Genomic DNA, 143,354 nt, shown 5'->3' with positions numbered 1-143,354 from the left:
ATCTCCCTACCTCAAACTCTCTCTCTCACACCCCACTCTGTGCACCATACTGAGGAGGCCTGCAAGCGCCCTGCAGCCCTTGGGGATGTGGCTCCAACATTCCATCCTGAGGAAGAAGAGGAGGAGGGAGACGTGGCTTTCAGAAGTCCCTCCCTGCTGTCCTGGAGCAGAGCAGAGCACCTGGGGAGTGGGGAGAAGGCCTGGGCTGTGGTGACAGGAGGCTCAGAACAAAACAGGGACTTAGGGGAGGTCTCATCGGTGCAGGTTCAAGAGCACAGGCTCTGGAGTCACACAGGACTGGGTTCAAATCCTGGCTCTGCCACTTCCTGGCTGTGTGACTCAGGGCAAGTCACTTGAACTCTCTGGGCCTCAATTTCCCCATCTGTAAAATGAGGATGAAGCTAGTTCCTGCCTCCTGGGGTTGTTATGAAAATTCAGGGAACTCATGCAAAGTGCTTGACACCAGGCCGAACATACAGGGGGCGATCAGTATCATGAATAGGGAGTCAGGGACTGGCCTTGGCCCCAGACTTCACATCTGGGGAGTGGGCTGGGCATCTGAGCCATGCATTTCTAAATGAACCCTCAGAGGAAGGAGGGGGGGTCCAGGGTTAAGACTCCCAAGGCACCTCCACACCTGCCATCACAGTGAGGACTGGAATGACTTGCTGCCATATTCTTCCAATGCCGAGAAAGGTGAGGCCACTGGCCCCATATCTCACAGCACGCTTAGCAAGGCCAGCACTTGAACTCAGTGGCGTGGCTCCTCCAAACCTGTCTCCCTCCATCACCTGGAATTGGATCCCAACTCTGGGGATCCTCCTGAGGTTGGCACAGATGGGCTCTTCAGGGCCCATGTGTGGGATGTGGGAGACAGACAGGATGTTTGCCCAGACTCCGGGATTCTGCAGACCCCCGCCCCCTACCCCCTGTTGCTAGGCAACAGCTGCTCATTGCTGAGGGTACCTGAAGAGGTGGAGCACAGGGAGGTGGAAGCAGCTGGCTCTGCCCTTCACAAAGAGTCCTATGGATGCTGCTCCCAAGTCAGGTGCAGTAAGGATCAGAACCTCCAAGATGAGCATGGACTTGCCCAAGGTCACTAGAGATGTGGGCTAACACATCCTACTGCCAAATGCCAGAGCAGGCAGGACCTGTAGAAAGCTGGCTAACACGGGGCACATGTATTACCCTTAAGTGCTGAGCCCAGAGCAGACGTCACTAAGCACCGACCATTCTCCTTCCTACCCAGCCCAGCCCTAGCCTCAGAATTCTCAGCACAGCAGTCAAGCAGCTGCTGCAGCAATGGATCAGCGCTGGCATGCAAGACAGACCTATTTATCATTTCTTATCTACCCCAACCCTGTTATTTTACAGATGGAGAAACTGAGGCCCAGAGAGAAGATGCAGTAGAATGAAGTGCACATGGGGCCTGGGAGTCAGATGACCTCCAGGTCTTGGCTCCGTGCTGTCTTAGCTCCGTGCTGTCTTGCTGTGTGACTGCGGGCAAGCCCCTCTACTTCTTTGAACCTCAAACTTTATGTGTATAGAATGGGTCTGAGGAGAGCAAGCCCTCCCTGTTAAAATTAAATTGGGGAGTGGGTGCAAGCACTCCCTGGGTGGGAGGCACAGAGTGGCACTCGGGCGTCTTTCCACCCTTCACTCCTTTCTTGTCTCTCATCCAGGTCCTGGCAGCAGCAGGCTAACATGCAGGCCTTCTCCGCCCCCAACACACCTCCCTCAGTTCCAACTTCACCAGCTGCTCCATTCCTGGGCAGATGTTTGCCCCACAAATGGTTTTAACTGTCAGGGGGTGAGGGAAGGGGTCAGATTTGGAGCTCATGGGCTCTGAGTGTAGTGGGAGGAGGATGGAAAAGGTGGTCACCCAAGGGGCTGAGACAGGTATCTGCTGGAGGGGGGATTGTTGCCTGGAAACCACCACGGTGCGCACGAGTGTCTTGCTGGCTGCGGGGAGGTTTGGAGTCAGCAGTCCCCTCTCCCTCTCTTCTCTTTCTCTCCTATTCCCCTGGCTCAGCCCCCACAGCCAGCTCTGCTTCCATCATGGCTGCTAGGGGAGAACTCAGCAAGGCTCCCCCAACACACACTCTTAAGTGAGCTCATTCACCTCCACGACATGGGGAGAGTCACTGGCCCCCAAACCAGGCACTTACCATGGGATCTCACGGGATCTCCTGGTCTCGGCTTCTCTAACCCTGTGCAGGACACGTCAGGCACTGGCCCACGACGAACTCCACTCACCCCAGGCCCTGCAAGCTCCCTTTCCCCAGCTGCTCTCAGCACAGCATGGAAGGTCTGAGTCCCCCTCTCAGGGCTCACCCAGTCTCCACATCCAGGCAGGGTCTCCGCTTAGGTGTCTCCGTTCACCCTGACACACAGTAGATGCTTTTAGCAAGTGTGCGTAGCTGGCACTCAGGGAGCACTGCTGTGTGAATGCATCAGTGAATGAATGAAAATGAATGAATGAACACTGCTCTGGGCCATGGATTGGAACCTGTGTTGTTCCCCTGCAGGGATTGTAGTAGTTCAAGCTTTAAATTGAGAGTCAGGAGACAGGATTCTGCCCCTAGGTCAGCCCCTAACTGACTGTCCAAGCTTGAGCAGTCCCTCCCCTCCCCAGGCCTTGGTTTCCTCATCTGTCAAGTAAGAAGGTTAGCATAAACGGTCGGGTTCTGCCATTAGGAGTGTCTATGGATTTGGTTTTTATTCCCCACAGTCTTCCCACCCCACCATGGATGCAGTTTGTTTAGGAGCAGTTGACGTGGGTGAGAGGAGAGAGGAAGTCTTCCCTCCCCAGTGAGTCCACACTTGGGACATCCTTTGTTAGAGACAGGCCCTCTGCCTGGATCAGGAAGGACATTGTGATGTTTACTGTCCAGTGGACTGGGAGGTGAGCGTTGAGGGGGCTGTGCAGGGAATGGTGTTGGGGGAGCTTCCTGTAAAGATCCTCTAAATGAGGAGGTGAGATTTGAAATGAAAAGCTCCAGGGGAAATGTGCCCACATGTACGGACACACCATGCACACACTACATGCATGCACACATGTAAACATGCATGCACACGTATGCACACACCACATGCACATGCTACATGTATGCACACATAAACACACATGCACACTACGCACATGCATTGCATGCATATACACATGCTGCAAGCATGCAGACATATAGACACACCACACACATGCACACATACACACACATGCACCCACACGCACGGACCACACTGCATACACACACACTCGCTGATTTTCCCTGTAGAGCTGTTTAGTTTTTTCTCCCCTGAGATGTTTCCATTGTCTTCTTGATCTTTTCATCTCAAATATGATCATTCCAGACCCAGCCAAGGAGAACAGACAGTTTCAATGTTGAGCACTAACCACCAGGGCTCCAGGAGGGGTGGGTGACAGTGGAGGGGCCCTGGCAGCTGAAGGCAGGGGAGCAGGCACCAACTGCCCACCAGCGGTCAGCTTCACGTGGCCCAGGTCTTGGCACACTTATCCAAACTGCAAGGAGGGGGCCAAAGGCCTTACTAGGGGAGCAAATGTCCCCTGACTCCAAGCCTTAGGCAGCCTTCTTTGCCCAGCCACTCTGGCTGCGCTGGTTTTCATTGCTCCTCTTTGGACGAAGGACTTCATCACAGCCTTTGTGTGTCTGTTTTGATGGGTTTGAGGACTCTCGCCAGAACCGTTGTTTGCCAGATCTCTCTATATCTTGTCAAAGTCATCTTTTCACTCTGATGTGTCTGCTCCTTTTTCTCTTCCATTTTCAAAGGATCCAGAAGCGGCAGTGAGCCAGGGGCAGGAGCAAAGATCCCCAGTTAGCAGCTCAGGTTTGAGATCATTCACTAATCATTCATTAATTCACTAAACGAAATCTTATTGAACAGTGTTCTGAGCCAGCCACCATGCTGGACACTTGTTTCTTGCCTCATGGAGCAACAGAGGAAATACACCCAACAGTAAATAAATTATGACAATGATGTGTGCTCAGAAGGGTCCCTGGGCCTGGGAATCCTAAGGCTGGACACAGCTGTTCCTGATGGGATGATGGGCAGAGGCCACCCTGAGAGAGATGCTGTGGGAAGAAGGAGCCAGCTGGGAGGCATGCAGAGAGCAGCATCTTGGAGAGAGGAAACTGTGAGTGGAAATTCCTCGGCAGGACACAGCAACAGGCGGCTGAAGTGCAGAAAGGAGACCAGGGTGACAGGAGGGTTTTGAGTCGCGGAGAGGCACGACAGAGCTCAGACAGTTGAGCAGGGCCAGTGATGGGTCAAGGCGCAGGGACATGGAAGAGGACAGAACCACAGGGGAGTCAGTTTCTGCCTTGGGCACTGCAGGCCATTCCCGCACTTTGTTGAGGGCCTACTACATACCACAGCCAGACACTTGGCCATGCGTCTCCTGTTCCCAGGGAGGCCATTCCAGGCAACCCATAACCATAGCCCAGGCCAGGACTGAGCCCTCTGGCCAGATGGGGCCTCAGCCAGCGTTCAAAACAGCAGCTGCAAAAACATCTCCTTGCTGCCTTAGCCTGACCCACAGCCTCTCCCAGCATGCAGCCCCCGGCAGACTCTCGACGGAGGTTCAAACCTGCTGAGATTGAACGTGGATAGCTTAAAGGAGGTCTGGCACCCACAGAACAAATTCCCTCATGTTCCAGGCATTTCTGTCTTTGTGTTTCCTAATGCTGGGAATTTAACCCGGGCAAGGACAGAAGGACACCTGGTCCCAGTTACTAGGACCCCACACCCTGAATTTACCTTCTACATTCACACTGGTTCCTCCTTAAAATGAAGCTGCTGCCAGGACTCCTGCCCAGGCCTGGCCACCCCCAAGCCTGGCTTTGTGGCCTCTGTTACACTAGAATAGGCATCACAGCTTATCCCACCAGAAACTTCCAAAAAATCCAGACTCCCACGCCCATCCCTTACTTGCCAGTTCCAAATCTCCCAGGGAATTCTGTATTTTTAACAAGCTTCCTTGTGACCAGGAACCACAGCAAGCCTCAGCAGAGGACAGAAGAAAAACCTGGGGCTCTGGAAGTAGAAAGCCCCAGGCTTAAATCCTAGTAGACTCACTGTGTGATCCTAGGCAACTTGCGTAACCTCTCTGAGCCTCCCTTTCCTCATCTTTCAGGGGAGGTTGAATATAACACTGATCCCTCCATCCATTGCAAGGAATCTTTACAAGGTATGCCAAGTTCCCGGCACATAGTGAGTGCTTAATCAATGGCAGGCATTTTCACAGTTGTCTTTGAGGCACACCCGTCTTGTGGATGTGTAGACAGAAAACATGGGCTCATAATGGCTCCCCAGATAATTTCCAGGGCCAGCGAGCCGCTCCTTGTCCTTGCTCAGATGAGCATGCTGGAATCTCTCAGGCAGGTCACTTTGGCCGCGACTGAGGGTGTCAGGCACATGCTCTGCCCAGCAGATGCAGAAGCAGGAGGGAAAGATCCTCCCAGTGTCCCTGGCTCCCATGTGGGTGGGGGACAAGCTGACTCCCCCAGTCTGACAGGAAGGGGAGGAGGGACCTGCAAAAGGCTTACAGAGAGGAAACAAGCCCCAAAGTGGGTCAGCACTGCCCTGGACACTAACCCATTTCCAGTCCCTCCTGCCCACAGGCCCGCTGGCCATGGGACTGTCATCTTGCATTCTCTCCCATCCTGCTCGGGCCTTTGACCCTGTTTTCTACCTCTTGCCAGTCTAGGGAGAAGGAGGCTTGAACACTCAAATACAGACCATGGGGGCTGCAGGGAGGGCCTTCTGGTTTGCATTGGATGTTCTAGGAGTATTTCCCACCCACCGTCCTGACTTTATTTGCAGTGGGGCTGATGTGGGGATAGGGGAGCAACGTAGTGGTCAAAACAGTACAGGCTTTAGGACCACTAGATGCAGTTCCAAACCCAGCTTCCCCAGTTCCAGGCTTCACGGTCTTGTGCAATTGGTTCCGTTTCTTCCAAGCCTCTGTTTCCTGACCCATACAACGGTTCAATGAGATGGTGCCTACACAAATCCTAACTTGGGGCTTGTGGAGAGGAACACCCCGTAAACAGTAACAGTGATGCCCACTATTCTACTGTAACAGAGGCCACAAGCTAGGCTTGGGATGGGGCCAGACCTGGGCAGGAATCCTGGCTCTGCCCTCCTGGCTGTGTGATTTGGGACAGGACTCTGCCTTATCTCCAGCACTTTCTTCATCTGTGAAACGGAGACGCTCACCTCCTAGGCTTATGTGAGGATACGTGCATCGATGTTTGAAACAGAGCCTCGGCAGAACAAGCTGTCACCAGTGCAAGCCGTTCACGGTGATAATCGAGAACGATGTGTGAACTTACTCACCACATGTTTATTGAGCATCTTTCTGCGTGTGGGGCCCTCAATCCAGCAGGGAGGCAGACGCATGAGCTCCAGGCTCACCGACAAGGGGACTGATGATCCCAGTACAGGTTCTCACCCCGCTCCATGACCCAGGACCCTGAGTGGAGGACACCTGGCTTAGTCTAAGCTATTTGCTCACCAGAGGGGTCTCAGGGAGGGTGCTGGACCCCAAGTCAACCAGCCAGGGAGGGAGGCCAGGGGCCCCAGCACACCACACTGCCTCACTCACAGCATCTACCCGCTTGATAAGCCTTGGCCACTGCCCAAGTGGGCTGAGGGGAGCTGGCCTTGAGCTCTAGGGAGTGGGGCATTCAGAAGCAATCAGTGGCACTTGTGGCTTGGCGAGCTTCCCAGCTATTTGTGACCCAGCAGCTCTCCTTCCACAGCTGCTGGAAATTGAGCCATGGAGGCCACTTGATCTAGGCAGCTATTGCTCAAGAGTTCCTGTGCCCACATCTCCAGGACATGAGCACCTATTCCCATCAGCCATGGATGGGTGGCCAGAGGCAGAGGGAGAAAGCCAGGAGGGACCTGCAGAGAGTGGCCCCACGGCAGGCCTGAGGGGTTAGAAGGGACACCTACAGGTCCTGAGGACCAGGGAGCCTATTCTTCCATAAGTGCCAGGGACGTGCTCTTCCCAATAACCCTCCCCAGGAAGTGACCTGAGCCAGTGGCTGGCCATGTGCTACTGAGGTAAAAATGTCCCAGGACTCCTTCTGGGGGTGGGCAACTTAGAATTTGGGATCTCATAAGAGAGGAAGTAGAGCCTCAGGCTCTGGAGCCAGGTTTGTATCCAACCATTGCCACTTACTACTCGCTGGGTCTCAGTTTTCTCATCTGTAAAATTGAAACAATAATAACAGTACTGACCTCGCAGGGCTGTAGGAAGGTTTAAATGAGTTCATACAAATAAAGTGACTAGAGCAGGGCTTGGCACATACCAGGGACTTACTGAGTATTAGCTGCTATTGTAGTTCCCCCCCTTATCTACACTTTCACGTTTTGCAGTTTCCGTTACCTTCAGTCAACTGCAGTGTGAAAATATTATATACGATAATTTTGAGAGAAAGACATTCTCATAACTTTGACTACAGCATATTGTTACAATTATCCTATTTTATTGTTATTGTTAATCTCTTACTGTACCTGATAATTTGTCAGTTTTTAAGCTTCATCATACGTCTGTATGGATAGAAAAAATCATAACACATATAGAGTTTGGTACTATCTTTGGCTTCAGGCATCCACTGGGGGTCTTGGAAAGTATCCCCCACAAATAAGGGGAGACTGCTGTGTTACTATGCAGAGTGAACAGTCCTGCCAGGGGCAGGGAGCTCAGGTGAGCTGAATTATCAGGCAGTTACCTAATGAAAGCAGATGGAAATACATGAGTGTTTTGCTGCTGGAATGCATTTGATACCTCTGCTCTTGACCCCTCTGATCTCACCACAGCTGTCTATGCAGGCTCTTTGCATTCACAGGTTATGCTTAAGGACGTGCCAGAGTCTTTGCCTATATGTGGTGGCGGGTGTGGGGGGGGACACCCACAGAGCTCACTGGGGCCCCATGCACATGCAACTCAGAAGTCCAGGGAAGTTAGCAGCCCGTTCACTGCACCCCTTGAGAAATGGGGGACTGGAGCTGATGGGCAATTGTGGAAGGGCTTCTGTATGCCCCTCAAAGATCCTGGCAGATTCGCATCCCTGTTGCTACCATGGCAGCCTGGACTGCACGGCCTTGTATTGGCTTCTCTCTCCCTGCCTCACTTTTCTGGCTCCCTCACTCCTATTCTCAGGTGTCACCTCTCACACCTCTCACACGAACTACCTCAAGCCAGTCCTTGCCTGAGATTCTGATGTCAGGGGAACCTGTGTCTGGTGTAGAAGCCTGGGTCCTAGCGCTGGCTCTGCCATGCACACACAGTGTGGCCCTGCACAGGCCAATGCCGTCCTTTGGGTTTTGGTTCTTTTGTCAGCCCCATGAGTGGGTTGGATCTTTGTGACCATGACCTGTGGCATGGATGACACAAGTATTAGGGGAAGTCTGGATGCTCCCTAGGTGGCCTCACCCTCCCTGCCAGCCTCAGGGCCTCTTCTTCCCCCAACTTCAGTCCAAATCCCTTCCTCATCCTCCAGCTTCCTCCCACCACTTGCCTTCTGTCTGCCCCAGAGCAGTGTGTGATGATGCAGAGGCCAGGGGCCAGGATCTGTCCACACACAGTTTCACACATGCATATGCTCATGCCCCGTGCACGTGCAAGAACATGTGTCTGAACGCGTGGGCCCACGTGCGCGTGTGCAAGAACATGTGTCTGAACGCGTGGGCCCACGTGCGTGCGTGCAAGAACATGTGTCTGAACGCGTGGGCCCACGTGTGCGCGTGCAAGAACATGTGTCTGAACGCGTGGGCCCACGTGAGCGCGTGCAAGAACATGTGTCTGAACGTGTGGGCCCACGTGTGCATGTGTATGCGTTTTGCTCAACCTCCAGACTATGGCCCCACATGGCCTATGGGCCCTCAGACAATCCAGCCACAACTACGATTAGGCAGAGGGGATCCAAGGTGCCCTCTGCCTGAGTGAGAGGCCTGCAGATCACCTTTTTGCACGCAGGCCTGGCCAGTCAATCCCAGGGAGAGCAGGTGGGGGCATGAGGAAACAGAGGTGCTCTCAAGGGGATGGACTAAGTAGGAGAGAGGGAAGAAAGGACCTCAGTTACTGGTACCAAGTGTTCACAGATGTCATCTCCTCTTGTCCCCACAACCAGGAGGTAGGGATTGAGACCCCACTCTATAGATGGGGTAGTGGAGTGTGGCAGGGGAGGGGGGGTGTATGTAGACTTGAAATTCAAATCCTGGATCCATTACTCACAGGCTTTGGGAAAGGGCCTTGATATCTCTAAGTTTCAGCATCCTAGTCTGTAAAATGGGCCATTGATTTCTCCTCCTCAGGATTCCACTGGGTGTCAGGGGGGAAAATGAGCACAAAATGCTTTTATAAAGCCCAGCATCTGGCACAGAGAAAGTGGCTCTAAAGAAGGACTATGATTATAGCTAGGGGCTAAGATGACATGAAATGGGAGTCAGAGACTATGGACCCAGACTCCCACCTTCCCCTATTACTGTCCCTTTGGTGGCGCTGGTCAGCCCCTTGTCCTTGATGCAAGGTGGAAGGTGAGTTCCTGGGGGCCTCCCCTTTGCCCTGCCACAGGTGCACCCACCGCTCATAAGCAGAACATTGGGGAAGGCAGCTCTGGGTGGGTGCCTGAGCCCCTCCCACCCTCAGAGACAAAAATAAAGTGTATAACTGTCAGAAGCATTATGGAACTGTCAAAGGTAAATGAAGTCATTCCCGTGAATTATTAATAAGTCACGAGCCTACCTATTCGATGACAATATAAAAAAGAAAAAATGTTTATCAAAAACTTTTTTAAAAATTAGGGTGGACAAAGTGGCTCATACCTGTAATCCCAACACTTTGGGAGGCTTAGGTGGGAGGACTGCCTGGAGTTCAAGACCAGCCTGGGCAACATAATCAGGCCCTGTCTCTACAAAAAATAATTTTTGAAAAATTAGTCAGGCATGGTGGTGTGCACCTATAGTCCCAGCTACTCAGGAGGCTGGGGTGGGAGGATCACTCAAGCCCAGGAATTTGAGGTTGCAGTGCACTGGCTGTGATCACGCCACTACCCTCCAGCCTGGGTGACAGAGTAAGACCTTCTCTCTTAAATAAAAAAGAGATATTTTAAAAATATATAAAACCAAAAGGAAAAAAGAAATGCTGTGGGCTGTGGGAATAGTTTGCCATGAGTTTGCGGAACCCAGGAGCCAAGTGTTAGGAGAAACCATGGGCCCTGGGCACAGAATGTTTCAGAGCCATGGAAAGTGATGCCCATGTGGGAAGAGGGGCCCATCAGCTTCACCTAGGCACTTGGTCCACATGGAGCGCTAGATGAGCAGTGAGAATTGCCCCTGACATCACTTGTTTCCTGTCCCCATGGCTCATTGAATCTGAGAGCAGCAGCCTCGGCTGTCTGGATCTTCATCCATCCTGCTCCAACCTAATTGCCTTTGCCTAGACCACAGTCAGAGTTGGTGATTTTGCCAGCTGGGGCCTCACCTCCCTAGACTCCAGCTCGCTGTGGAAACTACAGAGCCCAGTGACCCATCACTTCCACTGCAAGAAAGGCTGGAGATGCATTCTGACAATAATTGCCTTTCTCCGAGCAATTCAAGGTAACTAATCAGCACCATGATGCTGGCAGCTGTGACTGCTAATGGAGCTAGAAACTGTCAAACTGAAGGTAATAATTGTCTCCTTAAAAAAAAAAAAAAAAAGAAAGACAGAAAAAAACGAGTTAATTAGCATAATCAGGGAATAAATGGGCCAATATTCCTAACCCAATGTGGGAGATGAATATGAACTATGGGGCCTTCAGGGTTTCCAGTGGAGAGAGCAACACCAGCCAGGAAGTTGGGGGCTACCAGCACAGAAGGGAGAGGAGAAGAGGGTAGGAAATGCCTGTGTATTTGGAGGTATTATTGTATAAGTGCTTCTGGAGATGTTATTTTATGTAAAATGCATGCCTGTCTTCAAGGCAGTGATGTTCATCTTGGCATTTCTCCAATCCATCCCTTTGATGTGTACTTACTGAGCACCTGCTGGGAAGGCAGCCAGGATTTGTTCTTGGCAAAAAAAAAAAAAAGAAGTTCACAAAGCGTACTCCCATCCTCTAAGCTGCTTATCCACCTTCCCACCCCAAAGAAGGGTCTGTTCTCTGGGTTGTCAAGGTAAGATGAGAGCTCATTCGAAGTCATACGTGACTGGTAAGGACACCTAGGGGGCCCTGGGAATTGAAAAACAATCTCTCAAACTCATCTCTCAAATCATGGCAGGCATTGACTGCCTGATATTTGTACCATTCTGATGGGTGTGTTCAGAGAGACTGGGGAGAGGCATGAACTAATCAGAGTAAAGCAACCCTTCTCTAGACTCACTGTGTGCTGGGAGTTTACCATGACTATACATACATTTTTTAAGTCCTCCTCATGAGACTGTTAGGTGGGTACCATCATTATCCCCATTTTATAGAGGAAGAAACAGAATGATTCTCATTCCCGTGTTATTTCGAACTCAGCACATCACTTCTCAAGCTCCAGATAATAACACTTGCTCTGATGTTCATATGAGCCCAGAAACAGACTGGGAATGGGAGCAGGTTATGTCAAAAGTTCCCGCCAACTTCCGCATCCATGAGATGTGTAGGGCCCTGGGAGCAACGTGGTATCAGCACCTTGGACAGCCTCCAAAGGCGTGGTCCTGGCCCTGGTTGCTCCCCTCCTTCTTAGCAAGGACTCCACAGTACCTGAGGCCCTCCTGTGTGTTAGTAAAGTGATTTGTCTGGGCTCCACAGCTAGAAAGGGGCAGAGCCAGGACTCATACTGTCTTTGAGAAGTGCCTTACCTCTCTATTCCTCAGTTTCTTCATCTGTAACATGGAAATAAGGCAGGCTCCATGAGTATGTGACTTAGTTTATGCACACTATGCTCTGCAATCACTGTCTTGAAATTCTTAGCAATTTTTAAACAAGGGGACCAGCATTTTCATTTTGCACTGGGCCCCTCAAATCACATAACCAGTCCTGCAAGAGAAGAATAATACACCTCCCTCTCCCGGAGATGCTGTTTCCCCTTTTCGGCCTGCTCTCCACTCTTCTCCACACACTGTATGGTACGTGAAGGAGGCTTATAAGGGCTACATCGACAGGCTCCTTTGTCTTCTGATGTGTATAGTTGGGTTCAGCTGATGGGAGGCCCTGGCAGGGGACAGGAGAGCAGGAGGAGTGGGTGCTTGGATCCAAGGACATGCTACCCACTCCCCAGGGGAATGTGTTTCCCCTGCTCCTTCCCTGCTGGGTCACAGAAACTTGGCCACATCTCTGTCCCTGCATGGAAGCAACAGCTCCATCCCTGCATGGAAGTCTGTGTGGAAGCCACAGCTGTGTCAGGCAGCCCTCTCCTAGAGCTACGACCACTTTTGCAATGCTCCAAACATCTCCTTCCCTTGGTCCACTTAAATCCATGCTTGCTGACCTCAGACACCTCATCATCCTCTTGTTAAATGCTCCTCAATTTCCTCCTGTGTGTGCGTCTTATATTTCCCACCAGGACCCTGCCTAATATACTCTCTTGTGGAGCTGATGGGAAGATTAAATAAAATCCCACATGTAGCACACTCAACACAGTCCCTGGTACATGGTCAGTACTGGGCAGAGGTTCACTGTTACTATTGGCTACCTAGCTGCAAAGGCCCAAAGCTCTGAACCATTATCCTACACTGCCACACCCCTCCCAACACACACATGTGCATGCACACATGCACACACATGCGCCCCACTGTAAGACAAACAGGTGGTTTGGTGGAGTGCAAAGAACAAAAGACCTGTAGGGAGTGAGGTTTGGAACCTAAATTGTCCCTAAAGACCTCTTGTTTCCAGCCCATGGGCTCTGGGCCACTCTCTGACTCTCACTGGAAATTTATCTCTCAGGCTTGGTTCTCTATACCCTTGATTCTCTTCTGGGAACACAGGCTGTGTTACATAACAAGGCAGAAGCCAGGACTTGGTTTCTCTCCCCACTTGGATGAGCAAATCATGTCACAGCTCTATTGCACTTTCAAGTAGGTAATTAGGGAAACTTGCAAGACCAGGAGGTATAAAAGGACCTCCACGATGTGGCCAAGATGGTACCAACACCACCAACCAAGGGTGCAAACAGTGATTGATGCTGCCATGGCCAAGAGGAGTGCTAGGGACCCTAGGAGGGTGGGCTCAGTTCCCTTCTCCAGAGCCCCAGTCCAAGAGACTCCTAGACTCCTGCAGCCTGGAGCTACCACAGCCCTTGGGGTGGCCATGTTGTCCCAGGGCCATGTCTGTCCTGCTCCCCGATGCAACCTTGGACCCTGACAGATGGGGTAGAGGCTCATAAAAGTATGATGAATAAATGAATGAATGAACACTTGAGTCCATAAGGTAGTTCAGGAGGCAGTGGAGCTCTTCCTGTATTTCAGGCCCAATGTATTTCAAAGTCCCTCCCCGCACCACATATGGCCTGAGGATTCTATGGAAAAATCCCCCTGCTATCCCCACACACAAGACATTTTCCTCTTAGTAGTCTTTTGATTCAGCCAAATAAACACTCGCCAGGCCTATGACAGTTCTAGTTGGAAGGAAGAAAATGCTCCACTACTTTCATTAATTCGTCCTCTCCCATGTTGTCCAGGTAGAATTTCGCAGGAAAACCGCAAGGACACTTTTAAGAAAACCACAGAGAGAGCTGTTGGCTGGAGAAGCTTGGCCAAGCTGGTGGGGAAGGGATGGTGCATGCTCCCCATGAAGTGCTCACCCAAGAATCCACCTGTCTTCAGGGTTGGATTCTCCCAGAAACAGACCTTGAGACAAGCGAGCAGTTAATTTAGGAGGAAGCACTGGTGGGGCAGGGAGGAGGAGAAGGAAAGGAAGTAAATAGCCTATTTCAGAGCAGGCTACCACCAGTGGCAATGGGGTCTCAATCCCTCCTACACAGACCCCACCTTGGGGCCATCCCACAGAAGGGCAGCAAGCTGGGTACTCATCCTCCACTTCTGTCCCTCTCCCTCACTGTTCAAGAGCTGCCACCAGGGCTGAGAAGCTCCCGCATGTCCAGCCTCCCCTGCACAGCCAAGAGAAAGCCCTTGGGTGGAGGGGTGCAGGGCATTGCAGGGTGAGCTACCCACACCACCATCACCTGATATGCACCATTAATCAATTAATCACCCATCAGCAGGCTGGAGCCTCCCATGATGCATGTGTGCTTAGGCTGTGTCTGCAGGTCTGCCCTTTATAGCCCCGGCAACAGAGCTGTGAGATTGTGAGAACTGCTGTCTGCATTTTACAGATGACGAAACGGAGCCATAGAGGTGACTTAACTTTCCCAAGGTCTCATCACTAATAGGCAAGAAATAAAAATTCCTGCACTAATATAGCTTAAATTCTAGGAGAAGAAGACAAACAATAAATAAAATGGATAAATAAAATGTGTGGGATTTTAAAATGCAATAAATGCTACAGAGAAGGGGGCAGGGGACAGGGAATACTGGGGTGGGGAGAGGTAGAGAATTCAATAGAATTCAATAGAGGTAGAGAATTCAAAAAAGGGTTCCCAAAGATGACAGCATTGAAGCCAAGACTCGAAGGAGGTGAGAAGAGAAGGGATCCATGTGGCTACGTGAGGGCACCGAGTCCCAGGTAGAGGGAACAGCAAGTACAAAATGCTGAAGCAAGAGTCTGCCCAGGGCTGGGCATGGTGGCCCACGCCTGTAATCCTAGCACTTTGGGAGGCCAAGGCTGGCAGATTACTTGAGACCAGCCTGCCCAACATGGTGAAATCGCATCTCTACTAAAAATAGCAAAATTAGCCGGGAGTGGTAGTGCACGCCTGTGATCCCAGCTACTGAGGAGGCTGAGGCACAAGAATTGCTTGAACCCAGGAGATGGAGGTTGCAGTGAGCTGAGATCATGCCACTGCACTCCATCCTGGGCAACAGAGCGAGACTCTGTCTCAAAAAAAAAAAAAAAAAAAAAAAAAAAAAGAGTCTGCCCCCAGGGTGTCCAGAACAGGAAGCCAGGAGGACTGTGTGGCCGAGATTAGGAGCTGGTCATCTCAGGAGATGGGGGCCGGGTCATACGGGTCACTACAGGGACTCTGATTTCTACTCTGAGTGAAGTGGATTCGGAGCAGAGGAGCAACGTGGTCTGACTTGCATTGAACAGAGTCACTCTGGCTACCAGGTTGAGAGGAAAATAAAGTAATGGGTGAATTAATGAATGAGCGAGTGAATGAAAGAATCAATGAGTGTCCTTGTACCTTCTTACAGATGAGTCTGAGCCACTTACTTTAATGGAGAGACAAGGGGCAAGACTTTAAAGGGAAGCTGGTGAAACCCACACTGCAAAGGGTGGAATTCAAGCCCAGCAGACAGCAGCTGGGCCTGGCGGGAGATGCTGGTCTTGGCTGTGTCTGCAGCTGCCCCTCCACCCCTGTGTTTCCGCCCTGCCAGCACAGCCCCAGGGAGCAGCTGTCATCACAGACATGAAAGCAAGCCCCGTGCAGAAGATGATCAGAAGCCTTGTGACAACAGTTGTCCCTCAGAGTGCTGCTTTCAAGAGGCCTCGGGCCATCCCAGGGAGTCCTTCTCATCCTCCTCCAGCCCCTGGGCTGCAGAGCCCAGGCCATGACACTCTTACTCAAAAACAGCACACAGTTTCTGAAATAATAACACAGAGATTAAGGCTCCCCTGCTCTGAAGTGGGGGAGACTCACAGCTGCCTATGAAGACACCTTAGGGGTACTGGTCAAAAATGTGGCTGACAGATGCTGAAATCTACCCCCCATCAGAGCATTTTGAATCAAGCATTTTTTTTCTCCTCCTCCTCCTCTGTCTCTCTCTGCCTTTGTGTTGTAAATTGGGAAGTTAGAAAGGAAGGAAGACAGGAGGTGAAGGGAGAGAAAAATGAAGGAAGGAAAGGGAAAAGAATAAAAGAAATGGAAGACCCTTGTACGAACATCAACTAGGGGCAGGACACATTACTGAATACTTTCTATTCTATTCATTAGTTCATTTAATCCATTCAACAGCCCTACAAAGTAATTCCTATCAATAGGCCTATTTTGCAGATGTGGAAAATGAGGCTCAGAGAGGGTTAAGGCACCTGCCCAAAGACACAGAGTGCAAAAGTGATGGAGCTGGGGCTGTGTGTTCTAATGCTGATTCTGCCTACATGCAACAGTCTGATGGGGGGCATGTTCTGTGCCCCATTTCTTGGCAGGGTCAAGATTGGACACCCTGAGATAGCTGCATCCCAGGCTCTGTGCCTGGGGGAGTGATGGAGCCTGGAGAGGGAAAGATACAAGGTGAAGGAGCCAGGGCTCTTCCTCTTTTTAGCCCCCTGAGCTCCCCTCTGGTTCAGCCACCTGGCATCACTCAGCTCCATGTGCCCTGGTTTCTCCACTCACCCACCATCCATGAGCTGAGCCATGCTGTGGAACCCAAGAGGATGCAAACCTCAGCCCTGCCCACATGGGGCTACTAGGCCAGGAGGCACACGCAAGTGAAATCCAGGGTGAACATTTTCAACTATTCCCAAAGGACGTCCCTTCGATCTCCCGCGGGATTTGACTAATTCCACTTATTCCCCACCATTCCCTGAACACCCCTCCATGACATGCTAGTATCTGACCCTGGGGCCACAATGGTGCACAAGACAAGGTACCTGCCCTCTGGAGCTCTCAGCCAGGCTACCAGAGGAGGCAGATATGTACACCAACAGATCCAGAACAAGATTATAAGTGCCTCAGAGGCAATCTTTTGAAAGTTGAGTGAAAACTCAGAAAGAGCTCACTGTAGAAGGTAGAGTAGACATTGGAGCTGGGTTTTTGAAGCATAATTAGGAGTTTTCTCAAACCAAGAAGACAAGCCTGGGCATTCCAGGTGGAGGGAAGAGCTTGGGCAAAGGCCCAGGGATCTGAAAGGACATGGGGCAGCCCTGGAATTTCCAGAAGGCCACGGCAGAAGGAGGCATAGTGTGCCCATGTCTCTTCTTTTTTCTTACTATGCAGTCTCTAAAAATCCCCTCTACTGCTGGAGCAATTCCACTCTGCCCTCAATGTGCATCCCTCAAGTGGTAATTAGTCCAGCATTCCCACTGGAGATCTTACCCCTCGTCTCCCCCAAAAAGTATACAAGCATTCATCCAAATAAAACAGGTCTCTCCCTTGGGGGAGGTCCGCTGCTGAGAGCATATGATTTTCCTCACATTGTTACTCAGAAGATTGGAGAGGTTATTTCCTCCCATTGGAGGGCAGGAGTAAGGAGAGAGGCTGCCATTCCAGCGAGGAGGCCGAGTGACTTGGCAGTGCTATGGGAGTGGATTGGGGAGAAAGGAAAAGTGATGGGTGGGATGGAGAGAGAGGCTGGATCCAGATGGAGGAGGCCAAGGGCCCAGGCTGGGCTGCTAGACATGCTGATGGGGTAGGGGGTGCGTGGGCAGCTTGGTCAACCTAGGCCCTGGATGGCACAGCCAATGGCACCCCAGCTTTGCTTGGGGTGAGCACAGAGTTGGCTTTTGGAGCTGTCAGAAGTGATTAATTCATCAAAAACACAGCACACTGGGAAACTGGCTGTGACTCAATGGCTCATTAATACTCAGACTCTGATCAGCCCGCAGATGCTAATTAAAGCCACTCCGAATAAAGGGCGGCCTCCTGAGAGCTCCAGCATGAACCTTTCCCTCACTCCCCTTGGCAGGGCACCCTCAGAGCCTGGGGGAGGTGAGCATAGTGGGTGGGCTCTAGGCCTCCAGTGAGGACAGACTCATTCTTGGTAGCTCTTGAGTGACAGGGCCCAGTGGCATTTGGAGAGGATCTGTTCCAATGCCTGCCATTTTGCAGATGGAGAAACTGAGGCTCAGGGAGGAGGAGGGGCTTTCTCAAGGCCACTTAGCAAGAATGTAACCAAGCCTGGGCTCAACTGAGGCCTGAGCCCTTCCTGTTCTGTTCCTCTTGACACTGTGCAGGCTGAAGGAAGGACAGGAAGGTGAACACAGTGTAGCCACAGCCCTCAGGTTGATTACAGGTCAACGGGAGGTCATTTCTGGGAGGGTTTCAATCTCGCCTTGTTCAACTCCACACCACAGCCCCCAGCCTAGAGCCTGGTACAGAGAAGGTGCTTAACAAAATGCTGAACAAATTTATGCATGAGTGGACTATAATTTATGCCAGAATGTGAACAGATGCTTTAACCAGATACAAAGTGCTCTGTGAGTATGCAAGAAGAAGAGATCAAGGAACACTTCCTGGAAGAAGAAGCATCAAAGTGAGCCTTCAAGTAAAGAGGCACCGACTGGCCCTGCCTGAGCCTGCTCTGAGTATCTTCTCATTTCATCCTCACAACAACCCAACCATGATTATAGCAATGATTATATCCATTTTACAGATGAGGAAACTGAGGTCCAGTCAAGTTAAGTCCTTTCCCCAAGGTCCCACAGCCAGAAAGTAAAGGAGTTGGGACTTGGATCCAGGTCTTCCTGGCATCAAAGCCCATCCCTCACCAGTGTCTGGAAGCTCAGCTAAAGAAGTCCTGCCAGAGGCGAGTCTTCCCAAACTCCCCCAGGATGTGGCGGGATGCCTACATCCCTCCATCCCAACATCATGCCTGCCCCCTCCTGTCATAGGGTCTAGTCAGGTGTGTCTGTGGAGGGGATCAGGATGGGATCACCACGTCCACATCCAGCACAGGTCTTGCAGCCTGGGAGCCACCCACCAACATCTGTTGAGGGGACTTTAACCCAAACACCTCCGCAGAGGTCTGCTGGGAGGATTCCATGAACCAGACTCACAAACTGAGCACTGGGCATGCAGTGAGTGCCTTCCAGGAGGAGCAAAGGTTGCATTTGGGCTGTTCATTGTTATTCGCATTTGACCTGCCTCCCTTCCTGGATTCAAAGTCACTCTTGTCTCCAGAGAGGAGCAGACCAAGGACAGTCATGGGTCACACAGCCACGGGAGGCTCAAAGCCAAGTTTTCCAACTGCTGACTCCCCAGGAAAGGTTCCTTGTTCTCAGAAAACTGCCCACTCAGCCAAGGTTGAGGTCTGTGTCCTTTGACAACATAAAAGCCCCTTCTGATGAAATGATTCAACTGCATTTCCACCAGAGAGCCAACATCTGCTTCCCACCTCATGCTGTCCCCACTCCTCCCTGGTCCCGATCAGAGGCTGGAGGCACTGCACGTCAGACTCACCTGGAGTGTGCTGGGGAAAGTGCATGAGCCCAGGGGAGTGTGTGTGTGTGCCCAGTGTGTGTGCCCAGTGTGTGTATGAGAGTGTGAGGGTGTGTATGAGCTCAGGGGAATGTGGTTGTGTGTACCTAGTGTGAGCCTGTGTGTGTGCATGAGTCCAGCAGGAGTGTGTCTGTGAGCCCAGGGGAAGCATGTGTGTGTGCACATGCCCAGTGTGAGTGTACTTGAGTGTGTGGGTGTGTGTAAAGGGTGTGAGACCGATGTAAGTCTGTAGGTGGTGTGTGTGAACCCAGCAGTAGTAGAGGGGTGTTGTTTCAGTCAGCTAAGGCTGGTGACGCTGCAGTTGCAAATTGCCCCCAGTCTCAATGGCTCACAGCAGCACAGATTTACTTCTCAGCATCTACCGGTTAATTTGCAGATCACCTATGGCTCTGCTCTCTGTCAGCTGCATCCCAGGACCTAGAGTAAATGGGCAGCCTCTAGCTGGAACACTGCGGGTCACTGTAGCAGAGGGAAAAGAGCATGAAGGAGCCATGAACTGGTTTTTAAGGCTCCTGTGCAGAAGTGACACCTCGCTCTTCCACCCTATTCTATGGCCAGAGTGGACACACAGCCGAGCCTGACTGCAACAGGATGGGAAGTGAAATCCTCTCTTGGGGAAGGCCAGGAAATACCTGTGAACAAGGACACAGGCTACACCCCTGTGATTCCATGAGGAAAAGCACACGGCTTCCTTGACTTCTCCCTTGCATGTGGGTCCAAGTGAAAAAGAGCCAGTGTGCAAATCTGCCCTTTGGGGTGTCTTGCTTCTGGGTGCGAACACATATAGGCTGGTGTTTCTGGATTACATAAATGTGTGATCACTGTGTGCAAAAGCCCGTGGACCAATGGACAGGTGCCAGAGCACGTGTGATGGGAAGAATGCGGGAAGGCAGTGCGTGTGTGTATCCTCACCCTCATCGCAGCACTGTCTGAACCCGTCTGTATATACACCGAACGCCCCCCACATTCACACCCGAGCATACGCTCCCTTCCACAAGGAAGAGGCTCTCGCAGTTGGAAGGTGAGATGCTCAATTTCCCAACTGATGATTTAGCAGGTTCATTCACCCCTCATTTGTGGCCATCTGTCACCTTCCACAAGGTGGCTGTCTCCACCTGGCCTGCACACTATGGTTGCAAAGGAATGGCAGCAGGACCAAAACGCACAGCTTCTGTCCTTAGCTACCAACTCTGAAGATGGGATCCCCCTCCCAGTTTCAGGACTGTCCTTCTAAGAGCTGCCCTGAGGGTTAGAAGCCCCGTAGGAGACAGGTCAGCCTTAAGCCTCCCCAAAAGATACATCTCTTAATGCCTTAGACTCCCCCAAATCTCCAGCAACTTTTCTCTCCTCCTAATCTGTCCCCACCTTCCTTAAATGGGCCTCCGGTGGGAAAAAGCCAGCCCCTAATAATCACTGAATCGCCACTCCTTGGGTGCTGGTCCTTGTGCCAGCACTTGACACGTCTCATTGACCTGTCATGAAACCCAGCAGACAGGGACTTCTGTTGTTCCCATTTGACAGATGAAGAAACTGAGACTCAGAGAGGTGCCCAACCTCACACAGCCCACTTACAGCTAAACGGGGGCTTCTACCAAGGCCTCCCTGTTCAGCCTTTTTCAATGGGTCCAGGCTGCTCAGGTCACCTCCTCCAGGAAGCCGGCCGGACCAACGGCCTGGAGGGGCTGTGGCAGGACAGGAGCCCTAGATGTGGATGTTGAGGGAGGGAGAGCAAGCAGTCCAGGTCACTGTGTCTTCTTCTCTGGCAACACTCACTCCTCACCCAGGGAGAGATCCTCCCTCAGATAGACCTCCCTTTGGCCCTGACTCCAGCCCCTAACACATCCTTAAAAACAGCCTTCTGAGCTGTGGGTGATTTTATCAAGTCCCATCTCAACCACCACCTGCCCTGGTGCCCCATCCCCCTTGGGATGAGACTCAGCCTCACACATGCTCTATGAGGCCTGCGCACCTCTCCAGCCTTGGCACTCTATGCTCCCTCCTCTCTTCCCTCCTCACACCTCACACCCGCTGCACTCCTTACTCCCTGGTCCCCTACCAGGAGCCCCTTTCCTTCTCCTTCCTGCTTTCCCTGCCCAACTCCTGACCAACTCAGCAAAGTCTTTCCACAACAGGGACCCCGTAGTTCCCTACCCCACCCAACAGTGCAATAGCACCCCTCACTCCACAAGGCAACCACATCTCCACTGCTGAATTCCAAGTTCCCTGTTAACTGCCGCATCCCTGGCTAATCACTTAACAAAGATCCTTGATCTCCCCCACCCCAGGCCAGGTATTACTATCCTAGAGGCCAGCGTTATAAGAAAACGAAAATGGAAGGCAGGATGGAGAGTGACTCAGACTGGGCAGCAGCTGTCAGAAAAGTGGTCAGGGAAGGCTGGCAGTGACAAGCGTGCAGAGACCCGAACGATGAAGGGAGCCATCCCATCCGTGCAAAGCTCTGAGAGGAGGGCATGGCTGGCAGACGGAGGAATGGGCTTGGCATATTCAGGGCACACTCATGTGGCTGGATTTTAGGCAGCTGGGGGAGGACAGGGTTTCAGCAAGGGAGCAAAGAGTTTCAAGAACGTTTTTATTCCATCTTTGAATACCCCAGGCCACCTCCTCCAGGGAGCCTTCTCTGATTGCCCATCCTTCATGTCTCTGAGCTCTCCCAGCCCCGACCCCTGAGGTAGGTTCCTGAACACCTCTTGGCCCCCTTAAGATGGACAAGTCTCAGAGGATGGAAAAAGCATTTTACAACAGGGCCTTCCTCTGGTCCCAGGCACCATGGCCAGGAGAGCATCTGTGGGGTTTGGATAGGGTCCCAAATGGGACAGTTGTCCTCTATGTCAGCTCCAGCTCCAGTTAGCAGGTCCTTCGGGGAGGCAGGCTGGACTGGCTGGAATGTGAGGCTTGGTTATTTATGGATTTCAATTTCCCCACTCCTGCATCTCCTGGGTGTATCACAAGGAGGCTGCAGAAAAGAATTTTGCCTCAGACTAGCAGAGGGATCCAACTGCCACGTGAATCAAACACCCCTAGGGGACCCATGGACATTTAGGGGTAGTGTCTGAGAGATAAAAAGAGACTGCACAAAGGGCTCTAGGCTGGGAGTCGGAAAACCAGGTTTCTAGTTCTGGCTGTGCCCCAACTTTAGGGAAACCCTTCTCTGGGCCCCAATTTCCACCTTAATAAAGAAAGACATTAATCTAGGTCAGGGATCAATGAGTGTTTTTGGTAAGATGCCATACAGTAAATATTTCGGCTTTGGGGGTCTTATGGTCTCTGTCACAACTGCTTAATTCTGCTCTACAGCCATAGACAGTATGTGAGCAAATGGGCATGGCCGTGTTCCAGTAAAACCTTACTACAAACAGGTGGTAGGCAGAATTTGGCCTGCGGGCTATAGATTGGTTTCCTGTGACCTGGGTGACCCTTCTGATAGGTTGCAAGCAACAAAATTCCAATGCCAACTGCTGTAAGCTAAACATTATCTAGGTCAGAAGGACTTACCAGGTCACATGAAAGTCCCAGGGAGGTATCAGACATGGCTGGATCCAGGGACTCAAATGATATCATTAGGACTCACTAAACACTCTTTTATGGCGGAAACATGGCTGTCAGCATCAAGAGTTCCAGGATTTATTCTGATTGGACCAGCTTGGGTCATGTGCTCCTCCCTGAACCAATCACTGTGGTGGAAGAGATGAAGTTCTCCTGATTGGCCAGGCTTGGGTCATGTGCCCATCTCTAGCGCTGGAGGTGAGTCGAGCCCCACCTAAACTGTGTGACCTGGACAGGGTAAAGGGGTGGTACTCCTGAGGAAATTTGGGGTGCTCTCGCTGAAAGAAAGGGCAATATACAGGGCTGCACTTGCATATAGTGAACCTTCATGTAAATTAGAACGGCACCCTCTGGGTGGACGTAGCCCCATGCTTTGGCTTGGCCAGTGGAGCACAGACGGGATTTCAGCCCACATTCCCCCACCCCCGGGTCAGACACCTGTGTGGGGAATGACATGCGCTCATAGTGTATGGGACGGCCCTGGGAGTAGACACCACCAGATGTCCATGTGGCCCTTCCAGGTGGACAGTCAGGGGTTCATTGCATGGAGTTTGTTCTCAAAGTTTTTTGTCACGATGTCATTGTTTCTCTCTGGATAATAGTAGGCACCTCCTGGATGCCTCTTAGTCCCCAGTCACTCTTCCCATCCAACCCATACACACACCATCACCAGATTAATTTTCCCAAAGCTTCCAAGTCAATCCCCTGCTCAGAAAACCTAGTTAGCTTCCCATGGGCACCAGAGCAAGGTCCTCATACCTCAGTCTCATGCTCAAGGTATCCAGTGGTCCCTCCTTAGTTTCTCTTCTCAGGCTCATCTCTTCCACTTTTTATGCTGGACTAAGAGTTCAAGACTTGAGTTGGCCCCATCATTCATTAACCATGTGACCTTGAACAAATCCCTGTCCCTCAACCTGAGGAGGCCCGCAACCTCCTCATCTGTGAATTTGGGGATTACCATTGATGTATCTTGAGAAACATGAGTCATTTTTACACTATAAAATATTATACAAACACCAAGTGTTACTATTATGTCTCCTCCCCTCGTAACAGAAGCCCTCATAACAGTCATAATTCACATTTCGCTAGAGTGCAGGCCCCAGATTGACCTGAAAATTTCACCCAAATATGTCTGGGAAGCCCCAAGAGACATCTCCTAGGTGCTCACCAACCAGCCTGGCAGCACCAGTTGCCTGTGGCAGCTGCCACCCTCTATCTCTCCAGCATCTACATTTGCTGTCCCTGCTGATGCCTGGGCTCAAGATGCTGTCCTCAGCTGTCTCTCAAGATGCTGGACTGATGCTGTAGCCAAGCATACCTGGGGACAAGAAAAGGCTCCTCTCTTTCACACCTGTGGGGCTGGGCAGAGCCCCCTGGGCCCAGAGCCTCATGCAGACCCCTGTGGAAGAGACCTCTTCAGCTTCCACCATAGCCTCTTCCTCTAACAGCCCAGCTCAGGAGTTTCTGGCCTGCCATGGTGCAAAGAGAACTCAGGAGGTCCATGAACTTGCATGGAGAAAACATTACAGCTTTATTCTCATCCATTTCCTTACAGTAGGAATAAAGATAGCAAGCCACAATGGTGTTAGCTGTACCTATGACTCTGCAGCCAGTAGCAATCACGTGTTTTCCTATCACCTTGCAGTTGTTACAGCAATCTTTTCAATATCGTTTACATTCACCAAGACTTTGAAATCACAGTAGTGACTAGATCCAATGTTAGATCTTGTTTAACACATTGATGGAATCGTACATATTTGTATGTGTAACAATTTTGATTTTTAAGGTATTTTGATAACCATGTTCCTTTGTTATCCGGTATATTGTATTTTATGCATTTAAAAGAATTTTTCTCAGAAAGAGCTATATACCAGCATGCTAAAATGGCCCATGGCACAAACAACGTCGTTAGATGTCAGGATTCTTACCATCCCGGCTCTCCTTTGCCTTCTCCTCTTTTCTTCTTCCTCCTCCTCTTCCAAATGCATGCAAATAAGGGACGCACACTTCATCAAACAGCCCTAAACCTGTCAGAGCCGCAGCTGCTAGCAGAAGCCAAGTTCATGCCTGGCTCTCTCCCGTCTCCTGTGCCAGCCCCCACTGCACGCCCTCCCAATCCTAGTGCTTTTTAAAGTGAAAAGCAGGTAGCTACTGTGCCAGTGATAAACAGCCCCTCCCCCACCTCCCCTCAGCCTGCGCCCTCTTCCTCTCTCTGCTCACCAGGGCTCCGGCATCACATTCCTGTGCCTGGAGACAGAGCGTGGTTCTGTAAACAGGGCTGTGGGCTATACCACACTCCCTCCCTCAAAGCACTGACCTTCTCCCCACTGCTGAAGAAAGGGACTTGTGCCTGTGGCCCCCTGGGAACTGAGTCTGACCCAGAAATCATGATGACTGGCAGGCTCACCCCAAAAGAATGAGAGGCATTTATTTCTCCTCTGTTCTCTGAAGAGGAAGAGCTCAGTTATGTGTTCTGAAGATTGCAGGCTTCCCCACTCTGTCTGAGATGGAAGGAATCTACCACAAGGAAAGCAGGCCCCAAACCTGCCAGAGAAATGGGGCAGCCGTGTCCAGGCAGACCTGGTTGCAAGCACAACTGCCTCTCTGTGAGATGGAGTATGCAATCTCATGGAGACACGTCACCCATCTCGGTCCGCATGAGCAGCTGAGATTGTATTAAAAGAGGTGTATCAGCCAGGCATGGTGTCTTATGCCTGTAATCCCAGCACTCTGGCAGGCTGAGGGAGATGGATCACCTGAAGTCAGGAGTTCAAGACCAGCCTGGTCCATATGTCTCTACTTAAAATATACAAAAAACTAGCTGGGCCTGGTGGTGCACGCCTGTAATCCCAGCTACTTGGGAGGCTGAGGCAGAAGAATCACTTGAACCCGGGAGGCAGAGGTTGCAGTGAGCCAAGATCGCACCATTGAACTCCAGCCTGGACAACAAGAGCAAAATTCCGTCTCAAAAAAAAAAAAAAGAGGTGTATCTCCAAGGGATCTTGTTTTGTAAAAAGAACACAGTGAAAACTGGCGGGGCCTGGGGAAGAAAGGATAAAGGGAAAGGGAAGGAGAGAAGTTCTGTAAACAAGAGTCCCCTGCAACCCAGTCTGCAATGGCAAAGAATTGAAAATGCCTGAATAACCATCAATGGGGAAGTGCATATGGCCCCTCTAGGCTGCACTTTGGAATACTCACAGCAGTTCAAAGAAAAAAAATGAAGAAATCTGTTTATTGCATGGCAAAGTGCAATATCACCGAAACTATTGAGTGAGAAAAACAAGTGGCCCAATGACAGCATAGTATGATGCCATTTTTATAATGTCAACACACACAAACACAAAAAACCCACCAGCATGTGTTTTCTAGGTACATATAGATGAAATCGAGTGGAAAGAACCAAGCCTGGAAGGACATGCCGTAAACAGTTCATGGTGGTTCTATCAGAGGAGGGACGAGGAGTGAGCGATGATTACGTGTGATGATCAAAAAGAACTGTCTTAAATGTTGTAATAGTTTACAAGGAGTAAATGCCTGAAATGCTTGCATAATTTTTATTATTATTATTATTATTTGAGACAAAGTCTCACTCTGCCGCCCAGGCTAGAGTGCAGTGGTGTGATCTCGGCTCACTGCAACTTCCACCTCCTGGATTCAAGTGATTCTCATGCCTCAGCCACCTGAGTAGCTGAAATTACAGGCATGCACCACCACGCCTGGCTAAGTAGTAGAGACAGGGTTTTGCCATGTTGACCAGGCTGGTCTCAAACTCCTGGCCTCAAGGGATCCACCTGCCTCAGTCTCCCAAAGTACAAGGATTACAGGCATGAGCCACCACACCCAGTCTAACTTTGTTTTTTGTTGTTGTTGTTTGTTTGTTTGTTTGTTTTAGAGACAGAGTTTCGCTCTCTTGCCCAGGCTGGAGTGCAGTGGCGTAATCCCAGCTCACCACAGCCTCAAACTCCTGGACTCAAATGATGCTCTCCCCACAGCCTCCTGAGTAGCTAGGACTACATGTGTGCGCCACCACACCCAGCTAATTCTTATAAAACATTTTGCAGAGATGGGGTGGGGTCTTGCTACTTTGCCCAGGCTGGTCTCAAACTCCTAAACTCAACCAATGCCCCCACCTTGCTTGGATTATAGGCATGAACCACCATGTCTGGCCTGTAATTAGTATTTTTAAAGAGGGAAAATGAAAGAGAACAAAATAAGAAAATAAAGGAGAGAGAGTGGGGGGAAGAGTGAATGAAAGTTAAAACTGGAAGTAGAGAGAGGAGGGGAGGGGGAAGGGACGAAAGGGGTGGGAAGGAAACAGGTGCAGAAACACCCCGTGGTCCTCTCTTCTCCCACCTACCAATCTCTCCCCAGTCCCCATCAGCCTGGGGCAGACAAGCAGAAATCCAAGGGCTCTGCAGGTTTCTCTCCCATTAAGATTTCAATTCCTGTCCTGGTGCCCGCCTGCCCCCAGCCATGCCTCCTTTGGAGTGCTTCATTCCCCTTATCAGAGAGGACCAGTAAGGACCTCAGCGCTGGCCCTGTGCCTGGCCCACTGATTGCCAATTGTTTCTGAAGGAGCATTTAACGGTGGGCTTTCCCTCTCCCAGAACTATTCTAGGAATGTCAATAGCTTCCGTTTGGGATAAAAATGCTGAATCCATTTTTTTCTCCTAAATAATGATATTGTGATTAGCTGCCACTCTCATGGCAAGTAATGAGAGCAGAGCGAGCGTTTGCTGCTTCTGGATTTCCTAAGATAGAGATGTTTGGATGCCATGAGCCTTAATGGGACAGCCACTCCATGCTAGGTCTTGAGTGCACAAACTCCTTCCGCCTCTCAACACCTCTCTTGAGTATTCACGGCTGTGCCCATGCGAGAAAGGAAGAGACTGAGGCCCAGCTAGGAAGTCCTACAGGAACTGGGGCCTTCTGACTCCAAGGCCAGGATTCTTGCCTCTGGATTCCACTACCCACTACTCTTGGAAGGTGAAAATCCCAGAAAATGAATAAGGTCTCAGGGTAATTCTCACTGGCACAGCCCCATCAGGCATAAGCTACCTTTGCAGTGCCCACCCGTTTCCCACTAAAGGAGATGCAGTGTGCCACTCGTATCTCTAGACTTTACCTTTCCCAGCTGGTCTGGCCGACCTTCCACCACCATTGCCTGCACCTCTGTGCCTGGGGGCTTTTCTACAACCCCAGAAGGCTGTTGTGCCCAAGTGATCACTAGTCCAGAAGACTGAGAAACTAACACCCTGAGAAGCAGCCCTCAACTGATGGCTGGTAGGAGTTGGTGTACAAATACCCCAGCTCCCTCTCTCCTTAAGTAGGATAATTCTGAGGTGCATGTGCTACGCTATTTCCTAGAGTTTCCTCCAGGCAATTAAACTCTGGTTGCCCACCCTGGTAGCTGGCTCAATCGTACACCCTACATTGGCTGCCTTCCCTTCCCAATCTCACTTCCCTACCCAGGTTCCCTGCATCTCCCAAATAAACTGCCTGCACTCAAGTCCTCATCTCAGGGTATGCTTCTGGGAAAGACCAAACAGTAACCTCCTTCAGAAGCTGAGATCCAGACACACTCTAACAGAAGCTTTGGTCACCAACAATATGTCTTCTAGAAGGAACTTTCTAAGACTCAGATCCAATCACATCCTTCTCCAGGACTCCTACACTAAGTTCAAACTCTTTCAAGTGGTGACTGGACATATATAAAGGTTTTGCCTGTTCAGCAACCATTTTCCCTGACCTAGTTACAACCCTCAATTGGGCACGGGGGTAGGAAATTACTTCTCCAAATTCAGTCCTAACAGGACACAGGATAGTATCATGGTCGAGACTATAGTTAAGAGTGTGTGGATCTGAATCCTGCCTGGGCAACCTAGGGCAAGTACTTCACTTCACTGAGCCTCCAGTCTTTATATGATGGGCAGCAAGGATGGGACCACCCACATGGGGTCTCGTGTGGATTAAATGAGTTCATACACACAAAGGGTTGAGTATAATAGCTGGCAGTACCCGGCATGTGGTTCAGGTGGGTTAATTCCACCCCTGGTTCCGTGGAAATGGGGTGGATGTGACTCAATCTTAGCCAGAAAAAGACAAATACCTCTGACCACAATGACTGGCTCAGGAATGAGTCTGTGGGCCAAGTTAGCCCCATGAGAACCAGCCCTAGGAATTTGCCGGAAAGGCTGGGAATGAAAGAGTCTTTCCTCTTGAGAGGATAAGGGTGTTTGTCTAGAACTGCTGACAGCCATGCTGTCAACACGTGGGGAGAATGAAGCCAACTCTCAGGGAAGCAGAGCTGAGAAATGGAGGCGGGGGGGCGGGGATGGATCCAGCCATGCTGACAAGATATACTCCTGGCATTTTAGCTGTGCAAGTCGATAAATTTCATTTGATGTTTCAGGTGGTTTCAGCTCAGATTCCATCTCCTGCAAGCAAAGGAATTTAGGATGGAGTCACACTCTAGATCTGAATTGAATGAGTCAGATGGCCCTTTGACATCCTAAGGCCAGTGACTTCTAGGTTTTATCTTTAGCCAAATAAAAATTGTATCAAAATAATCAGTAGCCCTTTGACATCCTAAGGCCAATGACTTCTAGGTTTTATCTTTAGCCATGCAAAAATTGGATCAAAATAATCAATAGCCCTTTGACATCCTAAGGCCAGTGACTTCCAGGTTTTATCTTTAGCCACACAAAAATTATATCAAAATAATCAGTAGAAGTCCAGCTTATAAAAGTGCAACTGTACTAGTTGAATTCAAGATAGATACCCTTGAGCCCCTCAAATCATGCCCCTCAAAGTAGGGTGCATGATTAAGCCAGCTACCAGGGTGGGCAATAGGAGTTTAATTGCATGGGGGAAACTGTATCACACAAGGAAATATCACTCACACGTAACTGTCTCCCAGAGGCACCTCCACAGGAAGATCCAGGGATCACTGGGGTCCCAGGACTGGGACCATTGTCCTGTACCACCCCTGTAACAATCCAGCTGAACAAACAGAAAGTCCAAGAGGGAAAGTGACTTGCCCAGAATCACATGTTTGAGTGACAGCTGGAATCCAGGTGAGCCACTCTCTGCACATCCCCTGACCGTATTTTTTAAGTTTCCGTGACTCACACGCCACATCAAAAAGGTTTTTTTGAAACGTTCATGCCACTGTTTAGGAATTTTGCCAGGACTGCACGTACTCAGATTGTCATTGACTTAATATCTTTCTTTAAATAAATCCCTACTTTTAAGCTACAATAAACTTATTTAAAAGGAAACATTCCACCACTGCCACTACAAATAGAAAGCCAGTATTCCTTGCCAAAATAGAAATTGTTAAAATAAATACAACAAACATAACAAACAAAGAGCAATGTTATTAAATTCTAGCCAGACTCCGTTTCAGGAAGGAAGCTGAGGCCAGCTCTGTCTTTATTGAAAAAGGAGATTAGCAAGGATTGGAGAGGTGTTAAATTCATGGCAGCACCATGGTGAGACTTTCTTTTTCATGTGAGCAGAAGGATTAGGTGTGAATTGAAGAGGAGGTCACTTTCCACGTTTGCCAGTCTGTGTCATCTAGTGCCAGGTCCAGGTCTCACCCGGAATCCTCTCCTGGCCCTCTAGTGGTAGAATCTGACACTAGGGAAAATTCTGCCATAGGCCAGTGCTTCTGCAACTTTAATGTGCAGGTGAGTTTCCTGGGGTTTTGTTAAATGCAGATTCTAATTAAACAGATTGGAGATGAAGGGCCGAGATTCTGCATAATAGTAAGTTCCCAGGTGAGGCCGGTGCAGCTGATGGTCCATGGATTACACTTTGAGGACAGTCTAGACCAGGGGTCAGCAAACTATGAATTATCAGCCAAGTCTGCAGCCCCACAACCTGTTTTTGTGACTAAAGTCTTCTTAGAACACTGCCATGCTCACTTGCTTATATATTATCTTGTGGATTACACAGCAGAGTTGAATAGTTGCAACAGAGATCTTACGGCCTGCAAACCCTAACATATTTACTACCTGGTCTTCTTCCAAGGAAGTTTGCTGAACCCCTGGTCTAGACAGCAGACCCTTAGGCCTTCACAGGTCCCTGACTGCCAAGGCCATTGGGAAAGGGGCCCGGCAACATGTCCAACTGTCATCTTGGCCACCCACTCCTCAGCAAAGGCAGGTGCTAAAAAACTTTTTTTTTAATGTAAGTAAAGATGCCTGTATAGAATGCAGTATCAACAAGAGTAGCAATGGGTAAATATTTTAATAGGTTAAGGATCAGGGCTGTCAGATGAGGAATTAAATTGCCTTTGAACCCTCTGAGTCAAAGGGTTGCAGACCCTCCCTTAGCACCGTGGATGTGGAGCCAGAGCCCTGTGCATGTCACCTTCGGCCTCAGAGCCCCTTCTTGTTGAAAGAGGCAGGTTTGGCTTCTTAGTAATGGAGACTCAGAGCTCTTAAATGGGCTGCTGGCATATCTACCAAAGTTCAACACACACCTCCCCAGGACCTGCAATCCCACTCCTAGGTATTAGAAAGACAATTCTGCAAGTGAGTCTTGGCCTAAAAATGCATGGCTTTTTATCATGAAATCGGTAAGTGTGGAAGAAGAACCACTGAACAGAAGTGCATTCACATGTGCACCTGAAGGCATGTATACAAATGTTCTCAGCAGCACTATTTAGAGTACCCTGGAGCAGAAAACAATCCAATGTCCATCAACTGGAGAATGGATAAATACATTGCAGCATATCCGTACAAAGGAATACTATACAGACCTGAAAATAACAAATGATTGCTACATCCAACAGCATGGATAAATCTCACCAACATGATGTGGAATGAAAGAAGCCAGGCACATGAGAGTATGACTCTATTTGTGTGAAGTTCAAGAACAGGCAAAACTAACTTATGGTAATGGAAGTCATTATAGTGGCTACCTCTTGGGGTGATATATTGACTGGGAATCTCTGCAAGGTAAAAGTGTTCTACAGCTTGCTCCAGCAGTAGGTACATGGATGAGTGTACATGTAAAATGTCACTGAACTATACACTCAGAATTAGAGCTCTTTCTGCACTTTATTGTATGTTATACCCCACTTTGAAAAAATTTTTCATAGGCTGCTGGCCAGCCCTGCAGATAAGGTGTGTTGGCTGCTGTGGGTCACTCCAGCCCCATGGAGAGGCAAGAAAGCAACTTGATGAGATCTAGTGGCTGGTGGCTTTTGTCACCACCAATTATGGGCGCAGTGGGGTCAGGGAGGCACCCAAGGGCCTGGCAGCAGGGAAGTTATTCTCCCACCTTCTTCTTAGAAGCACATTCTTCACAGATGCTTATCTCAAGAGCTGCTTCCAAGGTGATATCATTTTTAAAAGCCACCAAAAGCCCTCTCCTAGGACTGCCTTTGTATAAACTGCCACATTTGGCTGGGCACAGGGCACTTGGTATGCATCGCTCTATTGAATCCAGGCAACCAGCCCTAGAAGCAGAGACACAAGCAGGGATGTTGAGGAACTTGCCATAGGCCACACGGCTGTGAGGACATGCTGTGATTTTTAACTCTTTCCTTCCTTCCTTCCTTCCTTCCTTCCTCTTTTCTTTTCTTTTCCTATTCTTTCTTTCTTTCTTTATCTTGGTAGATATGGGCCCTCACTATGCTGGCCAGGCTAGTCTCTAACTCCTTGCCTCAAGTGATCCTCCTACCTCGGCCTCCCAAAGTGGTGAGATTACAGGTGTGAACCACTGTGCCCAGCCACCCTTTCTTAATTACTCTAACAGCCATACTTGCATCTGCACCACACATCAGTGCTCTATAGATAAGACCAAGAAAAAATCCTTAGAGAGGTGTGACACTTTATACATATGAAGGCACTTTCTACATAGTAAGAAAATGGTTAGAAGCCCAAGCTAAACTACTTGGTTTCAAATCTCAGCTCTAGCACTTCTAGGTGTGCCTTTGGGCAAGTGATTTAACCTCTCTGTGCCTGTTTCCTCACCTGTAAAATGGGGCTATTGATAGTACCTATCTCACAGGCTTGTCTAAGGATTGCTGTACAGCCGCTTGAATATTCTCTGGCACAGTAGGCTCTCAGTAATGTTAGCTATTCGCATGTTAGTCAATACAAGTCAGCATTTACCGAGCCCTCTCCACTACTGCAGATGACCTCATTCAGATTTCAGGGCCATACTGGGAGTCTCTATCTCATTCCCATTTCACAGACCATGAAAAAGAAGTTTGAAGAAATGAGTGCCTTTCCCAGAGGCCCCAAGAGAGTAAGCAGCTCACCAGGGTTCAAACCAGGTCTTACTGGCTGTGTGACCTTGGACAAGTTGTTTCACCCTTTGAGTCTTTTTTTTTTTAAATATACTTTAAGTTCTAGGGTACATGTACACAACGTGCAGGTTTGTTACATATGTACACATGTGCCGTGTTGGTTTGCTGCACTCATTAGCCTGTCATGGAGTCTTAATCTATAAAAGGGAATAACACCACCCATTTTGTGGGGTCTTTTGGAGGAGGATTGCAGTGGTTCATGTGAATGACTCCAGCACTAAGAGAACCTCCATAAATACTTACATAGTTACTTGGTATTTTGAAGACATGACTTGCCCATGGTGGCATAGCTCCTGGATAACTCTCTGGGATGTGAATCCAGTCTTCCCTCCCCAATGCCCACATTCTTTCCACAGCATGGACTGCCTCTTTGTGCCTTCCTTCCAGGCCTGTCTTTCCTCCAGCCCAACCACCTCGCTGCCCTCCAGATAAGCCTTGGGTTTCCAGATAGATGTGCATCGGTGTCCTCCGTGTGCAGCATGCAGGACCCAGTCTGGGTTAGTTGTCAGACACCACAGGTGACCGGTGACATTCCAATCCTTGCCAACTGGGCAGGGCTCTTATTCCCAGGAGGCTGGCACTGCCCGGGGAAGAAAAAATAAGGGTTTTTGAACTCTGAGCCCTGCTCCTCACATCCTGTCCATTGAGGGGTGGATGCCCAGGCCCTCAAAAATTTATACTTGAGTGAGACAAAAATTCATGGTTTTCCTTAGTGCCTTCATCTATTCATTACATATTTATTGCATGTTTCCAGCTGGGGGTGGTGGCTCATGCCTATAATCCCAGCACTTTGAGAGGCCGAAGCAGTCGGATCACCTGAGGTCAGGAGTTCAAGACCAGCCTGGCCAACATGGCAAAATCCCATCTCTAACAAAAATAAAAAAATTAGCTGGGCATGGTGGTGCATGCGAGCCTGAAATCCCAGCTACTCAAGGGGCTGAGACAGGAGAATTGCTTGAACCTAGGAGGCAGAGGTTGCAGTGAGCCGAGATCATACCACTGTACTCCAGACTGGGTGACAGTTTGAGACTCTGTCTCAAAAAAAAAAAAGGATATTTATTGCGCGGGCCAGAGGTGTCCCGGTGGCACCCAAGCTGAAACCTGCAGAGTAAGAAAGAGTTTACCAGGAGAAGAGAGAGGATGAGGGAACAGCGTTTCCAGCAGAGGGAACAGCATATATGAAGGCCCAGAGGTGGAAGCCTTTTGAGGGGCACTGAAAGTAGCCTCATTTGGCTGGATGCAGGCAATGAGCGTGGAAAGGAATTCAAGAGTCCCAGGCACCCTGCAAGAGGATGTAAGGGTGACAGTCAACAAGTATTGAGCCCTGTTGTGTGTAGTAGTCCAAGGGAAAACAGTCCCTGCCCCCACCAAAGGGAGAGTGGTAAGAAGCTGAAGGAAGGCAGTAGTAAGGTCTGTGTGGGAGTTTCAGTGGAGAAGAAATCATATGTAGTTGGGAAAAAATCAGTCAAGATTCTTGGAGGTGGTAGCATTTGAGATTGACCTTGAACCTCAACTAGAATCTTGTCAACTGGGGAGGTAGGGCATGGAGATTCCCTGCAATTCACAGCAGAACAATTAACATATACTGAGCATTTACCACATACCAGGGCATTAGCTGGCTTTCTCCAAGCAACCTTCTGAGGTAGAGACTACTATCATTCGCATTTTATAGACAGAAAACTGAGGCCTAGAAAGGGGAGGTCACATGTCCAAGGTCTGTCTAGCTCAAAGCCAGCATAATACCTATAGTACAATGTGCCGTGGAGAAATGTTTATGAAGTCATCTCCTGGGGGGCAGGCCCATCTCCATGGATGCTCCTGGCCTGTCTTTTCATGGGTTGCCCATTTGGAGGCATTCGCCTGTTGAGTGTTTAAGTATTGATCTCAGCATGGTATGACAGGCACAAATATTTAAACATTCAGCAGTGAGGCCTCGCTGCCCAAGATCTGTCCCAGCGTGACTCGGGGACAGAATAACAAAATGAACTTAGGTCTTATTATCTCCTGCGAGGCTTATTGTGGTTTCTTAAGTGATTACGCACATTAATGCAGGGACTCCTTTCGCTAATGGGGGAATTACTGGCATGGAGGGGGGTGTGGTTAAGGTAATGACATTTCTTCTGAAAACAAAAAAACGAAGGCCCGCTTCCCTACAGGGGATATTTTCTTAGGTTGAAGGGGGGCTTCTCAGTGTTACTACAATTTTGGAAAGCCTGGAAGATGGGATTCTTTGTTGTCATGGAGACAGAGGCTGCTATGAGCAGCAGATGGGGTCCTGGACAGGGGGCCTGGACAACGGGCAGGAGAGCAAAGCAGGTTGGTGACAAGTCTAGGGGTCCTGACTCCCAGATTGGGTCTCTTCCCAGAGCGTCACCTATAGCCTAATGAGAGGCTCTCTGGGGCGGCAGAAAAACTCCCTGGCAGGATTCATGAGCTTACAGGCCCAGAGCCCTGACTTTGGAGGAGACCAGGCCTGAACTGAGATCCAGTCTCTGCTCCTCTCCTACTGTGTGTCTCTGGGCCAGTGGTTCGTCCTCTCTGCACCTCTGTTTCCCCATGTGTCAACCATTACCATGCAGCAAGTGCTCAAAAATGTAGCTAGTAGGCATGGTTTTCATGGCTTTGCCAGCAGATAGCCAAGTACTGTCAGGTAAGTCAGTGCCTCTCTCTGGGCCTTAGTTTACCTGCAAAAGCATTCAACTAGCTAATATCTAAGGACCATTTCTAGCCTAATGACCTGTGAGTCTATGACTCAATGAACTCTCCCAAGTTGAGAAAGAGAGAGGACTATGATAATGACATTCACAATCATCATTTCCACCATCTATTGGGTGCCTACTATGTGCTGGGAACCCTGCTGGGCACCAGGTCCTCCTCGTCTCACACCTACAGTGTAGCCTCCTGACAATCTTCTCTCACTTCTCATCTTCTCCCTTTTAATCCGTCCTGCATACCTGGCCAGTTTCAGCTTTCTTAAATCCTGCCTGCTCCTTTGCTCCAGAACACTCAGTGGCTCCCCAGTGCACCTCAAGGTCAAGACCCAACTCCTTAATGTGACAAGCGAGCCTTCCATGCTGAAGCTCTTCCCTTTCTCATGGACTCTCCGACAGACTGTGTTGTCTCTTTGTCTAGTCCTCCCCATTCCTTCCTCGTACTCAGTAGGTGCTCAATAAATATTTGTCGAGTGAATGAACACATGGATAAAATGTTTCTCTAAATTAGGCTACTCAAACTTTAGTCCTTTGCAAAGCAGCCACAAGAGTTTTGCAAAAATCTGCACACCATGTCTATTTTTATTTACTTAAATATTTTCCTTTTTTAGATTAAATAAATGTATCTCAAAAGGAAACTTTACATCATGCTATAACTAGAAGGCCAATATTACTTGCCAGAAATAGGTCTCCATTAAAATAAATACAAGGACAAATGAGCAAAGCATTCAATTCTAACTAGATACTGTTGTCTACCCAAGCTGGCGGCCTCTCAGTTAAAATGGGATTAGTCAATGCTTTGGAGAGGTGTTAAAGACTAAACTAGCACCAACCTGAGACTTGCCCATTGACAGAAATCACAACATGTAACAAAGGGATGAATAGGGAAGAGCTGTTTCACTCCAAGTTATTTCACTCCACTGAAAATTACCCTACCTACCATCAGAGGCTGGCAGCCTACATTTTGGAAACCTTGTTCTGCAGAGCCCACAGCTCCAGCTCAGGAGGTATGCATATGAGTTCTCTGAAAGACTTCAACTCAGGCTTTTTGAAAGAGTATTGGAGGCCCTGCATGCAACTGCCTCGCCTTCACAATATAGTGTCCCTATCTGAAGTCTCATTGCACCAGAGACAGCTCTCAGAGCTCTACTGTGATAAGAGTTTGTTGGAAACCATCTTCCTGGTGGAATAATGAGCTCTCCCCATCCTTGCAGAGATCCAGACATATGCTGGACAGTCATGGGTGTAGGGCAGGGGCAGGGAATGTCGGCGGGGGCAGGGAATGTGGTGGAGATAATTCAAGCATCAGACGGTCAGCCTATGAAATTGACCTGATAGCTAGAGTTTGCTTTCATATGTAAGCAAAACAAATCTAGAGGGATGAAAAGAGAGAGGAATTCATTTCTGGTCAGCAACGTAGAAAAAACAGAGAGACAATTGTGAATGGGGTTACCCAGAAAACATGAAGGACAAAAGGGGGATGGGAATGGCTATTATTATTCCTTTTTATAATGCTTCATAATTCTCAATCCAACACTGGATTCATGAAGACTATTTTGGTTTTAAGCAGCATAAACTGAATTCAAACTTGTGTAGCATAGGAAAAACAATTTAATGATATAAATAGCTGACACTGCCTTCAGGTATGGCTGGATCCAGGGACTTGATATACATCAAGACTCACTCCACTCTCTGTCTCTCAGTTCTGCTTTCTTCTATGTTGGCTTCATTTTAGGTAGGGTCTGCTCAAGTTCTGCAAAGATGGCTGCCAACAGCTCTATGCTTAGGAGCTTTGGTGGAGATTGAGTTTCTGTTTGACAATAGTTTTAGCAAAAGTCCCAGACAGAGTTCTCATTGGCCCAGCATATGTCACATGTCCCCTCATTGAGGTCAGAGTGATGTGCTCTGATTATCTGTGCCCTGGGTCACATGTCTGTCTCCAGGAGGAGGGAGCCCCACCCAACCACATGAATATGAGTGAAGGAGGGGAAGTTTCCCAAATGAAAATTGAGGTTCTGTCACCCAAAGAAGTTGAAATGAATGTCAGGCAAGCAAGAGTAGCCTTCATTTTTGCTACCCTTGTACCTCCACTCAAGGCTATGCCCCACATCTCCATCCAGACAGCTCCTACTCGTCCTTCAGACCTCAGTTCAAATGGCGCTTCCTTGAGGAAACCTTTCCAAACCATCCCACACTAGACTGGAATCCCCTGCTGGACTAGAATCCCCTGCATATGTGCTCCTGGCAGAGCTTGTCATTCTGGGCTTGTGCGGTTATCTGATGAAAGCCTGTCTCCCATACTGGACTGGGATCACCTTGAAAGCTGTGGCCTGCCTTGCCCATCGCTCTGTCCCTGGAGCCTAGGACAGTGCCTGGCACACAGGTGGAGCTCAGTAAATATTTATTTGAAATACCAACGGAAGTCCACAGCACATATGACCTGGTGATCTGTGGTGGGAGGTGAGTGGGTCAAGAAAGACACCAAGATTCCCTGCTCATGAGTGAGAGTGTGGGGAAACAGGAGAAGTCAGGGTGACCTTGGTGAGCACTGCCTTGGGAGACTCGAGGATGGATGAAAGCGGGGAGGAGGCCAGATTAGGTGGGGTGGAGGACCGGAGGTCCATCATCAAAGGCCATCCCTGGGGACAAAGAGAGGAGGGGAAGAGTAGGTCAGGGCTGGAGAGAAAGAATCTTTTCTCTGGGTTCCTGGGGAGCCCAGAGGGAAGGGCAGATGTGGCCCCATTCCCAGAAGCCTTTATAAAAGAGGGTGGGGAGGTCAGGCCTTGGCAAGGACAAGGGAAGGAGTCCCTATGTGCTGGATTGGGATTGGCTGGAAAGGGGACTTCTCTGGGAGAATCCCTCAAACCTCAAGAACTGAGAGAAGGGTGTCTGGGGCTCCTGCCACCATCCCTGTTTCCCTTTTGAGTAATCTGTTTCCCCATCTGTCCATCCATACACACAGCCACTTGTGTCTCCACGACCAACCGCTGGCAGTGGAAGGGTGTCCTTCCCACCCCCACTCTTACACACACTCGCAGCTGGTACCCAGAGCCTGGTCACCCCAAGCCAGGCCTGTGTTTCCAGGTGTAACAGGCAGGAGACGCTGCCCTAGGACTAGAGCAGGGAGGGGGCACGGGCCCACCCCCAACCACAGCGACCCACAGAGGGCGAGAAGAGGACGACCGCAGAGAGAAACGGAAAGGACAGGCCAACGGAAGCAGTGCTGCAAGGCTGGAAGGAGAAAAGCCAGGAGGGGAGTGCTTGCTGTGAAAGACGGACAGGCAGACAGGCTGGTGACCCAGGATGAGGCCGGGAAGAGTCATCAAAGGAAGGAGAAGGAAGGAGAGAGATTGGAGCGGGACGGCGGGGCAGGCGAGGGAAGGAGGAGGTGGGGAGAGGGAGGGAAGAAGAGAGAGGGGAGAAGGAGGGAGAAGGGAGCGGGAGAATGCGAGAGGAAAGAAGGGAGAGGGGAGGCGTAGAAGGGGAGAGGAGGTGAAGGGAAAAGGAGAGAGGCTGCTGGCGGTGAAGCTGCAAGCGGCAGCTGTGGAGGGAGCGCGCGGCGCGGGCCGGGGGAGCGCTGGGCGGGGGCGGGCGGTGTGGGCACGGCCCTCCCCGAGCTGGGCGGGCTCCGGGAGCCGCGGGCCCCGCCCTCCTCCTCCATCCCTCCGGTCTCACTCCCCCCTTCTCTCCCTTCCCCGCGTCCCTCCGCCCGCCCTCGGAAGACCGAGACAGCGGAGAGGTTGCGGGTGAGCTGCGCTGAGCCTAGGAGCCGAGGAGTCGGGAGGGCAGCGCAGCCCGAGCTCGAGTGGCCCCGCGTCCCAAGCGCATCCGAGCGGCCGAGCCGCCCGGCGCAGCGCCCGTCCCGGGCAGCGCAGCCCCGGCTGCAGGTAGGAACGGGCGGCCGGCGTCGGGGCGCTGGGCGCAGAGCCTGGGATAACGGCGCAGGACTGGCCAGAGCCCCGAGCCGCCGCCGCGAGCCGGGCAGGGTGGGAGGCGGACACCTAGAGATTCAAGCCCCCGCGCCGCACCTTCCCTGAGCCACATGAAGGAGCAGGGGCGCCACTCGGACCCCGACGTGCGCCCAGGCCATCCGTCCCCTGGGACACGCGGGAGGCAGGAGGGCTGGAACAGAGGCGAGAATTGCATGCCCCTTCCCTCCCGCGGTGCCCCACTGGCCCCGCAAGTTGGTACTGGATTCTGCTGGAGCCGTCGAAGCTCCCTATTCATTCCCCAGGGCATGGAGGGGACGCGGAGTGAATGACACGAGCAGCGTTGGGGGGCCGTGCGCCACTTTCCCAATCCTGGGGTCAACTGAGCCGAGTTAGAGCTATGCCCCTCATTGGTTCTCTGCGGGCTACGGCGGGGTCGGGTGCGACTTGAGGATGGGACACCTCTGGGACAGCCCAAGCTCTCAGAAACGTTGGCTTAAAAGCACACCGCGGCTTGGGCTGAGTGCACCGGAGCTAAGCCTAGTGCACCAGAGCTCGCGCCGCGCTCCCCCAGCCCCGACTTTCTCCAAGAGATGTGGGGTGCGGGCGGTACCTTAGAGGGCTGGAGGACTGTGCCTCCTTGCTGCTTCGGGAACTGCGCTCCCCTTCTTGCTTTTGGTCTCTGCGTTTACTCCCCGGCGCGACACTGCTCACCACGGTAGCCTCGGGCAGTGCCCATTGGGTTCTGAGCACACGTCCCCACGGTTGGCACCCACAGATGTCCTGTTCTAGGCTTGGCTCGGTCTTCAGACAAGAAACTCAGACCGGGCAGTCCCCTATTGAGGCTCTGAGCTAATATCCTCCCAAAATAGACATAAACCTCAAGGAGAATTTTTTAAAAGCCAAATGATAACACCACGTTCCTTCCCGATGTGGGGCTAGAGCGCTCATTCCCTTTCCCAGGAAGCTCAGCCTTATCCCCATGAAGAGCTGGGGGGGCGGGGAGGGAGGGAATAAAATGGCTCCTGAGATTTGTGACACCCCAAAAATCAGAGACGGTATCAGAATGAGTGGCATTGGGGATCTACCTTTGTTTTTCTGTGACACACAAGGTGGGTGTTTGGCAAGAGAGTAGGGATGTTAGGTGCTAGATAGTGCCTAGATTCTGTGTCTTTGGGAACTTTGGGGGAAGTGTCCTCCTAAGGGAGCCTAAAAAGGCTACTACCCCAGTCCCCCAAATTCCAAAACAAAAGAGGTCAGTGAAAGCTACTCGCATTTTGCATGTTATCTCTTTATCTTTGGAGCGCATTGGGAAGGACTGACCCAGCTCCAGATCAGGGTCTGGTTGGAGCAGGCACAGACCCTCTCCAAGGCAGGGAAGGGGAAAAAGAACTTGCCCTTAGAAGTGGGAGTCCCTGGGGTAGTGGGACAGACCTTTTCCCAGAGCAGCCCTGGCAAAATGGCCGAGCCTCCCTTGAGCCTCAGAAATAAATCGTCAGGCAGGCAGCAAACAAAGAAAGAGCTCTGTCTCCAGCCAAGCACTGGCTCAGTGGCCAGTCCTTGGAGGACAAACAGTGAGCCCCAAGCAGAGAGACGCAGCCCGGCCTGTCTGGCAGAGCATCTGGAAAGTGGGGTTCCCCTAGGAACACACAGGAGAGAGGCAGCAACTCTGGAAGTAAAATCAGGGACCCTCTGTCCTGATGTGGGACACTTTATTTCAGGTCTGGAGGCTTGATGAGAAGTGGGTCTCCAGGAACTTAGATGGGGCTAGGAAGGATGTCTGGAGACCAAGGAGTAGGTAGCTTAGAGGGTAAAGATGAGGCAAAATCAAGTCCATCGAAGTCGAAAGATGCACAGTGGCCATGTCTCTCCTGCCTGCCACAGATTTTACATGCCTGGTGACCCCAGAGCAGCAAAGGCTATAAATTTTTTTACACGTGGCCCAGCACACAGCAGGACCTCAATAAATCTCTTAGAATAAAGCCTGCATGGATGGAAGATGATGCTATCACTGGCATGGACCTACCTGCCATCTGTACCTGTCTCACTGAGCCAGAAAGCCTATAAAATGTGGCCCCTTAGTCCATAGCCAGGAATGAACGAGCCCCAGATGAGGGTTCGCTTTGAGCTGGGGCATTGCCATTTCTGGCCAGGTGACCTTGGGTATGTTCTTGTTCCTGTTGGAAGGAAGGAATGGAGTACCCAAAGCTTCCAATGTGCCAGGGATTATTCCTACAAGAACCATGTGGAGCAGGCACTATTCTAATCCCCACTTCAGAGGCAATGAAACTGGATGCAGAGAGGGGAAGTGACTTGTCCAAGGTCACATAGCCAGGAGGAGGAAGGGCAGGGAACTTAACCCTACTGTTCTAATTTCCAGGCCAACTTTGTCCTATCGTGGGTCTCTGGGCCTCGGTTTTTCCATCTGTAAAGTGAAGTGATGGGGTGGTAGTTCCTGTGGGATTTCCATTGGAGCAGTGGCTGGTCTTCTACCTTGGTGGCATATGACATGCGGAGAGCACCATGAAATAAATAAAGCACCAATATCAGGCCACTTCTTGCCATCACACAAAGACTCCATTCCTTGGCTTGGCTATGAGCTCTGCAGCTGAGATAGAGTTCCACGCTACTTGGAATTTGGAGATGTCTTTTCCACCCTCTTTCTTGTCTGTGGGTCACAGGCAGAGTGTTAATGACCGTTGATTCAGCCTTGGCACCACCTTTAGCCACCTGCATCCTGAAGTCCACCTCCTTTGTCCTTAGGAGCCCATCCCTGTTGCCTAGCCCAAAATGTGCCCACCTTCCCCTTGACCACCACCCCTGCCCCAGCAGCCCCTCTCCTCAGCCACAGCCCCAATGCCAGACCCAGTTAGAGCCACTTCATCGCCTCTCTGCCCAAATGGAAACTAAAATGCGAGCGTCAGCAGGCCTGTCTATGCCTATGTCGGGAGTACCCCTTCAATTCACCCGTGCAACGTTGCCTAAGCTTCTCTGTGCCTGGAGAATGGTGGGCAGGGTATAGCCCCGCTGAATGACAGCAACCTCGAATTGACTTCAGTTGCCAAGAGCACTGGGCACTGCCCCCACAAGGTGAAAAGATCATCATGTGTCCACTGCTCTGTGGCTTGGCGTGCCTCGATGCTGGCTTCTCAGACAGGCCCTGCTCGGGTGGCTCTTCTTGCCAACTTTACCCCATTCTCTGAAGGGCACTGGGAGATGGAGGGGAAGAGGTTGGTGCTTGAAAAAGAAAAGATTGGGAGGCCAGATGTGCACCCCAAAATAGGACTTCCCAGGAAATGGGTCTCAGTGAGCGTATCAACATCCAGCATCTTCATCTACTCCATGCTCACCTAAGACCTCTGGGGTCAGGGGAAGGGGCTATGGAGTCAGCGGGAAGTGGGCCAGTAGCAGACAGGAGAGTTGCCTGGCATAGGCAGTAGGTGTGAATGCAAGCTGTGATATTTCAGCAGAGACCTGGAATTCAGTCATAAACAGAAAAGGAAGAAAACACTAAATATTGTTCCAATGCAATTGTATCAAAAACAGTAATAACTGTCAGTTACTGCATGTTGGCAATATGCCAGGGACTATGCTGTGTGCCTTACTTATATCGTTGCAGTTAATTTTCACAAAACTCTGTGAGATACGTAGCATAATGATCCCTGTAAGGGTGAGGAAACTGAGGAGGAGAGGGGCTAAAGCACTTGCTGCAGGATCACTGGGCTAGTAAATAGCCTTAAAGCCCAAACTCAGTCACAGCATGCTTAAATCCCTGCCACTGAAAAGCCCCTGACACTGCTTACTTGGCAGTGACCATGAGCACCCCCCGCTGCCTCCACCTCAGTTAAGGAGCTGCACAGTTTACAAAGCGCTTCTTCATCCATTCCATCTGTGGAGCTTTGCCACAGCTCTGGGAGGCTGGGTGGCATGATAGCTTCTGCGTGATAACTGGGGAAGCTGACTTGCAGAGAGATGAATTTGTGCCCAAGGTCCCTCAGCTGCTAGGTTGCAGAACTGGGGTTCAAATTGAGATGTCCAGCCTGTTACAACGTATTTGGGACCTAGATTTTAAATTCATTTGCAGCTAGTGCTAATGTCGTGCACTCAGCCACCTTTCCCTAACTCTTGGGTATCTCCCAATTTTGTCTCCACCATCTTACTGCTCAGGAAGCTATTGAGAGTGCCCTGACAAAGCTATCAGCTGCGTTTACCATGATCTGACATGACACAAAAGTGGCATCCGATTCTATGCAAGCTGCCTGCAGCGAATGGCCTTCTATTTTTACATTTCTCACAAATTGGAAATTACAAGGAGGCCAGGTCTTGCAGAGAGATTGGCTGTGGTGCTCTGAAAGCAGAGGATGTACAACTAGATGGAACAGGCCACTTTAGGATGCCAGGGGCCCTGTTGGCTGTGAAAGGGGCCCCCTGGCTGCTGGGGCTGGATGGGATCCTGGCACACAGGCCAAGCTTGGGGATGCAGGAGTTAGTGACTGCCTTGGACGGTGACCTGCAGCTCTGCCCACCTGTCGGCTGCCTGGTGTCTGCAAGATCTGTGTCTCGTGCCAGCTCGTGAGATAACTGAGCCCTGGCCAGAGGGACATTCAAGGTCAAAGATGCCCTGAAACATCGACAGCAGGTTGCTTTCATGGATGTGTTGTTTGATAAGGAGATTCTGTGCAGGGAGAGGGCAGCAGCCACAGGGAGGTTAGCAAAGACATTTGGTATCAGTGTGGCGGTTTGCTGCAACTTAGTGCTGATCACGATACTCCCGGTCATCAGAACCGCACTTTATACTTTGCTAAAAATGCTCTTGCAGCTGCTCTTTCTTTTGATCATGTATGAAGTATTCCATGGGAAGAAAATATGGTCCTTGAGATCCTGGAGAAGAATCCTCTTTCCAATAAGAAGTGATTTTTTTTTAAGCTAGTTTTCTCATAAAGCCCAAATCAGAATGACCTTGACCCAAATGAGGCTCCTTTGCACACATGTGCGTACATGCACACGTTAACACTTATGTAGAATTTCAGTTTTCAAAGTGTTTTCTCAGTCGAAGCTTGTGACAGCCCTGGGAGCTTCAAGTGAAGGTAATTTTATTGTTATTATTGGTACCATTATTATCCCCATCCAAAAGATGAAACTGAGGCTCAGTGAGCCCTGACTCCTCCTGTCCCCTAGTTTCCCAGCTGATGGAAATCACCTTTGCTAGGCTGAAATCCAAGTTCACCAGGTAGCCCCTTGAGAAGGAGCCCAGATGAGGCCAGATCTGGTAGGAGGCAGAGCACAGAGCACTCAAAGATCGAGACTTACAAGAGAGCGTGGGAAGGCATGGCTGTGAGGCTTGGGAGAAAAGGGCCGTGGCATCTTGTTGTAACCTTACCTGAGCTCTGGCCAGAGATTAACATCTCCTTGGTTATGCCCAGAGTTTGGGGTCCAAAGTGTGATCATTTGGCTGGGGGGGTCCCAGCAGTAACCAGGCCTGGAGGGAGAGGAAGGGATGGTTGCTCTCACACACCTATGTGCACACAAGAATGCTTTTCTCGGTGAATTGGGGGAGAAATGAACACCAGGGGCCCCATAAGATTTCATAGAAGGATCTAAAGGTCTTGGTAGCCAGGAAGGTTGTGGGGAGTGTTTGTATGTGAGCCTCAGCTCAGACCCACTGGAGGAGCAGGCTATGTGCTTCTGAGCCATGCCCAGGCAAGAGGGCAGGGATCACTCGCCTCTGCCTTTGGACTGTTGCCATGCTGGAGATTGTGAAATATCACGAGTTCTAGGAGCTTCCCTCTGGGGTGCAGGGGGAGGCAAGAGACCTGAGGGTTTGACAGTTCCCTGGCTGGATGATGGGGAGAGAACTTGTCCAGCTGGGCCCTGACAATGAGTTCAGAGGGCCTGCTGGGCACTGGTCCCTGAGCCAAGGCTGATACTAGATGATAGGTGCTACTCTCTCCTTCTGCCAGAGGGGACCCTGAGCCCAAGGGTGGTGGAGTCACTCGCCACAGGGTGCACAGACCAAGTTTGGACCCAGGTCTTAGTGATGCCAACCTCATGCTGCTTCTGAAAAGCACCTGAGACAAGATAACTGTGGGGGAGCCAGGGGCTTTTTCTCTGTATTCGCCATTTCTGGCTGTGCCATGCAAGGGCTAAGAAAAAGTGAAAGCAATACAAAATAAAAGTGGCCAAAAGCAAAAGCCACCAGCTTCCTGGGCACTGTCTGAGCTGCCAGACTGCAATCCAGGCTTCACTGCTGCCTGAGCTGACTAAGCCCCTTTCCGCCCAAGTCAGATGTTTCCAGAGCTTAAGATCAAGGACCCACCTATGATTAAAAAAAAAATAATAAAAAGTAGGCCTGGGGAGAGGGAAGAAGTCATCTTACTGAAGAGTGTTTTGTAAAGATGGAATTTAAATGCACGCATGTATTACATATGCATTTTTAGCAGGTTGGTTCAGCATAATGACACAGAATGATCTGATATGTACATCTCTCAGTCTTGGGCTCTGCCTGTGACCTAGGCACTGAGCCAGTACTTCACAAGCATTGTCCCAGGATCCTCAATAAGGAAACTGAGGCTCAGGGAGCTCAAGAAGTTGCCCAAGTTCATACCACTGACACGGGGCAGAGCTGGGTATCAGATCCAAAGCTGCAGGGCTCCGAGGCCTGGGCTTGCAGACCTGAGAAAGAAGTGGGAGAGCTGCCTCCTGCTGGGCCTCAAGCCTGTGGGGGACCGTGGGCAGGTTCTTTCCCCTCTTGGCTTTGCATACTCAGTTCATACAGCCAAGAAGTTTGGACCATTGGATAGGACGGTCGGCTGCTCCCCGCGCCAGGCGCCAGTTCTCCAGGCAAGGGGAGGGAAGTTGCACACCCCACTTCCTCCTCTCCTCCTCCATTTCCCCCATAATAGCCTCCCCGAGACTAATGACTGAGAAAGATAAGAGCCCTTTCTCCAAATGGCAGTGAATGCCACTAATGACAGAGCAGATGCAGCACTGTTAATTATTCCACGGGTATTAAATGAAAACGCCAGCCCTGGAGGAGTTAAATAGCGCCACTGATCGGGCAACGTCTGTGCTTAAAAGTGGTGCCATCAGCCCGGGCTGGGGCAGAGCAGCCCCCTCCCCAAACTTGGAGCTAGACAGGAGTCACAAAGTAAGGGTCCCCTCATTGGTCACGGACCCCTCTTCAGCTCAGGGTCCGAAGCAGCTCCTTGGAGACATGGATCAGTGGCTGCTTTGGGAGAGTTTCTTAAAGGCCCCTGGGGGGCCTAGACTAGGTATCCTCAGGGGCAGATGTGGACAAACAATTGGACCGAATAAAACTCTGAGCACCTACTGTGTGCCAGGTCCTATTTTGGATTGTAGAAAGAAACTGGATGCTGTTCCTGCCCTTTGAAGATCCACTTGCAGTGAAAACCGTAGATTCCTTAAGAGCAGGAATGCTGTGTTGTTTGGAGTCTCTGGTCCTGTAGTCAAGAACACAGAGTGGGTACCTCTGTATTACTTTGATTATCTGCTGGTTCCTTGAATGAGAGCCAGAGGCCACACAGATTGTGGCCAGAGCAAGATCGGTGGTCAGAGGGACTGGGCCAGGGTCAGGCTGTCTTCTTCAGGTACAAGCAACGTGACCTTCATGGACAGCTTAGCCCCAGGTTCTGAAACAAGCCATGACGTGGATGAAGAGCTGGGTTTTCCACTTGCTGAGGCGCCACAGGCAACTCCTTTGCCCTCTCTGAGCCTCAGTTTGCACATCTGCAAAATGGGAAGGATAAGGGCTATGATGGCTGCAGGCAAAACAACTATCTCCTAACCAATCCTGGCCCTGAATCTGGAGGATCACAGAGACCTCATGAATGTCTGAAGAGTGACATTCTGGAGGCAATTCAGCAGACAGAGAGAGTGTAGTCCCCAAAGGCAGCATCTGATTCTTCCTGTGGGTCTCACTCAAATCTCACTCCAACCCCCAATTCATCTCCAGCAGCTCAGGTCACTTGTTCCCAGCTTCCTGGACCTGGAAAGCTGTTTCTCAGGTCTCTCTAGGCTAGAGAACATCACAAAACCTGCCCATTTCAGACACATCTGTGTTATAGATGGGTAAACTGAGGCCTAGAGAGGAAGAGTCCTAGGTCTTGCAGAGGCTAGGACCCAGAGCTTCTAACCCCTAACCCAGTGCTCTTTCCCTTCCACCAAGCCAGCCCAGCTCCTCCGTTAAGAAATTATTAAATAGAGTTGGTGGAAGGACTCTGGTTGCCGTGACAACGGAGCCTGTGTCCTCGGGAGATAATGGCGTTGCACAAGGCAGAGTGATGTGTGTTGAATGCTGATTCAGGAGCTGCTAGAGTGAGAGTGAGTACAAGAGGAGAGTGGAGGGGACCATGTCTAGAACTCGAGCTTCCCCAAGAAGGAGGTGCGGGACTGGTAGGGGTGGGGCAAATCGCCTCCTCTCCTTCCATCCTTCCTACAGCCTTGTCAGAATGGGATACTTCCCTGCACTTCGTGGAGGTGCAGAGTCAGGTGAGGAGAGGTGAAGTGACTCACCCCAGGTCACGCAACCAGGAAAGAGCCAGAGCTGGGATTATACCTCCAACCAACACGGGGGCCTAGGCTATAGGGAGGGCCTGGAAGGAGGCTCATCTGCAGGGGCAGGGGATGGTTGATGGAGACCTCTCTAAAGTCTTAAGTGCTTGTGGAGGTCCTAATGGTCCAGGAATAACAATTCCAGCCCAAGAGGAAGAGAAAACAGAACATCAGGGTAGCTAAAAGTATCAGCTTTGGAGCCAAAGTCACATCTCTCCCTGTCACTTCCTAAACTGTGTAATCCTGGATGAGTCACTTTCTCTCTGAGCCTCAGTGTCCTCATCTGCAAAATGGGGATAATACCAGCACCTACCTCATAGAATTGTGGTGAGACTGCATATCATGAGGAAGATAAAGCATCAAGCCCCAATCCTGGCCATAGCTCAATCATCAGCAGCTGTTGTTATGAACCAAAGGGGAGAGGCTGGGAAAAGGGTCCACTCCGAACCATGTATCAGCTTGTAATTTGTGGTGTTGGAAGAGTTAAACTGGCTAACACAGTACAAGCATGATACATAACAGGGCTCTTCATTCCAGGCTAGTAAATATCACTAGAACAAATGAACAGCTCCATCACCAAAAATATACATAAATATTTTGCATTTGAAGAGTGTGAATGTTGTACCTCACTGCAAATGTACTGTCCTTAAAAACCTCGATGCACACCTCACTGGGGGAATTTGTGTTTTCTCTATGCCAGCTATCTAAATGACCCCATGCTGCAAACGCTTTTGGAAAATAAACACTCTCACCCACACACCTAGTTTCTCTTCTAGAAGCACAGCTGGTGCAGTGTACTTACCTCCCTAATCAGGGATTGGAGAACATGGGGTTAATACCCTGTGAAACCCCAAAGTGCATCATTTGCATGCTGGCAAAGATGCAGGCTGGCAGACAACCCCATTCCATTTTGGAAGCGGAAAGAGGGTGCTGGACTCAGGCATTTGGCTGTTTCAAAAGCGCTGGTAAGAGCTGGGATCCTAATGATTTAGATGCAAGCAACCATTTTGTTTGTTTCCGCAAACCTGTTTGATCAAATCCACCCCCAGAGATAGCAACCTGTTTCTGGGTCCCCTGAGAGAGAGGGTCATTTGTTCGCTGCCGTTTCTGGGGCTGGATGCCAAGCTATGAGGCAATGAGCTGAAGACCTTGGATCCTGACACCCCTATTCTATGCGGGCAGGAGAGGGGTCAGGGAGACTGATTCAGCGGACAAATAAAGACAGTTGACATTTAACCAGGATTTTAACGGGTGTGCCAAATTGCAAGATACATACACATGTCCACTTTGGGAATCGTGTTTAATAAACAATTTGCCCTAAGAATTTGATTTGATCAGCATTTCCCAGTGACTCCCACCATTCCTTTATATTGATGGCCTATAGGTTAAGATAGCACTGGGCCTGGCGCAGTGGCTCATGCCTGTAATCCTAGCACTTTGGGAGGCCGAGGTGGGCAGATCCCGAGGTCAGGAGATCGAGACCATCCTGGCTAACACGGTGAAACCCCGTCTCTACTAAAAATAGAAAAAAATTAGCCAGGTGTGGTAGCAGGCGCCTGTAGTCCCAGCTACTCGGGAGGCTAAGGCAGTAGAATGGCGTGAACCCAGGAGGCAGAGCTTGCAGTGAGCCAAGATCGCGCCACTGCACTCCAGCTTGGGGTACAGAGCAAGACTCCGCCTCAAAAAAAAAAAAGATGACACTGGCCTGCCTTCCACCCAGGACTTTTTCCCATCACTAACTAAAAATATAAATGGAAGCCCTGATCAGGTGGTTTATTATAATATCTGCCAGGTATCAAGCATTTACTATGTCCTAGATGCTGTACTAACTACATATTTCCCCATTTAATCCTCATAACAGCCCTAGAAGTAGGTGTTATCACTTCTGTTTTAGGCAGAGAGGGTAGGTGGCTAACCTACAGTCACACAGCATTGAACCGGAGGTGAAACTCAAAACTAGATGTCCTTGCCCTAGGGAAGGACAAATTTTCTTTAAGTCCCACGAACAATGAGCATACTTATAAAGAGCTCCTGCTTGGGATATCATAGAGTGATCAGAAGTTTGTTTGTTGGAAGCCATGGTAGGGGCAGGCAGAAGAGGGCATTGCTCATTGTTCGTGGGACTTAAAGAAAATTTGTTCAATAAAAATCTGATTTTTATCCAGACATGGTGGCACATGCCTGTAGTCCCAGCTACGTCGGGGGCTGAGGTGGGAGGATGCTTGAGCCTGAAAGGCAGAGGTTACAATGAGCTGAGATCATGCCACTGCACTCCAGCCTAGGTGGCAGAGTGAGACCCTGTCTCAGAAAAAAAAAAAAAAAAAAATCTGATTTTACCAAATGGGTAGACTCTTCTTGCTACACAGGTGTTTCCACTTTACAAAAACAAGGGTCTCTATATCATAAAATTCCTTTCCACAGCTAAGTGAGTGAGTCAAGAACAGATGCACTGGTGAACGTGAGCATTCAAGTCTTTTAAAAATAAAATTAGCCTTTATATTGTGGGAAAATATTTTAGGCCCTGGAATCTGACCCTTAATTGACTCTGAAAATACACGCCTCCCTCATTCTTGCAGAATATTCTAAAGCAGAGTCTCTCTGCAGTTTTTTAAATCCAACTGAGCTTTTATTAAGAGAACAATAGGATTTGTTGTTTCCCAAATATAAAACTATAACACCAAACATGCTCTTTCAAACTTCGCCACCCCCAAGAGTTTGACATATCCCCTGGGGAAGGGGCAATATTAACCCTCATCCATCTTCCACTGCTTAGAGAAAGAGTTCTACTGAGTGACTAAGATTGCACCGTGTATACAAGGATTGCAAATTCAGGGGCCATTGAGGGCAGACAGGTCACAGAAATGAGTAAAGAGGTCAGTGATAGGATGACAGTAATGGTGGGACTTGTAGTAAACTAGAAAACACATCACCACTTCCCTTCTCCAAATCATGCAAATTCAAGTTCTAAAATTCAAATCTGATACCACTCAACCAAACATATTTGTGGGACCCATTCGGCTCAAAACCACCACGTTGAGATCCCTGGTTGTTCTTATTGTGACCTTGTGTGATCTTGATCCAGACAGTTTCTCTTTGGGGCTCAGTCTGATTGTCTCTAGAAGGGGCTGATAGAACCTGCAGAGCTGTTGAGAGAGAGAGATTCAGTCCCAGGTGTGGACACTTGATAAAGAGCTGTGGCACTGTCTGCAGCCACTGTCATGGATGTGCCTTCTGCAACGCTAAGCCAGCTCTCTGTTTGGGCTATGCTCCTGCACGTGACTTATTTAGTTCATCGTTTAGTTCAGCCAGCCCTTGCAGTGTTATTTTTTCTTTTTCCCAAATCTGAGTTCTTAAAGGGCCTTTATCTTAATGCCCGTCGCAGCCTTCCAAGCACATCTTGAACAGGAATGAACAGCTATTTTAACCCCACGGGCTTCTTACAAGTGTGTTTTAAAAGGCAAAGAGCGATGTAAAAGAATGGCAAAAGGTCATCGTGCTGCTCTTATTTCCTGGTCTGAGTCAATCCTTTCTGGCCGGTTGAGCACAGGGCTTTTACAGAGGCATCCCCTGGAACTGAAGTCCTCCAGAAAGCCCCACACCCCTCAGAGGCAGGAGGAAGAAAGGAGCCTGGAACAGGTGGTGAGGGTGCAGAGGGTGGGCACCCAGATGTGTTCCACAGGGGCTTGCCCTCATGCCCAGCACAGGGTTGGTTGCTCAAGCTGGCAACGGGAGGCAGCTGCCCTGAGTGGAAGGTTGAGACTAATGGGCTGGCCCCCAGCAAATACAGTCAGAACCAACTGAAGGAAGTCAGTGGAAGAGGCCCTGCAGCCTGGGTTCAAAAATCCCGGCTCCTCAGCCGCTTTTGACCTTGGCCTCTGCCAACCTCAGGCTTCTCTTGGCTGAAAGGTAGGCTCCTTCCCTCCCTCCTTGGGTTCAGTGACCTGACGCAGCGGAGCCTTGCACAGCTTACAAGCAGTGAATGGCACATCTGCTTTCTCTTCTGTCCTTCCTTCCTTCTGCCCTTGTTTTTCCTCTTTCCCCTTTCTGATCCCTTCCTGTGCTCCTCCTTTCTTCTTCCTGTTTTCCTCCTCATCACTCTGCTCCTTTACCCCAGCCTCCTCCTTGTGTGTTTCTCTTCTCCTCTCCTTCCATACCCTTTTGTCTCCTTTCCCCCTCCTTCCCACCCTCCTCTCTCTCCATCCCTCTCCACTCTTTCAAATCCACCCAGGGAGATGCCTCTGAGTTCCTGTGTCTGATCCCAGGATTCGATGTTCCTCATCCTGCAGCAGACGTCTCTGCGGGCACCCACCAGCCCCAGCATGCGCTCCAGGGCCAGCCCAGGGGTTGACGTCCAGGGCTTTCCTTACAGGAAGCAATTAAGAGGGTTTCCAGCATTAAACCACTCAGGAAGCAAGGCCAGTTTCTGCCCGAGAGCATGCCTCCCTGGCCCCACAAGAAGAAACAGGCCTAAGGCTCACTGGTGTGCTGGAGCCTGCTCACAGATGGCACATACCCAATCCTATGACCTCATATTAGTACCTTGCACAGGCAACGGTGGGAGTGTTTACACCACAGAAATCAGCAGATGCTGCAAATTGAGGCTTCTGTTTTGTTTCCTGAGAGCCCATTGTTAAAGCTTACCAGCACACCATCGCTCTGTAGACCTGCCACCTTCTCCGAAGCAAACGTTTCTGTGCTGAGGTCTTGTAAGAACAATGTCCTCTGCCATAGAGGGCAGAACCCAGAAGAGCGCATGCATATCTAGCAGTGTTCAAGCTGCCTGCTGTCGGGGAAGCAGAGCAGGTGGAAGACCTGGGCCCCGTTCTTGCATAGGTGACAGTGCAGCTGGGAAGCTAAGACAGAAGAATCCGTAATTAGTCAGGAGAGAAGCCACATTGTATAGGGCAACCAGGCCTTCCTCCTCACCCTCACCATGGTCCTGGCTCAGGCACTGTCCCTCATCCTTGCACCAGCCCTGTTACAGCAACCTCCACCCATGCTCCCTCTCCTCTCCTCCTCCCCACACAGCTGCTGGGCGGTCTTGCCACGTCACCATCACATCAAATCTCCCCACCTTCCACGGTTCAGGTGGCAGCCCTGGTGACCACCCCATGCCCACAGTGGAGAGGGATAGTTAAGAACATGGGTTTGGAATCAGACTGCAGTGTCCGGGAGCTGGGAAGTTGTTTTACTGTCTGAACTTCGGCTTCCTCATCTGTACAGTGTGCAGTACAGAAATGCAGTAAATATATTAAGCACTTCCTCAGCCTTCCGTGTGATCATCATTCTCATTACAGGGTAAGATGTGCCCTCTTTTCCTGCATCAGAGCTCTTTACTACTACTGGCGGCTTCCTGGCCACATTTCCCTAAATCACCCCAGATTCTAGCCCCCAACAAGCCTCCTCACTGTCTCCAAATATGTTCTGTATTTTGGCTTTGTTCTCTCTGCTTGGAATGGACCAGGAGCAGTTAGGGTTGCAGTTAAGAGCAAGGAGTCCAGTCCTGCTCCTCTAGCTGTGATTATTTTTGAAATATCCCCACTTCTGCTCCCTCTTCCACCAACTGCAATGCTACCCCTCCCAGTAGCCTGCCTGAACCCAGACCCTGGGGCAGGGTGCCACCTCTTCTTCTCTGCGTGCTGTGGAAGAACTTACCCCGTGGATGTGGATTGTCCATGGCCCATCTCCCAGCTGTCCCGAGAGCTCAGTGGCAGCAGGACTCAGACTCCAACTTGCATCTTTGTCCCTCAGCACCCAGCGTGAGACCTAGCTCCCCGGAGGTGCACAATCGATGCGGATCAGATTGAAAATTGCCTTGACAAAATGAAGTTCTCAGTTGGGCACTACAGATAATTAGGGGCCAGAACAGACGTTAGTAAACCACTGATCGTGTGAGCGAGACAAGCAGGATTGGATCAGAGTGAGGTGCAGCTGGAAATTGGAGTCTGACTGTCCTGCTTGCACACAGAAGCAAGCCGAGGCACAGAGAGGGGAAGGGACTGGCATAAGGTCACACAGCTAGTAAGTTTAGAGTGAGATTTCAAACCTGTGTCTACTGGACTTCAGGGCGTCAAGCTAACTGCCCTTCCTCCTCAGGTCAGCTCCTTGCGGCAGCTGCAAGGCACAGGCCATGTCTGCAGTTGGAGGAGAGCTGGGGTCTCCAAGAGGGGAGTGCTGCCCCTAGAGGCTGGCTGCCTCCTGGGGACTGTGATTAGAGCCTCCAGCCCCACAGCTCAGCCAGAATCCCACGTGACCTCCCAGGGACTCCCTGGATACCTGTAGGGTTTGTCCAGCACAACCATAGGAGCCATTTTGGAGCCAGAACTCAGAGGCTCTCATGTTAGCAGCCTCTCTTCGGTTTCTTAAAAAGAACAGCAGGCCTCGTCCTTGTGGAGGTTTGTCCTGGAGGGAGGTGGCTGCTGGGGATGGGCCATACTTGTACACCCCAAATGGAGGGCTTGGGGGGTTCCACAGGTTACCCCGTTAGAGACAGCAGAGTGGTTAAGAGTTTGGACACAGGAGCCCAGCTGCCTGGGTCAAGGCTTGGCGCCCCTAGCTCCTAACTGGGAAACCTTTGGCACGTCACTTTAACCTCTCTGTGCCTCAGTTTACCCATCAATAAAATGGGGGCTAAAAGCAATTTAATAGACAAAAAGCATTTAGAGTGGCCCCAGCACATTAGTAAGTGTGTCCAGCTCACTTCTTCCCTGTACTGAGCTCTTCTTTTTCTTTCACTCGTTGTTAATGAAAAGTTGGGGAATTTTTCTTTTCTGTAGGCAGCTGCAGAAGAAGGAGAACCATCCTCCTGGAATCTGTTTCACCATTGGATGGGTCTGTCATATTCCAGTAGTTGCAAAGTTGAATTTGTTCTCACCTGGGTTGTTGGGGTGGGGATGCCCTCTGGCCTTCTTCCACATTGTGGTTTCAGAGGTGTCCTAGAAAGCCTGACTTCTAGGCTCTCAGAGGCTGAGAGCAGAGGGGAAGGGCTAGAGCTTCCATTTATTCATCTGTCCTAGGACAGTGAGGCTAGGCAAACTCATCTCCACGCAGTCACATTTCTCTCCCTCTGGCATCCAGCAGTCATGCTTGGGCAGGTCAGGTCATGAGGCCTGATAGGTCTAATGGCTTCAGGGAATTTCACACAGGCCAGTGCCTGGGAGGCACTTCCTGGACAAGCAAATAGCACCAGACTATAACTCAGAGGGCCTGGGTCAAGTCCTGTGTGACCTTGGGCAGGTCATTTGACCTCTCTGGGCCTTAGTGCCATCATCTGCAAAATGGGACCAGTGATCATTTTAGCATCAATGTATTTAGCACTTGCTGAACTGGGCACAGTGCTAGAAAATTCAAATCCAGTCATCACAGAGTGGGAAGTGCTTATTATTGACCTCTTTTATTGATGAAGAAACAAAAACTTTTTTTTTTTTGAGACGGAGTCTCGCTTTGTTGCCCAGGCTGGAGTGCAGTGGTGCGATCTCAGTTCAGTGCAAGCTCCGCCTCCCGGGTTTACACCATTCTCCTGCCTCAGCCTCCCGAGTAGCTGGGACTACAGACACCCACCACCACGCCCAGCTACTTTTTTGTATTTTTTAGTAGAGACAGGGTTTCACCATGTTAGCCAGGATGTTCTCGATCTCCTGACCTCGTGATCTGCCCACCTTGGCCTTCCAAAGTGCTGGGATTACAGGTGTGAGCCACCGCGCCCGGCCAAAACAAAAACTTTGAGAAAATAAGTAGCTTACTTGAAAGTCACAGTGGGATGTTGTGAAGAGTAGGCATGCAATAAATACTACTGACAAAGACACCTGCTTCTGCAAATTCCCTCTCAGGTACGTTGAGGCAGCTGAGGGATTTATACCAAGGCATGAAACTGCTTTCCTTCATCTCTTGAGTAAGAGTATGCGGCTGGCTGGGAGTTGGGAGTCCGTAAGGTTCAGGCCACTCTCATGCTGTGTGACCTTGGGCCAGCCACCAGTCCTCGCTGGGTTTTTTCTTCATCTATAGAATGCCATGGTAGACCAGGTGCACCGGTTTGGCATGGAGCAAGTCTGGACCAGGAAGGAGGCTGCTGGGTCTTGGCCCTAAGCACCACTGTGCATGGGGCTGAGGATCCAAGAATGGAGGCCTCCCATTTAGACCCCAGGCTGTCCCAACCAGCTCATTTCTCCTGTAGCCTGCATCCCACCACAGGCCTGGCTGGCCTCTGAAATCTTGTTAAAATGCTGGGCCTTGGAGACCCTCTCTGGCGGCTCCCTTTCCATTAGGGCACCTTCTCCGGGAGCTTTCCCTGACCTCCAGGACAGCGCATGGCAAGCGCTGCCCACAGCACCGGCTGTCCCACACAATTCCAACCTCCCTCTAACCTTCTGTACCTGATCATCCACTATTAATTGGTCTTCACATTTGTATAACATTTTTCAATTACAAAGCACTTTTGCGGCCATTTATCTCTTTGAGTGGCAGCCTAAGTTGCTATTTATTGACACTTCCTGTGTGCCAGGCCCTTCGCTGGCCTCTTTCCATGCATTATCATGCAATTCTCAGAGCAATTCTGTGAAATCCACATTTACAGATGAGAAAATTGGGACTCAAGCAAGCCAGATATGTAGCCCTTTTACACAGAGATTTGAACGAAGTCCCATGAAATAATCTGGGTCATCCCTAACAACAGCTTCTGAAGCTTTCATATGTGCCTAAATCACGGGACCTGGTTAAAACTCAGCTTCTCATTCCACAGGTCTTGAGTGGGGCCCAAGATTCTGCATTTCTGACAGGCTCCCAGGTGATGCTGATGCTGTCTCTTGAAGAACCGCACTTTGAGAAGCAAGGCCCTGAATCACTGGGCAATTTGAGACCCCAGGCTGGCAAGGCTGTTGTTTCCTTATCTGTCAGATGGGTGAAGTAGCCCTGGCTTACATAGATGGAATGACTCCTGGATGATATAGTGCCTGCGAAATGCCTGGCACACAATAGGCGCTCAATAAATGCTAGCTCTTCTCCTTCGATAGGAGCTGGCATGAGTCTGGGTACACAACAGATGCTCAATAAAGCCTTGTCCAATGGATTGAGCCTAGCATTTTTCCCGAAGGCAGAGAATAACTGTATTATGTTTCCCCTTGGAATGAAGCCAAACTCAATATTAATTTCTTTCTTGAACCACGGAGTTTCAAAAAGAAATAAAGGCAAACTAGAGTGATTGCAGTCTGAAGCGAGCCTCTGTAATTTCTGTAATTACAGAATGAGAGCAAAGCAAAGCAGGCATGAGCACAGTCTCATGGAGGGAGTGGGGTGGGGGTAGGGGGAGGGGAAGAGCAGGCCCTACTCCCAGACCCACTGCTCCCCCTCCTCACTTCCCTGGCTTTTCAGGGCTCCCCACTCACTCCATGGCGGGGCCATGGCCTGGGACAATGGCAGCCCTGAGACTCCAGCCCTGGCCTCTCAGTCTCTGCCTAGGTCCCCACCCCACGCAGCCGCCTGTCCCTCTGATGCAGTGGGACAGAGGGAGATTGTCCGAGGCAGCTTCCACGCACTTCCCTCCCCCTTGCCTGCCATCTGGTCCAGGGCTGGGCTGCTCATAGCCAATCATCCAGCAAGGCCCATGGCCCACGGGCCCCACCTCCAGAATAGATCCTGGGTGTCGGTGACACTTCCCCCCACTTCTGCCCATGCAGCCACCCCCATGCAAGCCGCCATCATCTCTCTGAACTGGCAGCCTCTGATCATGTCTCCCTGCTTCCCCCTTGCCCCTATACAGCCTTTTCTGGGCATCCAGAGGGAGACTCTTAAACTAACCGTAAGTCAGATCTCCCCCACCACTTCAACCCCCACTTCCTCCCATCCCACTTAGAATGAAACCCGAATCCTTGCTGTGACCTCTGAGACCTGTGTGACCTAGCCTCTGCCCACCACCTCCGCCTGAATCCATTTCCTCTCACACTGGACTCCGACCACCTTGGCCACCTTAGTGTCTTTCAAAAGTGCCAGGCTCATTCCTGCCTCAGGGCCTTTGCACTTGCTGCTCCCTCTGTTTGAAATACTGTATCCCAGAGAGTCCCATTTCTGGCTCCTAATTCAGACTGAATTTTTTTTTTTTTTTTGCTCAGGCCAAATAAAACAAGCCCAAGGGCCAATTTTGACCCATTTTGCCACTTCTGATGTAGGGCTTCCAAACTGTACATGTTTTCTTTCCCTTACAAAGCATCTTGTCATTCAGAGATTGGCAGAGGAATTCTTTGTGCTTGGTTTGGCCCCATTTTTATCAATGGCTTTAACACTTGGTCATAGAGCATGCACTGAGGAAGGATGGGATATCCTGGGAATGTTTTACCATCTTCCTGCCTGGAGTGTCTTTCACTAACTCCGTCCTTCCCAGAGGCCCCATGAGGGAGTCATCTTCTGGTTTACGAATCTGATCCCATTATCAGCCCTGCCCTATCCCTGCAGCTAGTCCCCAGGTTCCTTAGCCCAGTGTCCAAGACCCTTCATATACTGACCTTCCTAGCTTCACACTGTATACTTTATTTAGTACCTGTGTTTCCCTCCACTTGGAACGCCTTTTCTCTCTTTTTAAACCTGATGAACACCTATTCAACCTTCAAAGCCTTGCTCAAAGGACCCCTCGCCTAGGATACTTTCTCTGGCTGTATTAATGCGTTTCTTCTAGGCCTACCGTGTCTTGTTCTTACACCCCTTGCAGCATTTATCACAGGGTATTATGATCAGCTATAGGCAGAAATATTTCTCCTTCTAGGCCATGACCTTGACAAGGGCAAGGGTTTTGTCTTATTAAATTCTCACACCCTGAGTGTCCACACCAGCTCCACCCACATAGGAGGCCTTAGTAAGTATTTACAGAAATGAATCTTTCTGCTGGAACCTGTTAGTTCACTGATTCGGATTCTGGTGACCAGGGTGTAGTTCAGAATACAAAATGCTTGAAGAGATGGCTCCATTGTTGTTTCAGCACACAGCATGTGCTTAGTAAATACTTGCAGAATGAATGTGTTAGTGAGTACAGAGGACCTGACCTGTCATCACTGGTGGTCTCACATTAATAGTGCCCTTTGAATGTGGCTTTGGTGGAATTAAGTTAATCATGGTATAGTATGCACCTGAAGGAATGTGGAGCCGGATTCTGGGTCTGCAGAATGTTGTCACCTGATGAAGAACTGGAAGACGCTGGAAGAAGGCTTTGGAAAAATGCCCAGATCATGAGAAGGTGAGAGGTGTTTCTTCTGCCTGCTCCACCAGCAGGTAAAGGAGGCTGATCACAGGCTGGCACTCAGGGTGAGGTGGAAGAAACGCGTGGTCTTGCCACTACAGACCCGCAGAGCTGTCCTCCAACATGATCCAAGACAGCCACAAAACACAGGGGTGTGTCTTGGGAAACGAAAAGTAACAACTTGCAAAAAGGTTGGTTCAGAGAAATGTTCTAGAAAGACAGCCAAGTTGCCCTGCCGTGAACTCACACACACCTGTGCTTTCTGCATGTTATTTTCATAGGAGAGGGAAGTGCCAGGAATTAAAATTGCTGATGCACTGTTCCCCAGGTGTGTGGGTGAGGCATGCTTCCTGGGACCACTCCATTTAAGCATTGGGTCTCAGGCGTGTTCACTAGCAGGAGGCTCTTTATCAATTTCCTCCCATGGACCAGATGATTGGGATATTTTTTTCCACCAGACTTTATTACAGAATGATTATTTTTGTACTAACTAAACAAACAAATGTACCACTCCCAGCTTCTGACTGGCCCAAGGTGCTGAGCTAGACCTCTTTGCTTTGGTACAAAGAAAGCCCAAAGCCCAGAGACTTGGCATTTCTGTTAGCTGGTATTCCCCAGGGGGACTAAAAGGATGATTTCCATTGGAGTTTTTAAAATGCTGAAGACACTGAAAGACCTGAATAGTAAGCCTTTAATAAACATTATTCGGTATTATTATTGTTGTTGTTGTAGCCTTCTGGGAAGTTGCGAATGCCAGATTAAGAACAATGGACCCATACCCAGATGGTGGCGATTGCAGTGATAACAATGGCTGAGATTTCCTAAGCCCTAACTATGTGCCAGGCATAGTTGTACATGCTTTACACACATGATCTCATTTAATCATCACCATAACCCTCGGAAGGAGGTATTATTATCTTCCCATTTTATAGATGAGGGTCAGAGAGGTAAAGTAACTCATCCTGCATTAGTAGGTGTTGGAGGAAGCCAAGGTCTGTCTGACTCAGCACCAGGGTGGCTTTGCTGCTGTGTAAGTCAAAGAGTCTTCTCAGTTCTAAATCCTCAAAGAAGTATGAGTTATATCAATTCATGGCTTTACTTTGTTTATCTTCATATGTGCCACATCTTCTAAAAGGAAAACTCCAAATATAGTCATGTGGCTCCTCCTAGGGAATTATAGGCATTTGGCTGAATCTGAATACGTATCCCCGTATTCCAGAAATTGGAAATCACATGTATGTCTTCTTTATGGTGAGGTCTTCAGAGCAGCCACCATCTCTGATCGTTCAGGGCTTGGCATGAGGATGTGCTCAATATAGTCATGGAGAAGAACTCATGGACTGAACTTCCTGGTGAACCAGAGGGATGGTGCAGAGATTTAAGATTGCAACAGGAACCCCCAAGCCAATGTAAGCAAAACATCTATTTCATGACTATGGGAATGTTTTGTAAAATCCAAGCACCAGCCTGAAGAAAGCCTGGAACTGCAAACTAGGAGCTTTGAGACACTCTCTCTATCTTTTGATGTCTAGTTTTCTCCTTGCTCAGCAGACCAAATCTCACTCTGAGTACAAGATGGGCAGAGGATGGCTGCCCCAGAGTCCCCAAGTCACTGGCAAAACTGCCCTTCTTCCTGGGTCCCATGCCAAATTTCCAGGGAAGGAATTTGATTGGCTAGCCTGGGTCAGGTGGTCAGTCCTGATCCAAGGTGATTGGATCATTTTGAACAAATATGGCAGCTGGAGCCCACAAGGGTAGATCATGGGACAGTTAAGGGCCTCATTGTTATGAGAGTTAATGGCTGAGGCTGCTCTCTCCTGCGTATCCCAAGACTCCCTGGTAGACCACAGAATCGGCCGCCACCTACTATCCTGCCATTCTCCAGAAGGGGAGGCAGGCACCCTACTGAGTCCAGAGCTCTCTCTAACATTGCCATGCCCAGGCCAGGATCTAGATGGGCATCCAAGACCAGCCTGTGTGCGGTGAAGTAGTTCAAAGTGAGCAGGCCATCCCTGAGAACGAGGAGCAGGGGTGTTAGGAAAGTTTGGATTATCTGAAGATGGCCTGGTTCTCCGTGAACTCTGGGAGGAGACGATGGTGTTTGGTAATGGGGACTGCATGTGAGGGGCTGGAGGGCGAGTGCACAGCAGACTGGGCCCCCGCCGGGCAAAGCTGAGGGGAGGAGGGCACGTGGGAGGGCCAGGGCCAAGCCGCACCTTGCTTTGGCGCAGCTCCACCTCTGAGGGTCCGCAGACTGGTGCTTCACATGTTGTGGTTTGTTCTGAGGGTTCCATAAGTTTATTTTTTGTTATATTATTAATTTAAATCAGTTTTGTAGAGCATTATAGAAATTTAAAAAGCACAAAGAAGAAAACAAAAGTCACTCAAAAACTAAGCATTGTAACCATCTTTGGGTATATCCTTTTTAAAAATAGATGTGGGGGGAGGGGGCAAAATGGGTTAATTCGAAATAAACTGTCTGGAAACCTGCCTTTCTCACCCCAAAACAAGGTGCTCTTTCTCATGTTCTTACGTGGTCTTTTTGTAACATTTCCACAAGTTTGGATGGAGGACAGAGAAAAGTCTCAGCAGCCCCTCTGTTGGTTTCTCTTTTCCTCTGATAAAATTATGGAATGTCTTCTCCACGCTGCCCTCATCCCATGCCCACAGCTGTCCCTAGGGCAGCGGGCCCCACTCCTGCATGTTCCCAGCACCCCAAGGGCCAGTGCCATGCTGCATGGACTCGCTGCGGCCACCCTGGCTGGGGACGCTCTGCGGGACACGCGCACAGCCCCGACGCCCTGGCAGGCTTCCTGCACCCCTGCTGCCCTCTGTAGGAGCTGCCTGCATGCCCCATCGCTGCTTCACCGTCCCTCCTCTCCTCCCCTTCTCTGCTTTGCAGGATCTCACCCAGGGTGGCAGAAGGAGGCCTTCTGGAGCTGACCCACCCCCGACGACCATCAGGTAACGTCAACAGCCCCGGTAACAACATCCATGAGTGGAGTTCTCTCTCTTAACCAGGTTGGCGAAAAGCACTCTTGCAGCGATTACAGCTGAGTTTTGATGCAACTCTACAAGCCGGAGGGGATTGCCACCATTTTATACATGGGGAAACTAAGCACACACAAGAGCAGTACTTAGTAGTAGTATTGAGTAGTAGTACTGAGCAGTAGTACTCAGCTGGTAGAAGGCAGACTGGAGATTTGAACTCAGGACTAGTCTCAGCCCAGTTTCCTCCACTGTACTGTACCCGACGCTGCCCCTGGAACTAAAAAGGTAAGAAGGCTGCAGAGTGTCAGTAGAATATCTTGGGGTGACTGAAGGCTGAAAGAGGTCATCTAAACCAGTGGCCCTTAGCTGAGAGCCAGGGCTGGGCTGCCAGTATAAGAATCTCCTTTGGCAGAGCTTGTTAAAAGTATAGACTCAGGGCTTCCTGCAACCCAGTGAGAGATGTACCAGTGTCATCCTCATTTTAAAAGATAGGGGCACACAGAGGTTGAGTGTACTTAAAGTCACACAGCTCAAAAGTGATAAAGTCGGGGCCAGGCGCTGTGGCTCACGCCTGTAATCCCGGCACTTTGGGAGGCCAAGGTGGGTGGATCACAAAGTCAGGAGATCGAGACCACGGTGAAACCCCGTCTCTACTAAAAATACAAAAAAATATTAGCCAGGCGTGGTGGTGGGCACCTGTAGTCCCAGCTACTTGGGAGGCTGAGGCAGGAGAATGGCGTGAACCTGGGAGGCAGAGCTTGCAGTGAGCCGAGATGGCACCACTGCACTCCAGCCTGGGCGACAGAGCGAGACTCCGTCTCAAAAAAAAAAAATAATGTGGTAAAGTGGACTGTGATCAGAGGTCGTAACTCCTAGGCTCTGTCGTCTTCACCCAGACCCCTCCGTAGCGGGGACACCTTTCTCCCCATTCAGCCACAGGTTGAGCTTCTTTCTTGCTCACCCTGGCGATGGCTAGTATGGCCGCAGAGTGTGACAAGGCTCCCAATTGCATCCTTGGAGGCAAAGTTAAAGATTTTATGATTAAATACTTAACATTTCCTGTTGGAAGTTTGATGGCCTCAGATTTCTCCTCTGAGCAGGACATACAACAGAGGGTTGGACACAGATGGCCAGAGTTGAAGCTAGGCCAGGAAATATCACTGTGTCTTTGGAAACAAAAGTCACCTTCCTTCCTCCAGGAGCAAGGGCGGGTGAGAGGAAGAGGGCTTACAGAGAGCCTTTTCAAGCCCCTAGCTTGTTTATGGGTTATTTTGTTTTTGTCATTTTAGGGTGAGGCAACTCCAAGGTCCTACTCTCTTTCTGTGCCTGTTACCCACCCCATCCTCCTAGGGTGCCCTTGAGCCGCAAAACTGCTGTCCACGTGGACCGGGGGTGACATCGCACGTCCATCTGCCAGGACCCCTGCGTCCAAATTCCGAGACATGGCGACCAACGGCAGCAAGGTGGCCGATGGGCAGATCTCCACCGAGGTCAGCGAGGCCCCTGTGGCCAATGACAAGCCCAAAACCTTGGTGGTCAAGGTGCAGAAGAAGGCGGCAGACCTCCCCGACCGGGACACGTGGAAGGGCCGCTTCGACTTCCTCATGTCCTGTGTGGGCTATGCCATCGGCCTGGGCAACGTCTGGAGGTTCCCCTATCTCTGCGGGAAAAATGGTGGGGGTAGGTGCTGGCCTGGGGACCTCCTGGCTGGGTCTGGACCCTGCAAAAAGGATCTTGCTTAGGCATTTTTCTGGGGCAACTGTAGGAGAAAAGCCCCCCTAAAGACTCCAGAGGGAGCACCAGGCCCCATTTCTTGTTTCTTGTCCCTTTATCAAAAGATTCCCGAAGGACAATTGTCCTCTGTTAATTATACCAAGAAGTTCATCTATTCACCTGCAAAAAATGGGATGTATTTCACGTAAGGCTGTCCTTGGGCCTGTGGTTGGCTGTGGGTCCTGCTTCTGAGGCAGGTATAAAGAAATACTGGTTGGGGACCCAGACCCACGGCACTCCCTCTACCAGGGCGGGTCTTGAAAGTCTTGGGGCCACGAGCTCTGTCTTCTTTACCTGCAGGAGCCTTCCTGATCCCCTACTTCCTGACACTCATCTTTGCGGGGGTCCCACTCTTCCTGCTGGAGTGCTCCCTGGGCCAGTACACCTCCATCGGGGGGCTAGGGGTATGGAAGCTGGCTCCTATGTTCAAGGGTAAGTCTGCAGAGCAGGGGCCTGGGTGGTGGTGCCCCTGCTCACACACACCTCTTGCCCTCTGGAGAGAGCGAGCTGTCTACCCAGACCAGGGCTGACATCACATATCCATCCACCAGGTGCATATATGAGCAGAGTGAGGGCTGTTGCAGGGGGCCAGGTGGCAGATGACAGTGCTGGTCAGAAACTAGGGAGGTGGAGGTGGAGAGGCCCAATCCAGAGTCCCCCGCATATCAGCCTGCTCTGTCCTGTTAGCCCATTTATTTCCCCTGCAAGGGCTGGGTGTGACTTTCTTTGCCTCCTGCTCAGTGCCTGACAGGCACCCAGGTAGATACATGGTGAGTCATGCTCACTGACCGAAGGCCTGGGCCCCACCTCGTCCGGCAAGCTGAGACCCCAGCCCTGCCTGCCACCAGTCTGCACTGGGCCCCAGACATGAGTCCTGGCCCCCTGGCTTGCCAGATGTACATGACCTTCAGCAAGTCACTGCCTCTCTCTTAGCCTCGGTGTCCTCAGTAATGCCTGTCTCCGAGATCAATAAGATTGTAGAGGTCGTGGAACATGCCCGACAGTTCATGTTAATTCTGTATTAAATGGATGCGTGTCTGTGTTCCGCTCCCAGGCGTGGGCCTTGCGGCTGCTGTGCTATCATTCTGGCTGAACATCTACTACATCGTCATCATCTCCTGGGCCATTTACTACCTGTACAATTCCTTCACCACGGTGAGTGGTCCCTTTGACCACCCCCTCCAGCGGAAGCCCACCACGGCCACTACTCTGCTGACAAGGCCGTTCCTCCAGGAGTGGGGAACTTGGTTTGTCTTTTGTGGGCCTTGGTCTCCCCACAACAGCCATAGCCTCACAAGTTTAGCATCTCCTGTGAGCCAGGCACTCCTTGTAGGCTCACATCCAATCCTCATGACACCCCTCTAAAGTGGGTATTGTTAGCACATTTTATATGGACACAGACAGCCTGGGTTCAAATCCTGACTCTAGTATATACCAGCTATGCAACTTCAGAAAAGAGACTTAACCTCTCTGAGTCTCAGTGCCCTCATTTATAAAATGGAAATAAAATTAGAACCTGCCCCAGTTCCTCAAAAAATTAAACATAGAATTACCATATGATCCAGCAATTCTGCTTCTGAGTAGATACCTGAAGAATTAAAAGCGGGCTCTCAAAGAGATATTTGTACACACATGTTCACAGCAGCACTATTCACAGTAGCCAAAAGGTGGAAGCAAGCCAAGTGTTCACTGATAAATGAATTGGTAAGCAGAATGTGGTCTATACATACAATGGAATGTAATTCAGCCTTTAAAAGGCAGGAAATTCTGACGCATGCGTCAACATGGATAGACGTTGAGGATATTATGTCAAGTGAAATAAGCCAGTCACAAAAATACAAATAGTGTTTGATGTTGCTTATATGAGTTTCCTAGAGTAATCAAATTTATAGAGACAGAAAGTAGAATGATGGTTGCCAGGGGTTGTGGGTAGGGGGATGAGGAGTTGTTGTTTAGTGGGTGGAGTTACAGTTTTGAAAAATGAAAAAAGTTCTGGAGCTGGATGCTGACAATGTTAGGCAACACATTTCTCACAATGTGCTCCAATTGTTAAGTGACACATGACTGTATTTGCAGAGGTGTGGCAGGGTTCAAGGAGCTACATTATGGGTATACTTAATGCTTCTAAACTCTACAGTCACCAATAGTTAAGATGGTAAATGTTCTGTGTATTTTATCAAAATTAAAAAATGAAAGAAAACAAAAAGTGAAACCCACCTCATAGGGTTCTTGTGAGGATTAAGGAGCAGATATGTGTAAGGAACTTAGAACTGCGCCTGGCAGAGAACAAGCCCTGTAAGTGTTTGCTGGTGTCGTTGCAGTGAGAGTTAGATGGGCAAGGTCTCTTGCTCAAGGTCACATGGTGGGGAAGTAGCCCCGGCTGCAGCTTGGAAGGCTGTTCTCATAGTGAACAGGTTGAGGTTCAAATCTCAGCTCTGGCACTTAGTAGCTGTGCATTCTCAAGCAAGTCACTGTCCCTCTCTGATCTGTCAAATGGGGATCATAATGCTACTTACCTCCCAGAGCTGCTGGGAAGGGGAGGTGTGAGGAGGCTTGGGGACCATGAGGGTGGGCAGGGTGCACTGGGACCACTCATGCCAGCCCCTGGGAGCCCAGCAGGATGCGTCCTCATGACTGTGTCCTTGCAGACACTGCCGTGGAAACAGTGCGACAACCCCTGGAACACAGACCGCTGCTTCTCCAACTACAGCATGGTCAACACCACCAACATGACCAGCGCTGTGGTGGAGTTCTGGGAGTGAGTATGGGGCCATCAGGGGATGGCAGGGACGGGGCATGTCAGCCAGAGCCCGGCAGGAGACAGAGGCCCCTCAGAGGGGTAACAGAAGAGGTGGATAAAGGGGCTACAGTCATGTGTCACATCATGACATTTTGGTCATCAGTGGACCACATATGCAATGATGGTCCCATAAGATTATAATACCATATTTTTACTTTACCTTTTCTACGTCTAGACATGTCTAGTACCGAAATGCATTGTGTTACAGTTGCGTACAGTATTCAGTACAGTCATGTGCTGTACAGGTTTGTAGCCTAGGAGCAATAGGCCACACCGTGTGGCGTAGGAGTGTAGCAGGCTACACCATCTAGGTTTGTGTAAGTACACACTATGATATGCACACAACAACAAAATTGCTTAAGAACACATTTCTCAGAACATATCCCCGTTGTTAAGTGACACATGACTATATACTTGCAGAGTTATGGCAGGGCTAAGGCAGCCACAAGGGATGCTGAAGGCCTTTTCTCCCCAAAAAGAGTTGGACCATAGATAGAGCCATGAGACACACAAACTCTGACCTTTGATAGCAAAACCCAGCTACTCACAAAGTCAAGGTCCAGCAGGGAGAATACATTCCCCAACATCTCTGCCTCTAATCTCCTGCCAGCGCCTCCCAGTGGTCAAACCCAGCTAGAAGCCAGAGGGCAGGGGACCAGATAATGTGGCCATAGTCGTCAGCATCCTGGGGCCTGGCACAGAGTGGTCAAATGGGAGAGTGGATCAGAGAGGCAAACGGAGGGGAATAACCAGCATAGCCCATTAGAATCACCTGGAGAGGTCGAACACTTCCTGATTCATCCTGAAAACCAGCCCGATCTACTTAGGAACCTAGAGTCACTCGGAATAAACGTGCACACACACTCTGGCCATAGTGAAGGCCGTGCTGATTGTATCTTCAAGGGAGTACCTTGTAGAGATGTGTGTTGGGGGGCACTGATGTGACACAATGAGGTGCTGGGGCCCAGATCTCTCTGGCATGAAGGAAGCATCCGTGCTGGACAGCTCAGAAGGATCCGGGAGCAGTCTAGAAGGTCTCAGAGCACCTTGGATAAGCTCCCAGGAGGAGCTGTTCTCAGGCAGTGTCAGAATCAGAGTTGCCTGATCTCTTCATGGCCAGTGTCTGTGGTTACACTGTTTCTTTACAAATCAAAATCAAATTCTGCTCCGGTAGGTTCTGCTTTCTGGCATCTCCCGCATGCCGCTCTCAGGCACGTTCGGACTTTTCATTCAACCATTTATTCAGTAAACACTTCTTGAGCTCCTACTATGTGCCAACTGATGACAGGCACGGACATGCAGACAGGCAATGGCACCACCAGGCGGCCAAGCAGAGAGGAGGAAAGCCCAGGCGGCTGGGTTGCGGGGACCTCAGGGAGTCCCCTGGACCAGCCCACGTCAGGAGCGGCATCTAGAGGAGAAAACTGCAGGGCAGGCAGGTGCTGGAGAGGAACAGTGTGAAGGCTGGGAGGCAGATGAGGTCAGGCCAGGCACCGGCAAGCAGCTGCAGTGAGTGCTGAGAGGAAAGAGAGATGCAAGGGCCTTGAAAGGCTGGCCAGGGAGTTTGGGCTTCGTTCTGAGAACAAGCGGGTGCTATTCATCGCAGTAAGCAGAGGAGTGACATGATCAGACTTGCAATTTAGAAGGCTCTCTGGGGCTGGAGGGGGGACAGAGCAAAACTGAAGGCAGGGTCCCACTAGGAGGCCACCGGGCCATCCAGATGAGCAGTAGTGGTGGCTGACTAAGGCCCTGGCAGGTCCTGTTCTCTTTGATCTCTTAACCAAACAGCACTTTCTACTGATTAGTATAATGGGCCTCACAGTCCCCAGCTACCTCTTGAATCACGGTGATGACGGTGTCAGCACAGTTCTAGGGTGGAGATATCGTCTGTGGCCATGCCCTGGGTACCCTTGGGTCACTCCAGCTCCCACCAGCTCTGTGTGACTTTCTCCTCCCTCCACTGTTTGACCAGGCGCAACATGCATCAGATGACGGACGGGCTGGATAAGCCAGGTCAGATCCGCTGGCCACTGGCCATCACGCTGGCCATCGCCTGGATCCTTGTGTATTTCTGTATCTGGAAGGGTGTTGGCTGGACTGGAAAGGTAAGGGATATATGTGCACAGTGGGGACAGGAGGGCACTGGATAGAGGAACAGGTCTACAAAGGAAGCTCTGCCCACAACTCCCAGGAGTCCCATCCAACCTTGAGTTAAGCAGGTCCCTTCATCACTCGGTGTGTCAGTTTCTTTTACTGTGAAATGGGAATAATAACATTACCTTACCTTCTAGGGCAGTTGTGAGGATGAAAGGAAATAGTGCAAGTCAGGTACGCAGCACAGTGTGAAGCTCACAGCGAGTCCCATGGGATTCCACTGGGCCCAACAGAGTCATCTCAAAACAGAGGGCAAATGTTGCTCCCGGACTGTTGAACAAACTTTCCCAGAGCATCTGCACTGCACCAAGCCTTGTGCTAGGTGCAGAAACTCCAGAGATGACAGCTTCACATCCTGACCCTTGAGGAACAACAGAGACTCAGGCTCTGTATTAAGCAGTCCATGAGTTAAGATCCCAACCTCACCATTTACTAGCTGTGAGCTCAGGCAAGTCACTTTGCCTCCCTGGAACTCAGTTTCCTTCTCTGTAAAACAGGGCTAATAATTATACTTATCTGTTGGTTTATTATGACAATCAGATGAGATGGTGATTTTGTCAAGCACTCAGCACCTAGCAAGGAGAGTTGTTATTGCTCTTGTTTTTATTATCAGCAAGTGCAGAGCAAATGCCAAGCTGGGATGTCTAGCCCAGGGACACCCGGGAGGTGGAAAACTGGCCTTACTCCACCTCTTCTCCCTTTCAAGCCCTACCCCAGGAGCTTGGGGGCAGAAGATGGCAGTCTCTCACTGGCCCTGACCTGAAGGGAACACAGAGGACAAGTGTGTTGTCTCAGATTTTATGGCAAGTCAAGGGCAGAGAAGGGATTTGTACTGAATAAACTGGGAGGCAGGAAGGTCAGAACAACCCAAGAAGTGGATGCAAGGTTCTAGAAGCAGTAGTAGAAACGAACCAAGCAGAACCTTAACAAATTCCACACTTGGGCAGGGCAGAGCTGATGAAAAGCTACCCTAGTTTCATCTAGTGGGAACTTCTGGACCCACTGGGTTCTCAAATCCAAGGCTGGTGTAAAAGTATCTCTGATCCATTCCTAGGACTAGGGACGCCGGAGGAGTGCACAAGTATCTCCCAGTCTAACTTTCAGGAGCAGAAAAGTATAGGGCTTGTGGGCTTTGGAAGGGTTTGAATCTCAGTCCCTGAGCTTCTAGCTCTGTGCACTTGAGCAAGCCATTTCATCTCTCTGAGCCTCAGTCCCCTCATCTGTTCCATGGTCACAATAACAGTACCTTACAGGGTTGTCCCAAAGACTGAGGGAGATGAGTAGAATGCTTAGCATATGCCTTACACATAGTAAGCACTCAATACATAGTATCAATTACAATCATTTTGGTGTGGTAATTAGAGTTCCTGCTACATTAGGAGACTGGCCACTTCTTGGGGACAGAGAGTAGGGCCCCCTCACTGCATACATTGAAGATGTCAACAAATCCATCCACAAGCATTTATTGAATACCTACTATGTGCCTGGCTTCATGCTGAACATGGAAGGCACGGGGAAGTACGAGACAAAGGCGACATATAATAAGCTTGCGGCATGTCCTGATGTGACTGACCTTTCTGAGCAGTAGGTGTGACTGTGCCTGATTCCGGACAAGAGAAAGTGAAGCTAAGAGAAAATACGACATTGACCCTAAGTTACACAGCTTGTGAGTGACACAGATGAGTTTGAATTCCCTTTTCCTAGCTCCAAGTACAATGAGTTTTCTCTTGGATTGTGGCTGCCTTCCTTAATCCTGCAGAATCTCGGGATCAAGTCAGGGAGGTGAAGCTAAGCCAGTGAACTGTCCATGCTGACCGGGAAACAGGCTCACATTAGACTCTGAGATACAAAGGTCATCAAACTTGAACATTGCTCTTCCTTACTAGTGAGCAAAGAAATGCAATTTTAGACAATGATGCTCAATTTGACAAAAAATAATTGTTTAAATGATGATACCCAGTGCTGGCCTTGTGACAGGAAGACACTCTCTGTAATGCCAGCTAAAGTTCCATTTCTTGAAAGCAACAAGGTAATATGGATCAAAAGCCTGTGATGAACTTATTCCTTTTAATTCAGTAATTCCACCTCTAGAAATTTTTCCCAAGAGCGGTATAATAATTTTGTAGCTGAAGATTTATATACAGGGGTGTTTAATGTGATGTTATTTAGAGTCACATAAAATTGGAGGTAACCTAAATGCATAACAGTGGGGAAGCTTAAAAGAGAATGGTAGGACCTTCTGAGAGACTGTTTTGTGCAATTAAAACGTCAAATTGTTCATGAGGCAATAAAACAATGTTTAGTGAACAAAACGCGAAACAAACCTGTATGTACTGTGTTTTTCTTTTTAACTCTAAACATGTTACATGGAAAGGCAAGTACCTAATTTGAACCTCATTTTGTAAGAAAATGTGATTACATCTGCAAAGGAGAGTTTCAGAGGAGCATTAAAGTAGGAACATCCCTGCATTTATGTGTTCGTCAGACAATTCTTGAATGTCTACTATATACGGTGGACTGTTCTAGGCATGGGGATGTGAACGACACAAGCCCTGCCCCCCACATAACTTACATTCTAGGTGCTGGTGAAGGGAACTTTCATTTTATGTGTGTGTGTGTGTGCATATGTAATTTAAAAGTTTTCCTGTCACCACATGCATTACTTGGATAATTTAGAAGTCAAAAAATAGGAGGGGACAGGGGAAGGGAAAAACCAAATGTGAGCTGGTTGGCTCAGACTCCAAGGAGGAGCTTCAGATAAGTGGCCAAGGAGAGCAAGGATCTGGGAAGGCTTTCTGGAGGCGGAAGAACAAGCCCAGAGCCACAACAGATATGGATGTAGGGGAAATGGGGGAGGAGGAAGCAAGGGTGTACAGGAGGAGGGGTCACCAGTCACTCACTTTCCTCCCAGGTGGTCTACTTCTCAGCCACATACCCCTACATCATGCTGATCATCCTGTTCTTCCGTGGAGTGACACTGCCCGGGGCCAAGGAGGGCATCCTCTTCTACATCACACCCAACTTCCGCAAGCTGTCCGACTCCGAGGTGAGTGCCCCTCCCGGCCCGGATTCTGAGCCACCACTTAGCAGCTTTGAGACAAGCTTTTGCATCTTTCTGACCCTCACTGTAGACCGGGTTTGTTGCCAGGGAGAGCTGGTGGGCACATGGAAAAGGCCCTGGGTAGCTGTGGCTATGATGATTACTTTTGACAGTCTTTGATAATTCTGCCTACAGGTGTGGCTGGATGCGGCAACCCAGATCTTCTTCTCATACGGGCTGGGCCTGGGGTCCCTGATCGCTCTCGGAAGCTATAACTCTTTCCACAACAACGTCTACAGGTTCGAGAGGACAGCTGCGGGAGCCCCTTCCTTCCTGGCTGAGCCCCTCGAGTCCACACCCCGCAGTCATGTGTTAGGGGCCTCTTTGGCCACTTGGCACTCTCAGCTTAACCTCTCCCTGAGCCAGTCCTTTGTGTCACTCCTTCTGGAGACACAGACATTCCTGTTGTCCCCCTTTCCTGACCCTGATCCTCTGGCTCTGCCCTCCTCTAGCTTGCTCTTAGGGACTGTGCTTCTGGGGCCCATTGTGTAGCCCTGTTCCCAGCCTCCTCCTCCGGGCCACCCCTCCATAACCACAGCCAGCAGCTACACTACCTGCCAGCCCCACCCTCCTCACCCCACCCCTCCCTCTCTCCAGGGACTCCATCATCGTCTGCTGCATCAATTCGTGCACCAGCATGTTCGCAGGATTCGTCATCTTCTCCATCGTGGGCTTCATGGCCCATGTCACCAAGAGGTCCATTGCTGACGTGGCGGCCTCAGGTCAGTGCAACACTGTGTGGGGCCGGGCTCCTGGTGCGGGGGCACTAACCATGCTGGCCTTTGCCGTCATCACCATTACCACCACCACTGTTGCTCACTGGCCTTGAACACCCCCTATGTGCCAGGCAATGCACTGCCCATGTTACATGGACTGTACCCGTGATTCTTCTCAACACTTTGCAGTACATGCTGTTGTTAGCCCATTTCATAGATGAGAAACTGAGACTCACCTCCTAAGGGCATGGAGCTAGAAAGATGGCGGATCTGGAGTTGGAGCCCAGGTCTGGCTGACTCCCAAGCCTGGGCTCTTAGTCTCTTGGCTATACTGGCATGTCCAGCACAATCCTGGACATTTTGGGGAGGAGATCCACTCTTGCCTTGGGAGTATAAACTTTGGTATTGGGGGAAATTCACCCCCGATATTTCACATAGGTTCATTTCTATTTTCCCTAAGTGTCAGCTGGTCTGAGAAATAAAGGGAAAGAGTACAAAACAGAGAAATTTTAAAGCTGGGTGTCTGGGAGAGACATCACATGTCAGCAGGTTCTGTGATGCCCCCAAGCCACAAAACCAGCAAGTTTTTATTCATGATTTTCAAAAGGGGAGGGAGTGTATGAATAGGGTGTGGGTCACAGAAATCACATGCTCACAAGGTAATAAAATATCACAAGGCAAATGGAGGCAGGGCGAGATCACAGGACTGGGGCGAAGTTAAAATTGCTAATGAAGTTTCGGACACTCATTGTCATTGATAACATCTTATCAGGAGACAGGGTTTGAGAGCAGACAACTGGTCTGACCAAAATTTATTAGGCGGGAATTTGCTTATCCTACTAATCCTGGGAGCGCTACGGGAGACCGGGGCTTATTTCACCCGTTATCTACAATTGTAAAAGACAGACGTCCCCAAAGCAGCCATTTCAGAGGCCTCCCCTTAGGGATGCATTCTCTTTCTCAGGGATGTTCCTTGCTGAGAAAAAGAATTCAGCACTATTTCTCCTATTTGCTTTTGAAAGAAGAGAAATATGGCTCTGTTCTGCCTGGCCCACAGGCAGCCAAACTTTATCTCCCTTGTTCCCTGAACATCACTGTTATCCTGTTTTTTTTTTCAAGGTGCCCAGATTTCATATTGTTTAAACAATTTGTGCAGTTAACGCAATCATCACAGGGTCCTGAGGCAACACTCATCCTCAGCTTACAAAGATGACGGGATTAAGAGATTAAAGTAAAGACAGGCATAGGAAATCACAAGAGTATTGATTGGGGAAGTGAAAAGTGTCCATGAAATCTTCACAATTTATGTTCAGAGATTGCAGTAAAGACAGGTGTAAGAAATTATAAAAGTATTAATTTGGGGAACTAATAAATGTCAATGAAATCTTCACAATCTATGTTCTTCTGCCATGGCTTCAGCCGGTCCCTCTGTTTGCGGTCCCTGACTTCCTGCAACATTTTAGCTCAATTCATACATGTTCATCACCATACTACAAAGACCCCTAAATCCATGCTTTTGTCTCAGCTCCAAAAATGTTCTCACCAAGTGGGCCATGCCCACTCTGCTCACCACACAGTCATCAATGCCACAGAGCCCAAGGAAAACCCCAGACAGCCCTTCACTGCACGGCCAAGCAAGCAGCCAGTGGGAGGAACCTGCTGTGTGCAGGGCAGAGGCCCCTGAGGCTCATGGAGGCCACACGACTGGTCCCTTGAAGAAGTGGGCTGGTTCCATGAAAGGAGCATTCTCTGCTCAGGTTCTAATCTCCCCTTCAAGGGCAGCCACCATCTCATTTCTCTACAACTCCGCAACCATTCCCCCACCCCCATCCAGAGCCAGACCCAGGGAGGTTACAATCTCTTTCCTTCTCATTCCATGATTTCCTGATCTCTTAGACACCCCCACCAAATACTCAAACACAACACATGCCAAACAAGGCTCCAAAGCCTTCTCCTCCACTATGCTCCCCATCACAGAAGGGTCCCATCATCCAGTGCCCAGGGTGGATACCTCAGCATTGTCCTGGGCTCTTCCCTCACCCTCATCCTGCAAGCCAGCCAATACCAGGACCTGCCCCTCCACCCCCCACATATCTCTCTATCTGGTTGCCTCTCTGCACCTGCACTATCCTCACCACTGGCCAAGCCATGCCGTCCTCCATCGAGATGATGGCCACAGCTCCTCACTGGTCCTCTTGCCTCTGGGCACAATTACTAAGGCCCCTCATCCCCCACCCTCTTTCTGCACCTGGAAAAAGGGACTGAAAACACTCACTCAAAAGGTTACTCTGAAGATGAAAATGAAATAAGGCTTAGAAAACGGGCAGTGTGCTGGAAAGGCTGTAGGTGCTGAGTACCTTTTATTTTTCTTCTTTTTTGCCCTTCTCTGTTCAGGCCCTGGGCTGGCGTTCCTGGCATACCCGGAGGCGGTGACCCAGCTGCCTATCTCCCCACTCTGGGCCATCCTCTTCTTCTCCATGCTGCTGATGCTGGGCATTGACAGCCAGGTGAGGGCACCCCCTGCACCCCAGGAGCTCTCCATCCCCAGACTCCTCAGTCCCCGAGTAAACAGGGAGAGGAGGCAACTCTTAGGCTGCCAAGAAGATGACCAAAAATTCCAGGTCCCTAGAATGTTCCACTGCATGAAATTTCAGGAAACAGCTCAGCCACCTTCTCCATTTTCCAGAAGGGGAAACTGATGCCCAGAGGGGAGGGACTCTCCTGAGGTCACAAAGTGAGTCACAGGCAGAATCAGGCTGGACCCTGGGCTCTCCTGGCTCGGTGCTTCTGGGCCTCCCGTCCTTCCTTAGAGGGCCAGGCTTTGGGTGGGTTGGGGCTGGGGCTGCTGCAGGTGGCTGATCTCTGTTCCCACCTGAAGTTCTGCACTGTGGAGGGCTTCATCACAGCCCTGGTGGATGAGTACCCCAGGCTCCTCCGCAACCGCAGAGAGCTCTTCATTGCTGCTGTCTGCATCATCTCCTACCTGATTGGCCTCTCTAACATCACTCAGGTAAGCTCAGTAAGCACCTGGCACTCCCCCAGCACTGCCCAGGGCCACTCCCAGGGCCTCCTTTCCCCTCCTCTGTTGTATCCCACCTTTCCTGCCTTCATTGAGCATCATCTCTGTGCCAAGCTCTGGGCACATAACAGTGACTCAGACGGGGTCCCTGCCCTCCAGAGGCTCCCAGGCTGGTGGAGACACAAACATTGAGCTAGGACATATAGGACAGAGCTAGAGAATGCAGCACCTAACTGGACTTGGGGCACCAGGGACTGCTTCCTGGAGGAGGGGTTGTAGGAATTGAGCTTTGAAAGGCCCACAGAGGGCCTGGCATGGTGGCTCATGTCTATAATCCCAGCACTTTGGGAGGCAGAGGCCGGCAGATCACCTGAAGTCAGGAGTTTGAGACCAGGTTGGCCAATGTGGTGAAACCCCGTCTCTACTAAAAAAAATAAAATAAAATAAAATAAATAATACAAAAATTAGTCAGGCACTGGGGCAGGTGCCTGTAATCCCAGCTACTCGGGAGGCTGAGGTAGGAGAATTGCTTGAACCCGGGAGGCGGAGGTTGCAGCGAGCTGAGATCATACCATTGCACTCCAGCCTGGGCAACAAGAGCGAAAAACTCTGTCTCAAAAAAAAAAAAAAAAAAGACAGAAAAAGAAAAGAAAGGCCCACAGAAATTAGCCAGAAAGTCAAATTGGAGTTGAGCCTTTGAAGTTGACACTGCCCAAAGCTTTCTTTCATTCCCATTTTTCTTTTGTATTGACATGAATGAGAAATGCTCACATAGCTGGTGAATTGTGCAATAAATATAAACGACTCTAACAACATGAGTTCAGCACTGCGGGTCTGATTTTTATAATCCACAAATCACGCCCCCCCGCCCCAGATCCAAATGTGGTTCTGCTCCAGAGTTAGTATTCATTCATCCCTTCATTCATAGTTGTCGAACACCTACTAGGGGCCTGGCATGACCCTGGAAATTCGGCAATTAATGTGACAGATACTACCATGTCTGCTGTCTTGGAGCTTACATTTTGGTGGACAAGACTGACAGACAAATTAGATGATTTTGGAGAGTGTCAAGTGCGCTGGAGAAAAGAGGATAGCAGCATAGAGAATGGCCAGTGGGACAGGAGGGGCACTCCCTCAGACAAGGTAGTCAAGGGAGGTCTCTCTCTCCAAGAAAGCGACAGTTGAGCTGAGACTTAAATGATGAGAAAGAGCCAGCCAGAGAACGATCTGGGGAAGGAGAGCAGCGTAGGTGCAAAAGCCCTGAGGCATTTGAGGGACGGGGGAAGCCAGTGTGGTGGAGGCAGAGGGAGTGAGGCAGTGGGTGGGAGACGAAGAATCAGCCCATGTGGGCCTTGCAGGCCAAGACATTTGGATGGGATGGGATGGGATGGGATGGGATGGGATGGGATGGGATGGGATTGGATTAGATCTCTCTCTGCTTATTTATGTGTTATATTATTGTCTCATTTAAGTCATGAAAGGTTTTAAGTGGGGGAGAGACCTGACTGATTTACACTGTAAAAAGATGGCCCTGGTGACCAACTCCTCTTTCTGCCCTCCAACCTTACTAGAAATTAGCATTTTCCTCTACCACCTGGACAGTCCAGGGATTGGGATTTCCTTCCCAATCCCTGGACTGTCAACATCCACATCCTCCCGTGGTCACAAAGCCCTCAGTGCTTCATCTAACCTACCCTGAAGCCTAATCCCAGCCCCATCAGCCTCCAGAGTCCATGTCGTCTGTGAACTGGATGCAGTGGGCACCAGGGGCAATGCACCTGTTCTCACCTCTTTTCTTCTTGCAGGGGGGTATTTATGTCTTCAAACTCTTTGACTACTACTCTGCCAGTGGCATGAGCCTGCTGTTCCTCGTGTTCTTTGAATGTGTCTCTATTTCCTGGTTTTATGGTGAGTATCAGCCCCTCCTCCCTTATTCATTCCCTCATTCATCCATTCATTCCTTTCTTGAGTCATCATTCAACAAGTGCAATTTGAACCCCAGGTCTTCTCCCTACATTTATGTATTTATTTATTCTTCACGTTACAATTCAATGAGGTTAATCCAGGGGCCCCATGTTTAGAAGCTATAAGAGCAGTTAAATGAATTCATTTAAAATAGGTGCCAACATTTCTTTATAAATTTTGAAATAAAAAGGGTTTTTGGAGATTTTATCCAGAAAAGGGAAACCAAAACTACTTTTTAAAGTTTTAAAGTTATATATTTAACAAAAGCTAGGCTGTAATTAAAAGTGTGTGCTATCTTAAAACAAATAACAAAAGAAACATTGATTTTGTTTATTTTGTGGCCTAGGTTTCTTAAGCCAACTGCATGATGGTAAAAAATGACGACATCCTTTCCTGCACCTTTGATTGTCCCATCAAAGCAAATATTTTTAAAGAAACATGATATTTTGTGTCCCCCTTTGCAATATCTGCCACCTCGTCCCCCTTGTCATTGTCCCTTCTTTTTTGTTTGTTTTATGTTTGTTTTATATGCATAAACTTAAGGGATACGAGTGCAATTTTGTTACCTGGATATCTTGTGTAGTGGTGAAGTCTGGGCTTTTAGTGTACCCATCACCACATAATGTACATTCTTTTTTATTTTTGTTTTATTTTATTTTATTTTATTTATTTTTTTGACGGAGTCTTGCTCTGTCGCCAGGCTGGAGTGCAGTGGTGCAAACTCAGCTCACTGCAACCTCTGCCTGCCTGGTTCAAGCAATTCCCCTGCCTCAGCCTCCCAAGTAGCTGAGATTACAGGCATGTGCCACCACGCCCAGCTAATTTTTTGTATTTTAGTAGAGACAGGGTTTCACCATGTTGGCCAAGATGGTCTCGACCTCCTGACCTCATGATCTGCCCATTTCAGCCTCCCAAAGTGTTGGGATTACAGGCATAAGCCACCATGCCCAGCTGTACATTCTACCCACTAAGTAATTTCTCATCATCCACCCCAGCTCCCATTCTCCCACCCTTCTGAGTCTCCAGTGTCTATTATTCCACCTGTACCCAGTGTTTAGCTCCCACCTTTAAGTGAGAACATGCAGTATTTGACCTTCTGTTTCTGAGTTGTTTTGCTTAAGATGATGGCCTCCAGTTCCGTCCAGGTTGCTGCAAAGGGCATGACTTCATTCTGTTTTATGGCTGAATAGTATTCCATTGTGTATGTGAACCGCATTTCCTTTATCCAGCTATCCACTGACGGACACTTCGGTTGATTCCCTATCTTTGCTATTGTGAATAAACACATGAGTGCAGATATCTTTTTGATATAATAATTTCTTTTCCTTTGGGTAGATAGCCAGTAGTGGGATTGCTGGATCAAATGGTGGTTCTATTTCTGATTCTTTGAGAAATCTCCGTACTGGTTTCCATAGAGGTTGCACTAATTTACACTCCCAATAACACCTTCTGTCTCTAACTGTTCTAACATGGTCAGATCCTCACTGGTCAGTGACTCTGCTTATAATTTGAGCAGTGCCCGAAGCCACTCTGGTGAACTTCAAGACACCAGTTTGGGGTTTGGGGTTTTTCTTTTTCATGAGATTTGCTGTTCTTTGCAATTGATTGTCAATTTCTTTTTCATTTATTTATTTATTTATTTATTTATTTATTTATTTATTTTTATTTTTTGAGACGAAGTCTCGCTCTTGTCCCCCAGGCTGGAGTAAAATGGCGCGATCTCGGCTCACTGCAACCTCCACCTGCCAGGTTCAAGCAATTCTCCTGCCTCAGCCTCTCGAGTAGCTGGGATTACAGGCGCCTGCCACCACACCTGGCTAATTTTTGTATTTTTAGTAGAGACGGAGTTTCACCATGTTGGCCAGGCTGGTCTCGAACTCCTGACCTCAGGTGATCCTCCCGCCTCGGCCTCCCAAAGTGCTGGGATTACAGGCATGAGCCACCGTGTCCGGTAGATTGCCAGTTTCTTGTAGCATCTGACCATCAGGGAAAAACAGCCCCTGCCCAGGAAAGCCTTTGAAGGAATGGCTGGGATAGATGTTGAGTGGGAGGGACATTGAGAGTGGCAGGCGTGGGGGGGATCATCTTGTCAGTCTCCTTTTGTTGGTAGATATCTTCACATTAAAGTGACTTGCTCACCTACACAACCCACTTGCTGTGAGAATTGGGCTATTGAAAAATACTCGCTAACGAGGACCCCCAGAGCATTACTCCCATGGTACAGACAAGGAAACTGAGACTCAGAGAGGTTAGGTGATTCACCCATGGTCACACTGTGAGAAAGTGGTAGAACCAGGCTTTGACCCTGAAGCACCCACAGCTCATCCACCCCTCCTGCTCCCAATGTCACAGGTGTCAACCGATTCTATGACAACATCCAAGAGATGGTTGGATCCAGGCCCTGCATCTGGTGGAAACTCTGCTGGTCTTTCTTCACACCAATCATTGTGGCGGTAAGAACAAGGCCTGACTAGCCCTGTTAGGATGAGGCTAGACCAAGCCCTGGGGGGACTCAGGTCCAGGGAGAAACCTCTAGAGGCAGAGGCAGGTGGAAGAGGCCCCCAGAAACCCTGTTCCTTAATAATACTTCTCTCTACCATTTGTCGGGCATCTATTCTGCACCCTGCATGGTACAAGACACATCCTCCACAAACCTCAGAAAGGAGGCATTATTGTCCCACTTTACTGCTGCAGGATCTGGGGCTCACCTAGCCAGCATCACCCAGCTAGTCAGCACTGGGATTCGAACCAAGCCCAAGCTCTTGGCACTTGGAGACTCTCCTTCTCAGGGTCCCTCATCCCCACAAGCAGGAGCTGAAGCAGCAGCGGGCCTGGAAGGGGCCACCCGAGGTTCTTGAGGTGGGGGCAGAGCCACTGCATATGTCGTGTCCCACAGAAGGGGACCCTGCCAATGGCACACTGGGAGCTGATACCTCACCCTTGCTCTGCTTTTGAAGCTGGGGACTTAGAGGAAGGGGTTCCCTTTTCTAATTAGTCTCCCTAGAGGGGTTGCCTTTTCCTACTGATCTTCCCTGAGAGGATGTCTTTTTCTGTTGTGCACAAGGGCACCTTATGTGCTAGCAGTGGTGCTGACTGCAGGACTCCCAAGACCTTGGGCCTCTGTAAGGGTCAGCCTCGGGTTGAGGGTGGAGGGCAGTCAGCCTGCTGGCTTCAGGGTGGTCCATAATGGGTGACTGACTCCTCCCCCTTCCTCCTCTCCCCTCCACCATCTCCAGGGCGTGTTCATTTTCAGTGCTGTGCAGATGACACCACTCACCATGGGAAACTATGTTTTCCCCAAGTGGGGCCAGGGTGTGGGCTGGCTGATGGCTCTGTCTTCCATGGTCCTCATCCCTGGGTACATGGCCTACATGTTCCTCACCTTAAAGGGCTCCCTGAAGCAGGTAAGCCCTTCCCCACCCTTCAAATTGCCAGTGTCCTTCTCCCACTGTGCCAGGCACAGCCCCACCCCTTGTGGAGCTCACAGTCTAGCTGGAGAGACAGACAAGTCAATAGCCAATGACAGTAGATTATTAGAGACACTGAGATTAGGGAAAGCGAAGGGGGTGGGAGAAAACAGCCCTGCCTTAGCCCTACCTGGGTTAGGGAGGACTAAAGAAGGCTTTCCAGAAGAGGGGATAACAAAGGAGAGGCCTGGGGATAAACCAAACTTAAAAGTAGAGGCAGAAAGAATGTTCCTAGAAGAGGGAGGGGAGGAGAGGTTGGAAAGCATGTGCAAAGGTCCAGGGGTATAAACTGCATTGGGTGAACTGAAGGGAGATCAGTGTGGCTGGAGGGTAAAGTGGAAAGGGGTTTGAGGAGGGGGCGTGACAAGAGATGAGGTTGGGATGCAAGAAGGTCCAGCCAGATCATGAAGGGCTTTGAAAACCAGGACAAGAACTTTGGACTTTATCCTGGCAGCAATGGGGTGTCATGAAGGGCTTGGAACAGACAGAGGGTGGGATCACATTTGCCCAGGGCTCACTCTAGATCTCATTTGTAGGGTTGATATAGAGAAAATGTGGTCTTACCCACAAAGAAAGACAAAGCACAAAAGACCTGCTGCCTGCAGCAAGGGCCTCACCATCACATAGGGTTCTCTGTCCATGCCCGCACTTTGTTAAATTGCACCAAATTCTTGAGGGAAGCAAAGAAGTGCTGGAGGTGCCAGGCAGGTGCCTCATTGATGAGGTGTGCGCAGGCTGAAAAGATGCCACTGGGAGAAGTGGAGAGTCAGAGCGTGAGGGCCGCCCCAGAAGGCCCTGGATGAGTTGCTGTCCACTATAGTTCCCTGGGAAATGCACCTGCCAGACCCAGGGGAAGTGCTCTCAGGTCCGAGATACAGGGAAGCCTGGCTGCAGGTTATGTGCCACCACGGAGTTACTGGCCCATCTTCCTCCAACCTCAGATGAAGAAACTGGGGAACCACAGAGGTTGAGTAAGCAGGTTCCCAGCTCAGGAAGCTGTGAGCAGAGCCAGGGCTTGAAGCCCTTTCTTCCCAGTGCAAGTCCAAAGCTTTCATTTTCCATGACACACTGGAGAGCCTCAAACAGCAGCTGGGTCTTAGCGTGGCAAGAGGTTAAGGGGGTGCCCTTGCAGAAAAGAGCACAGCTTGTGCAAAGGCCCAGCAGTAGGAAGGGCCAAGACATACCTGAGGCCAGGGTGTGAGCTGATGGGGCAGGATGGCGAAGGCAGTGGGGGATCCATCCATTCAGCACACATGGATGGAACCCTGATGATGTACCAGACACTACTGTCAGTGCTGGGGACACAACCATGAACAAGATAAGCAGAAATTGCACCCTCCTGGAGCTCCCATTCTGGGAGAGGAAGATAAGCAACTAACAAAATAAAAGCACGTGAGGTGGGGAGAAGCACTATAGAGAAAAATCAAGTGGGTAGAGGGTTTAGGGAGTGCCGGATGAGGCCTCACTGAGAAGGCGAAACATTTGAGCCAAGACCTAGGGAAGTGGAAAGCGAGCTGTCGCTATCTGAGAGGAAGGCTGTGCCAGACAGAGGGCACAGCCTGTGCAAACGCCCTGGGGTGGAAGCGTGCCTGCTGTGTTTGCAGGGCGTCGAGGAGTCCCATGCAGATGAGGTGGATGCGGGAGGAAGAGGGGAGGACACTGAGGACTGGGAGGTGGCAGGGGCCAGGTTATGTAGGGCCTTGGAGGACTTTGGCTCTGCCTCTTGGTGAAATGGGAGCCTTCATTCGGTCCTGAAGAGTACAGGGGCATGATCTGAGTCTGGTTTTCACAGAACTCTCCTGCTGCTGTGTTGACGACAGAAAGAATGAAGGGGTGAGAGGACAGAATGAAGGGGTGAGAGGACAGAATGAAAGTGAGAGTGGAAGCTGAGGGCTGATTGGGAGTTGTTCCGATAACCCAAGTGAGAGGGCCTGTGGCGTGGCCCATGTGAGGCAGTGGCGGGGGTGCAGGAGGTGGGGATGTGGCTGGAGTCTGGGTGTGGTTTGGAGGCAGAGCAGACAGGATGCACTTGAATAGAGGGCAGGAGAGGGAAGCGGCCAGTTCCCCACCATCCCAGGCTGGGATTTTCCCCAGAGAGCCTCACACCTTCCTCCCCGGTACCCACAGCGCATCCAAGTCATGGTCCAGCCCAGCGAAGACATCGTTCGCCCAGAGAATGGTCCTGAGCAGCCCCAGGCCGGCAGCTCCACCAGCAAGGAGGCCTACATCTAGGGTGGGGGCCACTCACCGACCCGACACTCTCACCCCCCGACCTGGCTGAGTGCGACCACTGCTTGATGTCTGAGGATACCTTCCATCTCAACCTACCTCGAGTGGCGAGTCCAGACACCATCACCACGCAGAGAGGGGAGGTGGGAGGACAGTTAGACCCCTGGGTGGGCCCTGCCGTGGGCAAGGATACCCGGTGGCTTCTGGCACCTGGCGGGCTGGTGACCTTTTTAATCCAGGCCCCATCGGCATCCCACGATCAGCCTTCGTAACCGCCGCAGTAGATCATTTTTATCCCGCCAGGGAGTGTGATGCAGCGAGGCCACACGTGCTCCTGGCTTTTAAACCTGTTCCTGACTGTTCTCTTACTGCTGAAACCCTTGACTGTTATCTCGGACTTTGCAGGAGTTCCTTTCCCTCCGAACGCTGCTCCATGCACAGGAAAAGGGCATTTTGTACAATGGGGACTTCCCGGGAACGCTTGCTCTTAAGTACCAGAAGCCGGCGGAGCTCTGGCTTTCGTGTTTTTGGTTTTCTCCTTCCCAAGGCAGCTGGATCAAAACAAAACAAAACAAAACAAAAAAACCCAGGGGCCTCAGTCGATATTCCCAGGGCCGCTTCTCCTGCAGTCTGTGGAGCGTCCTTGTCCCCGCCGCCGGAATGAATGAGCATTCTGCAGCCCGATGTCCCTGTCCCCTCCCCGCCGGGCCATTCTGATTGGACCTGGCCCAGTGCAATCCGTCCAGACAAGTCCTGCTTGCTGGAAAACTGCCACAAGCACAATTGATCTCTTTTTATCACCATTCCAGGGGCCTCAGGTCCTACTGGGGAAACTTCCTATTCCGGAGCTCCAGTTTCTCTTAAGATGCCCAATTTCACAGAGTACAAAATAGTTGTAGGGGAAATCAAGGTGAAGGATCTGTCCGACAGTCAAGACGGATCCACAGTTATCTTTCGGTCTCCTTCTTAAACTACCACCCTCACTGCCACCCACCCCAAGCGGCTGCCACCTCACCTTCCTTGAAATTCCTCAGCGGGAGTCTCCTCACTGCCACTAAAACCCACCCAGCCCACTAACTGAGGAGCTAGTGTTAATCCAGAGAACCCCCCACAATGTGCTTCCGAGATTCAGACTGCTTCATTGGGAAGTATGATTTGTTCCTTTCTGGAATTGGGCTCCGTGGTGGCGGCGGCACTTCAAGCAAAGACAGTTTCTTGCAAGCTCCAGTAGCTCCGCGTGTCTCATTTGCCAGGAAGATGGGTTCCCACGTAGCAAATCGTACATCGTGCCCTGTAGCTCCTTAGCTAGTTAGCTCACAAGCCGTGTTTTATGACTAATCCTTAATAACTATGGTAAATAACTGTGACTGTGGGGTTTTTAATCTCTTGTCATTCTCATCCGAAAGTGACCAGCATACCAGTTCTTGCAATAAGATATTACCCTCAGAATATTAAGCACATTATTGTAGAGAAAAAAAAAATATGTGTACACATATCAACGCACAACATGCACATTCATCCTCACGTGTGGCACGTAAGGTCTCATTTGATATTGTGTAGGAAATCTGAAGCCTTTTCCTGAGGTCATCTGTAAAATAGTCTCATTGCCAAGGGATCCCCAGTGCCAGCTGGTGAATCCATGATCAAAATGCATACGTATTGTTAAATGATAAGGTTTAGAATGACAGGAACCCATCACTGTGTCTCATGGTCCCACTTCCCCATCTGTGTGTGAATTCCTTTAGACTAAGGGCAGGAAGACTTCCAACTTTCTCTTTGTTCTTCAATGTGAAACTGAGACCAAGTCTCTCTAAGATAAATGCAGTGTATTTAATGTTTGTAAGCAATTCTAAGTGAGATGTTTGGCAAGAAATCCCCTAACTGATTTCCATCCAAACCTACCTTATAGAGCACAATATTAAGTGTCGTACAATTACTGTGAGAACTGTGAATATGTGTAACTTTTTTTTTAGTATTTGCCCGGGGGGAAAAAGATATTGTATTATCATATATGCTTTTTTTGCAATAAGGATTTATTCTCAGAACACCAAGTAAATCTATCTCTATATAAAAAATATATGTAATATATACATATTCAAAGTATATACAGAGCCTGTTTTAAAAAATACAGTATTATTTAGTAAAATTATCTGTTCTGTGGACCAAATGTAAAATATTTATAAATGAAGATGCATTTTAAATGTCTATAAATGGTGTCATAACTAGAGCACGGGCGTTATGTAAGTTTCTAAGAATTTAGAGGATAAATAATAAAGGTTCTATGATATACAACATCAGATCTTCAATTCTTTGGGGTGGGGGCACAATATCCTCTTTCATCAGAACAACAACACATACACATAGATTTATTTCTCCCCAGCAGAGACAGATTGGGGCTCAAAACCCAACAAAACGGAGCTGGACTTCCCCAGAGTCTTAGAGTCATAGAAAATGATTGTGCGCTCCACGAAGGAGGTGCTTTCACTGTGCATGGGGTCAACTAAATAAAGATCTAAAACCGCAGGAGACCAGGAGCACATTTAGTGAACAACGGCACTCATTCATTCACTCACTGATTCCTTCCTCAACATTTTTATCTTTTTAAATCGTATTTAGAAAAATGTGAATTCTACAGAGAAGTTGTAAGAATAGTTCTGTGGACACATCTGCACTTCACCCAGATTTGCCAGTTGTTAACACGTCGCCACTTTTATCTTCACTAACTCTGTCAGTCAAGGTTTAGCCTGGCAAGTGGAGCCACTGGATATGATGGAATCAGGGCTTTATTACAGGAACGGACCTTAGACCACTGTAGGGCAGTTGGAAAGTAAGAGTCTGCAGTTTCTCTACCTGGTCTGCTCTTCCCAGGCTGTCCTCACCACTGGTTCCTTCCTTTCATTCAGGTCTCTGCTCAATTGTCACCTCCTCACAGAGGCCTTTCCTGACCACCTTCGCTAAAATAACATGCTCCTTCATCTCTCTCTGCTCCCTCACCCTGCTTTATTTTTCTTATTCTCAGCGTTTGCAAGCTTACTAATTTAATCTCTATCTCTCCCCACTATAAAGGAAGCTCTGGGGATGGGCACAGTGGCTCACACCTGTAATCCCAACACTTTGGGAGGCCGAGGTGGGTAGATCACTTGAGGTCAGGAGTTCGAGACCAGCCTGGCCAACATGGCGAAACCCCATCTCTACTAAATATACAAAAATTAGCTGGGCATGGTGGCGGGTGCCTGTAATCCCAGCTACTCGGGGGCTGAGGTAGGAGAATTGAGTAAACCCAGGAGGTGGAGGTTGCAGTGAGCCAAGATCATACCACTGCACTCCAGCCTGGGCAACAGAGCTCAAAAAAATAAATAAGTAAAATAAAAATAAAGGAAGCTCTGGGAAGATAGGGACTTTTGCTGATTCACTACTGTGTCCTCGATGCCCAGAACAGTGCCTGACACACAGTAGAAGCTCAACAAATGCATGCATGAATGAACGAATGAATGAATGAATGAATAGATGGACGGATGGATGGCAGGATGGATGGATGGGCAAGGAATGGCGATGGAACAGCCATCGCGGGCACTGGCTTTGGGGTCAGACAGCTCACCATGTGAGTTCCGGCTCTGCCGCTCACTCTCTCAGCAACTCTGAACACGTTGCTTAAATCTCTTTGTGCCCCAGTTTCCTCACAAAATTGTTGTTACAGTGAAATGAGTTAAAACAAGGAAAGCACATAGCATGGTGCCTAGCCCAAACTGAGCACTTAAAAAAAATAGTGGTTTTATTACAGCAATGGTTCCTGAAATGCTCCCTTAGAAGAACCTCCTTAATCAGGGTCCATCCCCCACCCAGAGCCCCATGTTTTGAAGGATTTTGTCTACCAAACTGTCGCTTAATAATGAAGCAATTTCCCCCCTTTTTATTAATCAGATGTGGCTGCTAATTAGAGCTCCTGATTAGCATGAGGTAACCAGGGTGACAGCACTAAGCTGATATCATTCCAGGCAAAAGCAAAGAAATGTGGCATTTGGGGTCCTCAGCTTACCCAGATGGTTTGTAATTATGTGATTTCCTCTGGGCTCTATAATATGGAAAAAGAGGTTCTGGATGTCCCATTGACTTTTCCAGGGACACTCACAGGTTCAGGACCTCAGGTGGGGTCTATGTCTCACAAAATGTTTGGCTGCAGACTTTGTATTTCTCTTTCTTTAAAATCAAAGGTTGCTTTGAGGAGTAAACATTTTCCGGGCTAGGTGACCACGACCTTTGATCCAGCTAATACAGATCATGAAAATGGCTCACAGTTTTGAAGCTCAAGTTTTGTGCACATCTCTATTTCTTTCTAATAAACTCCCAGCAGTGAAATTGCTGAGTCAAGTGGTCTGTGCATTTTTAAGGCCATTCATACCTAGTGCCAAACTGTCCTCAGGGAAAGTGGTGACCATTTTTATTCCTCTCAGAAGTACATGGTAGTGACAATTTCCCCACACTTTTTCCAAAATTACGTCTTACTATTTTTAAAAATCTTTTTCAATTTCACAGCTAAAGTTATCTTAATAGTTGAGCTTGTACTTCTTTGAATTTTACTGATGCTGGACTTTTTTTTCATGTCCTTTCTGGCCTTTTGTATTTATTTTGTGAATTTATAGCTCATGAGCATCTTGTTGTTCTTTAGAGACGGGCTCTTGCTCTGTCACCCAGGCCGGAGTGCAGTGGTGCAATCACAGCTCACTACAGCCTCAAACTCCTGGGCTCAAGCCATCCTCCTGCCTTGGCCTTCCCAGTAGCTGGGACTACAGGCATGAGACACCACGTTCAGCTAATTTTTTAATTTTTCTTTTGTAGAGACAGAGTCTCGCTGTGTTGACCAGGCTGGTTTCAAACTCCTGGCCTCAAGCAATCCTCCTACCTTCGCCTCCCAAAGTGCTGGCATTATAGGCATGGGCAACTGTGCCCAGCCAGAATCCTGTTTTTGTATTTGTCTTATTTGTTTGGAAGAGTTATTTTTAATATATTGAGGATATTAACCCTATCTTATGTATGTTGAAAATAAATCACAGGATGTATATGGATAGGTATATGTGTATGTATATGTACATGTATATGTATATGCGTATGTACATGTATATGTATATCTATATGTATGGATATATGCATATGCACATGTATGTGTGTAGATAGATATAGATCGATAGATGATAGATAGATAGATAGATAGATAGATAGATAGATAGATAGATAGATAATCTCTTCTCCTAAGGAAGTCTTTCTGTTTTCTAGTTCCTGGCTTCTCTACATCCAAACCTTTTACAGTTTGAGCCAAAGGCTGGGAAAACATTTTCGGCCATCCCCTTTTCCAACCCTGTGCTAGTGTAGCCCCTCTCTTGGGTGGAAATGTGAGAGCAATTGCATCTTCCACTCAGGGCTGAGGATTCATGGCTTAGTAAGTGTCAGGTGTTTAGAACAGGGCCTGGAACGTAGGAAACACTCATTATTGGGCCATTCTGATGACTTTCTGTGACCACACAATAGCGCCAGCTGCTTATTCTTCTCTCTGTCCTCACAAACCAGCCCTTTTATGATCCTCATGGAACCTTCCCAGGGACACCCTTCAGCCTCACTGAGCCACTGTCAGGGCTGCTCAGAGAAGGCTGGTGTTGAAGTAGTGGCAGTTCGTGACAACAGTGATAATGATAACAACTATTCATTCAGGCCCTACTAAGTTTGAGGCTCTGTACCAACCACCCCACAAGATTTTTCTCACTTCTCCCTTGGGACCACCCCATGAGGTATGAGTGACCCCTCATGTCTGTGCTCCAGCCATAGCACTGAAGTCCCTTTTCCATCTTCATTTTTGTACACACTGGCTCCCGCCGTGCCTGCACTCTGACATCCAGCACTTCTGTCTGTGTTAGACACGAACATTATTTTTATAATAGGAAATACATAATAAACTATATTTTTAAATACACAGAGTCATGGCTAGGCACAGTGGCACATGCCTGTAATTGCAGCACTTTGGGAGGCCAAAGCAGGAGGGTCGTTAAGACCAGGAGTTCAAGACCAGCCTAAGCAACATAGCAAGGACCCATCTGCAAAGAAAAAATTTGAAAAGTTAGCCAGGCATGATGGTACATGCCTGCGGTACTAGCTATTTGGGAAGCTGAGGTAGGAGGATGGCTTGAACCCAGGAGTTCAAGGTTGCAGTGACCTGTGATTGCACCATTGCATGCCAGCCTGGGCAACAGAAGGAGACCCTATCTCTAAAAAAACAAACAAACAAAAAAAAACAGACAAAGTCACATGGGCTTGTCAATGTGGAGGACAATTTACTGACAAGGCATCTCATTATAATGCACATACAATTAAGGACTGTGTATATTTTGCTTTTGGAGGAAAATTTTCTTTTACCAAAAAATGCTAATGGGACATGGGTGAGGAGGCCAACCATGACAGACAACTCTAATAATATCCTAACATGAGCAAGGGAGAAATCAAGGGTTCCAGTGATGTGTTTACTGATGTTTCACCTGATACTGTCAAAGAGAATGTCTTGGTGTTTTACTTGAGGTTGGTGTCAGTTCAGGTCCACCAGGAAGCAGATGCCAAGACAAATGTAGCAGCAAAATGGACCTGTGGGTAAACACCTTGAAATTTTTTATTGATGTATAATAATTGCACATATTTATAGGGTACGTGTGATATTCTGATACATGCTTACAATGTATAATGATCAAATCAGGGCATTTAGGATGTCCATAGCCTCAAATGTTTATCATTTCTTTGTGTTGGGAACATTTCAGATCTTTTCTTCTAGCTATTGGGGTAAACACCCTTAAATGACACAGGGGAGAAAGGGCAGGACCAGGCAGGAAGACACCCAGCCTCATTGATGGTTGGACAACAGGAGAAGGAAGGAGGCATGTGCGGGAAGAGGCATAGACCGCAGTGCAGTGCTGGGACAGTCTCAGCCAGCCCGCCAGGGAGCCCCATTGCAAAGGCTGTCCTTTGAAGAGTTCCACATTGAAGAAATGTCCAGGCCCTATTAACTCCACTATGCATTCAGTGCTTCCAGGGACAGTGTAAACTTGGCTCAACACTGTGGGACATCCCAAAGGCACTGCAACTGGGGGCCACTAGCCTACTGTACTCTCCACAGCAGTTCTCCAAATTACAGGAATGTAGAGGCAAGGAAAAGATATCCTTATTTCCTGAATGCCTTCTGTGTGCCCAGCACTTTCTCATGGAATACTGTTTACTCCTCATCACAAACCTACAGAACATTGCAGGTAATTACTGGCATTTTGATATGGTGTGCATGTTCATCTCCTTCAAATCTCATGTTGAAATGTGATCCCAAATGTTGGAGGTGGGCCTAGTGAGAGGTGTTTGGGTCATGGGGGCAGATGTCTCATGAATGGCTTGGTGCCCTCCCCATGGTAATGAGTTTGCACAAGAGCTGGTTGTTTAAAAGAACCTGGCATCTCTCTCACTCCCTCTCTCATATGACACACTGACTCCCCTTCCCTTCCACCATGAGTAAAAGCTTCCTGAGGCCTCATCAGAAGCCAAGAAGATGCTGGCACTATGCTTCTTGTACAGCCTGAAGAACTATGAGCCAAATAAACCTCTTTTCTTTATAAATTACCCAGTCTCAAATATTCCTTGATAGCAGCACAAAAAGGACTAACCCACATTTATAGATGAATATCCTCAGGCTCAGAGAGGGAAAGCAACTTTCTCACAAAGCCACAGAGCTGAAAGTCACAGGACTGGACCCCTGAGCCCAGATCCTTCCACTATAGCACAGTGGCCTCCATGGTCACAAACATGGAACAGGGTATAAGGCAAAGATCTAAGACCAGGCAGAGTTAAGGCAAGAGGGGGATCAGGAAAAGCCCATGGCATCAATATGGGGGGTGTCTGCCCCTTGCCTGCTGGAGTCTTGTTATAGCCCAAAGGGGTTCTTCTTGCCCACTGCAAGATAAAGCCAGAACATTGAGACAGCAGTGTTGCTGTAGAGAAAGGGTTTAATTATCACAAGGTAACTAAACAAAACGATGGGAGATGTTTTTCAAATCTGCCTCCCCAAGAATTCAGAAGCTAGGGTTTTTAAGTGCACTTGGGCAGGCAGAGGGCTGGGAAACTGAAACAATTGATTGGCTGGGGACAAAATCACAGGGGTCTCTAAACTGCCTTTGAACAGCTGAGTCAGTTCCTGGGAGGGGATTTCAGGATCATGTGGCATCTCTTAATCTCCTGAAATGCTAAATCTGAAAAATATCTCAAAGACCCGTCTTTTAGGTTTCACAATAGTGAAGTTATCTATAGGAGCAGTTGGGGAAGTTACAAATATCGCGACCTCCAGTTATGTGACTCTGGGGCAGTAAGCAACTTCTAGAAAAGCAAACTAAACAAGCAATGGATGGTTATAGTTCAACCTATTCTTTAGCAAAGCTGTAGGCCTCTAGCATCATTCTAACCTTGTTACCTTTTGTTAGTCTTTACAAATACGATTGCAATTTCCAAACAAAGAAGGGAACAGCTCCAGAAAGGGGCTACTATGGCCTCCGCACAAGAATGAACAAAAGCAAACTAGCCTGGTAGAAGCAAGATGAAGTCAGGTATGTTCGATTTCCCTTACTACTACAATTTTTGCAAAGGTGGTTTTAGCTTCAGAAATTAGCCCTACATCTTCTGCTAACCCCTCCAGAGGCAAGGGCCTGCACTGACCTCGTGGGCCTGCAGGGGCTTCAGGGTAAAATGCACAGACTGAATTTACAAGGACCATGCCAGGAAACACCGGCCCAGAAGCCCAGTGCACAAACCTTTAGCTGCATCTTCAGAAGAAGAAAGCTTTAACCCAGCAGTGCACATAAGAATCAGAGAGTGTGCTGGGCAGAAAGCTGATCCCCAGACCCCATCCCAGACACTCTGATGCAGGAAGTCTAGGCTGGTGCCCAGAAATTACATTCTAATAAGCACCTCAAGCCTTTCTAGTGGAGAAAGTCAGCCACACATCACATCAAGAAATACTGTTAAAAGCAATCCCGGAACCAAAATTGAGGAATAGTATACAAAGCAACTGGCCTATGCTCTTGAAAAATGTCAAGGTCATAAGAGACAAAGACCAAAGAATTGTTCAGATTAAAGACACAGCAACTGAATGCAATTTTATCCGGAAATGGATCCTGGACCAGAAATTTTTTTCTCTTGCCGTAAAGGACATTAGTGAAACAATAGATGAAATTTGAATAAGATATGTAGATGAGATAATAATATCATATAATAATGTGATAATTACATGATTTTGATCAATACACTGTGGTTATGTAAGAGAATGTCCTTTATTCAGGAAATGCATGCTGAAGTATTCAGGCTAAAGGGGAAACTTGTCTACAACTTATTCTTAAATGACTCAGAAAAAAATAATACAGTATAGGCTGGGTGCTGTGGCTCACACCTGTAATCCCAGCACTTTAGGAGGCCAAGGTGGGTGGATCACCTGAGGTCAGGAGTTCAAGACCAGCCTGGCCAACATGGTGAAACTCCATCTCTACTAAAAATACAAAAATTAGCCGGGTATGGTGGTGGGTGCCTGTAATCCCAACTTCTCAGGAGGCTGAGGCCAGAGAATCGCTTAAACCTGGGAGGCAGAAGTTTCAGTGAGCTGAGATTGTGCCACTACACTCCAGCCTGGACAACAGAGTGAGACTCTGTCTGAAAAATAATAATAACAGTACAGTATATACATATGTAATATGTGCATGGAGAGAGAGCATAAAAGAGAATGATAAAGCCAGCAAATGTGGAAAATAACATTTGGGGAATCTGGGTAAAGAGTATACAGAAACTCTTTATAGGAGTTTTGTAACTTCTATTTATTTATTTATTTATTTGTTTGTTTGTTTGTTTAGAGATGGAGTCTTGTTCTTTTGCCCAGGCTGGAGTGCAGTAGTGCAATCTCAGCTCACTGCAACCTCCATCTCCCGGGTTCAAGCAATTCTCCTGCCTCAGCCTCCCGAGTAGCTGGAAGTACAGAGGTGCACCACCACACTTGGCTAATTTTTATATTTTTAATAGAGATGGGGTTTCGCCACATTGTCCAGGCTGGTCTCAAACTCCTGACCTCAAGTGATCCACTGACCTCAGCCTCCCAAAGTGCTGTGATTACAGGCATGAGCCACTGTGCCCAGCTGAGTTTTACAACTTCTAAGTCTGGAATTATTTTAAACAAACACACAAACAATATAGGAAGAAGCTGGGTATCACCTTCATTTGATGAGAAAGGTACAGGGTTTGGAACAGGTTCCCACGGTGGGGAGGGGGATGGTGGAGCAGGCTCTAGCTTTCACCAGGACCTGCCCCCACTCACATATTCCCTGTCATTGCCCCTCTTTTCCTGGTAAACTTCTCCTCAGGTCCCAGCTAAGAAGTCACCTCCCAGGAGCCTGCCCAGGATGTGCCGGGCACCCTGCTGTGCTCCAGGCTCCTTGGCACTGTGCTCCTCCCACCCCAGCCTATGAGCCTCTTGGGGGCTGAAGGTTGTTGGGGGAGACTGTGTCTCCATTTTATTTGTGTCCCCAGGCCTGGCACAAAATTTGCCACATGCCAACGATTAAAAGAGATCCACTTTTATTAATAGTTTCCTATTCCTGAGAGCCAGCATTTTGCAATACACACCAGCTAAGTGCTGCCTAACCTCTGTGTCATTAATACCTATGAAAACCCATAGAGCAGGTCTAATTACTCCCACTTAACGATGCTTAGAGAAATGAAGTGACTTGCTTTAAAAAAACATTGAATGAATGCATGCATGCGTGCATGAAGGAAAAAGGTGCAGAGTACTCTGTGACCCTAGAGGAGCCACAGGTGTGTGTATTGGGGGTAAGAGGGGAACCTCAGGAGACAAGCTCCAGCACCTAAGGAACTGGACATTCTCATGGTCAGGACTGTCCAACAATAGAACCAGCTGCCTTGGTAGTGAGTGAGCACCCTGTCCTTGGAGGTGTGCAAGCAGAGGGCCCCACCTTAACAGGAGTAAGAGGATGGTGGCTGGATGCCTGGGAGGGGCTGACTTTACGATTCTCCTGGCAGCAGGTGGCTTCTGAGTTGGTCCAATGGGAGAAGGGACCTGGGACATGGGGTAAGACCCACATTGGCTCTTTTCACCCCCACCTCATGTATCCAAGTCCTGGCCCATTGAAACATTCACTTTAAATTGGCCCTTGCACTTAAGGAATTTTTAAGCTGAAGTTTTGCAACAAAACAATAGCCTCATTAGACTTTAAAGAGGGAAGTGATCCCCAAACAGACTAATAGTGGTCATGTGGGCCTGCAGTTGGCCCCATCTGGGGCTTGACAGCCAACTGGGACATTCAGAATCTCACCTCCTCAGCTGCAGCCAGACCCCGGCTCCCCAGCCCCAGACTCCCACAGCCTGTGATGTGGGGCCCTGACCTGGGCTTCTCCCCTGCCCCGCCCCATATATCTCAAAGCAGGCCTCTTCTTTCCAGCTCCCCCTGCCAGACCACTGCTAGGGTTCACCTGGCAGCCATAAGGCCAGCTTCCACTCAGTGCTCCAACTCATGGCCAGAGAGCTCTTTCTAAGGCACAGCCAGGAGGGTTTTTGCCTGCTGAAAACCCTCCAACTGCCTCCTATCATGCTGATAATCAAGTTCAACTTTCTCTCCTTACCCTGCAAGGCCCTGTCTGATCTGGTCTTCCACCTTCAGCCCCATCTAGCTGCCCATGCACACTCATCTGGCTGCTCTCCTCTCTGAAAATTCCATATGAATTTTAAGAACAGCTTACCAATTTATGCAAAAAAAAGCTAGAATTTTGATAGGGTTGCATGAATCTTTCAATTGATTTGGGGTGTATTGCCATCTTATCAATATTACCTTTTCTAATCCATGAACATAGGATGTAGAGGACTTTGCCCTCTGCCAGATGTGCCCTTTTCAACTCTCTGGTCCCCTTGATGAACTCCTGCTTCTACTCCTGGATCCCTGGAGGAATGAAGGATGCACCAACCCAAAATATGCCAGATTGGTATATTGATTACTTTGAGTTGAAAACACTGGAGTAATTGTAATTTCCAAAAGGGCTAGCTGACCTGTCTGTTCCTGCATGTAGCAAGTGATAAAGATTCCTCTGGGAGGGGGACCCTTTGCTGTACCAGGGTGAGAAAATAGCCCTTGTAACCACAGACTGAGACTTAGGGGCTGCAATGGATAAATATGACTGAATATACATACCATAGTAACCCTCAACATCCACTAGTTCCACGTGCCAGTACCCCATATATATCCTAGTGGCTCCCCTAGAAAATTTGCTGCTCCTATCAAGATTTTCTTTGTCCTGTCATTTCTTCTCAAATTTATAGTTGTCTAAAAAGAATAAAAGCATCTTGCTTTGGCCACTTCTGACTTCACTTTCTTGTGAAGATCCCTGGGTACATGTAAAACTAATACAATGTGTACACTTTCCTCTTGTTAATCTGCCTGCTGTCAGTTTGGTTTCTATCCTGCATAAGAGCTAAAGGAGTTTGGAGGTGATCTCTGCCCCGCTGCAACCCTCTGGAGCATCCTCTCCCCCAGAACCTTTCCCTGCACCAGGCCCTCCTCACTGTGTTCTGGGGACTTGCCCATCTGGGCGCAAGTGTACCCCATTAATCTTTTCCCATTTTCATTCCCTAGCTAGACTTGTCAGTCCCATGAGGACAAGGACTGTTTTTCCTGACATTGCTTCCCCAGCACTGAGCACATGCCTGTTGCATTGTGAAGATTCAACGACTATGTGGATTGCAATGGCTGGCTGGAAGAACCAGTGAGAATACCTAAAGGCACATTAAACATGCTTCCCCAACGAAACAAACAAACAAGTATACACACAAAAGAATGAATGAACTGATGCATACACAAATGTAGGTACATAATTAAGTGACAGAGCATTCCCCCAAGCTTTGAAAGCAATGGTTCTGAACCCTGGCTCCAGGTTGGAACCACCTAGGCCTCCATCTCAGATCAATCAACTTGGAATCTTTAGAGGTGGGGCTGAGCTTCACCTTTTTTTAAGTTCCTGGTAATTCTAGCATGCAGTCAGGGCTGAGTGGTTCCCAAAGTGCAGTCCTGGAGCAGCAGTGTGAGCGTCACCTGGGTACCTCAGAGTTTCTCAAGCTGCATAGAAATCACTGGAATTGGGATGCCTGGGGTGAGGGGTGGGCCTGACTATGTGTGTGTCTAACAAGTTCTCAGATGCTGCTGAGGCTGCTAGTTGGGGGGTCGCACTTTGAGACCACAGGTCCAGAGGTCTTCTTTCTCTCTAGTCCTTTAGTGAAAGAAGGGTTGGAGGAGGTAACAGATACTGCTTCCTGGTCCAGGGACGAGAAGCCCTAAAAGGGTGGGACAGAGATTGCTCTAACAATTGTTCTTCTTCTTTACTTTCCCATTTTTTGTAGATTAGGAACCTGAGACCTTGGGAGGAGCAGAAACTTGCCCAAAGCCCAGGATCAATCTTGGAAACACTGACTTAGCAGAATATTTCCTGAGCACTTGTGACGTGCGAGGGGCACATATGCTACACGCTAAGCATTCAAGGGCTGGCCTCTTAGCTCCGCCCCACCTCTTCCAACTTGACACCAGCACCCCAAGATCAGAACCCTAGGGACGGGTGGGGGCTCAGCTCCAACTCACCTGGCCTGCCAAGGAAAGCAGGGCTGGGTGCCAGGCATCCTGCTTCCCTCATGCCCTGATGGGAGAAGCTGATCTTCCCCCTGCTCCCTGAGCTCCCTGAAACTGCCAAAGCCCAAGGGGAACGTCAGGAGGAGCAAATGAGGCAAGGAAGCCAACTGTCGGCTCCCACTCGCAGCCGTGCAGGAGACGCCTCCTCTCCCTGGGGGAAGCTCAGGTCCCACACAGCCCATTTTCTTGCCTGTCGAGGTGGTCTCTGAAGATGGTGTGAAAAACTCAGTTGAGTGGTGAAGCAACAGCCATTTCCCTCTTCCTCCTCAATACCAGACTCTGATCTTGCTCAGGTATCAGGTGGCCTTGTGCTACAGAGGGGTGGGGGGCAGGGCTCTGCCCTCGTTCCGGGGCGTGACTGATGCATATCAATCATGCCACTCCATTTCCCTGGAAGTGATTGGTGGAGTCATGGGCATGGGAGCAATTATAGCCAATGAGGTGTAAGGACGAGACACGGGAAGTGAAACTGGAAAGGTTTTTGCTCTTATAAGTAGATACTGGACCAAAAAAGAAAGAGAGAGAGATGGATGAATAGATGGATAGATGGATGGACAAACTATGAAGATAAGATAAAGTAATTACAGTAAAATGCAGAGTGCTAATGGTATAATCTAGACGGTTAAGTACACAGGTGCTCACTCTATTATTCACTCAAATTTTCTGTATGTTTAAAACTTTTCATAATGATGTGTTTTAAAAGCATGATGCCTGAGTGTCTACTAAAGTTGAATATATGCAATTCCACTCCTAGGTATATGCCTAACAGAATAACAGAAACACATACTTTTTTTTTCTTTTTTCTCTTTTTTCTTTTTTTTTCTTTTTTTTTTTTTTTTTTTTTTTTGAGACAGCGTCTTGCTCTGTCACCCAGGCTGGAGTGCAGTGGCACAATCATAGCTCACTGCAGCTTCCATCTCCTGGGCTCAGGTGATCCTCCCACTTTAGCCTTCCAAGTAGCTGGGACTACAGGCATGCCACCATGCTCAGCTAATTATTTTATTTTTTGTAGAGCTAGGGTCTTGCTATGTTGCTCAGGCTGGTCTCGAACTCCTGGGCTCAAGCAGTCCTCCTGCCTCAGCCTCCCAAAGTGCTAGGATTACAGGCGTGAGCCACCGTGTCCAGCCAGAAATGCATTCTTAACGTTCACCAAAAGATATGTGCAAGAATGTTCATAGCAGCACTATTTATAATAGCAAAAACCTGAAACAGTCGAATGTTTGTCAACAGAAGAATGAATAAATTGTGATGTATTCGTGCAATAGAATACTACACGGCACTGAGAATTAATGGCAACTACACACAACGACAGGGTAAATCACACTAATGTAATGCAGGGCAAAGACACTATAAGTACAGAATGCATGATTACATTTCTATAGAGCTCATAGCAGGCTGACATGAACTGTGCTGTTAGATTTCGGAGATCGGTGGCCCTTACTGGAAGGTAGCAACTGGAAGGTAGGGCAATGGGAGCTCCTGCAAGGCTGGTGATATTCTGCTGGCTGAGCTGGTGCTAGTTACAGGGAAGCAACTGAGATGCATGCTTTTTTTTTATTTTTTTTGCACCGTTCTTTATGTATGTTATGCTTCGATTAAGAGTTCAAGATGCATATGCTTGAAGGGAAGCTTCCCCCTTCTCTGATTCTCCGTATAGCTAGGTGAAGTGAAGATGCTGGAGTTTCTGCTGGCATCTATGATGCCAAGGAAATGAGCAAGCCCCCCTAGATGGCAAAACAGAAAGATGGAGGCTGAGCCTAGGTGACATTGTTGTCAACCTTGACACTGGCACAACTGTAAGAGGTGGGGACTATCATTGTTCCCGTCTAATCCCCCAGGACACCGAGGCTTAGAGAAAAAGCTTAGAAAGTCCCCACCCCACCTCGGAGTGGACATTCTGGTTGTTCCTGGGTTAGAGGTGAGCATTCAGAATAATAATACAAGGAACGTCCCACCAAAAGAGGAGCTGGACAGTTCAGTGGCGGTGGAGACCACTGTGGGCTGTGGTGTCTGGGGAGCTTTCCAGCTAAGATCTTGTTCTCCGGTTCCTGCTGCTTCTCTCACTATTCACCACTCCCTTCTCCCAGCCACCTACGACCCAGTCTCTGCTCAGCCGCACGGAGTTCCCCGAAACTCTACTGCTCTTCCCCTGTTGGCCTTTGCACAGCCTGTTTGCTCTGCCTGGAGCACTCACCTCCTTCCCTCCAGCAGCCTAACTCCAACTTCTCTCTCAGTCTTGGCGTTGGTGCTCTTCCTCCAGGAAGACATCTTGGACTCTCTCTTAGGAACCTGAAGCCCATGAAGCCAGAAGAAAGACAGTAAACCCCCACACTCGCCCACCTCTGGAGAGGCAAGTCCTTGTTCAGTCCTTCCAACAATCTTCCAAGGCAGGCAACACTGGTGTTCTCAGCCGCAACTGGCAGATTGAGAAACTGAGGACCAGAGAAGACAAGAGACTTCCATGAAATCACACCGCACTCTTTCCATCAGGAGACAGGCCCTGAATTATGCCTGTAGAATTTGGCAACCACAGCAACAACGATAATGATATCCACTAAGGTTTATTTGGCATTTGCCAGGAAGGGCTCTAAAAATTTCATCTGTATTAACTCATTTAATCTTCACAACATCCCCATGAAATGCATATTATTATTGTCCCAAATTTACAAGGAAGAAACCAGAGGTGCAAACAGATGAGAAACTTGCTCTCTTAACTACCAAATACTCATCATCAAATACCAAAATACTTACTAGTCACCAAATACTGAAAGCAATCAGAAAGATCTTCCTCATCCATCAAGTCTACAGATCTTTCAAAAATCATAACTGGCAGCATCAGAATGCAGAGAAATAAACACATCAGAGACATAGTACAGATGCATAGGTTGATTTTTTTAAACTTTCTGATCATAATTTGGTAACAGTATTTAGTAAGAATTACTCTTTTTTTTTTTTTTTTTTTTTTTTGAGACAGAGTCTTGCTCTGTCACCCAGGCTAGAGTGCAGTGGCACGATCTCAGCTCACTGCAACCTCCGCCTCCCGGGTTCTAAGTGATTCTCCTGCCCCAGCCTCTGGAGTAGCTGGGATTATGGTGCCCACCACCATGCCCGGCTCATTTTGTATTTTTAGTAGAGATGGGGTTTCACCATGTTGGCCAGGCTGGTCTCAAACTCCTGACCTCAGGTGATCCACCCGCCTCGGCCTCCCAAAGTGCTGGGATTAGAGGCATGAGCCACTGTGCCTGGCCTGCGTATTCCCTTTGACTCACCAGTTCTATGTCTAGGAATCTATTTCTTGGGGAAATACTCAGAGACCTTGACTCAAATTTGTACTCGAAAATATGCTTTGCAGTATCACATTGAAAAACGGCAACGAAAGAAAGGAATTCACCCAGAAGTTCAGCAGTAGGGTTGGTAGGATAAATGATGACACTCCCATCCCATGAAACATGACTCAGTCATTAAAAGTAATATTGTAAGAGAAAAGTAAATATCATTTTTCTAAAGTGTCTAAAATTCAAGGATGAGTAAAAACAGAAAACAAAACTATATGCACACAGTATTATTTGCACTGTATTGCATGATATTATTATACACCCGAAGGAACCCTCCCCAGGGTTATAGATGTGTGCAGCAATACTGGTTGAATCTGTTGAGCAAGGCCAGGATGCCTTCCTGCTCATAACAACCCCGTGAGACAGCCGCTACAGTATCATTCCCATTCTGCAGATGGGACCCCCGAGGCATAGGAAAGTAAGGTCCTCACCAAGGCCAGGACTGTCTGACTCCAGAGTACACATTCAGGCCCACACCAGCCTCTGGGTATGACATTATGGGTGGATGGTTAAAAGTTTTTGTATACTTTTAAGAAGCTATTTTCCAAGCTATTTCCAATGAACATCTATCAATTTTATAATCAAGGACAGGAGGCAATAAAAATCATTTGTTTGTGCAAAGTGTCCAAAAAGTTCCGGAAGGCTGTACATGCCCAGGTGTTAGCGACAATTATCTCCAGCTGGCAGGAGGCCTGGAGCACTATGGGCTCTTCATTTTGCTCTATTTTGTCACTTTTCTGCAGAAAGTGAGCACATGAGTTATTTAGAATTCGGGTGTTTGGTGCCTGGGACTTCCGTCAGGGTCTGCGGTGTCTGGAGTGGGGCCGGCTCTGATCTGGTTGGAGGTACCTCTAGACCCCTGCCCACCTTCTCCCCACAAGCCTAGGCCATGGCCACCCCCGTCCCCACCAGAAAACCATGGCACCAACACCAGCTTGTGCCTCTCCTCGTCCCCTCCCAAGAGGGCCGTGTCCTTGTTCATCTGTAACTTTCAATTAACCAGGCACCAGGCCCCGGCTCAGAGGCTGAGCAAATGTTCCAAGGAGGAAAAGAAAATCCAGCCCAACAGCTCCAGGAGGACGCTTCCTTTTAATTAAAGTGAGGATCATGGCGGCTCTAAAACCCTTTTCTGATGAAACGTGAAGGAGGCCAAGGAGGCGTCCTTGAGAGCAGGGCTGGGTAAGGCAGGGTGGCAAAGGTGTGGTGAGGGAACCAGCCTCCTACCCCTGCATCCGTCATTAGGCTCCTGCAGGGCCAGGGCCTTCTAGCTGCGCTGAGGAAGGGCGGCTGATGTCAGAGGGCCCTGACAATTAGAATCCAGGACCCCCGAGAGGGCTGCCACAGGATGGTTGCTAACACTATCCGTTAGGGGTGTTTGGGAGGGGAGAGCGTGTGCTGATCAAATCTGGAAACGAGGCTCTGGACTTGGCCCGAGCAGAGCTCCAGGCTTCCTTGCTCCTCCTGTTCCCAGGGTCAGCCTGGCTTCTCTGGTTTTCTGTTTGAACAGAAGGGAGGGAAGGAAGGACTGTGCTCACTTCTTTTGAGCCCATTTCTCAGAGGCCCTCAGACAAAGGATGTATCCAGCCCCAGCTCAGAGGAAAGAAGGCCCTTGCCTTTGTGTCTCACTCACATCACTCCCTGCAGCAGGGCTGGAGGTTCCCGCAAGATGGTGAATGGTGGTCATGGTGGTGGCTGCAGTCATACAGCCAAGGTCTGTGGAATGTAACTACTGCTCCAGCGGGGCATCAATAAGATGGCGGATTTGGCAGCTTGGCCTTCGTGGGTTTGAATCCCAACTCTGCTACTCCCTAGCTATATCACTGAGGGCAACTTCATTCCCCTCTCTGGGCCTCATCCTCCTCATCTGTGAAACGGAGCTGACAGTGATGCCTGCCTCACAGAGCTGTGTTGTGAGGATTAAATTAGTGAACATGTGTAAAGTGTAAGAACAGTGTCTGGTTTGCCTGTCCTCAATTAATGTCAGCTGTTACTAAGACATTTTACATTTATTCAGATTAACTCATTAATTCTTCCCAATACCCCACATGGTAGTCACTTTCATTACCCCTTTACATGCAAAAATAGGCACAGAGAGGCTAAGAAATTTGCCCAAAGTCACACACCTTTTACTAAGGAGAAGAGCCAGGCCCTGTAGCTCCATAGCCCACGTGCTTGGCTATCATTTTATTTAATATTTTGCTCCTCATCGTGGACATATAGATGTAGACATGTAGGCATGGATGGTATTCTGTGGCAAATTTTTACAAGATGGCGAATATTAAGGGAGTGGTTGGCAGAGTTGAATGGGCAGGGGCTCTGGGATCAGGCCAGCTTGAGCTCAAGCCTCGGTTCTGCTGCTTTCTGGGTGTGTGCCTTGGAGCAAGACACTTTTCCTTCCTTCCTCGTCTGTAAAATGAGACTTATAGTCGAGTCCCTTCTGAGGGAGGCAATGGAGTAAGAGGAGGTGAGCAATGGTCTGCAGGAGGGGTTGTGGGAGGGGAGAGGGAGGGAGGGAGGAGGAGCACAGGGGAAGGGCCTGTCCCCTGTGGGTTCCAGACCCCTGCCCCTGAACAGGCTGCCTTTCCTCCTCTGCTCCCTGCCCTTGCAGCAGCCCAGAGCCCATGGTGCAGCTGGAGGCAGAGCCCCAAAGCCCCAACCAGCATATCACTCAAAGTGATGAACTCTGGCTTCAGATCCAAGAAAGGGCGTCACTGGCAGCTGGAAGGGGTGCTGCTAAGGGCCGCTGGAATGAGAAGGGTCCAGTGAGGACACCCGTCACTGGACCATCTGGGTCCTGAGGATTCTCCCAGGAACACACTTGTATCCAATGCCTCTTCTTCTTCACCTGGCTCCTCCCTATCTTCCGCCTCCCGGCCCGCCCCCTCCAGTCCAGCCTCTACACTGCAGCGGAGGGATTAGCCTAAAATGCAGACCTTATCAGGTTGTTTTCTGGCCTAAAACCTTCCCATGGCTCTCCACCACCCAAGATCTTTGCCTTGAACCATGAAGCCCCATCCACCTGTTCTGAGGTTGCCTGTGAGTCCCTCTTCCATCCTTTGGCCACTGCACTCTCCCCCTCAAATGCTAAACTCCTACCACACTGGACATTTCTTTGTGCCATGTTCTTGCACCACACTGGGGCATTTGATCTTACAGATCCCTCTGCAAGAAGCACCTTTCTCCCCTTCTGGCCACCACCACCCCCAACCAAAACACATCTTCTGGGTTTTCTCCTGTTTATTCTTCAAGGCTGCACTTAACACACTGCTTCCCTGAGGAAGCCCTTTCCATACTCCCCTGACCCAGCTGGGTCAGCTGCCCTGCTTCGTGTTCCCACAATCTCCCAAGCTTCCCTCAGGGAGCATTTACCATAGTCTATTGTAATTATTTAAGAGTGTGTCTCTTCCACTGGACATAGGGAACCCCTTGAGGATAAGGACTGATTTTGAGTTGCTTATTATTGAAATTATGATGCTTGAGACAGAGAAGGGGCTAAAGGGTCTGCTGGGTGGATGGATGGATGGATGGATGGACGGATGGATGGATGGATGGATGGATGAGACCATGGCAGGTAGGTGGGTGGGTTGGTGGTTGGATGGATGAACGGATGAGTAGGTGGGTGAATGGGTGAGTGGATGGTGAATGGGATGGATGGATGGAGGCATGGTAGGTAGGTGGGTGGGTGAGTTGGTGAATGGATGGGTGGGTGGGTGGATGGATGGAAGGATGGAAGCATGGCAAGTAGGTGGGTGAGTGTTTGGTGAACGGATGTGTGGGTGGGTGGATGAATGGATGGAAACACAGAAGCATCGCAGGTAGGTGGGTGGGTGGGTTGGTGAATGGATAGGTGGATGGGTGGATGAATGGATGGATGGAAAGATAAAAGCATGGCAGGTAGGTGGGTGGGTGGGTTGGTGAATGGATGGGTGGGTTGGTGAATGGATGGGTGGATGGATAGGTGGATGGATGGATGGGTAGATGGATAAATGGATGGATGAATGGGAGCATGGCAGGTAGGTGAGTGGGTGAGTGGGTGGATGGATGGATGGAAAGATAAAAGCATGGCAGGTAGGTGGGTGGGTGGGTTGGTGAATGGATGGGTGGATGGATGAATGGATGGGTGGATGGATAGGTGGATGGATGGATGGGTAGATGGATAAATGGATGGATGAATGGGAGCATGGCAGGTAGGTGAGTGGGTGAGTGGGTGGATGGATGGATGGGTGGTTGGACAAATGGAAGTATAGGCAGGTAAGTGGGTGGGTGCATGGACGGGTGGGCAAGTGAGGAAACAGAGGGAATGATACATTGATGGATGAATAATAAAACAGATAATAAAATAAATGGTGGAAGAATGGATGGGTGAGTAGGTGAATGGATGGACAGATGAATGATGAGAAGGCTGGATGGATGCACAGACAGACAGACGGATGGATACAGTCCTTCTTCAATCGTTAGAGAGAGAAAAGCTCCAGTCTTTGGATTTCAAGGTTTGGAAGGTCATTATACCTCTCCCAGCCCTTAACTTTAATGGTCACAATGGCAGTAACATATTTTTAAATCACGTTTTTAAAAATTAAGGTCAAATTTATATAACGTGGCTGGGCGCAGTGGTTCATGCCTGTAATTCCAGCACTTTGGGAGGCCAAGGTGGGCGGATCACTTGAAGTCGGGAGTTCAAGACGAGCCTGGCCAACATGGTGAAACCCTGTCTCTACTAAAAATACAAAAATTAGCCGGGTATGGCAGCGTGCACCTCTAATCCTAGGGGAGGCTGAGGCAGGAGAATCGCGTGAACCCAGAAGGTGAAGGTTGCAGTGAGCTGAGATCGGGCCACTGCACTCCAGCCTGGGCAACAGAGTGAGAATCTGTCTCAAAAAAAAAAATTCACATGATGTAAAGCTAACATTTTAAAGTGAACAATCCAGTACATTCACAATGTTGTACAATCACCACCTCTATCTAGTTCCAAAACATTTTCATCATTCACGGAAGATAACTCCGTTAAGCAGTTTCTTCCCATCGTCCCCTCCCTCAGCCCCTGGAAACCACTAATCTACCGTCTGTCTCTGAATTTGTCTTTTCCGGACATTTCAAAGAACGCAGTCATGCAATTTGTGACCTTTTGTGTCTTAAATAAGGCTTTTTGTGGGCAATAAAAACTAGTTTCTGAGGGCGGAGAGGAATCTGTAAAGTGGGCATATGACACCCCCTGCCTGGCCACTCCTGCTTAGGAGACCAAAGCGCTCCTGGAAGCAGCAGGGGCTGACAAGCAGGTGGGGGAGGACCCCATGGACGCAAGCTCTCCTGTGACAACCACTAGCAAGCTGGACAGGGACTGGAGACATGCTAAGGTCCCTGGTTGTCTACCACCTGGCTTAGGGTCTGGCACTCAGTGGAAACTTAGTAAGTAGGAGCTGGAGTGGCCTTCACTGACTGGCGTGAGGAGGGATAAGGATTCCCCACCTCCTGGCTGTGTCATGGTCCCAGAGGGAGCCTCTCTTTCCCGTGCATCAGTCCCCACAGAGCCTTGCCGTGTGCCAGGAGCCTCAGCAAGCCTCTTCACTTAATGTCCCAAACAACTCTGCAGAGCGGCTGTCAGAAGACGCATTAGCAGAAAGGTGGCCAAGCTGGGTTGAGTGTGTTCCCCAAGTATACAGCAACAGCCCCCGTGCTCTTTCCGCTGCAACATCCTGTCCCTTCTCTCCTCTTCCTCCTCTCTGCGGGATCCCTGCTATCGACACATGATTCAAACCCTAGGGGATTTAGGCCCCTGTGTCTCACCCACAGCACCCTTTTTCTTAATCATTTCCTGCTGCCTCCGAGCCCCAGACAGGCTCCCTCTTTCCCGGCATCTCTCTATGCTCCCCTCTGCAGGCAGCAGCCAAAGGCATCTCCATGATACAAGTCGGCCATCTGGTGTCTACATAGAGTATAGCAGCCACAGAGGGAAATCAAGGGTGAGAATTCCCTGCCAGGGCAAGAGCACGACCTCACCTCACAGCTCAGGGAGGAAGGTGCAGGGGATGGGGCCCTAATTTAATCTGGGCTCTCCATCTGTGACTTGTCCTGTGCTAGATGCTTTACCTGCATTGATCTCAGTTGATCCTCACATTAGTGCTACAAGAACTACTCCTTACTGTATGTAGTAGGGGCTCCAAAATACTTGTGATAAAAGGACAAATACTCTATGATTCTACTTACATGAGATCCCTAGGGCAGTCTAATTCATAGAGACAGAAAGTAGAATGCTGGTTTCCAGGGGCTGGGTGGGGGAACAAGGAGTGAGGGTTTCATGGGTGCAGTTTCAGCTGGGAAAGATGGAAAGAGTTCTGGAGATGGATGGTGGTGACTGCACAGCAATGTGAGTGGACTCAGTGCCACTAAGCCGTGCACCTAAAAATGGTTAAATGGTAAATCGTATGTTACATATATTTTACCTCAATTTTTAAAATAACTATATGTGAGTGAATCAGCTAAGAAGAAATGAATAAATGCATAAGTGAATTGATGAATGCATAATGAAGATAATAATACCATTTATGGAATACTTAGTATGTGCCAGTCATTACGCAAAGTGTGTTTCAACTGAGAAGTGTTTTTATGAAGCCCCAACCCTGGCAGGCCCTGCTTGCGACTTTTGGGATACAGCAGTGAGCTAAGTTGCTACCGCGCTAGAGCTGACATTTTGTGGGCGAGATAGTAAACAAGTGATATTAAAATGTCAGAGGGTGGTACGTGCTATAAAAGAAAAAAAGGCAAAGCGAAAGGATGGAGAATGGCTTGGAGGAAGGTGGGAGAGCTCCTTCTGATGGGTGTCATTTCAGTTTCACAGATGAGGCATGGGAGGCTCGGGGGCTCATCCAGGGTCACACAGCTAGGAAGTGGTCCAGGCAGGAACTGAACCCAGGTCTGTCACAGCCCAGCCCTGGAGCTCCTAACCACGCCGTGACCACGCCAGGGAACGGTGTTGTCTCTTGGCTCATACCCTGAGGCACGCACTTCAACCCTCTGAGGGCCTCAAAGCTGAGTCCCAGGGTATGAGCGGGGTCTTCCTCTCCCACAGGCCGCCGGCTTCTGGAGGCGCAGATGGATCGTGTGTCCAGCAGGTGGCGCCGCGGCCCTACTCGGGTGCCCCAGCAGAACCAGCCTGCCAATTGAGTCTGTGCCAGGCTGGAGAGCGGGGCGCGGGCAGTAGGTACCTGAAGCAAGGCTCGGCCGGAAGCTTCAGGCAGAGATGTGCTGCTGTCAGTCGGGCAGGCCAGCTTTAGAGGCTCAGCCCTGCGGGTCACTTCCAGTGATGGGACTTCGGCCCACTGTGACCTTTCCCCTCTGAATGGAACCGGGCTGTCCACCCCTTCCTCCAGGCTGCCGGAAAACGGCATGAGCCCACGCCTTCATCCCTTTGACAGGTGACAGCGTGCTGGCAGCCCTTGCTCGCTCTTGGAGCCTCCTTGGCCTTGTTGCCCACTCTGGCTGCGCTTGAGGAGCCCTTCAGCCCACCGCTGCACTGTGGGAGCCCCTTTCTGGGCTGGCCGAGGCCGGAGCCAGTTCCCTCAACTTGCAGGGAGGTACAGAGGGAGAGGCGCGGGCAGGAACCGGAGCTGCGCGCGGGGCTTGTGGGCCAGCGCGAGTTCCGGGTGGGCGTGGGCTTGGCGGGCCCCAAACTCAGAGCGGCCGGCCGACCCCGCTGGCCACGGGCAGTGAGGGGCTTAGCACCCGGGACAGCAGCTGCGGAGGGTGCGCCGGGTCCCCCAGCAGTGCCGGCCCACCGGCGCTGTGCTCGATTTCTCGCTGGGCCTTAGCTGCCTCCCCAAGGGGCAGGGCTCGGGACCTGCAGCCCGCCATGCCTGAGCCTCCCCCAAAGCCGTGGGCTTCTGCGCAGCCCAAGCCTCCCTGACGAGCACCACCCCCTGCTCCACGGCACCCGGTCCCATCCACCACCCAAGGGCTGAGGAGGGTGGGTGCAAGGCACGAGACTGGCAGGCAGCTCCACCTGCAGCCCTGGTGCAGAATCCACTGGGTGAAGCCAGCTGGGCTCCTAAGTTTAGTGGGGACTTGGAGAACCTTTATGTCTAGCTAAGGTATTGTAAATACACCAATCAGCACTCTGTGTCTAGCTCAGGGTTTGTAAATGCACCAATCAGCACCCTGTGTCTAGCTCAAGGTTTGTAAATGCACCAATCAGCGCTCTGTGTCTAGCTGATCCAGTGGGGACTTAGAGAACCTTTATGTCTAGCTAAGGGATTGTGAATACACGAATCGGCACTCTGTGTCTAGCTAATCTAATGGGGACTTGGAGAACTTTTTTGTCTAGCTCAGGGATTGTAAACGCACCAATCAGCACCCTGTCAAAATGAACCAATCAGCTATCTGTAAAACAGACCAATCGGCTCTCTGTAAAATGGACCAATCAGCAGGATGTGGGTGGGCCCAGATAAGAGAATAAAAGCAGGCTGCCCCCAGCCAGCACTGGCAACCAGCTGGGTTCTGCTTCCAGTCTGTGGGAGGTTTGTTCTTTGCAGTAAATCTTGCTGCAGCTCATTGTTTGGGTCCACGCTGCCTTTATGAGCTGTAACACTCACTGCAAAAGTCTGCAGCTTCTCTTCTGAAGCCAGTGAGACCACGAACCCACCAGAAGGAAGAAACTGTGAACACATCAGAACATCAGAAGGAACAAACTCTTGACACGCCGCCTTTAGGAACTGTAACATTCACTGCAAGGGTCCGAGACTTCATTCTTGAAGTAAGTGAGACCAGGAACCCACCAATTCCGGACACCCATTCAACAGTGTTTCCTTGAGAACTTCCTGGGTGCCAGGCCCTGAGGACTCAGCAGGAAATAAAGTCCGCAAACCCCACTGCCCGGGAGGCTCTGTTCTGGTGGGGAGACAGACAATAACCTAGAGGAACGAAGTGCGCATTATGCTAGGAAAGGGGACATGGAGCAAATAATGAGACGGAGAAGGCAGAGGGGAAGTGTGTGGTCACAGGTTAGACATGTAGATGGTCAGGCGCCAAGGAAGACCTGCTGAAAAGCGACCCTGGCGGAAGGGAAGTGAATGCGGAGCTGCACAGATGCACAGGGAAAGGCACCCGGGCAGAAGGAAGCCAAGGGGGTCAGTGGGCTTGGAGCGCTCTGAGCCAGACGAGTGCGGAGGGAGGGAGGGAGGGAGGGAGGGAGGGAGGGAGGGAGGGGGGAAGGTCACAGCAGGGGCGGGTGGTGCAGGGCTGTGGAAGTCATGGTGGGAGGAGTTGGACTTGGACTCTGAGAGGGATGGGAAACCAGTGGCATGATAACCCCACATCTCAGTGGCTTAAGTAAACAAGTTTATTTCTTGCTCACATTATCAAGAGGGATTGACCTGGGTGGGCGGGGCCCTTCACTTAGAGACCCAAATGATTTTATGAGGCCGTCATTTTCTTGCAAAGCATCAGCGTTCCAGCTGGGGGATGAGAGTGGTGAAAAGTGGAGCAGCAGCAAGTAAATGCTTCTGAATGGAAGTGACATTCGTCACTGCCTCTCATATTTCGTGGGCCAGAATTTGAGACAGGCCATGCCCCATGTCAAGGGAGAGGGGACGCATAAGCCTCCAGGTGCTCAGTATAGAGGACATCAGATTAGTGATGGACAGCACCTGCTAGTGCTGTGATTTCCACGATAAGCCTCCATTCCCGGCTCAATTTTACTTTTTTTTTTTTTTTTTGAGATAAGAGTCTCGCTCTGTCACCCACGCTGGAGTGCAGTGGCATGATCTCTGCTCACTGCAAACTCTGCCTCTTCACGCCGTTCTCCTGCCTCAGCCTCCGAGTAGCTGGGAATACAGGCGTGTGCCACCATGCCTGGCTAATTTTTGTATTTTTAGTAGAGATGGGGTTTTACCATATTGGCCAGGCTGGTCTAGAACTCCTGACCTCATGATCTTCGCCCCCCCCCCCCCACCCAAAGTGCTGGGATTACAAGCATGAGCCACTGTGCCTGGCCGGGAAATTTTTAAAAGAATTTCCATTTGCAGTTTGAAGGAGCCCAACTGGGAAAGGGAAGCACCTTGTTTTGGTGAGGACACTTTGGGGGCTTGTTTGTTGCTGTAGCAGTTGGATTGTGTTCTGGTGATTGTGTGTGTGTGTGTGTGTGTGTGTGTGTGTGTGTATGTCATGAGAAATTAGACTTCAGTAGATTTGATATTCTTTTGCAATACTTTCGGCCCCAATATTGTTTGGAATGTGGAGTTTGCTATTGAATGGGAGAGTGAGATATGGAGTCCATGTAGCCAGGCTTTTGTGCTGCTGTTCTAAGTAGGGTTGGTCTTGGTTAGTATGTGATGCTCTCCCTTGGTGCCGTTTGACCCCAGTGTTCTTTGGAGTCTGGGGAGGTTTGGCCCTTGAAAAGCAAACTGCCATGGAAACTGCTTTACCCAAAACTTGGTTCACAGCCTTCACTGGATTACCTACTGGGGCAAAAAAAGTATAACCATGTAAAACCGGTGAGTTTGTATTGCTATCTCATGGCTAGAGTTCCAAGGTATTATAAAAGCTGTTGAATCATTGTGTGTGTGTATTCATGTCTAGATGTGTTTATGTGTATGTAAGTCACATGTTGTATCTACCAAATTGGCTTATAAATAAAACAGCGCTAAAAAATTAAGAAAATAAATCCACTCAAGTTCACATGACTTAAGTAAATGTTTGCTAAACAAGCTGGCTTTAAAATTATTGTTAAAATGAGGCCTGGCGTGGTGGCCCATGCCTGTAATCCCAGCACTTTGTGAGGCCAAGGTGGGCGGATCACCTGAGGTCAGGAGTTCGAGACCAGCCTGGCCAACATGGTGAAAACCCGTCTCTACTAAAAATACAAAAATTAGCCGGGAGTGGTGGCCTTGCCTATAGTCCCACCTACTCGGGAGGTTGAGGCAGGAGAATTGCTTGAACCTGGGAGGTGGAGGTTGCAGTGAGCCACGATGGTGCCACTGCACTCCAGCCTGGGCAACAGAGCAAGACTCTGTCTAAAAAAAGTTATTGGTAAAATTGAATTGTTAGCATACGTTTTTGTCTGGATTTTATATTTGTCTCTGATAGATATTTTGAGGTGTCAGGGTTTGGCATAGAAGCTTATAAAACTATAAACCCAGCCAAAACAAAATGATCTTTGTGCAAATTTTTGATAACTAAAACTAATTATGTTATTGGTTTAATGAAAACAGCTGAATCTTCTGAATTACTGGTGAAAATGTCCATGTAGTTAACTTTAAGATTCTTATTTTGATGAACACCTGATATTCACAGATTATACAATGGTTAATAAGGAAATAACTAACCTTAAATGATGGTGCCTAATATCTCAGTTTTCAGAAGTAATCTAGATAAACTGTTAAAAATGAAAGAATTGAGTATATGTAAATGGAATAAAGGTTTTAGATAAATTTTTTGTGTAATTAAAAATCTTAAAATTATTTTTGATGCTCATTGGATATCTGGGTCATCTTCAATTAAGAAAGGGTTATGATATGGGGAAACATGTTTCCAAAGATTATGTAATTTTTGTCTATAAAATGCAAATATCTGATTGTTCAGGATTTCTTCCTTCCTAGGGTTTCACTACAATTTTAGGGTAAGAATTCTAGTTGACATATGATTCTATATAAAATGCACCCAAAAAGATATTATTAGTGAGAAAAAGCATAATTTTGTCTAATTCAGAAGTTATCTAAAATTACTTCAAATTATGGACTTGAAAATGGTTATTTATGAAAACAAGGTAGTAAGAAACCAGTAAGTAAGAGAGAGAGATGTGAAGAAAGTTGAATATGAAGATGTATTTTTGGTAAAAATGATTATAAAGAAAAGATAATAATTTTGTATGAGAGAGGATCTTACATAGTTAATTTTCCTCCTGGAGTAAAATGACTGTTTTTTAAGAAAAGAAGAAAAAGAAGAAAGTCTGGGACTGAACAAAAAGTCCGGTCGTGTCATGGATGGTCTGTATAAATCAGATGTAATTTTTCCTGTTTCTCTGTGTGTTTATCTTCATGCACATACAGAGAAAATAGAAAGTTGAAAAAGTTTAGCTAATAAAATATTCTTTAAAACCTGATAGAGAATTGGAGAAATTTGGCTAATTAACATTTTCATAGTTAAAGCTCTTAGTCTTGATGATTGGGACAGAAGGCAGGGAAATATTAGGTAAAAAAGGGCAGGGTCCCTGGCGAGGGCTTCATCCTCAAGCCTGGACCCAGGGCACAAAGTGAGAACATCCATTCTTGTTTTCCCACCCAAATGTTGCCTTTTCCAAAACCACTGTGGCCCACTTCTCCCCACATCCTATACCCATAAAAACCCAAGTCTCCACTGGCAGAGTGGTGCAGCAGAGGAGAGAAGAGAAGAAGCAGCGTGACGTCAATGAGAAGCAGCTTAACTTCAGAGGGATGGCTTGACAGTGGTGCCTCAGAGTCCCTGGCCAAACTCCAGGGGAAGACCACCTTCCCATTCCATCCCCTTTCCAGCTTCCCATCCCACTGAGAGCCACTTTCATCAGCAATAAAATCCTCAGCATTTGCCATTTTCAATTCATTTGTGCAACCTGATTCCTCCTGGACGCTGGACAAGGACCCTGGTGCATGTGCAAGATGTTGTCAAACTGACCCTCCACTGAGCTGTCTAACACTTAAGCTGTCCATGAGTGGCAAAACTCAAAGAGTGCACTGTAACACACGGGGCTCTGGGGGTCACGGGCAACCCCTAGACGCTGCTGCAGGCCTGCACAGAGTTCTGCTCCTGCCAGTTGCCCAGAAGCACTCCTCCTTACCTCTGCACCTGCTCACCTGTGTGCTCCCCCTCCCATGAGGGGTTGAGAGCTGTGGGCTGAGTAAGCAAGCCACCCCTTCATGAATCCCACAAAGGGGTCAAGGGAACTATCTCATTTCATTGATGAAGGTAAAATAAGAAATAATGTAAAGAAATGCATAGGCAATTTGACAATTCTTTTGCACTAGAATACTTAAAAATAATTACTAGTCATGTGTCTAGAGTGCATTTCTGGATTGCACAGGATGTATAGTAATATTGGTGGACTTAAGGATACTGAATTGTGTATCATGAATAAAATATTCATTATGTGGAGTTTTGGGGCTCTAGGTAACACTGTAGCCTCTGGGGTAGACCGAGTGGGGGAAAGGTTGGAGGTTTGGAGGTAGGTCTCTTGTTTATTTGTTTTTGCTTCTTTTTTTTTTAGGAGTCTTACTCCGTCCCCCAGGCTGGAAGTGTAGTGGTGCAATCTCAGCTCACTGTAACCTCCACCTCCCAGGTTCAAGCGATTCTTCTGCCTCAGCCTCCCGAGCTGGGATTACAGGCACGTGCCACCACACCTGGCTAATTTTTGTATTTTTAGTAGAGATGGGGTTTCACTATGTTGGCCAGGCTGGTCTTGAATTCCTGACCTCAAGTAATCCATCCACCTCCGCCTCCCAAAGTGCTGGGATTACAGGCATGAGTCATGGCACCTGGCCTGTTTTTGCCTCTTTTATTTGTTGTTCATTCTTCTTTGGATTTTGTTTGTGCATGCATATATACTATAGATTTTTTTTAGCATCTAGTGGAAGGTTTTTATTTGGTTCTGTGAATAGTTATTTTGTTTCATATGAACTTCTAACAAGTTGTCATTTATTCTATTTATCTGGAATGCCTAGGCTGCCTTTGTTGGGCCCGCAGAAATTGATGGTGCACACCAGCCATTTGGAATTTGGTTCGTTTTGCTTATCTCTGATGATGTTGAAATCTATGAGAGCTTTAAGGATCCTGGCAAAAATAAAAGACTTGTTTTTACAAGTTCTGAGCAGAAATAAAACATTATGTATTTCATTATTTGGAAAAGTAGGTATGTTTAAATGTAATAAAGTAGGTATGTTTTAAAGTAGTAGAAATGTTTAAGTGATGTTTTTTCCAAGGTAATTCAGTTAAATCAATGATTTGAGTTGGTTTCAGATCTTTTCCTTTAATGAGGAAAAACTGTGATATGGGTACAGTTTTAATGTTCAAGAAAGACTGACTTTGTCCTTAGGGAAATTATATTGGTTAGGATTTCTCTCAAACTAATTGAGTTGTGTTGATCATTGTTAAAATTAAGGAACATTCATTTGGATTAAGTACTAATAAAAAATTCTGAGACTTTCTAGTGATCTCTGATCCCAGGCCATTTATCACTGATGGACCTTCATGTGTATACTTGAAAACAAAATATGTGCAGGCATTGCACTGGTTTGAAGATTTTGGTGGTAAAAGTTACCTAATCAGCTGTCACTACTGTCTCTAGAAACCAGTCTTGGAAATGTGGGATGATGCTCTTTTAAATAACTGAAAAGAAGTTATTGTGTACTTGTCCTTACTTTGTCCTTGTGGTGTTGTATGATATTTAAGTGAAAGGAGATTATTTATCCTCTTACGGAATTGACAAAACTGACATTTGCATTTACCATTTTTTTAATGATGGAGAGAAAAGCTGGCTGTCTTATTTTGCCATAGGACCTATCACTTTTTGATGCTTTTGGTCACAGTTTTGTCACTAGAATACTAGCAATTAGATATATTCGGTGAGTAACCTAACTATGGTTTGAAGTGCTGCAGGCAGTAACTCCTAAATGCCAAATTTCAGTGTTTTAATTTGTAACATGTTAGTGTGTCCAGAATTGGTGGGTTCTTGGTCTCAGTGATTTCAAGAATGAAGCTGCGGACCCTCGCAGTGAGTGTTACAATTCTTAAAGATGGTGTGTCCAGAGTTTGTTCCTTCTGATGTTCGGACATGTTCAGAGTTTCTTCCTTCTGGTGGGTTTGTGGTCTCGCTGGCTTCAGGAGTGAAGCTGCAGACCTTCACGGTGAGTGTTACAGCTCTTAAGGCAGTGCGTCTGGAGTTGTTCGTTCCTCCCGGTGGGTTTGTGGTCTCACTGGCCTCAGGAGTGAAGCTGAAGACCTTTGCGGTGAGTGTTACAGCTCATAAAGGCAGTGCAGACCCAAACAGTGAGCAGCAGCAAGATTTATTGCAAAAAGCAAAAGAGCAAAAGAGCAAAGCTTCCACAGTGTGGAAGGGGACCCGAGCAGGTTGCCACTGCTGGCTCAGGCAGCCTGCTTTTTATTCCCTTATCTGACCCCACCCACATCCTGCTGATTGGTCCATTTTGACAGGGTGCTGATTGGTGCATTTACAATCCTCTAGCTAGACATAAAAGTTCTCCAAGTCCCCACCAGATTAGCTAGATACAGAGTGTTGATTGGTGCATCCACAAACCCCAAGCTAGACACAGAGTGCTGATTGGTGCATTTACAATCCTCTAGCTAGACATAAAAGTTCTCCAAGTCCCCACCTGACTTAAGGAGCCCAGCTGGCTTCGCCTAGTGGATCCCGTGCAAGGGCCGCGGGTGGAGCTGCCCACCAGTACCGTGCCATGCGCCCGAACTCCTCAGCCGTTAGGCGGTCGATGGGACCGGGTGCCATGGAGCAGGGGGCAGCACCTGTCGGGGAGTCTCGGGCTGCACAGGAGCCCACAGTGGGGAGGGGGGCAAGCTCGGGCATGGCGGGCAGCAGGTCCTGAGCCCTGCCCCACCGGGAGGTGGCTGAGGCCCGGCGAGAATTTGAGCGCAGCGTGGGCAGGCCGGCAGTGCTGGGGCACCTGGCGCACCCTCCATGGCTGCTGGCCTGGGTGCTAATCCCTTCACTGCCTAGGGCCAGTGGCGCCTGCTGGCTGCTCCGAGTGCGGGGCCTGCCAAGCTTGTGCCCACCCGGAACTAGTGCTGGCCTGCAAGCGCCACACACAGCCCCAGTTCCTGCCCGTGCCTCTCCCTGCACACCTCCCCACAAGCAAAGGGAGCCGGCTCCGGCCTCAGCCAACCCAGAGAGGGGCTCCCACAGTGCAGCGGTGGGCTGAAGGGCTCCTCAAGCATGGCCAGAGTGGGCGCTGAGGCCGAGGAGGCACCAAGAGCAAGCGAGGGCTGCCAGCATGCCGTCACCTCTCATTAGAATGATAGAACTTTCTGTAATATAAACATTGTATTAATGAATGCTTGTGCTGTTAAGTTACAGGGCTTTGACTCTTGGGTCTGAAGAAGGCACCAGCCCCTGCTAAATTTTGTGCATTGACACCAGTTGAAGCTTCATCCTCAGACTTGGAAGAAGGTAACAATACAAATGAACTGTTTTTGTGAGACACAGGCCAGAAATTAAAACTATTCAATCCCTCTAGGCCCAGAGACTATTGCAGAAGAGCTACGTAGGCATGTGAACTTATAAGGGCTGATTTTGAGGGATAAGATTAATTCAGAGTTTTTCTATAAATTAAACATTAATATCAAAAGCTCACTGATGAAAGGCCAGCATCTGGGCCCACGTGTTGGAATAACAGGGTTTTCTTGGAACATTTATCTGTTCTTTAATAGAAAATTGGAAACAATTATTAAAAGTTTATGGAAATCTCATCTTATGGTCAAACTGATTGCAATTAGATTTTTATAAGGTTTTATTAAAATTAGCTTTGACATTAGTAATATACCATACAAAGGTAAAATATGGTTTTCTCTTTTGAATAAAATGTTTGTGTAATACTGAGAGATAAAAGATGATGTTGACCTTCTGAGTACACTGCAGGGAGAAAATGGAGTGGGGAGAGAGATTTAGTTGGCCTCATGCTGTCTTTATTAGGTCTTACTGTTTGGGAAACAATCTATCAAAAAGTAAACGTCTTTATTTTATCACCTCTGTTAAATGAATGACTATTTTTACAGTGACTTGTGATATAATTTTGTGCCTAAAACTTTGATATTTGGCAAAATTTTTTTTTTCTTTTGAGACGGGAGTCTTGCTCTTTCGCCCAGGTTGAAGTGCAGTGGCGCCATCTCAGCTCACTGCTAGCTCCACCTCCTGGGTTCACACCATTCTCCTGGATATTTGGCAGACTTTCTAAGAGCAAACTTTCAAGTTCTAAATTCAGTCTCTTGATCTTAAACTAACTTTCTTGGATATTAGGTTCCCTGAAGTCTGAGAGAGACATATTAGGCTGATTTGTTATGTTAGGATTATGCAAGAAGCATTGCCAAATCTGAGATGATATTTAACTTCCTTTGGGTTATATGTATATAGATGTATTGTTAGTATGTGTTCCAGGATTGTATGAGAGTCCTAAAATTCTGATATGTCTTAATATATGTTGTCGGTAGTAATTATTATATTGTTTTATGCCACAGAAATAATTAAGTTGCCTTGTCAACTGTGTCTTTAACTATGGCTGTCTGAAGACTTTTGTCATCCACAATTGACGATTTGCTGTGATCCTTCTCAAAAGAAAAAAAGTGACTTACAATCAGCTATAATCCAAAGCTTCCTTCTTTGGAAGAGTTCATGAAAAAGACTCTTGAATGCAGGTTTCTGATAACTTTGGAGATTGTGCCACTAGATTAGAGAGAAAATTTCCAGGGCACTAATTGAAAGGCTGATGTGCTCATAAAGATTCCCAATCCAATATGAAGCAGAGCAGGAGATGATTGCATGGACTGAACAAATGCAGGACAGAAAGAATTTTTTATGGCTTTTGTTGTTTGAAATATTGCTGATTCTTTTTGTTTTTCAGAGTCTGGAGAATCTTTTTCTTTTGAACTATTTATTTATAGCCTTTAAGTGTATTTATAGTCTTAAAGGGTATATACTTCAAGGATATTGAATGGAGTATGCTTTTATAAACAGAATTTGAGAGATACTTCTCTCTCTGCTTAATTTATCCAGAATATGGAAACTCTTTGAGAATATTCTTAATTCATGTAACATGTTTGTTTGCATACAATTAATAACATGTTTTCTTTTGTAATGGGACACAGTTGGAGTAACTGGTTATTTTCTCAAGGTTTTGACTAAAATGGCCTTTTGAGATTCCAGCAAAGCCCATTGGGGAGTCTATATGGACGATGATTCTTATTGCACTTTGTGGGTTATCAGGCCAAGTATATGGAACTGAAGCGTATTTTGCAGGTAGATTGGTCCTGCTGTGATTGTCTTTGGTGGAAGTGGGGAACTGGAGAGAGAAAGATTGAGTGTCAGAAGAAAACTCTATATTAGATTAACCTTTGATTCCTGGGTGGCCACTGCCTTGGACACCCATCCTCAGAATGAAACAGCCAGAAATATTGAGACCAGACTCCTCATGATTGAGGGATTGATAAATAGAAAGGGGAGACTGAAACCAGCCCAATTGCCCCATAGACTGTTATTTTCAATAACTATAGAAATTGATCCTTCTGGGCTTAAAGCTTGAAATTTACATCTGTTTTATGTGAGTTCCTTCCTCAGGAAAGGAACTTCAGGCCTCTCAAAAAAGTATCAAAGAACTGAAACTCACCAGATCACTGCACCAGATAGTACCCCTTATTCTCATGATTGCTTCCTTGCCCCCCCCAGTTCCTGTTTTATTACATATAGTTACATTTCTTCCCCGCTATTTAAAGCCCCAGTTTTAGTAGGTCAGGGAGATGGATTTGAGGCTGAGCTCCCATCTCCTGGACTGCAGCACCCAATTAAAGACTTCTTCCTTGGCAGTACTCATCTCGGTCATTGGCTTTCTGTGTGGCAAACAACAGGACCTACATCAAACCCTTGGTGTTTTGGTAACCAATTGAGGGACCTGATATCAGTGAGCAGCTTCCCCTCCAACTCAGCTTTCCACCTTAGGGACCCAGGCACCAGGTTGGACGCTTCCACACCCTCCCTCCCCATATCCAGTCATTAGCTCCTGTTTATTTTACCTCTTAAAATACTTCCCAAGTGTATCCATGTCTCACAACCCCAACCACAAACCACTGCCCAACTCCCATGACTGCCATCCCTTGCTGCAAAGCAGCTGAGCCTTCCACTGGCCTCTCCACCCACATTGCTGCTGTGGTCTGGTGTCTGGAATTGGTTCCTTCCAGTGGGTTCTTGGTCTCACTGACTTCAGGAATAAAGCCAGGGACACTCGCGGTGAGTGTTACAGTTCTTAAAGATGGTGTGTCCAGAGTTTGTTCCTTCAGATGTTCAGATGTGTCCGGAGTTTCTTCCTTCCAGTGGGTTCATGGTCTCGCTTGACTTTAGGAGTGAAGCCGCAGACCTTCGCAGTGAGTGTTACAGCTCTTAAAGGTGGCGTGACGGGAGTTGTTTGTTCCTCCCGGTGGGTTCATGGTCTCGCTTGACTTTAGGAGTGAAGCCACAGACCTTCGCAGTGAGTGTTACAGCTCTTAAAGGTGGCGTGTTGGGAGTTGTTTGTTCCTCCCGGTGGGTTCATGGTCTCGCTGACTTCAAGAGTGAAGCCGCAGACCTTCACAGTGAGTGTTACAGCTCATAAAGGTAGTGCAGACCCAAAGAGTGAGCAGCAGCGAGATTTATTATGAAGAGTGAAAGAACAAAGCTTCCACAGAGCAGAAGGGTACCTGAACGGATTGCCACTGCTGGCTTGGATGGCCAGCTTTTATTCCCTCATTTGGCCCCGCCCACATCCTGCTGATTAGTCCATTTTGCAGAGCACTGATTGGTCCATTTTACATAGTGCTGATTGGTCTGTTTTTACAGAGTGCTGATTGGTGCATTTACAAACCTTTAGCTAGACACAGAGCACTGATTGGTGCATTTTTACAGAGTGCTGATTGGTGCGTTTACAAACCTTTAGCTAAGCACAGAGTACTGATTGGTTTGTTTTTACAGAGTGCTGATTGGTGCATTTACAAACCTTTAGCTAGACACAGAGCACTGATTGGTGTGTTTGCAATCCTTTAGCTAGACAGAAAAGTTCTCCAAGTCCCCACCCAACCCGGAAGCCCAGTCGGCTTCACCTCTCAGTCCTTTTAAAATGCCACTCTGGCCATGTCGTGCCTCTACTTTCTCTCTAGTGGCTCTACACAGTGTCATAAAACAACCCAGTGCTTTCCCTGGCACCCAAGGCCCTTTAGGATCCAGCCTCTCACCCTCCAGCCTCCCTGCCCATGCTCCAGACCCCGCAGTCACCTAGCTCCTCTCTGTTTTCCCACCTCTGTGCCTTTGCACATGCTCTTCCTTCTGCCTGTGGTCCCTTTCCACTGTCTTTAGTGGGAAAACTCCTGCACATTTTCAAGCCCCCAGTTCAAATGCACTTTCTGTGTGAAACCCCCCTGGTGTCGCCTGGCAGAGGGACTGAGCTCCACCAACACCCCCAGCACATCTTCACTGTAGCACCCGGCATGCAGTATTGGCATCTGCTTCTGTGCCCGCTGTCTCCAGCGCTCTGCCCAGAGATACATTGCACGTTGAGATCCTTTTCCCACACTCACATGCACAGTGGATACAAAGGTTTCCCAAACATCATTTTCCCCTGCTGCTTGCTATGCACACTAATATCTTCTATTATAGTCTGTTCTGTTTCTTTTTTAAAAAACATGTTAGTCCATCCATTAAATTCATTTTGCTACAGTTTGAAAAACATTGCCCTGGAACCTCCTGTAGGGCGGCAGGGACTGTATCTGTAATTATCTCTCTATCTCCCAGAGCTTAGGACAGTAATAAATGTTTGTTCTAATAAATGAGTAAATAAATGAGAGAGTGATTATTTAAATGTGAGTGTATTATTTAAACAATTATTTAAATGTGGTTTGATGTAACGGAATACAATGACAAGTGAGTAGGTGAATGAATGAGTGAGTGAATGAATAAATGAAGAGACTGGTTATGTCGTGGGGACTGGCAGCATAATTCAGTGGGTTACCTCGGTCCCTGTACCCCTAGTGCACGGTTTCTTCAAGTGTGGTTCCTGGACTTCCCCCATCAGAATGTCCTGGAGAGTATAGTGAAAACACTGGTGCCTGGTACCCACCTCAGGCCTACTGAATCAGACTTTCTGAGTGGGGCACAGAAGTCTTCATTTTTTGAAGCTGCTCAGGTGATTTGGGGGTGTGTTAATGTCTGAATGGCTGCCCCAGGACCTCCCTAAGCTGCTGTTGGAGGGGGCATGGTAAGAGGAGCAGAGCAACAACAACAAAGACAGGTAACAGCTCCCCACATCCTCCCTTCCTCCCTGACCTGCTTCAGAAGGAAACGGACTTCGGGTGAGCCTGCTCCTCCTCCACCTCGCCCTGCGCCCAGCAGTGAGAGGACACCACAGCCCCGTCCAGCACTGCTGACAGAAGAGCAGAAGGCAGTGATTGCCATGGCAACGCATTAAGAGATGCGGAGCCACCTCCAGTTTTAGCATCTGGAAAGGGGTCAAGCCTTTGGGGCATAGAGTGGGAAGGGAAATTCACTCCCCCAGAGTCTTCATAGCTAACAAAGCCATGGCACAGTGCATGTTACAAAGCCCTTTCACACAAGAAAACTAGGAAGTGGTATCCCCATTTTACAGATCAGAAAACTAGGGTGGGAATCTCCTGCCAAGCCAATCAGTGGCAGAGCTAATGTTTGAATCCAGCCTTCCTGATTTCAAAGTCGACACTCCTGCTTCTCTAATAGTTGCCTATCTTGGGTAAATTGACAAGACAAGGACCCAGAGACCCCAGAATCCTGCTGGTGTGAGGGTTTGGGAGCACATGTGTTGGCCCACTCTACTTGACACAATCCATGGCCCACTACACTTGGCACCTATCTGGCAAGGCTCACACCTGCACAGATACACAAGCAGGAAAGCTTCCAAAATTGTTCATGCATGCATGCATGTTGGACATGTAGACACATCCAAAGGAAGTGTACACACAAACAGCCTCACATACATACACGGATGCCTGAACACACACATTCACCAATATAGACACATATGTCTGCAAACACATACGCAGGCACACACTGGTATATACATGGAAGCAGATGTAAAATTAATTGTCTTCCTGGTCCTGAGTCATCACCCCTCCACATACCCACTTCTTTTGACATATGACTTTGCAATTCCTCTCTTCTGAGAGGGAAGATCTATTTCTCCATCCACTGAATCTGGGCTTGGCAGTGTAACTTGCTCTAACCAATGCAATATTAGCAAATACGATGCAAGCAGAACCTTAAAAAAGTGCTTGTGTGGTTCTGCGTCTGTCTCTTGGTCCTTGCCATCACTGTGAAAACATACTTGGGATGTAAAGGAGGAGACACCTGGTGCAGAGGCAAGGCACCTCATTTGCCGCAGCTGAGGCCATCCTAGATCAGACAGCCCATGGCCAACCACCATAAGTGGGAGATGAGGCTGGGCACAGTGGTTCATGCCTGTAATCCCAGCATTTTGGGAGCCCGAGGTGGGAGGATCACAAGGTCAAGAGATCAAGACCAGCCTGGCCAACAGGGTGAAACCCCGTCTCTACTAAAAATACAAAAATTAGCTGGGTGTGGTGGCATGCGCCTGTAGTCTCAGCTACTCAGGAGGCTGAGGCAGGAGAATTGTTGAACTTGGGAAGCGGAGGTTGTAGTGAGCCAAGATCATGCCACTGCACTCCAGCCTGGGTGACAGAGCAAGACTCCATCTCAAAAAAAAAAAAAAAAAAAGTGGGAGACTAGCTAGCTAAAACCAGAAGAACAGCCCAGCAGAGTCTAGCTGATTTGTGAGCCAAATAAATATTTATTGTAGTGTGCCACTGAGGTTTTGTGCCACTAAAGTTCTGTGGTTGGTTGTTACAGAGTATCTACTCTACTGATAGATAACTGATACACATCCCCAAACTGATACATTCCCAAAGGGTAATTTATCATGGGAGAAGGCCCTAGCTATGTGTTTACCTGGTCACATGGTTTTGTAAAACTCACAAAAGTAAAAATCTTTAAAATAATAGCTTGATTGAAATATAATTCACATACTGTAAGATTCACCTTTCGACGTGTACAATGCAGTGATTTTTAGTATATTCACAAAGATGTACAACCATCACCATTATCTAAGTCCAGAACACTTTAATCATTCCTAAAAATCAACCATTAGCAGTAACTCCCCATTTCCTTCCTCCCTGGCAACCACTAGTCTTACTTTCTGACTCAATACATTTGCCGGTTCTGGGCATTTCATATGAATGGAATCATACAGTTTGTGGCCTTTTGTGTCTGTCTCCTTTCATTTCACATATGTTTTCAAGATTCATATGTGTAGTAGCAGGTATCAGTGCTTCATTCCTTTTTTGTAGCCAAAGAATAATCCATAGTTTGGATATGCCACATTTTGTTTGTCCATGCATCAAATGATGAACATTTAGGACAAGCAACACATTCTATCCACAACTGGTTAAGACTCCTAGCTCATTCTACTCACACTTCCCCTCATGACAGGTGGCATTTGGGGAGAGTTGACTTGGTGATACATTTAGTTTGAGATCAGAGCAGATATGGATGTGGTTCACCACCTCTTCCATATATAGGTTATTATTATTTATTCTAGCTCCTATGGTTTGAATATTTGTCCCCTCCAAAACTTGTAGGAAAACTTAATCCCTAATGTGGCAATATTAAAAAGTAGAACCTGTAAGAGGTGATCGGGTCATGAGGGCTCTGCGATGGGTTATTATGGGGGTGGGACCGGTGGTTTTCTAAGAAGAGGAAGCAAGACTTGAACTGGCACACTCAGCCTTTTTGCCATGTAACTAAAAAGTGGGACCTGTCAGAGGTGATTGGGTCATGAGGGCTCTGCCCTCATGAATGGATTAATCCATTCAGGGATTAGTGGATTAATGGGTTATCCTGGGGGTGGGACCAGTGGTTTCCTAAGAAGAGGAAGAAAGACTTGAAATGGCACACTCAGCCCCTTTGCCATGTAACTAAAAAGTGGGACCTGTCAGAGGTGATTGGGTCATGAGGGCTCTGCCCTCATGAATGGATTAATCCATTCAGGGATTAGTGGATTAATGGATTATCATGGGGGTGGCACTGGTGATTTTCTAAGTAGAGGAAGAAAGACCTGAACTGGCACACTCAGCCCTTTTGCCATGTAATGCCCTGAGCCACTTTGGGACTCTGCAGAGAGTCCCTAGCAGCAAGAAGGCCCTCACCAAATGCAGGCCCTCAACCTTGAACTTCTCAGCCTCCATAAATGTAAGAAATAAATGATTTTTCTTTCAGGTATTGTGTGATAAGCAACACAAAATAGACTAAGACACTGGCATAGCAATGACCTCCAGAATAGCCCTATTGCCCCCATGCCAACTTGCCCTGCATCATGATATGAAGGAGTGAGGCCTGTGGCTGTACCAAAATATCTCAGTGTGTGGTCTGGTGCCCAGTACCAGAAAGGTGTGGGCCAAAGAAGCGAAACAGTGCTGGAAATGGACAGAGCCAGAAATGGATATAGAAAATTATTCAGATCATCACAGACAGTATTATAATTGGATTCAGTTCTCACTGACACCTAATCAAAAAAAATTTTTTTCCATTTAGGCATATGCTTGATAATGCAGCATATCCCCAATAAGGTAATATATAGCATTATAAATATACCATACATTCTTCTTTTTGTGATGGAAAACATACAAAGTTGAATTTATCAGAATTCTTGAGTCTACAGGACCCAAACCCAAAGCTGTGCTGCAAGAAGCAAGTATGTATATGAAGTTACATCTTGTGCATCCTAACTCTTGGTGAAAAAACAAATTTCAGTCGACTATGTCAGAGGAAAGGGTGACTTATCATTCTTTTCTCTATTAGAAAAGATTATTAAAAATCATAAACATATGAAGAGTATGTAGCAAAACTAGCATGAAATGCATTTCAGAGGGTATCAGGAAGTTAATTAATACATGTCATTTTTCTAGATTTTGTGGTGTTTCTGACCATTGTCAATTTTTTAAAATTTTGTAACCTTATGATTTCTTTTTAAATTCTAAATATGCATATGCATACCTAAATTAGTATTGATAATTTTGAAATCTTTTCCTTAAAGAGGGTCCCCCAAATTATATAAACTGAACCCCCTTCACTGCAAAATGTGGCTCCCTCCTGATACACACACCAGTGCATGCACACACATACCTATGCACCCCGAAGAGCCGACGCTGCCCAATGTCAGGGATGGAAGAGGAATCACAACTCTGCCCTTAGGCGGTGAGTGACTCCTTTGGTCACAAATAGAATCCCACCTTTGAGAAACCACAGAGCAGCTCAGAGACACACCCTACCACTGGCTCATCTTGGACAAACAACACGATAGCTTTTGCAGGCTGTGGTGCTCTGCCCTACTCAGACACCTCCCATCCATAAGGCCCAGCCCTTACCTCTCCCTCCGTCCTGGCTTTTGGAAATCTTCAGCAGCCCTGTCTGCCTCCAGAATGATCTCTTCAGCTACTCCATACTCAGGGTATAAATCAAGGTGAAAAACTCTTCTCAGAGGAATATTTGTGAAAGCAATGCTTGTCCCTAAGGAATAAGCCACTGATGGTGGAGTTTTGTCATGGTGAAGGATGACAAATGGAAATATTTTTGGGAACTGCAGCCTTCCCACCTCACGTATTTTGGGGGACTCCTCCTCTCTCTCTCATTTTCTGTGTGCGTTTTGACTTCACTCTTCTTTCTGCTTCTGGCTGCTTGTATCTGCTTGGTCTCTACACCAGGGGTCAGCACACTTTTTCTAGAAAGGGCCAGATTGTAAGTATTTTAGGTTTTATAGGTGGCACAGTCCCTGCTGCAACTACTCATCTCTGCCACAGAGTGAAATCAACCCTAGACAACACTCAAAAAAATAAGTGAAATCAACCCTAGACAACACTCAAAAAAATAAGTTAAATCAACCCTAGACAACACTCAAACAAATGAATGAAATCAACCCTAGACAACACTCAGACAAATCAGTGAAATCAACCCTAGACAACACTCAGACAAATGAGTGAAATCAACCCTAGACAACACTCAGACAAATGAGTGAAATCAACCCTAGACAACACGCAAACAAATGAGCACAGCTGTGTTGCAAGCAGGCCAGAATCAGCCCACAGGCTGGACTTTGCCAACCCCTGTTCTAGACTTTAAGCTCCCTGAGGGCAGGGCCTGAGTCTGTCTGTTACACCACTGAATTCCTAGGGCCTAACGGCATGCCTGGCATGGATTGAGTGCTCAGCACATATCAGCTGGCTGTGGCTCTCTGTGTCTGTCAGTCTGTCTTGTTTCCTTCTCCTCTGTCTCCTCCATCCATGAAAACTCACTAAGCCTCAGCTTTTCAGAAATGAACCACCTGCTCCCAAGCGAGTCAGACAATAAAAACAGCCTCACGCTCTAGCAATCTGCTGCTTGGCACAGCTCTCACAGGGCATTTAGGCAGTGAAGGGAGCCTAGCACTTAATTCAGCCTCTCTCAAAAGGCTCAACACCAACCTGGGAGAAGCATGAAGATGGAGAGGCTGAGGGAACCTTTGGAGGGCAGGGCTGGTGTCTCTGCAAGATGGACAGCCGCCTTGCAGGCACACTATGCTGCTGCTTCCCTTGCACACAGCCCCCAGTCCCTTTCTCCCTTCCTGTCATCCTTCATGCACTCATTCAATATTTACTGAGCTCCAACCCTGTGCTAGAAAATTAGCCCTAGCACAGACATGGAAATCCCTCCCCAAAATAACTTGTTAACAAATAAATGAATGATCGGTTGGACAAAAGAGTGTTTAGAGGTAAGAACTGGTTCTGCTGGCAGCAAACAGGCACGTTTTTCTTTATTTTATTTTATTTTTTTCCAAGATAGAGTCTTGCTCTGTCACCCAGACTGCAGTGCATTGGTGCGATCTCGGCTCACTGCAACCTCTGCCTCCCGGGTTCAAGCAATTCTCCTGCCTCAGCCTCCTGAGTAGCTGGGATTACAGGCACACACCACCACGCTCGACTAACTTTTGTATTTTTAGTAGAGACAGGGTTTCCCCATGTTGGCCAGGCTAGCCTCAAGCTCTTGACCTCATGATCCTCCTGCCTCAGCCTCCTAAAGTGCTGGGATTATAGGCGTGAGACACCGCTCCCAAACAGGCACACTTTTTCTGAGGATAATCACCCTGAGATCTCTCAACAAAGGGAGGCATTAGAAAATGACCAGAGTCATCCCCAGTGTCGTCCACAGGGAGCCCAGAACAACCTCACCCCAGATTCTGCCCCAGAGCAGGAGGCTGTTCCAAGGGCATGGGGTAGTAGGCACATTAGAGATGGGGACATGAGGGCCAGTGGCAGAGGTGACTGTCAGAATCTCACCACCACGATGTCCAAAGTGAAGCTGAGAATGCTTCAGAGAAGATGATGTGATATAAACGTGTGTTCTTGATTTTTTGCTATGACTCCAGCGTAGTCAGTTGCCTCTCCTAGAATTCACAGTCCAGGGGTGGCCAGCTGCCATTTTCACTGCAGTGTCATCTTCACTGGCTCCAGAAGCCACGAGGACAAGGGTTTCGTTTGTCGTTAGTGCTGATCAACACCAGTGGCTCAGCTGATTAGCATAATGACTGTTAAAAATAAATAAGTTTTCAGAGGTGAAATCAGTGGCTTGTTAGCCACCTTAATGGATGCTGGAAACAGGCACTTGTTGATAAAATTAGTGGGATTCAGAATATACAACTCGGTTAAAATATTTTAGAGGCACTTCCTTCCCTGGCACAAATTAGGTTGAAGAATCCAGCAAGCCCCAGGGATGGCACTTCAGGCTGCTCCCTGGTAGGTCCTGGGTCCAGCCACTGGTTAAGAGTGATTCTGGCCCGGGCACAGTGGCTCACGCCTGTAATCCCAACGCTTTGGAAGGCCGAGGCGGTCAGATCACTTGAGGTCAGGAGTTTGAGACCAGCCTAACCAACATGGTGAAACTCCATCTCTACTAAAAAATACAAAAAATTAGCTGGGCATGGTGGCAGCCGCCTGTAGTCCCAGCTACTTGGGAGGCTGAGGCAGGAGAATGGCGTGAACCCAGGAGGCGGAGCTTGCAGTGAGCCGAGATTGCGCCACTGCACTCCAGCCTGGGCGACAGAGCGAGACTCCGTCTGGAAAAAAAAAAAAAAACTTAGCAGGGCATAGTAGCATGCACCTGTAATCCCAGTTACTCGGGAGGCTGAAGCAGGAGAATCTCTTGAACCCGAGAGGTAGAGGTTGCAATGAACCAAGATTATGCCACTGCACTCCAGCCTGGGCAATGGAGCGAGACTCCATCTCAAGAAAGTGATTCTGGTTACCTGATGTGGCCTGTAACAGTCACAGAATGTGGCTCTGGAATATTGTTACGTCTGCCTTGAATCTGCTGAGTTTAATAAATACATGTTGCATGAACTGTCTGGGACCTGCTTGCTCATAACAGTTGCCTACTAAATGTCTTTATGGGGGCAGAATTCTGTCCACAACTTGCTTTCATGTGAACCTGGTAGCAAGACTGGGGGAAGCGGCAGTTCCTCATTCACTGCTAATTGTTGGCTAACACCGCTGGCCACCAAGAAGAGCCTAGAGTTGTGCACTTCAGATTGGCTTAGGTCTTTTTGCAATAATGGCTCAAGGAGTCACTGGGCCTAGAACCAGATCTCCTCACTGCCGGCCACTGCTCTGTCTATGTCATTTGGGAGGGAACAAAATGCAGCTAACCACCTCCCTGCAGGCATCTTCCCTCCAGCCCCTGGACTTGGCCCCTGGCCAGAAGCTGTCAGCCTGGTACACAGGATAGTTTAGGGAGAGTAGACAAGGGTGGGGAATGCCTTGGGCTTCCTAAATTTCATTAGAGTTATGCCATACATTCCTTTTTTTGGGGTTTCTGTGGGCACCAAAAGGCTTTCTAGAGCTGGCTCACATGACCCAAACCCCAGGCCCAGGCAGCCTTCTGTCTTCTATAGGTGGTCTGGAGATTTCCTGCCTTCTGAAGCTTGTCTGGGAGGCAGGAAGACCACGGCGGAGGAGAAAGGAGCACTTCTACACACCTTCTCGTTGACACCCCTGCCTGCCTTTGTCAGACCTGCGGAGGAGGCACTCGGTGGAGAAAGTGCTCCAGCTGACACTCTGAGTCGTGCAGCGTGGGGTGGGGTCCGGAAGATGTACTGTTCCAGGAAACGATTCCACTCCAAGATGGGGGGCCAGCAGAATCGCCCAGGCCAGGCTGTGGCAGATGAGCCGTCCCTCTTACAGGCAGGTGAATCGGGAGCTGTCCCTCTGCCTGGAATACTCCCCTAAGGCCCTCCAAGCTGCATGGAAAATGTCACCTGCTGCAGCTGACTCATCTGGGCCTGAACTCTGGATGGGCCGGATGGCTGCCCTTAGGTTCCTTTGACTGGAAGGACACTGGGAGAGGTGCCTGGGCCTCCCTTGGTGATGTCCCTTGTCCCTTTGCATGGACACTACCAGGAGGCCCTCTGTCCCCTCCTCAGGTGGTCCCAGGCATAGCCAGTCCAGCTGTCCACAGGAATGACCCTGATTGCAACCTTTATGCTGGCTTTCCTCCTGCCTGGTCTCACCTCCCCACTCCTCCCCCTGCTGCTCCCCGGGTCCGCTCCCAAATAAACCCCCGCACCTAGGTCTCTGCTCCAGGCTCTGCTCTCAGGGGAGCTCAAGATGAGCCTCCTCAGGGAGGTCTTCCCTGACCACTTAGAGGAGGCTGGGTCACCCTGTTGGACACTCTAGCCACTCCCTGCACTTCCCGTACTCAGCACTTAATGGCCTTGTGATTAAGAAACTTTTGGTATAGTTAGTTATTCCTCTCTCTCTCCTGACTAGGCTATAAACTCCCCAGGCAGAGAAGAGTCTGTCCTGTTAACCATTTTTGCTCAGAGTGCATAGTAGGTGCTGAGAACTAAAAATCAAATCCTAAGCCCTACAACGGACTGAACAGACCCACTCTTGGCCAAGGGGACCCAGGAGAAACCTTAAAAACCAAGTTGCTGGCCATGATGGGACAGAAGGCTAAACACATCTCGGTATGCCCCTTATTTATTGACTTTTAACCAAAATTCCTTCCTAAGGAGTAAGCAGATTTGGAAAACAAGAAACAGACGATTCATTCCTTTATCACCTTTAGCCAATCGTGACCATGCCAATGAGGCCATGACCAGACTCCCTCTTCCTCTTTGCAGTTTTGACATGACAGCTCACCAGTTTCATAATGGTATCCCTTCCTAAAACCTGACCACCCTCCAGCTTTAAAAAAAAAAAGAAAAGAAACAGCCAGTGACCATCTCTGGGCCAGTTTTGGCCAACCTGTGGAAGATGTGCAGTGAGGGTTTTCATGTTCTTTGCTTCACCTTTTGATGTCTGAGGACCAAAAATTCCACCCTCGTGGATCATACTAACACTGTTATTATTTGGACATGCAACCCATGAAGAGGCATGAAGCTGGGCCACGCATGTGCATATTTCTCCTTTCATCAGTATTCATGGCTCCTCCGGTCACTGGTTACGTGTGTATATTCAGCCATCTCACTCGGCATAAGTTCCTGTTCCCTTTACCCTTCCCTCAAACTGCTTGCTCTCTGCAGAGCCAAAGGCCATGCTGCCCAGCCTATGGGATGGCTGGCATGCAGGGTGCCTCCGTTTATGATAAATAAAGATCTCCTTTCCACATGTGTGAACCTCATCATTCTTCAGTTGACAGTGCTTAAGAATATTCCTTGAATGAATGAATGATGGATGGGAAACAGAGTGGACACAGTTGTTATCGCATTCCAGCTCTGCCACATTGACGAAGCCACTGAAAGTCTCCCTGGTAAGTTTCCTTCCCTGCATGTTTGGAACAAGGTGTCCTAGGCCACAATGAAGGGACCACGAGCCCTTAAATTTCCTAAAGGACTGAGCAGAAGAAAATGATGACTGCCATGTCCAAAGAAGTTCTGAGGTCTTCTCAGACCTGCCTGTGTGAGGTTGGGGGAGCAGGAATTAGCATTTATTGAGCACCTACTACTTGCCAAGCACTTGATTGACATCATGAGATGTCAATGTGTTAACTCACGTCCTACTCCACTCCCCAGAGCCTGGTGAAGAACTATGAGAGGGAAGTCTTGGCTCTGCTCACTCTGCTGGGGCATTCATTATTCGGTCAATAAACCATGTCAGACCCATCTTTATCTCTAATAGCAATAATAGAAGACAACACTTACTGGGCACAAACACAGTGCCCTAGTAACGCTTAGAGGTAAACACTGTTGTTACCTTGTTATTGAGGATCAAAGGGATTGCCCAATGGCACGCATATTTAAAAGAACAAGACTGAGATCAAGCCCAGGTCTGTCTGACACCAAAGCCCAGACGCCTTGCCTTTCCCTGGAGCAGGCCTCCTTTGCCAGGTTTCCTGATGGCTGGAGGAGCCAGGAATCCTGATGGTTTCCTGAAACCCAGCCCTGCTCCCAGTCCTTGTCCTTAGGTCCACGTGCAGACAGCCTGCAGAATAAGCACACACCAACTTTGCATTAATGGCAGTGAGTTGTCATAATGCCCTGGAGCCAGAATTTTCCTGCCATGGCAACTATAGAGCACAATGGCAAGCCAGGAAACCATAGGTTGTGGGAAGCGGATCCTGGGCCAGAGGGTGGGCTGGGAGTTGGGCCCCCAGGGTCCCATGTCACTGTCAGAGAAACCCCGCAAAGTTGGCATAATTATCCTTATTTTACAGAGGAGGAAAGTGAGGTCCACAGAGAGGAAGTGACTTGCTCAGGTTCACATGGCCGGTCTATGACTGCATTGGGACGCAACAGTTTAAATCTTTTCAGTGGCCGGGCGCGGTGGCTCACATCTGTAATCCCAGCACTTTGGGAGGCCGAGGTGGGTGGATCACGAGGTCAGGAGATCAAGACCATCCTGGCCAACATGATGAAACCCTGTCTCTACTAAAAATACAAAAATTAGCCAGGTGTGGTGGCACACGCCTGTAGTCCCAGCTACTCGGGAGGCTGAGGCAGGAGAATTGCTTGAACCCAGGAGGAGGAGGCTGCAGTGAGCCGAGATCACTCCACTGCACTCCAGCCTGGCGACAGAGTGAGACTCTGTCTCCAAAAAAAAAAAAAAAAAAAAAACACTTTTTCATGTTCCAGAAACAGAATAATTTTAAAAAGAAAAAAAAGGCTGCTATAGTATTACTGAAATTCAGTTCCATTGCTATAACTGATTAAAGCTCAATGATATTGCTCTGATTGGTAGACAGCAAAATTGAAGAATAGAGAATTCTTAACCATTGTCACCCACCCAGATGATGTCTGCGTCCTACCACTTAAGAATTTTCGTTAGCCTCCAGTCATTTTATTTTTTCATATCTGTTATCTCAGTGCTATCCAACCACTCTATAAAATCGATTCCAGTCATATCTATAGTTTACAGATAAGGAAATGGAGGCCCAAAACTTAAGCAGTTTCCCAAGTTAACACAGGCAGGAAATGGTAGAGGCGGGATTTGAACCCAGCCTGAATCCTGGGCCCATTCTTTTAACTACTGCACTTAACCAGGCTCTGTTCAGTGCTTTGCAATCATTACTCCATTTAATCCTCACAATAATCTTCTAATACTTGTGCTTTTATTATCCCATTTAAAGTTAAAGCAACAGAAACTCAGAGAGGAGAAGGCATGGTTCAGGGCTCTCAGCAAATCTGAGAGGAAATCTCAGCAAATCTGGCCACAAGGAAAGTCCCAGAGACAAAGGCCACCAGGAAATTCCAAAGTCATTTCTCATGGGAGAACAACAGCCATGTTCTTCCATCACATGTGCTGAGCTTTTCGCCTTGCCCTGGGGCTGGACAGGAGATGAATTATGGGGATGCCTATGGAAACTGCCTGGCTTGCCCAGGATCTGGGATTGGGGGGGCTTCAGTAACTTAGCAAGTCAATGAGTTGTGGCTGGTGACTTCTCAGCCATCAGCCAGACCAGGGGAAATGACTCTTCACCATCCTCCCATTGTTGTCCCGTTGGATCCTTGAAATCTCCCAATAGAAATGACTCTGCATTTTGCAGAGGAAGAAACTTAGGCTCAGTGGGTGAAAACGACTCACTCAAGGCCACACAGCTAGTTGATGAGGAAGCAGGGATCTCAACCCAGGCTTGCCCAGCGAGCCCACTCCGTCCTTTGCTCCAGACACCCCAAATCTTGAGGCCCCATTCTAGCGAGTCTCCCGAGGTCTTGAAAAGTCCATGAAAACATGGCAGTTACCTACTTAGGACCTTTCTCTTTTTATCGTGGCTCAGCTTCCGCAGGCTCAGCACCAGGCTGGGGCTCCACTCCAAGGCCGTGTGACACCAAGGCCCAGCTCCATGACCTCTGGACCACATAAGCCTTGCCCTTTTCCTGGCCTCCGTTTCTGAGATAGGAGCCCAGGGAAATCTATGCAGACAGACAAGGCCAGGTGCCAGAGTCCTGAAAGGCATGAGGCTCTTGCCAAGGAAAATTTCAAACTTCATAGGAAGAAAATGGCCTCCCACACACCCCAACCCTGACTCTCACTTCCCTACCTTTGCTTCTGCCAGAGCCACCCCCTGTCTTCAAGCCACTCTAGGCTGTAAATCCAAATTTATAACCAAGAATGATGTATTAAGTATCCACTGCATGCCAGGAAATGTGTCCCCCAACACCATTGTAAGACAGATGCTATTATCATCTTCAATTTACAGAGGGGGAAACTGAGGCTCAGAGAAGTGGTCACTTGTCCAAGGTGACACAGCTACAAAAGGTCTGAGCCAAGATTTGAACCCAGATCCATCTGAATTTCTGCAGCTCTTCTATTGCAGTAAAAAGATAGAAATAAAGGAAATCACTCCTGGAATGATATCTTGGGGCTGGTAGACTAGCATCTCTGCAAGGCTACCTGAAAAATACTTAACCCTATATTGTGTTTTCTGGCATGTCAGACCTTGGTGCAAACAGATTGTTTCTTGTGAATTATGTTTTTCTCTTTTATGAACATTTGTAAATCCATCTCACTTCATAATAGACAAGTCTTTGACAACTTGGAAGTAAATTGTATTATATACTCTTGGGGGATTGTATACATAGAAAAACTGTAAGTTTGGGCAACATGGCGAAACCCCATCTCTACTAAAAATACAGAAAATTAGCCGGGCGTGGTGGTGCACGCCTGTGGTCCCAGCTACTCAGTAGGCTAAGAGTGGGAGGATCACCTGAGCCCAGGAAGTCAAGGCTGCAGTAAGCCGTGATTGCACCACTGCACTCCAGCCTGGGCGACAGGAGTGAGACCCCATCTGAAAAAAAGAAAAGAAAAGAAAAACTGTAGAAATCCTTTTAGGAAGTAAAGGATTAACTTTTTCACATCTGATTAAGAGATAACAGTGAGATATGGCGAGGGGGAGATAAACAGCCCCAACTGGCCAGAGAAGTAGAAGACTTGATTTGGCCTTAGTTCTGACCTGACAAACCTGTGTGACTTTGTACTAGTCACTTTCCTTCTCTGGGCCTCATGTGCAAAATAAGAAAGTTTAGACAGATGATCTCTAAGTTTCCCTCCATTCATCCCTGACATCGTGTTTACTGAAATTCAATATTCTCTACATCTATTATGCTTAAACTAAATTGGCTCTTGTCCATCAATGGGAAACTGTATAAACAAATTGTGGTATAGTCATATAATCCAATACTATTCAGCAATAAAAAAATGGTTACTGAAAAATGCAACACCATGGATGAATTTCAAGTAACACTATTGATGAGTGAAAGAAACGAGACAACAGGCTGTGCATGGTGGCTCACGCCTGTAGTCCCAGCTCTTTGGGAGGCAGAGGCAGGCAAATCACTTGAGCCCAGGAGTTTGAAACCAGCTTGGACAATGTGGTGAAACCTTGCCTCTACAAAAAAACAAAAAGCGAAAATTAGCCAGGTGTGGTGGCACATGCCTATGGTCCTAGCTACTCGGGAGGCTGAGGTAGGAGGATCGCCTGAGCCTGGGAGGTCAAGGCTGCAGTGAACCATGATCAGGGCACTGCACTCCAGCCTGGGCAACAGAGTGAGACCCTGTCTCTAAACAAATAAATAAATACATACATACATATGTAAACAAACTAGACACAAAAGACTTTAGACTATGATCCCATCACACAAAGTTCAAAAACAGGCAAAACTGAATTGGAGTGATAAAAGCCAGATGGCAGTTGCTTTGTAGTAGGTGGTGGGTAATGGCTATTTACTACGAAGTTGCACAGGGAACTTTCTGGGGAGATGGAAATGTTCTACTCCTTGATCTTGGCAGGGGTTACAGCAGTATAAACAGAGGTAAAAATTCATCAAGCCATACACCTAAGATTTACTCATTTCATTGTACTGTAATCATAATTCAATAAGATACTATGAATATACAATTATATATAAATCCTTATAGATATGTAAATGTTTATATGTTTGTACGTGTATGTGTGTGTGTTGCTTCCAGAACTACGCACAATAAAAACCATTAGGAAGTATCCAAATGCCAAGTTTTCACAAAACAATTAACGAAGTCTGTCCCCTGGGTGTGATCATGCTCTAAAAGGAAGAAAAATGATCTGATCCCTCCTGATAAGAACTGGTTTTGATGTGACCAAGCTTTGGAAAATGCCACCTTGTCCAAGAGACAGGAGAAAAGCATGCTTCCAGTGGGAGGACGTCTATTTACAGCTCGGGGAAGCTATGACAGCACAATGTGGTGTGGACACATGTCGGAACGTGGCTGGCTGCCCCCACGGGCTGCCAGAGCTATTTTCCAGATATGGCAGCATCCCCACCAAGCCCTGCCCATCTCAGCACAGCCAAAAGCCCAGACGGGGAGCCTGCATGTCTGGCCTCAAGCCCTGACCAGCCTCCAGCCTCCAAGCGCCTCCTGAGGCATCTGCCCTTCACCCCCAGGCCACGCCCCACCCTGTGTCCACTACATTCTTGTCCCACCAGCCCCTTTGAAGTCTGCATCTCTGACTGCAGGTTCCAAGTAAAGCTCCTCACCAACCCTTCAGGATTCCAAAGAAAGGACAGAGCTTACTGGCAAAGGCCCACCCCCCATGGCCAGGTCATCTTTCCAAGAAAGGAGCAGCTGAAAGGGGGACAAAGAGGGCGCTCATCTAATAGTGATGGCCGTGGCGGGCCGTCCAGAGCAACCACTGCTATCACGCTGGCTGCAGCAGGGAGGCACGGGCGGTGGCAGCAGGAGCAGCTGCTAGAGCAGCGGTGGTGCGCCCTGTGTCCCCAAGGCAGCTAACTATGTCACCCCCACCCTCACACAGCTGGACAGGACCTGCTCCCAGGCCTGGAGCCTCCACCACGGCCTCAACCTCACTCCCTGCTGCGTCTTGGGAGCCTGCGAGCACCCAGTGGAAGGCGCAGCCGGGACTCGTGGAGCCGGCCCCAAAAGCGTTGGGTTCATTTGTGCGGAGTTGGCCAGGGCCACCGTGCCACCTGCATCTCACCCACCACCACCCGTGGGAAAATGCGGAGAGGAGGCAGGCAGTCCCCAGAGCCTGCCCCCAGGAGCCTCCCGGAGCCCGCCACCCTGGGAGCTGCCACAATTGAGCTAGTCTGAGTGACCTGCTGGCAGGGGAGCAGTGTGGTTGGACACTGAGGGGTGGACAGAGAGGGCAGAGCTGGGCCTGGGGCAGTGCTGCTACTCCACGGAGCCACAGGGAGCAGAGAGCAGGCAGGGGCACTGCCCTCCTGGGCACAGCTGCAGACTCCCAGCAACGGCTGCAAATCCAGGCATCTCTGCACTCTCTGTCAGCCCTGTCCCTGCAGGCTCGGAGATGTCTGTTCCCACTGCCTACTCCCAGTGCCCACTCTGATCTCAGAGTAAGTATGGGGCTGAGCTAGGGCACCGTTGCAGCCCATCCGGGCTTGTTCGCCTTGGAAGAAACATCCTGGGCACTATGAATGGCAACAAGAGGCGGACAGGCTCCAGTGTCAAGGGGGTGGGTCCCTGGTGAAGCCCCACCCTCAAGCTGGTAGGACCTGATGCCTGGAGGCCAGGCTTCCAGTCCTGTGGACTGGAGTGGGAACTTGTGGTGCCTTTTCTGGACCCACCTGTGGCCTCCCATGTACCAATCTGCACACACTTCCTCCCCTCTGAGGCCCATAGAAAGCCTTGGACTTAGCCAGACCCAGGAGACAACAGTACAGCCAGCTGCAGAGAGGAGCTACTCACCCCAGGATCCCCTCTCTGCTGACAGCTGAACACTTGTTGGGATCACCTGCCTGCAAAAAACAGCTACCCTCTCTACTGAGAGCAGAACACTCGTCTGGACAACCTGCCTGCAGAGAGCAGCTACTCTCTCTGCTAGGAGCTGAACACTCGTCAGGACACCCTGGCTATAGGGAGGAGCTACCCACTGCAGGTTTCCTCTGAGTGGGTCTCCTCTGAGCTGTTCCATCACTCAATAAAACTCCTTTTCATCTTGCTCCTCCACTTGTCTGCGTACCTCATTCTTCCTGGACACAAGACAAGAACTTGGGACCCCCCAAATGGCAGGGCTGAAAGAGCTGTAACACAAGCAGGGCTGAAACATGCCTCTTGCTCATCATATTGTGGGTGACCAGAAGGAGAGAAGGAGAGAAGAGCTGTGACCCTTTGGGGAGCCTAGACCTAGGAGCTCCCTGAGCCAGGGCTGTGACCCCCTCCTTAGGGCTCTGAGGTTCCTGGTGTCTCCAAGCTTCCAGCCACCACCACCACATTCCCCATTGTCAGCCATGGAAGCTGCTTATGGTATGCCTGGTCCAGCTGCAGCCTCACAGGGACCCTGCACCTATGCTGGCATCTGGAGTTGCCTGCCCCACCACAGTGGGTATGCCTGGCTGTTCACAGTGGTCAGACCACACACTCGCACACACACCCCTCACCGTTCCACACCTGGCTCACCCTTGAGATGCAGGCCAGTAGTGCGAGCCAAATGCAGCCCTCCAGGCTCAGTGGGCAAAGCAAGCCCAACGGGCCAGAGCAAAATGCAGGCAAAGGCGCCACACTGGCCACAGAGGTTTCCAGCTGGCGAAGCAACATCCTAAGAATCCCGTAATAATAGCTATGTCTATGTCTTAGGAAGTAATTAAGCCTCTGCAGTGCAGTTCCTGGAACTGGGGCCTGAAACTGACAGGATAAGGGATTCCTCCTCAGAGACTAAAAGGGTCCATTAGGATCTAGAAGCAGGATAAGCCTGCCCCTCTAGTGTGAGTGGTGAACCTATGAAAGTGGAATCACTTCAGAAAAGAAAAAGGGGGGGAAAGCTAACATTTACCAAGGGCCTACTATCTGCTGCTAAACACAATATATGACAGGCTCTCAGTTCTCCTGAGAGGTGACAGCGTGCTTGCAGCCCTCGCAGCCGTTGCTCGCTCTCGGTGCCTCCTCAGCCTCGGCGCCCATTCTGGCCGCGCTTGAGGAGCCCTTCAGCCTGCTGCTGCACTGTGGGAGCCCCTTCCTGGGATGGCCGAGGCCGGAGCCGACTCCCTCAGGCTGCGCGGAGGTGTGGAGGGAGAGGAAAGAGAAGCACCGGCAGAACTGGGGCTGCGCGCGGCGCTTGTGGGCCAGCTAGAGTTCTGGGTGGGTGTGGGCTTGGCAAGCACCGCACTCGGAGTGGCCAGCCAGCCCCAGGCAGTGAGGGGCTTAGCACCCGGGCCAGCAGCTGCGGAGGGTGCCCCGGGTCCCCCAGCAGTGCCGACCCACCGGCGCTGCGCTTGATTTCTCACCAACCCTTAGCTGCCTCCTGGACGGGCAGGGCTCGGGACCTGCAGCCCGCCATGCCTGAGTCTCCCCTACGAGCACCGCCCCCTGCTGCACGGCGCCAGGTCCCATCACCGCCCAAGGGCTGAGGAGTGCCAGTGCCCGGGGCGGGACTGGCAGGCAGCTCCACCTGCCTCCCCAGTGCGGGATCCACTGGATGAAGCCAGCTGGGCTCCTGAGTCTGGTGGGGGCTTGGAGACCCTTTATGTCAAGCTAGGGGATTGTAAATACACCAATCACCACCCTGTATCTAGCTCAAGGTTTGTAAACACACCAATCAGCACCCTTTGTCTAGCTCAGGGTTTGTGGATGCACCAATCGGCATTCTGTATCTAGCTAATCTGGTGGGGACTTGGAGAATCTTTGTGTCTAGCTCAGGGTTTGTAAATACGCCAATCCACATTCTGTATCTAGCTAATCTAGTAGGGAGGTGGAAAACTTTTGTGTCTAGCTCAGGGATTGTAAACGCACCAATCAGCACTCTGTCAAAACGGACCAATCAGCTCTCTGTAAAACAGACCAATCGGCTCTCTGTAAAACGGACCAATCAGCAGGATGTGGGTGGGGCCAGATAAGAGAATAAAAGCAGGCTGCCTGAGCCAGCAGTGGCAATTTGTTGGGGTCCACCTTCTGTGTTGTGGGAGCTTTGTTGTTTTGCTCTCTACAATAAACCTTCCTACTGCTGTTTGGGTTCATGCTGCGTTTATAAGCTGTAATACTCACAGTGAAAGTGTGCAGCTTCACTCCTGAAGCCAGCGAGACCACGAACCCACAAGGAGGAACAAACAACTCCAGACGTGCCACCTTAAGAGCTGTAACATTCACCGTGAAAGTCTGCAGCTTCACTCCTGAACCAGCAAAACCATGAACCCACCAGAAGGAAAAAACTCCAAACACATCCGAATATCAGAAGGAACAAACTCTGGACACGCCGCCTTTAAGAACTGTAACACTCACTGTGAGGGTCTGCGGTTTCATTCTTGAAGTCAGTGAGACCAAGAACCCACCAATTCCAGACACCCTCCCAGTAACCATTCTGAGCAGGCATCATAGTTTATCCATGTCCTCAGAGCAGGAAGCTGAGGCTCAAAAAGGAAGAGCAACGCGAGCGAGATCACACAGCCCACAAATGGCAGAGCTGCATTCAAACCCAGGTCTGTCTGACTCCATAGTCAGTGTTCTTTCCTTGCGTGAAGTACAGTGGGCTTTTAGAAGGAGACAGTGACATCCCAGGGACATTTCTAACTCAGTTTCTGGAAAGCCCCATCCAAAACAGACTAATGTGTTGGATAGACCAGGTAATGCCCAGTGACCAATTCTCAAGTTGCACGTAGTAATCAGGGGAAAGGGTGTAAGCAGGTGACCAGATCTCCCTTGAGATACATGGCCTGGCTCAGGATAGGTGTGCACAAACATTTCCAGGTGCATGGAAGTAAGGCAGAATGATGGGCAAGCTGGTGACACCAGATGGTAGGCAGCCACTGTCCCAAGTCCCTGAGGGCCTCCCACCACTACCCCAACCACTTTCCTTGGTCACCCCAAACTTCCTTATGATCCGGGAACCAAAGGGAGCCTCCAGGCCTCAGCTGCTCTGCCAGCCTCTGGCTATTAAATATGTTTGATATTGCTCCTGCTTAGACACATAGACTAGATTCTCAGCCTGCCCTGGGGCCAACCGTGTTCAATCTACAGTAGGCAGGACACATGCATTTATGTTCATAAGTCTTCTTTCTCATGCAGCTGAAATAGACTTACTATTTCTTCACTGCCTATTTTGTGAAGTCACGTAAGTTCTGGGCAGTGGGTATTTTACCTCCTGTAGGAGTCGCCGTTGGGGCTGCAGAACCAAGCCAGTGTGCCTATCCTCCAGCTGTGTAACAGCTTGCAGCTGTCCCCATTCTCCTGTCTCTTTTAACAGGAGCATACACGGTTGGGAACCTCCAAGAGCATCCCATATTAATGGCTGACATGGGGGTGCAAAAGTTGCCCCTATCTCAGCAGGGGCAGGAACAACTTTGTAGGGTATGACCAATTCTATAGCCCCCAGTGGGTCAGACCAAAGCCGAACTTACTTGAGGCTGCTTCAATGCTCATCCAACTCCCTTTCCATATCCTGCTTTCCCACCCCTTCACACCCTCCCCTAAAGAGCAGCCTTTCAATAACTGACGTGTACCCAAAGACCTAAGGTGTCTCCGCTCCATTTTACAGATGTGGAATCTGAGGCTTGCATAGGATGTCCTCTAGCTTGGTCTGTCCCTAAAATTCAAGCCCTTTCTGTTCCTTCATCCTGCCTGGATGGAATAGAAAGCAGACAGTTTGGGAGCGGAAACCCCACATCCCCGCAGGGATGGGCAGCTTTTCCTCCCACAGCTGCAGCCGACCTCCCTGGGCAGAGCAGGCGCCTCTCGCCTCCTCCCCCGCAGTGAGTCATCACCCACGCTGAGCGAGGAGAAAGCCTGAGCGGGCGCTGGGCTGGCGGTAACACTCCAAATGAGATTTAACAGAAGCCTCCGTCGCGCTCTGCTTAGGAAAGCAGGGGCTGTGGCTGTGGGGGAGGCTCTTCACTCCTGGTCCCCCGGGGGCTGGGGACGGTTGGGGGAAGAGGGGTGCCAAGGGTGCCCTGCCTCCAGCTGAGCCTCTCCTCAGAAACAAGCTTTCCAAGGTGTTGCAGGAAGGAGGAGGCAGATGAGAAAGCCCAGGCACTGGGGGCTAAGCTGACTCAGCCACCAAAGCAGCAGAGCTGAGCTGAGGGAGCCACAGTGTGCCCGGAACACATGGCAATACTCAGCCAGGTCCTCCTGCCACCTGTTTCAACACCTCCCATGGCTCCCCAGGGCCCTAGAACACTAGAGTCAAACGCTTTAGCCCCGAAATTCTGGCTCTTCTCATTGGGCTCCAGACACTGTCCCTTCAGTCATCACATCTGCCCCTCACTTTTTACATTTTTTTTAATTGAAGTGAAATTTACATATATTGAGATGCATGGATCTTGGGTCACAGATAAATGTATTTTGATAAGTGTATACACCTGTGTACTCAACACAGTTCTCAGGGTAGAGGACATTGCTGCCACTCCAGAGGGTTTTCTCATGTTTCTTTCCAGTTAACTCTTTTAGGCAATTGCTGTCCTGATTTCTATCACCATGAATTGGATGTACCTGTTGTGGAACGTCATATAAATGGAACTACACACTAAGTACTTTCAGGGGCTAGCTGCTTTCACTCGACATCATGTGTATGAAACTCATCCATGTAGGGCTGGTCACAGTAGCTTCTTCCTTTTTTATATTTATTATTTATTTATTTAGAGACGGAGTCTTGCTCTTTCGCCAGGCTGGAGTGCAGTGGCGCGATCTCGGCTCACTGCAACCTCCGCCTCCTGTGTTCAAGCGATTCTCATGCCTCAGCCTCCCAAGTAGCTGGGATTACAGACACGTGCCACCACACCCAGCTACTTTTTGTATTTTTAGTAGAGATGGGGTTTCATTATGTTGGCCAGGCTAGTCTTGATCTGCTGACCTCGTGATCCACCCGCCTCGGCCTCCCAAAGTGTTGGGATTACAGGCGTGAGCCACTGTGCCCAGCCAGCTTCTTCCTTTTTATTACTGAGCGATATTCCACAGTATGAATATGTCACAATTTGTTTATCCATTCTCCTGAGGTAGACGTTGGATTGTTTCTACTTTTGGCTGTTATGAATAAGGCTGCTATGAACATTCTTGAGCAAGTCTTTCTGTGGGCATATTTTCATTTCTCACAGATTAATAGCTAGGAGGGGAATGGTGGATCATAAGGCAGGTGTTGTTTAACTTCATAAGAGACTAACAAACTGTCCTCCAAAATGAATCTATCATTTTCTACTCCTACCAGCAATATTTGATTATTTGAGCTGCTTTATATCCTCAAAACAT

The 143,354-nt window shown here is 48.9% G+C and overlaps 1 protein-coding gene and 1 long non-coding RNA gene across 6 annotated transcripts; one reads left to right on the top strand and one right to left on the bottom strand.

The window, feature by feature from the left end:
• The first annotated feature begins 39,551 nt into the window (after positions 1-39,551).
• On the top strand, positions 39,552-86,098 carry SLC6A1 (solute carrier family 6 member 1). 5 transcript variants are annotated; one of them, XM_054481324.1, is made up of 18 exons: positions 39,552-39,758; positions 59,429-59,589; positions 60,857-61,001; positions 62,495-62,556; positions 63,873-64,263; positions 64,657-64,788; positions 65,411-65,511; positions 67,005-67,114; positions 69,129-69,261; positions 72,222-72,356; positions 72,546-72,649; positions 73,008-73,132; positions 75,521-75,633; positions 76,005-76,136; positions 77,951-78,053; positions 80,463-80,563; positions 81,347-81,514; positions 83,705-86,098. In XM_054481324.1, the coding sequence occupies exons 5-18, from the start codon at positions 64,026-64,028 to the stop codon at positions 83,807-83,809; spliced, it is 1,800 nt and encodes a 599-aa protein (XP_054337299.1). In that variant the 5' UTR covers positions 39,552-39,758; positions 59,429-59,589; positions 60,857-61,001; positions 62,495-62,556; positions 63,873-64,025; the 3' UTR covers positions 83,810-86,098. The 5 variants fall into 5 exon arrangements, with proteins under 5 accessions (XP_054337299.1, XP_054337298.1, XP_054337297.1 ...); XM_054481323.1 differs by lacking the exons at positions 59,429-59,589; positions 60,857-61,001 and having other exon boundaries at positions 63,934-64,263; XM_054481322.1 differs by lacking the exons at positions 59,429-59,589; positions 60,857-61,001.
• LOC129033199 (uncharacterized) lies at positions 51,742-132,185 on the bottom strand. The gene is made up of 6 exons (XR_008501554.2): positions 131,928-132,185; positions 128,016-128,263; positions 126,072-126,424; positions 99,737-99,974; positions 54,027-54,214; positions 51,742-53,224 (listed from the first exon to the last, which is right to left on the bottom strand). It is a non-coding gene; the product is annotated as an uncharacterized LOC129033199 (long non-coding RNA).
• Positions 132,186-143,354: the final 11,169 nt, after the last annotated feature.

Source organism: Pongo pygmaeus, chromosome 2 (assembly GCF_028885625.2).
Source record: "Pongo pygmaeus isolate AG05252 chromosome 2, NHGRI_mPonPyg2-v2.0_pri, whole genome shotgun sequence".
NCBI lineage: Eukaryota > Metazoa > Chordata > Mammalia > Primates > Hominidae > Pongo > Pongo pygmaeus.
This window is presented reverse-complemented; position numbering and strand designations above follow the sequence as displayed.

Excerpts from the sequence above, each read along its gene's own strand:
- SLC6A1 (XM_054481323.1), top strand. The coding sequence starts at position 64,026 with ATGGCGACCAACGGCAGCAAGGTGGCCGATGGGCAGATCTCCACCGAG. Across the intron at positions 64,264-64,656 it reads CTGCGGGAAAAATGGTGGGG|GAGCCTTCCTGATCCCCTAC; the intron begins GTAGGTGCTGGC and ends CTTTACCTGCAG. Across the intron at positions 72,650-73,007 it reads TTCCACAACAACGTCTACAG|GGACTCCATCATCGTCTGCT; the intron begins GTTCGAGAGGAC and ends CCCTCTCTCCAG.